The sequence below is a fragment of the Lygodium microphyllum genome, chromosome 12, assembly GCF_053477565.2.
Source record: "Lygodium microphyllum isolate KBCC chromosome 12, Lygodium_microphyllum_v1.1.10, whole genome shotgun sequence".
NCBI lineage: Eukaryota > Viridiplantae > Streptophyta > Polypodiopsida > Schizaeales > Lygodiaceae > Lygodium > Lygodium microphyllum.
Genome location: NC_141146.1, coordinates 2,966,781 through 3,110,959, shown reverse-complemented (window position 1 = coordinate 3,110,959; position 144,179 = coordinate 2,966,781). Strand labels below are relative to the sequence as shown.

The window sequence follows — 144,179 nt, the reverse complement described above, 5'->3', positions numbered from 1 at the left end:
TGCAACAACAACGGAGACAAGAAGAAGAGCGGATTGATGTTGCTGCCATTAAGGCCTTAGAAGCAGTTGGGCATGAGCTCTAGCAATTTAATGGGCAAAATGTGTCCTCTTTTATCCGCCTTTACACTGACAAGATGGTCTTCTTTGGAGTTCCTCAACATGCCTAGAGCCGTTACTTTGCCCGCCTGGCTGTGCATGGTCTCCAGGACCGAATTCATGATCTTTCCCAAAAAGATGCAGGATGGACTGTGTTCAAGAAGGCTCTTCGAGAAGAATTTTTCATTGAAGATTCTGGCCTTATGACAAAGAAAATCTTCACCGAATGGGTCGAAAGGCCCAATAAGGGTCAAACTGCTACTGCTCTTCATCGAGAATTTGAAAGCAAATTTTCCCAACTAGATCTCAATGACCAACAAGGTATGGAAAGTCAAAAGATTGAATTATTTTTAAAAGCTGCAGATTCTTCTCTTCAGGAGAAATTGACTTGCCGACTTGAAGACCCTGACTCTGAGTCGGGATTGAAGACTGCTTGGAGTGATGTCACTGAAGCAGTTAATATGATTGCTCGAAGAGAGCGATTGCGCCTAAGATAGGGATCAACCCCTGTAACAACTGATTCTATGAAGGAGCCTGTTCCAGCTTCTCGACCTCCTGTCTCTATGGCCGAGCAATCAAGAAATTCTGATGTTCCTTCTCCAAAGAAGGATGTTATGGATGAGTTAATTAAAAGTATGCGGGATCTCCATCTTAATTTAACAGAAATTAATTCTAAAGTAGAAAGGCTTGATGTTAAAGTAGAAGAAAGGGGTCGGTCAACCGCCCAAAGAGCTGCACAAGAAGGCTTTAAAAGACGCTGCATTTGGTGTGATAGCCTTCAGCATCACAAGAGGGAGTGTGGAGCATTCCGTGAAGCTGAAGCACAAAAATTAGTCTTTTGGAAGGATGGTAAAATTCATGTAACCGAAACAGGGCTTCCTCTTGAGCCAAACTTCGGTAACGGCGGCATGAAGAAAAGATTGGAGGATTTTGCAACAAGAACAGCCTATGCAGCTGTTGATGCTGCAACTTATGGGTTGCAAATTGAGCCAACTAATGAAATTGTTAAAGCATGTAAAACTAATGCAAAATCTAAAGTGTGGACGCAGGCCTTGGAACACATGGAGCAAGGCAAGGCAGCTAAGGATGATTTAACCACTGCGAGTCAATGTATTCGAGGGAGAACCGGACGGTCCGAGCCTGTGGATTCATTTTTCAGCTTTTGCCCAGCTAGCTGAAATTAATAATCAAGAAGCCATGATAGAAGAAAAGAGAAGAAGAGATGAAGATGTTGCCGGTCCTTCCTCTTCAGGACCGACTAAACGTATAACAAGAAGTAAACCAGATCAACAAAAGGCTGCTAAAAATCCATTGCCACCAGAATTTGACATGGGAGATGCCCCTCAAGCAAAGAAGACAGAAGGAAAAAGAAAAAGCAAACATCCCAGTTACAAGTTGCAGTCTGACATAGAGACCGCAACGGATCTTAAACGGATCCTAGAAGAAAGAATTCTTGGAAGTAGAATTGAATTTACATTAGGTGAAATTCTCGGTATTGCAAAACGAGGATTTCATGATGTAATAATTGATGTAATTAAATGAAAAAGGCAATATGTTGGTGAGGAAACTGAAGAATCTGTACATGCTTTTTTGCAAGTACTTCATGTGTATTTGCAGGATGAAGAGAAGCTGAAAACTCAAGGGATTCGATTGGAGGCAATCAAAGAATTGATTGCAGCCATAGAAGCCAAAGATGAAGACATTTATGAAGCAGAAGCTGAAGAAGCCATAATGGTGGAAACTTCTCAATCTAAAGTGCAGCCCATGCATAAGAAAGAGACTCTTCTTCACAATATGCAAGAAGAAAGTGAAACTCACTTTATTCCAAGTAGTCACTATTCCCGTACCCATTGGGCAAGGGCAACTACTGAAACTATTGTTAAAATCGGTGAGAAAGAAACTCCATGCATTGCCCTTATAAACCATGGTTCAGAAATTAATGTTATGTCAAGAAGTCTCTATGAGAATGGTGGATGGCCCATTGATGTGGACCCAGGATGGCGCATGAAGGCAGCCAATAACTCTTCTGGCGATCTTTATGCAGCATGTCCTTATGTACAAGTTACTATTGGTAATGTAAAAGATGAATTTCATTTCTTTGTTTAAGATTCCTGCAGTTATCCAATCATTCTTGGACAACCATTTATTTACGAGTCTCGTTTAGAGACAAAGGCTCTTGATGATGCTTCATCATATGCTCGGATAAGAAGCAAGGATAATGATAAGGCTGTTCAATTCCTAGCTGTCTGTGTTAATCACCATCGGAATAGGGATCGATTGAGAGATCATCCTGTTCCTCCTAATGCCCGAGAATTTAAGGGTTTTTGGGTAGCGCTGCTATAAGTGGAGGCTATGGCAGTGCATCATGTCACAAAGAATTGCCTCCACATATGAAGGAGGCAAGGCCAAAAGCTGATTTGTAGGTTTTTTCAGCCAATGGAGTGGGCTGTTACAAATAGTTTTCAGCCATGAACAGGGCTGAAAGAAAGTATTTGAGTCATATGGAGCAAGAACTGAAGAAAATTGATGTTTTACTTAAAGATGAAGAAATTTCAGGACTATTTTATGGGCTGAATTATAATGATACAATGGCTGAAATTTATACAGCCATTCATGTAGAAGATCAAGTTGAAAATCAGTCCATACAGGTATGTACATTGGATATGTATAACATAATTCAAGAATTTGCAGATTATGAAGCTTTTGGACAGCCAAACAAGGATGAAGCAAGAGTAGAAACAAAATATAAAACAGTTGATAAGAAGGTCAAGCCGGTAGCTACTCCTTTACCACCTGAAAGCGAAGGACTGGCAGAAAGGGCTTCCAAACAACCAAGCCTTCGTGATCCTAAAGATATTGATCACCAATTTACAGCAGAAAGTCTACAAAAGCTAAAAATTGGTGACAACTCTTTTCTCTTGCCAGCTGAAAAGCAAATCTTCATGCAGATGTTCAAAAACCATGGTAAAGCTTTTTCATTTCAGCCACATGAAATTGGCTGTGTGGATCCAAGCATTGTGGCACCAATGGTAATTTTTACAATCCCACATGTGCCTTGGAATCTTAAACCAATTCTGATTCCAAGGGCTCATGTGGAGCTGTTAATGGTTTACCGTACCTAAGAAGAATGGATCTTTACGATTCATTCAAGATTTGCAACCCGTTAATAAAGTCACTATAAGAAATGTTGGATCAAGACCAATTGTGGATGAGTTCGCCGAAGCATTTGCAGGAAGGGCAATCTATTCCATGGGAGACTTATATTCAGGCTACGACTAATTTCAGCTTGCTTTGGAAAGCCGTGACATTACTATAATGAAGACGCCTCTTAGCCTAGTCCGCATGTGTACTCTACCTCAAGGGGCTACGAATTCAGTAGCTCACGTGATGAATGCCATGCATAAAGTATTCAGGGATTATGTTCCTTGATTGACTCTTCCTTTTCTTGATGATGTTCCAATCAAAGGATGTGAAGTTCATAAGAAAAATGAATAACTCAACAAACTTGGATGTCGAAAGTTCGTTTTTGATCATATTAATGATTGTGCTCAGATCCTGTCTAAATTAGAAGAAGTTCATATTACTCTTTCAAGAGCTAAATCTGTTTTTGGAGTTGAAGAAGTCCTTGTGGTCGGACATATGTGTGGTCCATATTGCCGGAGGCCTTCTCCATCTAAAATAAATGCAATCAGAAAAATGCAAGAAGAATGTACAAATGTTTCAGAAGTGAGAAGATTTCTTAGTGCATGTGTCTTCTACCTTATTTGGATACCACATTTTGCTCATGTTGCTGAAAGTATTTATCAACTTCTAAGAAAGGGCCAAAGGTTTCTATGGACAAAAGAACACACTCAGGCTATTCGAAAACTTAAGAAAATGATGACTTCAGCTCCCACTTTAAAGAGGGCTAACTACTCTAATGGACAGCCCATTATACTCACAGTGGACACAAGTCCTATTGGAATAGGATGGGCAGTTGGTCAAGACGACCTTGAAGGCAGCAGATATGTAATCCGCTTCGAAGCAAAGGTTCTTGATGAACGACAAAGAAGGTATGCTCAAATTAAAAGAGAGCTTTGGGGAGTAGTAACTGCATTAAAATGTAACAGGGAGTACTTCATGGGCACACATGTTATAGTTGAGACGGATTGCCTTCCACTCTTGGGCATGATAACCAACTGTTCCACTCTTGACATAGCCATGCTAAGATGGATAGCCTATATTAAATCCTTAAATTCTGATTTGAAACATATTGCAGGTAGAGATAATCCAGTTGCTAACATGCTTTCTCGTGCCAAATATATGGATGAAGAAGAAATGATGGATGAAGAAGAATCAGAATTTATAAATGATGCTGTTAATGCAGGTACAACAAAAATTACAGCAAAAACAATAGGTTCAGCTGATAAAACAACTTTTACATCAGCAAGGATGGATGAATCAACCGAAGGAGGACAATGGATAGCTAGTAAACAGCATATTCCATGTTTTGTTATGGTTTGATCACACTTTAAAGAAGAATATTATGCAAATGATTGGCTAAAAATTGGCCAATTTTTTAGCACTATGACAAAGAAGGAAGAATGGACTCATGAAGAGTTCAAGAGAATTAAGAGAAAAGCCTATGGTTTTTTTCTTAAAGATGGCTACCTTTGGAGGCATGCAAAAAAGAAAGGAAGGGCACATGTTCGTGTCTTAGGTGACAAAAAGACACAAAGACAGGTCATGCAAGAATTCCATGTTAGCCTATTGGCTGGTCATAGAGGCATATGGGGCACTTTTGCTAAAATAAAATAGAAATTTTGGTGGCAAAACATGTATAAAGACATTGAGCATTTTGTTGAGTCTTGTCATGCTTGTCAAATGTATTCTACGGTAAAGCATAGAGATGGGCTTCAGCCTACCTATCCTTTATCTATTCACTATAGATGGGTTATTGATTTAGTAACCATGCCTACAGGAATTTGGAACATGAGATATCTAGTACTTGCTAGAGAAGATCTCACAAATCAAGTGGAAGGAAAGGCCTTGACAACAAAGTCCACTCATATTGTTTGTAGATTTTTACTTGAAGAAGTATTTTGCAGGTATGGATGTGTTGCTAAAGTAAATGCTGATAGAGGAGAATTTGATGCCGATGAAGCTCGTCATTTCTTTGCTCAATTGGGAATTAAGCTATCTCTTACTTCAGCCTACAATCCTGAAGGCAATGGTAAGAGTGAAAGAGGTCATCAACCAATTCTTAAAGCTTTAGCAAAATCATGCAAAGGAAAGTTGAGGGAATTGCCTAAAATGCTACCATTCACATTATGGGCTGATAGAACAACCCATAGTGCAGTAACAGGATATATGCCAGCTGAACTCATGTATGGACAACCACCTATTATGCCTATTGAGGAATCCATTGTCACATGGAGTATCTTGCCTTGGGATGAAGGCATGAACAAGGAAAAATTGTTGTCTTTACGCATAAGGCAACTTGAACGAAGGCCAGAAGATGTTAAAATAGCCATTGAAAGGCTAAAAACAGCAAGATTCAAGAATAAGAAGAGGTCTGACAAGCACCATCGACTCCGTCCAAGAGCAATTCAAGAGAATGACTGGGTTCTTGTTTATGATAGCAGCCTGGACAATCAACATAGTGCTCATAGGAAGTTAGCCGACCATATGTTGTAAAAGTAGTACATCATAATGCTACTTACTCTTTGGCTGAAATGGATGGGACCTTGATAAAGACTCCAATAGCTGGGAAACGAATTAAACTCTTCAAACGAAGAGAATCTTCAACTTATAAACTTGATGACTTAGATATAAGCCCTCTACTTGAAGATATGCAGGAAGAAAAAAACTTAGGGAATGAAGATGAAAAAGAAGACCCTCCTTGACCTGTAATCTTATGAAATGGCACATGCCAGAGGATGTGCAGGTTAGGGGTGAATGTAAAGAGTTTATTGTTCATGATATAAATCATGGGATTCTTATGAACACAGAAGAGTTTCATTGGAAGTTATATGAGATATTTGCATACAAAATTCAAGCATTGTTATCCAATAACCACCTTAGTTATACAAGTTCTTTTGTATTTAGCATATAATTTGCAGTTATACCATGTACATTTATGAGAAATAAGTCTATGGGAACCTATAACTTGGACATCTGGAAGTAATTGACAGTCTGCTGAATAAAACACATTAATTCAGGTATAAAAATATGGTCAGAACCCAAAAATAATGCCAAAAACTGTCAAAAGTCCACTAGGTCCACATGGGACCAGAAGTAACTGACTTAAGTGACCAGCAAGTGACCTAGGCTGGTCAAAAAGTGACCAGGGACTGAGTAGAGAGCAGCCCGCGTTTTTCGGCGCAAAATGCGGGATGCACTATCTGAGGGAAACTGGAAGAAAGCTGGAGCTGAGATGCATGAAATGGAGCATGCAAACTGAAGATTAACAGGCCTAACTACTGAAGATGTAAACATGGTGAGAGCTCCACTTCTCTGCCTCTTTGGTCTGACGAAAATGCATGCTGAAACTGTCTATAAAAGAGGGGAAATCTGAGAGAAGAGTATTCAGCCTGCTCTTATGCACGACTTCTCTCATCTTGATTACCTTATTCTTGGTCCAATGAAGCCCGACTTGTACCCAAGTACTTGAGTGACTTTGGGGCAAGCAAAGGGTGAGGATATTGAAGACTTATGGACTGTTATGGGCTAAAATTACCAGTCATAAACAGGGCAGCCCACTATTTTGATCTATTTTAATGAGCAAACATGGGTTTTTTATGGTTGTAGTGGAGGAAAATGACCTCTTTTCTCCAGGACATTGTTCATAGATGATCAAAAGTGCTTCTTCTTGAGTTTATGCACTCATTTTGAACTTGATTATGGGCTGAAATTTTCTATTTTAAAACAGGGCTGAAGCTAAAATTATACTTTTTCACTTCATTTCATGTATCTTTGGCCCAAATCTTGGATTCATTTGAATCTATCAACAATATACTTGATCCAAAGGATTGAAATCCATCTATGTATATGAAATAAATGCCATTAGAGCTTGCATTTGGCATCCATAAATGAATTGGAAATCTGAAAATATCCTTTATGAAATGATGTATGTATCCTGAAGCATTTGATGTAATCAAGTTAGTCTTATTCCTTCTGTTCATGTATGCTAAGTACAAAGTGAGAAGGCTTGAATTCTTCTTCCGTACCTAAATCATTTCTACATCCTAGATCTTATTGAACCTCACTCCATTTTCCCTTTCCAAATCTTGAATCCTAATCTCTTCTTCTGCACTAAAAGCCCCGGTGGTAGACCAACTCTTAACGCGACGACAATGGGATTCAATTTTCTCTTGAAATTTGGATTTTTTGGCAAATTTTGAGCACTTTCCTGGGGCAAAAATCCACTGCTCATTTTGTGTAAAGGAGAAAGGTTATGTTTTTAGTCTTTTGTTATGGATTTTTCCTTTTCATCACCTCTAATGGGTGAAGAAGATGTGGAGATCTTGTTTGAGGCCATAGACCATTCTTTAGATCATGATATATCAAATTTCTACAGATGAGAAAGTAAAGTTAGCAAAGGTTTCAAGCACATTGGGACAAAGTTGAATGGCCACATTTATTTGCTATTATTTCTCTCATTCACACTAGCTGTGATAGCCCACATTGAGCATTTGACCATTGCTCAGAGATATGGTTGGATGTGAATTGATTGTACAATCAGATGATCATGATGAAGTGGGTGTCTCTTGAGGTACAAATGAGATCATTAAATCCCAAAAAGGTCATTTCCATGAGGTAGCATGTTAGTAAGCTTCAATAATTCCAAATGTAGGTCTAGAATGTATGAAAGGCAGTTACCTTCAAGAACATTATGATAGCTCTTCTATCACATTTACTACTTTGATTATTATGCCTTGATTACTTTAGGGTGGATAGAGACCTTGAAGTGGGAGGAGTTGGTTTCAATGGCCTTGGACCAAGAGAAACAACTCAAAGTTTAGAATTCTTCAAGATGAAGGCTTTGACAAGTCAACCTTTCCAAAAGAAAGTAAAGGATAACAAGAAGATGAATAATAAGAAGACCAAGAAGGAAATATATAAGGAGCCTACTTGATACATTTGTGGCAAGAAAAGTCATTGGGAGAAAGATTTCTTCAAGAAGGACAAGAAGTACATAAAGAAGGAGAAAGCATTGAAGGACTCAAGAATGGTAGCTACTCCTTCATCAATAGCATTCCTTCATTTGGATGTGATTGATGATTTGACACCTGCGGCTTTTGATGTGGCTTTTGATGGCCCCATAGCCTAATGAGTGAATCATAGATAGTGATGGTTCTTGCCACATGACTACTTCTTCATATGGGATTTCCTATATGCGACCTTTGCATGGTTAAATACTCATAGATGACACCTCTTTAGCCTCAATCAAAGGCAAAGGTGATATGCAACTGATTCTAGGTCAACATGGTAGCGTTCACACATTAGATTTACTTAATATGCAGGCTTGCACTATCACTTGCTTTCAATCTACATTAGAAACTTGATCTATTTCCACCATCTTTGCTCCATTTCATGCTCAAATAGCTTGCATTTTGGTGGTTTAACCCTACGTTTTCAATTATTTTGTATGTCCACAAGTTGGACAACTGTCTTTTTAGGTATTTTTTTGGTATTCCTCCTATTCTAGCTATGTTTTGATCCTTCTACAAAGTAGTGGTCATCTTTTTCTATTCTGATTTTGTGTCTTACACTATGCATAACTCTTGTTTGTGTAGTGTCATCTTTTTCTATTTTAATTTTGTGTCTAATTACACTATGCATAACTCTTGTTTGTGTAGTGTGTATTGTCTTTCCCTCTCTCTCTCTCTCTCTCTCTCTCTCTCTCTCTCTCTCTCTCTCTCTCTCTCTCTCTCTCTCTCTCTCTCTCTCTCTCTCTCTCTCTCTCTCTCTCTCTCTCTCTCTCTCTCTCTCTCTCTCTCTCTCTCTCTCTCTCTCTCTCTCTCTCTCTCTCTCTCCGTGGTTCTCTTGTTTGCTTTATCTTCTCCTCCTATTATAGAAGATTTGGATTACAATAATTAGGAGGAATATATGCTTTCTTGGAACTAAAATGATACACGTGCATATTGAGCTCTACTTTGATGCATTTCTAAAGAGGTCCTTCCGACTATTACCTCCTATAAAATTGCTTCAAAGGTATGGGACAAGTTGCAAATTTTTACGCGGCTCCTTCCAACATGCATGCAGTGACCCTCTATGGTCAACTCCAAGATATTAAGTTTCAACCTAAAGGTAATGTCTATTCTTTCTTGCTTCATGTGACATAGATCATGGATTAGCTTTGGCATATGCAATCCACTCTTCTAGAGGCACATCTAATGGGGATTGTACTCTATAAGATTCCTCCAGAGTTTGATGGACTGGCCCCAATGCTTTGCATGCTTGGACTTCTTCACATCCAATGAGCTTTACTCATATGTCCTCAATGGTGCTCAAGAATGAGGCATCTTTGCAAAAAAAAGGAATGCTTCCATCTCTATATGGTGGCTAGGATGAGGCCTTTGCAGCTTTAGAGAGGTGTGATAGGAAGATGAAGTCAAAGAGATAGTGTTACCAGTATGGAAAGAAGGAATATCTACACCCAAGGATTGTAAGAAATTAGCAACTTCACTGAAGAAAAAGGAGAAGAAAAGGCAAGATATGGATTCTTCTAATGTGTCGTCTTCATCTTCCTCAAAACAAACTCTACTCCTCTAGAAAAGAGAAGTCCAAAGCATGGAAGGGATCATCTTCTATCGAGAAAGGGAAGGACTTGGAAAACCCTCCTACTACTACTTTGTAGTGTAGGTGTTGTGATCATATCTCACAACTCTTGAGTACCAGAGAGGGAGTGTGAGAGGGTGCTAAGGTGGGGCGAGTGAGCCTCATCTATGCACCTATACAATTACATAGGATCTAGAGGGGGCATCCCTAAAGCATCAATGAAGTTTGGTAGGTTGAAATCTTGGAGCTAGGATTGACATCTAGGTTCAAGATTGGCTATTTCTTGACAAAGAGTGGGATTAGCTCCTAGTCCAATCTTAGATGAGGGGACACTATGGCAATCTAGCTGAAGGTGGGGATTCCATGGTCACATATTTAGATGTACTTTTGACAGGATGGTAATGTATGCTACTATGAGACGTTGTTAATAGACATAGAGAGCTATTATGATTCTTCTTTATTTTCAAGAACTACTATGATTGGCATCAACATTAGGTTCTCTCCAAGGCACCTTGGTGGTGGCTTGATCACACTACTTAGGTATCCATGGTCCTATTCTGAAAGTCATTATTGTATGTCCTATGATGAGTCATTACTATTTTATCATTTATTGTACCAATTCACTCATTATCTAAGAGAGGATATTAGCAAATAGTAAATTCATGTGTGAGTCTATGCTTGTGCTTGTAATCTAGGCATCTAGTGATGTGGTCTGCAATTTTGATGCCAAATTATTTTGGTCGTTTACTAGCTAGTCGACTACATTCATGACTAGCCAACCTATATTTTTTGGGCCACTAGATGTTGACCAGCATGATCATGATTTTGGGCCTATGTATAGGCTACACACTCCATCCTCCATTCATTCAGTGATTCAAACACTTGCAATCTTCCTAAGCTAGTTCTATTGTAGAGACGGATTTTAGTGTGAGTGCCCACACAACTAGTGATTCACTATTGCACACAATTGTCTCATGTTTTGTATATGGCTTCCAAAACATATATCTGAGTTCTTCTTTACAATCTTGTGTTTTCTCTTTCTTCTCTCTAGTGTTTTTCCATTATCACAACATTCTTCTTCACTTCCATTTCTGCATCCACTTCTAATATGCTCCATCTTTAATCGTCACCAACAATGCTTGGTGCTCCATTATTAGGAGGCAAGCTCCATGTGGGACTGAGCTCAAGGACCTTAAAGAGGATGACTAAATAAAAACACAAAGTGGCTTACTTGTTACTAGATATATATTGTGAAGAGAGATTGCCACTCTTGCCTTCTTCGACCTCAAAAGTCATCTCCAGTGAAAGGATCTTTACATGCAAGTCTATAACCTATTATAGCACATGTATGGAATGTAATATAAAGCAATGTCTCTTCCCTCACTCCTTCTCTAACTATCTATCTTTATTTATCCCCCATTCTCTTTATATCCACATATCTCTCTCACGCTCTCTCAATCTAATTCTCTCCTTTTTCTCACTCTCTCCCTATCTTTATCTAACACTTACCATCTCCCTATCTGACTCGCACCTTCTTTGGGAAAATTTGGCTTTGAACAAGATCTTAAAAACCATCTCAAAGTTTGCAAAGGGTCCAAGTGATATGTAACAAGTGATGAATTGGACACAAGTAAGATTCGATTGGTTCAACTATGGGTGTCTTTACTTCTGCTATGGTGTACATGCAATGAAGTCTAAAGGCTTGGTGCAACTCTTGCTATCCTTGGGATTGAGAATGGTATAACTGAATAAACACCATATTAGAGAATTTGGGAATTTCCTAAGTTTCAATTTCAAATAAGTGATAAATATTTGACCATGTGGCTAAATCATGATCCATATTTGAAATTGGGATTTGGAAAGGTAGCATATATAGCATTTAGGGTAGACTCCACCTTTAAGTAAAACAATAGGATTTGACCATGTGGTCAAATAATAAAGGTATTGTGGGGTTCCCAAAGTGCATGAGAATTCCCAAATTCATTAATATAGTGTTAATAGAAAAAGCATCACTTAAAGCTTAGTTTTTAGCTTAGCCCTTTTTTCCAACTTTATGCTTTGCTTAGAGGAGGAGAAGGGAGAGAAGATCGTGTAATGAGAGATTGCTGGGGGGAGGGCTTGATCGACTTCTGCTATTCAAAGGAGTAACATTTGTCATCGTAGCTCCATAATCGATGGGTTGTGAAGGCTAGAAGGGGATTATCAATGTCATATGAAGCCAAGGAGATAGATAGCATGAAGCTCTAACTCCTTTGCACCATTAAGAAGGCTTCCGGTCCACTTGGAAAGCCCCACTAATTCAAAACCCTGCATGGAAGAGTTATATCAATCATCCATCAACCCTCCATCGAGCCCTTGGTAATTTGCTATATATATACCTTCTATATCATGTGCATTCACAAGGACTATTTATAAATATCCTTATCTATGAATTGTCCCTTAATAAAACCTAACCCTTTTCCATTCAGTCTGTAAGTAATCCTTTTATATGGGACCCTTCTGTGTATGTAAAAAATGTGTAAAAATGGTATATTAAAAATCCCTTATGTTGAACCCACGTGATACATACATATATTTATGATTGACTTCCCTGGGCATAGACAAAGACAGAGAGAGGGGCCAGAGCATGTGTGTTTTTCTTTGTTCTACCTCTCTCTGGTGTTATGTGTATAGTTGGTGCCCCGTCCTTTTGCCACCACTGCATGCAGCCGTCACCCATGCACTGTTGCTGCAACCATCTTTGGATGGCGCACTGACTTGACTTAACCTCTGAACGTTTTCTACCTTTGCTTAGACATTCACCCTCGGCTCTCGATTTGAAAGGGAACATTCCAATAGCATTTCTTGTCACTTATGACATCTAATGTCAAGAACTTGGATCATACGAGAGACTCTTCCTATGTCAATCTTCTTGAAGCTTAAGAGGTTATTGGCCTTTATATTGGGGAAAGATCGAACCCCCTTTGAAGAATCTTGTAACCTTCAAATTTGAGGATTGAGAAGTGATACTTATAAATGAAGAGGATTGATGGAGATCGTAACATAAAAAGAAGATATGAAGGATGAGATTAGTGCAAAAAAGGAGCAAGGTGATAACTTTGTCAACAAAAGGATCGAAGCTAGATGCCTAGGATGAGAATCCTAAGAAACTAGCTATAAGCCTCTCTTTGGAAAAAACATATTCATTATGCTTAGTGGAGACGAGAGGTATCTTTGGAAACTTGTTATTAGTATGTAAGGTCTATCCATGAAAATCCAATTGACTTCTTGGAGCATGAGAGGCTTATACTCTAAGAAAACAAAAATGATCATGGTTTTTTCAAAAGGTGTAAACAAATTATTTTGGGATTGCAAGAAGTCAAACTTGGTAATTATGATATTTGCAAATATATTTTAGCAATGTTACCCTTCAAAGGTCCACAGAAGGTAAAGCTTGCACATTTCTTTTGATTAAACTAACCTATCTTTCATGTGCACTTATGATTGTGGGAATATCTTAGTGGTTTGAGAGTAGTTTGTGTTATGACTAACAATATGTGTAGAGGTGATTTATTTCTATGCCCAATAACTTTGCAGAAAGGGCTCAATGCTAGAAAGTACTTTAGGAATTCTCACTAATGAAAGCATGGTCCTTCTTGGTGATTGGAATATGATCATCTTCGTTGAAAGTAGGTCTCATGGATAATCTTTTGTTATTAATGATTAAAAAGTGTATTAAGAACCTTAGATGCATTGAGATGTCCCCCCATCCTAGTGGGGCTAGAAAGGGAACATTTAGTAATCACCCAATTTCTTATCCTAAGTAGCATCACTGGAATCCTATGAAGTTTACAAGCTTAATAAGTTAGCTTGCTTCTCAATCTACCTAACAAGAGAAAAGTCTAGCTTGACCCACAAGGATATTCCACCTAAGGTTTCCCATGACTTGTATGGTTGGTCAAAGCTAGAAGCGAGCTTACATCACACTTACTCCAATGAGAATGAGAGGAAAGGAGGAGTAGAACATCAAGCCCTCTACCTGTAAGGCATAATCTCACCTTAGACCCCATAAAATAGTAGTACTAAGTTGCTTCTAAGACACAAACCCTAAGCAAGTCAACACATCAACCCTATTAAATTGATTCATATTTTAGAAGCATCTGAGTTCTTGAGTCTGCCCTTCCCTACGACACTTACATCAAGAAAGTAGGCCATTTGCTTCCCACACACATACTCAAGATATTATCTAGTCTTTTGATTAATCCTACTATGTTTAGTTACAATATATACAAGTAGCTTCATTAATTACATGCACTAACATAATGTTCATACGCACAACCTAGGCACAAAGACCAAAACAATGAAATCAATCCCTTCAAGCAAACTTTTATTCCAACCAATGAAAATATAAAGTAGTTGGTTGAGTTTTCCCCTATACCACATAATCCATCATTATTCCTAGCTACCCTAAGGGTCTTCTAGAATCCATCAAGCTCACATTGTACCTCTCTCTTCTTTGATATCAAGGTTGTTATCCCTAGAGCCCCATAGGCTAGCCTCAAAGTTCTTGTGATTCTTAGGAATAAAATCACAACTACAAAGAGGCCTCTCATCAATGGGCTAGTCTTAAGACTTGTGACAATAAGTAGTTCTTAGGAGTAGCCATTCTTGCCCCTTTGTCCTCTATGCAAACCATTTGATCAACGTCTCTTTTTGAAAAGTAATTCCATGGCAAATAATCCGACTTGACTTAGATATCCATTCTAGACTAAGGAAAACAATCCTCGTATAAGCAATTCCTTTTATTAAACTACTTCAATTATTATAAACAAATAGTCATCATGATCTCTTGGAATATACATGGACTCTCGATCTTGATTAACATGTAGTATATGAGACCCTTTTAATTTAGCTATGACAACATATTGAAATATGATTTCTCCCATTTTTAAATGCTTGTGTATAGTGATAGTGGATCAAGCATGATTTATTTTATCAACATATGCCATTGGGTAGGTTTGGCCAGTGGTGGATCACACCTTCAATAATAAAGTACATTGTTACCTCCATATCAAGACCTACCACTGGAAAGATTAAAGCCAGTGGTGGATCTCACCTTCAATAATAAAGTACATTGTTAAACCCTTACTTCCTTCATTGAATATCAACATACAACACAACATGTTGATTCCTACAATGACTCAATCTCTGAAAGTCAATGAAGAGTTCACTACTAAAAACAATGACATCAATTATATTGTTGATATATTTGAGCTTGTGTGCTACTAGTGCTTAGTAAGCTTACACATTTATAATTATAAGCATTTTGATAGCATTTAGTTTCTTATTACATTGTGTTCAAGATAGCATTATGTTAACAAATGTTATTGTATATAATTTCTTATAGCTTGTGGTTGGTTCTAATCTCATAAACAATGCCTAATGCAAACTCATATAGGTCCAAGCTGACAAGATAATAGACATGAATAGTAGGGATCTATCCCATACAAGAGGCAAGATCCCTACTTTCTTTTTCCTTTTCATTCATCAGTATATGTGACAATAAGTCGTTCTACACATATTAGTATATGCATCGATAATATCTTTGATCTTTTGTGATGTATATTCCAACATATGTTCCGTTGCACATACCAACATAAATACCTAACTACTTACACCAAAGCTATTATCGTCATGTATTTCCATGGCAGGGCTTGACATTATTCAAAAATTTTGCGTGAATTTATGTCTTAAAAATTGTGAACATATAGCCTTCATATTTGTAATGCATGGATTCAAAGATGTGTGTAACTTTGGCAACTTATTTATGATAAGGATAAGGATCCTAAACTATGACTTAGTATAAGTATTACCATGTAGCGGGAGAATGTTCAGCCCATAGCCTCAATCTAACACCAAAACCTCATTATTGGCCTGAAACTAGCACCTCATGAAACTAGTGTGACCCTTGTGTCATCTCAAGCTAGAGAGAAAATTTGAGCTCAATTTTGGGTTGATTTTAATCTTGATTGAGCTGAAGAGCTAATCAGCATTGTAATCACTTCTCCGTACGCCCTAAAAACCATTCCAAATTAGCTATCCATAGCACTATCAAACCACATTCTTCAACAATTCCATCGCTAACTCCAAATTACCCACAAAAACTCCAATATATTCTAGAGGTGAGATTAGTACTTTAGGTTTAGAGTGTCCTAAATCATTGATTAGATTCAAAAAAATATTAGAAAATTGTCAAACTCATTGGAAGCCGATACATAGAGTTGTTAAAGCACGAATAGCTAGTCTATTGGAATGAAGCAGATTCAAGTAAAGAACTTACATTCCAAAATGTGCCCTATGTAATGTGTGAAGGAGTCTAGGATCGACAATTTTTCTGCACCATAAATGTGGTCCCATTACTTGTCATGCAATAGGATTAATATTAAAGCTTAAGCATGACCTACCTAGGTTTTGTGTGGTAGAACCCAGCTTAGCACTATCTTAGGGGCCAAGTGAGATTATGCCTTATGGGCAAAGGGATTGACATTTTACTCCCCCTTTTCTCTCACTCTCATTGAACCAAGTGCGGTGCTAGCTTCAATGAGTTTTGATTGTTCCACACGTGGGTTTCTTGACACTAGAATGCTATTTAGGAGTCCTAATTTGAGTCAATAGGATTCTAGGTTAGTCCTTGTAGGTCAAACCAAGTGCTCCCCTTACAAGATAACTCAATAGTAGTAACTTAATTATCTAAGAATTTTTGTTCCATGGGATCTATGTGGTGACACTTGGGACAAGCGACTAGGTGACTACCCATCGCTTTTTCCTATTTATTCCAAGTGGATACATCTCAATGATGATTTTCCAAGGAGGAGGGCTTGACCCCTTGTTCATCACTACATATAACTAGTTATTTCTACTAGTGAAGCTCCTTCCAACAACTAATTACACCCTATGAAGATGGACTTCTACCCTTATTTTTTTTATGTGAATACAGACATCAACCATGTGGCAATTATTTGGCTACACATTCAAGCAATGTTGCTTCCATCATCTTTTATAGCTATGCTTGAAGATAATAAATAGCAAAGTTGCTATGTGTACCTACCTCTTATTCCCTAAGTCCTCGATTATACTTTGTGAAGCTATCAGGGGATATTTACTAACTAGGGGTTGTGTCCAAGGGACATTGCACCCTCTTTCCAAACCATAGCTACCATTCTTTACCAAAGAGAGAGAGAGAGAGAGAGAGAGAGAGAGAGAGAGAGAGAGAGAGAGAGAGAGAGAGAGAGAGAGAGAGAGAGAGAGAGAGAGAGAGAGAGAGAGTGTGTGTGTGTGTGTGTGTGTGAGAAAATAATTCACCCTAGGAAGGTACACATATACCTTTAATGCACCTAGGGGTCCTCAAGTTAGATATACCCAATAACTTTGGTCAATATACTCCATATCTAAACCCCTATCCCCTCTTTTTTGCCACTATATGGCCTCAAGGCACATCAAAGGCAAGATATACCAAGCTTGCTCAACCTAGCACCCAAGGAATTGGACCACAGAATAAAACTTACACCAATTGGGTCCTTAAGTGTGGTGCAACATTCCAAGTTTGCTTGGAGTTCCTCAATCCATCTCCTAGTCACACTTGCCTAGGCATAACTTCACATTGCACAGTAAGAAAGTCTCACCCTAGTCACACTTGCACAAGCATAACTTCACATGCACAGTAAGATAGTCTCACTCCAAGGAGTGCACACTCTGATTGCAGGTATACTAAAGACCATAAAGATAATCCAACAACATTGGCAGCCACATATTCTCTAATCCTCCAATCTTTCATTTCTTATACAACAATAATATACATACAAAGTCATCAACTACATCTTTGAGCCATCACTTACCAAAGCAATGAAGACAATCCCAACATCTTCATCAAAGACAACTACCATTCCTCCAATAATGCTACTATACCATGGTTGTCCCCAATATAAAGCATCTATCCTCCTTGGTGCTAAGTGGCAAACTAACACTCATCTAGATGGGGGGTAGTGTTAATGGCATTCTTTGAAGGACAATTCAAAGAAAGTCAAAGTGCAAGTGTTGGAAGTTTCTTTGAAGTATGTATTAATTCGTTATCTTCATCAACATTATTTCTTGGGCACTTGTATTTTTCAAAATAATGTTATGTTTGTAATCATATTATTTTGAGAGCCAAGCTCACTCTTGTATAAATATTAGTAGAGCTGCAAGGATATAAAGATTATGGCATGGAACTTCTATTCACCTTAGTTGGAAGAGGTCCAACTGATATAAGATGTATGCATATATTAAAAGAAAAATGTCAATAGCCTAAAAAGTGAAAAAGGGTGCCAAAATCTCAAACCCATATATAAAAGCTAAAAAGTGAATAGAGGAGCTCATTCTTGTGTGTAAACCTTTGATAGCTCTATTTCTTGATTCTACCTTATCCTCTTGTACACCTTGCGACAAAGATATAGACAAACACAAAGACTGAGACAATGTGTGTATGTGTGTGTGTGTGTGTGTGGGATCATTATTGGAACAAGCTCTTCTCCACCTCTTTCTCCTTCTTTTTTTTCCTCTCTACATTTGTCTCTTCATGGAGCATTCATGGATTGAATTTGGAGCTATGGATTAGCATATCCAAATCAAGGGGAGTACTATTTGCATTGTGGAGCCATTGGCAAGCCAAGTGAGCATTCTATTACAACACCTTCACAACCCCTCAATTCTAGTCTTGCATTTTTTGCTTTTTTGAGTAGGAAGGAGATCGCACAATTGGGTTGAGAAAGAGTGTAAGGAAGCTAGGTGAAAGATAACTTAGCTAATATGGTTGGAACTCTTGAAAACAATAAGAGCTCCATCCCATTGTTGTGTATAATAGCCAAAATTTATCATATCACAAAGAATGTAAGAAGTGGATGTATAATGCTCAAAAAGGCTTTAATCAAATAATAGTGTAGGTAAATTAATCTTTTCAATTTCCATTTGTGCAAACTTATTGTGTGTCTTATTTATTTCATTTCATTTATTAATGACATTTGCATTTCATGTCATTTGACTAGGATTCTCCACAATACTCTTTTCCTAACGTATATTTGCTAAATAAAGGCATACTAATGTGGAGTGTTTTATGACATTTAACATCCCATGTCCCTCTTTGCTAACCACAATCCTAGTTCGAGCTCCCTCTCGACTTTCACTTTAAATTTTGCATAAAAGATATCTTTTATACACTTGGGAATTCGGTTTCACCATGTAGAGGTTTTTAGTGCTTTGATATTTAGAAACGTTGCACGAACCTCAAGAATCATCAAAAAGCCTTCCAAATTTTCTCAAATATTCTTCTTAATTCCAACAACTCTCAAATGAGGAAAGCATGTGCTACAACAAATGAGTTATATGAATGCTTATTAAGCTTGGAGAATATACTTATAACAATGACTATCAAAACATATATGGATTACTAACAACAACATGGATGAAAAAGAGATATGCATACCATGTTTCAACTCAATTCCAAAATCATTGAGCCAAGTCCTACATCTTCCAATATCTCTAATTGGAATTCTCATGGGTTTCACAAATAAAATGTTTATTAATACATTTCCCTAGGATTTTATTCAAGTAGTAACTACAATTTCACAATCAATTATTCATCAAAGTTCCTCCAAAACATGGAGAGGATGGACAAGGACATATTTAAGAAAATGATGCATAAATATGGATCTCCAAAGAAATCCTTGAACACTTATTATTACTTGATGTCTAAGTGGTAACCCGAATTTCACAATCAATTATGCATCAAAGTGCTTCTAAAACCTGGAGAGGATGGACAAGCATGTATATAGAGATATGATGCGTGAATGTGGATCTTCAAAGAAATTCTATAACACTTTTTATTGTATGATGTCTATAGGTATATAGCATGATATGGCTCTTCAAATGTTGACAAATGTAGTTTGTATAATGAGAAAGGACATTGATATGGAAGGCTAAAAATATATATGCATGAATTGGAACAAAAGTATTGTAAGGAAAAAATGGAAATCATGACAATATATGCAAAATTGAATGGTCTTATGTCAAGTCATGTGCATAACCTTTAGTTGCATGCATAAATGAACATTGTAAGACTATAAATACAAAAACATTTGTTAAACATCTTCAAAAGTTAATAAGTTATGTAAATGAGAACATGAAAGGCTTCTAGACTCTCAAATAAATAGATCTTCAAGAGGTTATGTAAGACACTCTTTCATCAACTATATAATTGTGGATTCAAGAGCAAAAATTAATCCATATTTTCATACTTATATTTACTTGTGTCAAATCAATCTTTTGGCACAATGTAGCTAGAATTTCTTATGTGGGGCATACATGAGGTCTTTAATGCATTTTCTAGTCACTATTTTGAAGAGCCATGAACAAATCAAATGGTATTTTCTCATTTTTATCAAAAGGTTTAATGAATCTATAGAGTTCCATCATACACCATTTCTCATGCAAGAGGTACTAGATTTCAAAGACCAAGGTTATTAGATTAATTGGTCACTCAAACTTTTGCACTTTTGTTTTTTGACTTGATAAATGAAAATCCATTTATGCAATATAAGGTATATCCCATCATGAGTGAGTATCACATGCCATGGAAAACCTTTGTCTAAAAAGTCTTACTAATAAAATAAGGTACACCCCATGAAGAGAGTGATCAACTAATGATGGAATTGAACTATGGAAACATTCAATTTGACCAATTATTCAATATTCAAAAAAATATCTTCCGCGGATGTCAAGCGGCAAATAAATGTCTTAGTGTACTTTGAACATCATGAGTATTCTAAGAAAATATAACATGTTTGAGTTTAAGAGATTTAAAAATGAGTCTACCAAATTCAAGAAAAAAGACATCCCATTCAAGATTTGGTATTCCAAACAACTATAGCATATATACAAATATATATAAGCATGTATGCATGTTAAAATATTGAGGATGCATGCTAGGGTGGATCACTGATGAGCAAGTAGACAATCATAATGAGACATAAGTAATGACAAAGAAGAACAACATATATTATTCAAGCATAATGCAAGTACAACTAAAAGAGAATGATGGATAGATTGAGTGTGCGGATGAGTGTCTTTTATAGGCTTACAATAGGTGGTATTGGTAGGTGGAAAAATGTGAAAAGGGACCATGGTATTCACCAACTGTGGTTTTAATACACCATGTATACATGACCTAGTCTAAGGCTTTATTTGCAATGTGATCCTTTGCATTGTTGTTCATTACAAAAGGGCTATAGAGTGGATGTGATTGCACATTTCTCAACATCCCTCCTCAATCACAACCAAGAAAGGCACTGAGTATACAAAGGCTGTCATGAGTAGAACCTTGCTAAGTGTAGACATGGAAAGAAACAACCATATAAGGCTAGAGGTTGTCATAAGGACTCACTAAGTGTGTAGAGGTTGTAATGTGTAAATGTTACATGAGGAGTACAAGAGCTTATGGTAAGAACATTAGGCAAGTACACATTTAAAACCTAAAAAAGTCTATCAGAAAATGAGCTAGAAAGGAGGGATTGTTGAGTCCTATCCTTTTGTTCTTGGGTGTCTTCCTCTTCTTCTTCTCCATTTTTCTATTCATCTTCTTTGACTATTGCAAGATATGCTCTTTGAGATCTTTTCCTAGCATGACAAAACTTCTCAATATGTCCAGTTCTCTTACAAAAATCACAAACTATGTCCTTCTTCCCTTTGTCCTTCACATAGAGGAGTTGTTGGTCTCCTCTTGGGTTTCTTGCTTCTCCTTTACTCTTGATCTTATTTTCCTATTCAATGAGAAAAGCTTTGATATCCACAACTTTTGGCTTTGGCATGTTGATTAATGTGGTAGACACATCATCATACTCAGGTGAAAGACTTTTGAGAAGTACTCCAATGCAAATATCTTTATCCATCTTCAAGTTGACTCCTGCAAGTTGTGTTAATAAGCTTTCCATATAATTCAAATGAGTTATAAGTGAGGTATTACTTTTCATGTCAAGCCTAAAAATTTCAATTAGCAAGTCATATTTGGAGGATTTCAAGTGAGCTCCAAACAAGGTTTCTAACCGATCCCATGTTGCTTGAGAGGTTTCACAATCATCAACATGATGAATGTAGCTATCATCAAGTTCAAGCTTGATAATAGCTTGAGCCTTATCGTCATTTTTATCCCATATTACTGAGAGTGTAGCTTCCCTTGGTTTCTTCTCTTGACCACTTATGATTGACCACAGGCCTTTCTTCATCACAAGATTAGTTTGATCCTAGTTTGCCATGTGTGGAACCCGATACCCTTGAATCGGCATGAGGGTGAATCTTTGCCCATTTTGTTGGAAGGAGCAGTAGCAATTAACTAAGAATAGACTAGCAAGCGAGTTGAAGTTGTGTCAAAAGACACAAAAAGCACTAGTGCCAAAAAGCACTATGTGAGTATCAAGAGATTGATGTTCAATCTCGAAGTTGAATCCCTTTCTTGCTTATTTGATGTAAGAGCTCTACTAGAAACTAAGTGTTGGGGAAGATTAGGGAGTTAGTGACTTGATTTGAGCCAAAGGAGCGAGAGAAAGAAGTGAAGCATGAGCTTGAGGTTTGATAGCTATGGCTACCCTCTTTAGTGTTTTATAGATGACTGATTTTTTGGTCACAACAACTTGTAGAGGCAATCATTTGATGAATCCTTTGATGGGGAAAGAGCTCATGATCCAAACTTCAATTGCCCTATGAAAATCATCAGCATCTCGGCATGTCTAACTCACAGCAGCAATACGACCAGAAATGGCGCAGGAAATGGCAGCGGACAGAGAAAAGGCACAATGTTGGAGAGGAGAGACACCAATGTCACACTGTGAAGTGATAGGCAAGAGCACCTAGAGCAAAGTAAGAGTTCTCCAAAAGAGAGAAAATGCTGATAATGCTTGGGAGGAGAGATTCAAGCCCTCCAATGAAGGTGGGTGGCTGTGGAGGTAGGTGAGAGATTCCTGGGAAAATGAAGGGAGCAAAAAATTCAAACTAAAATGACCTAATTAGTGGCCTAATGACTCGTTAGCATTGAAACCCGTTCTTATACCATGTTAAAATATTGAGGATGCATGCTAGGTTGGATCATTAATGAGCAAGTAGACAATCATAATGAGACATAAGTAATGACAAAGAAGAACAACTAATATTATTCAAGCATAATGCAAGTACAACTAAAAGAGAATGATAGATAGATTGAGTGTGGGGATGAGTGCCTTTTGTAGGCTTACAATAGGTGGTATTAGTAGGTGGAAAAAGGTGGAAAGGGACCATGGTATTTACCAATTGTGGTTTTAATAAACCATGCATACATGGCCTAGTCTAAGGCTTTATTTGCAATGTGATCCTTTTCCTTGTTGTTCATTACAAAGGGGCTATAGAGTGGGTGTGATTGCACATTTCTCAACAATGCATGCACATATGTGTGTGTGTATATGTACGTACATATATACACAAAGCGCCTTTAGAATATTCTTGTTAGATTGATATTGTTGATATCTAATTCATTGATTTACTACACAAGTTAAATGTATGTGTCCATACATGTGCCCATTCTGAGCTTTCGTGCTTGTGAGCATCAATAATATCCTAGGTACTATTTTGGTGTATATGGCTATATATATGTATTGGGTGGGGGGGGAGAGGGGGGGATGTGTGTGTGTGTGTGTGTGTGTGTGTGTGTGTGTGTGTGTGTGTGTGTGTGTGTGTGTGTGTGTGTGTGTGTGTGTGTGTGTGTGTGTGTGTGTGTGTGTGTGTGTGTGTGTGTGTGACATTTCCCTTCAATAAAAACTTGAATCATATAGATTATTGAAACTTTAATAAATTATCTTAAATAAATTGGTAAAATAAAATAAGTGATATAATACATAACATTAAATCATCAATCTAAGGGAAAGCACAAAATAAACTAAATAATATATCTACATTATTATGAGAAAATATCATCATATTTTTAAAATGATAAACTATACAAATAAATAAAATATGAAATTTTTAAATAAGTAGTAACTAATTTGAGTATAATAAAACATGTTATTTAAAATTTCAAAATAAGAGCACATAGATTTTGAAAACATAATTGAGGAACTAAAACAAACATATCAAATAATGTATAAATTAAAAATAAACAAAAAGAATAAATCTAAAATTTATTTTAAAATTATAATCTCACAAAGCTCCTAAAGGATAAATTGGCATTGAAACAACAATTGGACTCCTTTGATTTTAATTAGACAAACCTTTGATACTCCAAACGGTCTTACCTTTGTTCCATTGGGTAGTGTAACATTGAAACATGCTTCATCTACATGTGGATTGCACCTGCTAACCCCTACCCCTATATCCACAATCCCTTTTTTTGGTCATGTCACCCAAGACATTTACTTTTGCAAAGTTTCCACCCCATGATTTAGAGGAAGGCTAGGAATGTGTATGTTTGTGTCACGGCCTTATGTGACCCCTATTTTCGATTGCATTGATTCTATACAAAGTATTCTAGAGAGTACATTTCTCTCTTCAATAATTATCCTAGCGGTAGAGTCACTAGAGTTGAGGTTATGGTGGTTAACAGGCTTGCACATGGCCCTTTCTACTCATTCCATTCTACATTTTACTCCTAGTCCTTGTGACCAAGCTAGTCTCAAGTAGCTTGGCTTTGTTTGTGAGGTAACGTAAGCGGTATTTCATGGTCACTTGAACTTTAAATTTTGAGGAAAACAAGTGTGCTTACACTTGAGAGATCCTGCAACTCATCTTCTATGTGATCAGTGTCGCATCTTGAAGGTGCACATGCACCTCCTTTATCCAATTTTTTACCCTATCCACAAGCTCTAGCTACTAGTTTGGATCCAATACTCACCCACTTTGGTGCTTCTCTTCTCCTTTGTTCTCGAGGCAGATGTTTCATCCTCTACATCAAGTGCATGCATGCCTCGTGTCAATGTTGTGGCACTATCAGTTTTGAGTATCAATTTGCTTCAGTCCTTTCCTATTTTTCTTGCCTAATGATGATGAAGTCTCTAGATTGTTAGGCCCTAGACTAGAGCATCACATTAAGTGGAATAGGTGTGGCCTCCTCATCAGGTATCTCAACATTGAAAAGTCCTAGAGGTACATATGGCACGGTTTTGTTGAACTAATGGGAGGCTTGTGTCTCAAGCAACCGACATATAAGTGTGTAACACCACACTCTAGCCATCTCAAGTTGGCCTTATTCTTACTCATCAAATCCTTCGATGATTTATGCCTTGGGTGGCCACACATCCAACAAGTGAGAGGCTCTTAATATTGGTTGCTTCCCATACCGTGACCTCACCCTATACCCAAGGCCATGATAGGAACTGACCTAAAGTCCATCAACACTGGATACCCATCTTCGTTATATGTGACATAGGGATTCATGCATGATTCCACTTTGGTTGGTTCCTCCACAAAGTGTACTAGTGCATCACTTGGTGGGTACATTACCTATATGAAACAACGGATAGAATATGAGCAAGGAGTAGAGAACGAACAACAAATATGAGAACGGAGACTGCTTTAATTTCAAACGAACTAATACAAAAATGGCTCTATCCACCCGTGCACTTCCACTATGAAGCTTAGATGGCGATCCATACAAATGATAAGCGAAGAGCTTAAGGGTAGTTGGAAAAACTCTAACTGGGGTTGACGATAACTTTAGAAGGGTCTTCCTTTTGTAGCCCAAGAAGGTAGTCTAGTCGGCATGTCCAACCATATTATGAACCTTCCCTAGTTGGCCAAGGAATATTCCCTTCACTGTCAAGCCGAGGGCGCTACCCATGGACCCTAAAATAGGGGCCCCTAATAACTCCCACACCTTGCAACTCAATGCATTATGCCTCAAGTTACTACCATTGTAACTACTCTATTTAACCCAAAGGCTAGATTCATAAAGGTCACCTCTTTGCCATCTGGTCATATAGATCTCATCTAACATACAAGTCAAGACCCACCCAATGTTCATGCTCACACATGGCTTCTCCTCATAATGGGGACCTTACAACTTAGAGCACCATAGATCATGGTGGCACCTTATGAGGATGGGGCATTGAGCATATCTGACATATTGGTCATTGGGCACAAGGAGTGCAAGCAGTGCCCCTCTTTCATAGTCAAATTGCCTATTCAATGAGTAATATAGCAATGGATAAGGTTGAGGATACAGAAATCTTTGCAGCAGGCGACAATGCATGGCCTCGTGGCCCATTCTTCTACATCTTGTGTAGGTGTGTGGTTGAGGACCCATACACTCTTACAAAAGATATTGGCTGCCACAATGGACATATTAGATATGCGGTCAATCCTATCCAATGTCTCTTTGCATACTAGAGTTACTTGCTAGTGCCTTGTAGAGTTCTTCATCATTAATGAATATAGTGGAGACCACCTTCCAAGTGGGTTGTTCTGCTATTGGAATTCCTTTGTAGAGACTCACCACGTAAGTGATGTAATCACGGATTTTCTCTTTGTCCTTTTGACTCACATTCATCAGTTTGACAATTATTATCCGCGTATCTTACTTTCTTTGGGATATCAAAATCATTGTATTCAATGTCATTGAGACTAGTGAACCAAGTATCCCCTTTTTCTCCCAGGTTTTCCAAATGTATAAATGATGCACACAATTTCATGAAAGCCTCTTTAGTTTTTGCATATTATAGGGAAATGATCCTCATGGCCATGAAAAAGTCTCTTATAAATAGGGGTGGAAGCCTACTTTTCGACACCTAGAAGGAGATGGCATAAAACTTATAGAAAAATATATCCTCCCACTTCAAATGAATAAATTGTACATGACACCCTATTCTAGAAGTTTTCATAGATTTTTAGGATATTTACAATAAATAATATCCAAAATATAAAAAATATGCTAGTTTTGTTAAAAAATGTAGTATTTTTGGACTATCCATACTATAGACACTTACACTAATGACTAATATGGCTCATAACTCTCGTTTACGTGGTAACTTCCATAACGAGTGGCTACAGTCCTTGTCAATCCAAAAAAATGTCGGGTTACAATCCTCGCGTCTTTTTACTCGAGATTTTCTCTATCTAATGATTTTTGAGTTCTTCAAGTCCATTCTGTGAGAAGTCGAGATGTCACACTCACCCTCCCACTTTTCTCAATTTAGATGTATTAACTAATTGCCTAACATATTTATATTTAAACATATAAAATCAACTTCTTTAGTTTACCTTTTAGAGCAAAAGGCTTATTCACGTAATGTAGAGTCATGACACTCAAACAAAAGAAAAATTATTCTTTGAAAAGTTAGTTATATTTCTCTTGAAAAGTCTTATAGAATTTTACATTCCATCCATACAGAAGAATAATCTAACACCCTGAAGGCTTGTGTGCGTTGGGCTACATCCTAGATGTTGTTGGCCTCATAGGCCTACTCGAATTGTTCCACGAAACTATATAGGTCATCTTCTATGTTTTGTGACTATCGAGATCTTAGTCTAGCTTATGATATTGGGCACAATTCCTAATCTAGCTAGGATGGAGGTAGCTAGTGTAGCGTTATTCCCCCTCATTGACTAAATTATCCAATAATCACCTGGTTAAGAGTTCAACTAGAGTAAGATTTGCTTTGATGCTCGTTCTATGTCAATATTAACTCTCGTTTATATGTGCCTTATGAATGCCAAGATGTGTTGCATTTGGTTAAGCTTGGTCTATTTTCTTTGCCTATCAACTCGTTGCGCTTGGGTAAATCTTGTGACCTACTGCAACAAGTCCTTCCCTAGCCTTCTTTCCTCTTCTATCTTAGTGATGATTTCATGTGTGGTCTACTCGCATGCACTACCTGCACTTTTTGCTCATACTTTGCCAAGAGCTATTGGATTTCGGCTAGAAACTCTCAAGGGTCAATCCCTATGTCACTAATATTTGATCTGAATGTTGACACGGTCACTTTTTATTCTTATGCGACTAAGGTTTTGATTATGCTAATGAGATCCGACAAAATAGCAAATTCTCTCGTGAAAGACACTTCGCCTAGATGCTTGTCCTACAAGGGTTTACTCTCAATTTATGTCCTACAAGGCTTTCAATCCTTTTCAACCAATATGAATATATGTAGAATATTTTTTTATTTTTTTAGACAATAATTTCGTACATATCACCTATGAGGTTAAGGTTACAACAAAACCATCAAGGCTTAGAAACATGTAATGCAATGCTTTGTGATCTTCACATCAACTTTCTTGTTTGACAATTTAACCCTCCTTTGCTCAGGTTGCATGCAGGTTTTGCACCTTGTTCGTCCTAACTCTCTCAAGTCCCAAGGGATCAAGTAGCACTCTTATAGGCTGGTCAGGAGTGCTCTCATTTCTACTTGCGATACTTCTTATATAATCTTCTTGTCCTTCCCTTGTACTGTGCCTGATATGGTTCCACTAGACCCTAGGGTGTTCATGCCCCATTTTTGTCATTCTAGACTCAAGATGACTCACTTGGGTTGCACTAGGTGAGTCATGATGGGGATAAGTGTTGCACCTCCCCACACCTTGCAAGTGCCTCTAGGCACAAGCTTCGAAAATGCTAAGAGTTATTGAGCGTATGGTGAGATGGGAACCTAGAGGTCCAAGGTCGAGGGTGTTATGCCTTAGCACAATTGGATTTGCATGACCTATGGTACCAAAATGGCTATAAGGATTGTCCTTCTTGTGATTGCAGAGACTAATAGCCTAATGGTGGTCATGTGATAGAGTAAAAATCACACCATGGTTATTATATTCTTATGGAATGCAATTTCTCTCAAGCCTTGTCCCTACTATGGTGGTTTTTCTTGCACAATTTCATGTCAATTGACACACTCACAGTTGTAGTAGACTAGGGTTTTGTGGCCCCAAGAGACTCCTAAGCTGTTACGTGCCTTGGTTTCAATGTCACTCCACGCTAGGCATTTTGCAGCCTATTGTCTTGGCTTTTGCTTATTGTGGTTAATAAGTGTCCCCTGTGACTACCATGATGTAGGAGCTTACACAAGGATGCAAGGTCAACAGTGCACTTAATTGCGCAACATAAATTTATCCTTTTAGAATGTTGTGTGTAGAGGATGATGAGAGCTTAGCAACTGATTCTAAGGTGTGTGTATCCTAGCACCACGAATTTGTGTCATGACTCCATGTGTACACCAGTGATGCCCTTTAATACATGTGAAAGTGCATGTTTATGAATCCATATGAAGAAACCCTATTGAGTGTTTGCTTGAGTGTGTTGGTTATCTTACATGCCAATGTGCTTTAGTGCACCTAAATACTCTAGCCTCTTGGGTTGAAGGGTCAATGTTAGCATGCTAGGAGGTGCCTTTTAAGTGTGTGCATATGAGCTAAGACTACATGTATGGGTGCAAGTGCGATTTCTATTTATGTGCCTAATGACACATGTCTAGTAGGTGACCTATCACGTGAGCTTCCCTAGTCACTTCAAGGTTGGCTCACTTACTTAGTCATGTCCAAGCTGCGGACAAGGGCCTTATGTGCCCGTGTTTGAGTTGCACACACAACCATTCATGTTGACAGTCACCAAGGTTATGGCCACCTGATTACTCAAAGTCAAGGCCCCATGTGATAGCCGTCCAAATGACCTCAGGGCCTAATGGCTGTCCTCGAGAGAAATATTACCCAATGGACCTTTAATGGGGAGAGTGTGACCGTTCGAGGGGAAGTTATGGCCCAATTGGCTCTTTTAAATGGTTGAATGCCACTCACAAGAACTATGAGACTAAAAGGCTCCCAAAATTTTTTTCTCTTTTTTTTTTGGTGGTGTGGGTCTTATAGACCCCTATTAGAGCCATTTAAACCAATAAGTCGTTATTGGCCTATTAAGGCCCTTGTAGCCAATTAAGGTCATTATGCAATAGATTAAGGCCGTTTATGATCAATTAAGGCCGTTTCGAGCGAATAAGGTCATTAAGGCCCTTATGAGACTGTTTAGCGATCAAAAAAGGCCGATCAACATCCGATTTTTTCCTCTCTTTTTTATTTTAAAAGAACAATAAAAATAAGCATGTAAAGAAAGTGCATCCAAGAACTCTCAACATAAGGAATCAAGTTCACACTCTTATTCGTACGTGTGTGTTGATCAAAGAGCAAAGGCCAAAGCACATTTCTGTGTTGTAATCCGTTCAAACACCCAAAACACAAAAGCAAAAGCCAAACACGAAAAGAAAAGAGTGAAAAGTGGAGGCTCTTGAAAAATCGAGAACTAAAAACTACCCATACAAAAGGAAAAAACTTACATCCTATGTCCACAAATTGCCCTTAAGTCCCCAACTTCAGTTTTTCTATTGAAAACCAATCTTAAGAATTTTGTATATTTTAAAATTATATAAGGTTTACTTCTACCTTCCTACAATTTTCATGAAAAAACCATCACACGACCACAAACAAGATACCAATACTTGCGAGCGAATTGATTGTCTCTTGATTTGTCTATCCTACCTATGCTAGTCTGTGGCATTTCGAAGCGCGAGTTTCCATCCCATCATACAAGAGAAATATGTACCTGGTTCCTTGATTTCATATGCCGTTAACAACCACCAAAATGTCATTGCTCTTGCCAACTAAACCATCGAGCTTCAAAACTACTTATTGTTTCAAGTGTTTCAAGTGTTTCAAGCAATATGGCTATGGCTCTCTCACATAGCCATTACAACTCTCCAAAAAAGTATAGTGGACTCATCAATTTACCTTCTTGTTGTAGTCTATCCGTTGAAGGCTCATCAATGGCTCCACAATCCTTGCAACGCACCACAAGAAAGCTCCACCTTCATTGCATTGATCATTGCACAAGCTCCACATGGAAAAAGAAATTGATGATGATGATGAGAAAGCAAGAGCTTCTCCAATCGATCCCTCACTCTACCTCATATACACACACATGCACATGCGCACGCGCACGCACACACACGTGCATGCTCTCTCTCTCTCTCTCTCTCTCTCTCTCTCTCTCTCTCTCTCTTGCAAGAAGCAAGAAGAGATCACATAAAATTACACACCAAAAAATGAGCTTATCCATTTACTTTCCAATTTTTATACATGGCCTCAAATTTTGGACACCCTCCTTTTACATTTGCCTAGATTGACCTCTTACTATCATATACCATTTACATTCTTTTACCAATTTACCAACTAATTTACATTCTTTTACCAATTTACCAACTAGTTTGGCAAAGAGTAATTGATACAACTTGCATGGGAGCAAGCCCATCACTCTTGTACAAACATAATTCCAAATAATTTTCCAATTTGAAAAGCTACAATTTATTTTTTGTACCTCTTTTTTACTATTTTCTTATACCTCGTCATTATTGAAATTTTTTCTTCTACCTTTTCTTGCACATTCCTTAGTTGAATCTTTGTAGATGCGATTAACAATAAGAAAGCAAAAAAATCCTAAATGTCAAAGAAAATCTCAAAGATGACACGTATATAAAATCATCAATACTTACATTAAATGCTTAAAATAGTCAACCAAACAAACTTTCAAGATTAATATATCAATTAAAAATGATAAGTTTAATAGACGTGTATGCCATGTGTGTGTTATGTATGGTGATATAGGAGAGAGAAAAATGACTTTAATATCTACAAAAGACCAAGATGGTCCATGAGAGCTAAGCACATAGTACAATTGTAGTGATGCATGGTTAAACAATATAATGAAAAGTATAATCAAAGTATTTTAATGCATGGACGAAACATAGAGATCTATGGCTATAGTAAAAGCTAAGTACAAAAAGAAATAAATTAAAACAATCTACAAAGCTCAAGATGATGAGGCCCCCACTCATATCAATATCTCTATCATAAGATGTTATAAAAGCAACTGCTCCAACCTAGTGAGGTTGAGATATGGTGAGAATGACTAGACGACAACCCAAAAGGTCAAGGGCAACTCACTTAATATAGGCATACAACTCAATCAAGGTGATCCTTCATGAATATGAACTCCCTTGGATTGGGAGGGTGTCACCAATGAAGGAGCCCTAGTGATCACCAATGTGAGGAACTTTTGTGTGTATCCTCTAATATCCTATATCTCAAAGTTCTTGTGGTGTCAAAGCTTTTATCAAGAACGTGCTAAGCACACCTAGTCCTTGAACTCCATGATTGCATCTAATGGCCTAAAATTCTCCCGAAAGAGGCAATAGCATCTCCCTCTTATCTCATAGTACATAGTTCAAAAGAATGTAATGCTCCTTTGACTCTTACCTCTATCCCATATTATTGGCAAATTCAATCTTATGGCTTGATACCCCCATATCGCCATATCTCTATCGATTACTAATGTGATAAGACATTGGTCTTTTGGGGGGATGGGAGAGGGGGACATACACACACGCACACGCACACACACACGCAAGCCATTTCCCAATGGATCAAGATTATCAAAGCATTATCAACTCTCATTGACTCCATATAAATGAATAAATCAACCCCCATATCACCATATCTCTATCGATTACTAATGTGATAAGACATTGGTCTTTTGAGGGGATGGGAGAGGGGGACATACACACGCACACGCACACGCAAGCCATTCACCAATGGATCAAGATTATCAAAGCATTATCAACTCTCATTAACTCCATATAAATGAATAAATCAAACCCCATATCACCATATCTCTATCGATTACTAATGTGATAAGACATTGGTCTTTTGGGGGGATGGGAGAGGGGGACATACACACACGCACACGCACACGCACACGCACACGCAAGCCATTCCCCAATGGATCAAGATTATCAAAGCATTATCAACTCTCATTAACTCCATATAAATGAATAAATCAACAAAATTTGTTTTACTAAACACTTCAAAACAAGTTGAAATTTATCATGCCCAAAAACAAGTGGAACACTTGAGCCTCGGTAAAGGCAAATCAAAAAAATACCCTTGTTGCACTTGAGAAAGCATGGTTATGATGCTGGAGAATATGGATTATCTATCCTTGGAACACCAAAATCATAAAGCGAAGTGTATTGACCGTCTTACGTTCCATGTTACAATGAATGATATGTTGGCTCTACAACGGGTTGTGTTCATGTCCCTCTTTTGAATAACCTAGGTTTAGCATAATCCCACCTTTAAATTTTGAAACTGGCCTGAGAGAGAAAAACCTTAAGATTTTGATTATTTGAGAACAAAGACCTGCAAATATAGGCACTTTACCCCTTAGATTTTCGTTGGAAGGTTCTCAACCTTTTTGGAGAGTTATTTTCGAGCATTGGCATGTACAATGACCTACTAGGAGGTGTTGGTCTGGTATGTTTATGTCTTTTCCCGGTGCTATACAATCGGGTTACTATTATCCAGTCTCCGCCTGCTCGGCCATCTTATTCTTCTCCCGTGGTGGCGAAGCAGATAGTGGTGAACTGCTTGATTGCCTTCCATCTTCTAACAGGTCCATGGAAGTAGTAGCTCTCCCTTGAGCCTGAATTGAGTCGCCCTTGCTTTGAGATGAAGCTCCTCCCCTGACATAAGATCCAGGCATCGGTTAACTAAGATCACACCCACAAAAGCTTTCTACCTTGAAATTTGCCACGACATGAATGGGTTAATCACATCTTCTTGATGATGCCTATGAACTTATGGTTTCATTACATCCAGATCCCATCTTCATTGGATCAAAGTGCCACTTTAATCACATGAAGATGGCACTTCAAAGCGACACACGACTACATGCAAGTGCTCTCTTATGACTACATTTTGGCATTATGAGCTTATAGTTTAAGTCTTAGAGGCTAGGCCCCAGCTACTCTTATGATGCATCCGTGTCATATCACTTCAGACTCCATGCAATCCTTCAATATACTCTGAGAAAGAGACTCCCACCATCTCAGTGAGAAGAGGATATTAGCCACCATGCTCAAATCTCCAGTTTTACTATCATCAAACAACTCCTGAAAGGTGTGAGAATTGATGAACATATGATCATAAAATTTTGTTGTCCTTCCATCCCACCCAGAAGATGACCCTAAATGTTTGGTTCAATTACAGATCTTTAAAAAAAATTACCACCTGAAACAGTGGTCCTTTTGAAGATCAAATATGTTCCACCTACTGTCGCAGCCTCAACTAGCTCTGGAAATTTTTCTCATCGTGGCACAAAAAGTCGCTTCTTTTGAGAACGTCAGAAACTATAAACATTTCACTATTTTCCATGCTTTTGCTTCATACATCTGTTTGAGAACCCAATAAAAAATCCTACTCACTAAACTTTTGTTGAGAAGCCAAGCTCAATAGATGTGGTCTGTCGACATTCGTGACATGCCAGGCTGATTGTTTGTGCTTCTGTCATTGGCACAATTGTTGATGTCACTGGCACCATTGTTAGTCGTTACACTTAGATACTAGAAATTACACTGACACTACAGTTAGCATGCTCATAGCATCAGCCCATGTATAATCACACTTCGTGTTCTCTACAGCTGTGCTTGTGGTGCACAAAATCAAGGTTTGTAGAAGCAAATCGATGGTTGCATGAGAGAGTATTCTCCATAGTTTATCAACAAAGAAATGATTGCATTTCTAGTTGTCAGAGTATCCATGGGAATTTTCACTTCATTCATTCTCTATATTCATTGTCTCTGAGTTACCCTAACCCTAACTGTGTTCTTCTATCAATCTATGATTTGTCGTACGGTGTTATTTGTGTTTCTGTATTAGGGTCTTTCTTCACATGGTATCAAAGCCAAGTTCATTGAGAGAAACCTGGGCCTTGATTTAAAAGCTCTACACAAGAAGTAGGAACAACGCAAGGGCAGATGACTTCGAACGCTACTTCCGCACCACTTCTCAGATATCCAAGCTAAATCCATGGAGGAACAACTCGAAGTGGGCCTCATAGCTTGCTTCACAGTTTCCGACATGGCCAGACAAACATTGGACTATCATGGAGTTCCACGACCTCACGAGATCACTACAGCTCAGTACAATCTCATTTTGAAGCATAGAGCACAGTAGCAGATAAAAGGTAAGTCTGAATTTCACCCTTTAGATTCGGTGCACCGATCTACTGACCATGCAAGAAGGGCGGAATCTCCACTTAGGATTGGCCATCCGCAAGTGGAAACTGCATTTAGTACACTCCATTGCCTTCATACTTATTCTCTCCAGTGCCAACTATGTCTACCATTTCAGATTCTGTTAATAATGTTTTCCCTTCTCCATGATTTTCAAGATGAAGAATGTATGCAAAACAATTTCTCTTTTATGAGTAATGAGGAAGATAGATATTTCTTTATGAACTCAAGACTAGGTAAGCAGTTGAAATAAGAAACTGTGAGTACTTTTTCCCCTTCTTTCCTTCAAACAATTTTGTTTTCAAAGGTCAAAATGAAATAGGTGCATCTTCATCGTCATTATTTCAATTTAATACATTTAATGGACAAAAGGAACTCACATTATTTCCCACATCTACACCTATCACAAATCCATTTAATCTCCCTCCCATCCCATCCTCTTATTCCGCTGCCACACCCTTTCAACCTTCATTAAGTGCATCATTTGTTGCATCTCATCTAGGATCACATGTGTTTTCATTCACCACACCGAGAGATTCTTCAAACTCAGGCACAGCTGTTAGGACCTCATCTCTTCCTCAATCGGGTAGTATTCCACATTTTCCTCACACACTTTTAGGATCATTGCAGCTTGGATATTCCCCCCAGTCTCTCTCGAGCGTGGATCAGTTGGTGTCACAATTTGCCTCTACGGCATTATCTAATGGACCCTTTGGTCCCAACCGACATTTGGACAGGGCATACGTGTCTCAGTGCCTCCAGCTTCACCCACACCTTATGGAAACATTCATGTTTCACTGTCTCCACATCAATCGGCACTCATTGGACACTCATAGCCTATTTCTACCTACCCACCTCTTCCCCCTCCTTATCAAACACCTCCACCACCACCACCACCTTATCCTCCACATCCATCTTACCCCACATTCCCGACACCTCATGGTTCTACATCATCTTCTGCCAAGCATGCATTCAATGACAGGACTCATTTTAACGGGTCAAACTTTACAACTTGGTCAAACTTGATGAGACATATCCTTGACTCACAGAACCTATGGAATCTTGTGCAGGGGTTGGAACCCCAACCCAATCTCGCACTTGTTCCATGTGAGGTCATCCACTCATGGAAGGCTAGGAATGCATCCGCTATTGTCGAGCTAATACAAGGCTTATTGCCTGAGTTTCATTCTCAGCTTCAGCATTTTGACTTAGTGTCAGAGTGATGTGCACACTTGATTGACCGCTATGCGGCTTGGGATAGGACCCTGTCGAATAAATCTTGCTTATGAGCTTCAAAACTTCAAAATCTCTGACCGGGATGACTTGAAAGTCAAGTTGGCTAAGTATCGGTGTCTTCTTGCCCAATTTTCCACTATACAGACTCGTAAGTCCTCCGACTCAAGTCACATTGTTTCTTAACAAGCTGCCATGTAAATACTACAACTTTGTGCAACAAGTGGTTTCTCTATCCAATTTACCCACATCCTATAAATTTAAATGCCAGCTATTGCGTTATGCACGGCTGTTCGATTAGTTTTATATGAATAATCTCTCAGAGGGGGCTCTTATTGCTCATTCTCAAAAGGGGCAGCAAGGAAAGGGTAAACCAAATCAAACTTCAAATCAAAATCAAGCAAGGGAATCACAAGGAAACTCTCAGTCTCAACTAAAAATCCGGGTGGCAGAATGTACCTAAGAAGAATAGATATTGTCAACATTGTCAAAAGGCTAGCCATTTTGACGACAAGTGTCGATCAGAGGCAAGAAGCATATCACTAAAATCCAAGTAAATCAGGTAACCCCCATCAAGGGAGACAGGGTGATGGCAAGGTGGCAGTGAAAAGGTCAGACTCACACTGCCACCGGTCAACCATCTTAGTCGACAACGTTCTCAACTCCACATGGCTTGTCTGACTAGTCTACTAAGGCCCACATCATCTCCATAGAGACATCCGATGCGAGTCTCGTCCACATCTGTGAGCTGCCTCCCGATGAGCTTACTACAAAGTCCCACTCGTCATAGTTGAGCACATCAACACCTATTTGGATTGTGGATAGTGAAGCTACGCACCACATGACTCCTATAGAGAACATCTTCTGTACCCGAGCCATTGCAGCCAGGCATGTCCACATAGGAAACAACATCAAGATCCAAGTTCAAGGTTGCGTCAATTTTGCAACTGACAAGGGTACGGATCTAGCTTGGCTAGACAATGTATACCATGTCCCTCAGCTTGGGGTATACTTATTTGTTCAACAGCTTTGCCGATTGGGGCCAGCAGTTTTCTTTACAGTGACCACAGCCAAGGTCCTTGACTCTCAGACTGGTTTAGTGATTACTCGCAGTGAGACACAACCTAATGGCCTATACCACATGACCCATTTTCTTATCGAGGCGACAACCCAAGGCTCCGTGTTCCATAGCTCCCACGCATTAGCCACATCTCGAGAGCCTATGAACAATGAGCGTCTTTGGTATTTCTATCTAGGGCATCTTGATTATTACTTTCTTTATGAGTTGTCTCAACGTGAGATGGTTGAGGGCCTTTCTCGCCTGAAGCTAGCTCGAGATGTCTATAGATCATGTCAGCTCGAGCAACAGCACAGTATCCCATTTTCTTAGCAGTCTACACATAGAGCTGAGACGCCTCTTAGATTGATTCACGTTGATCTTTGTGGGCCCACATCCACCATTGCTGCCTTGAATGGCGCGCTATACTTCTTTTTTATGTGGATGATCATTCGAGATGCATGTGGATGTACTTCCTTGAGCTTAAGTTTGATGCTTTCATATATTTCTCTACTTGGATGCTCATGGTTCAAGACCAGACGGGGCTTCCTGTTGGTTATATGACGAGTAATAGCGGTGGTGAGTTCATCTTCCATGAGTTTTCGGAGTTTCTATAGCAGCATGGCATCTCTCGCTAACTCACCTCTCCCAACTCCCCCTCTTAGAATGGAGTCGTAGAGCATTGAAAGTGGATATTCATGAAAATGGCATGCTCTATGCTATTCGCAACAAAGCTCGCTTAGCGCCTTTGGGTTGAGGCTGCTAACACCGCAGTGTACATCCTCAAACAGTGCCCGCCGATCACGGCTCTTCCTCAGAAGACACCGTATGAGACATTATTTGGCTCTCGGCCTCTCATATCCCACTTCAAAGTCTTTAGGTGTCGTACATACACACGTCTACTAATAAAATAGGAAAGCTCACTCCCCAAGTTGATCTCCTTATCTTTGTCAGATATTTCTCCGAAGCAAAAGCCTACCGTTTATTCGATCCTCAAACGAACAAGGTGATCGTTAGGAGAGACGTCATCTTTAATGAGAGGAATATCGTGCAGTCCTCTACACCAAATTGTGATCCAATTCTTCCTTCCACATCAGTGGAGATCATGCCTATTGAGCCTAGTCTACTACCTGCTCCTGATCTCCCTGCGGATTCTTCAGCTCCTAGGCCCCCTCCACGAGACCAGCTACCTCGCTGGTACCAACAAGCCATGCAGGATTTGGGGATCTTGCCACCAGATTCCACCCCGAAGAGACCTAGAAGATCTGCTCAACTTGCATCTCAAGCATCATTTGTGTCGTTGTTTACAACTGATTACATAGTGCATTCTGAATTGGATACATGGCACGAGGCTCTTCGACACTCTCAATGGCGAGATGCCGTGGAGAAGGAGCTAGAGAGTATTGACTGAAATGAGACTTGGACATTGGTGGATCGTCCAAGCCACAAGAAAGTCATCCGGACGAAGTGGATTTTTAGGACCAAGCTAAAGGCTAATGGAACTTTAGACAAGTACAAGGCTCGCCTTGTCATGCAAGTGTTTCAATAGCAGCATGGTATTGATTATGAAGAGACCTTTACATCTACTACACGATTGACATCTTTTCGGTTATTACTCGTGCTAGCCGCTCACCACAGTTGGCCAATAGATCAGATGGATGTCAAGAGTGCCTTCCTGAATGGTTATTTGGAGGAGAAAGTCTATGTGGAGCAGACACCAAGATTTTCTTCTGCGGACCTGAGAGATAAGGTATTCCACTTGCAAAAAGCTCTTTATGGGCTGAAGTAAGCACCACAGTCTTGGTTCCATAGGATGGACGAGTTCTTATAGACTCACGAATACCATTCTACCCCTTATGACCCAAACTTGTATGTTCAATCTACTGTAGAGGGGGGCCAGCTACATCCTGTTGTACGTTGATGACTTACCCATCACAGGCTCACATTCTGTTGCCATAGTGGAAATCAAGGCAAAGCTTAGTGCTACATTTGAGATGATAGACCTCGGTTTGCTTTCTTACTTCTTGGGGATGGAGGTAGTTCGATCGGGGAGTTGTATCTTTGTGCCACAGCAAAAGTGCGTACTTCAACTCGTGGAACTATTCACTACAGATAAGACATGGCTAATGGCCACGCCTCTCGCTCCTAATGTCCACTTGCCGAAGGATATCCTAGATCAGCCCTTCGATGTGCATAGCTATAGGTCTGCTGTAGCGAAACTTCTTTGATTAATTTATACTAGGCCAGACTTAGCTTCCTCAGTCAACATTCTCCGTCAGCAGTTCACAATACCTAGGATGTCACATTGGATTGGCAATTGCATATCCTTATCTGCTGTGTTATTTACGGTATACTTATTCTTATGGCCTCACTTATGGTTCTGGTTTATGTTTGTAGGGGTACACTGATTCTAATTGGACAGGAGATCCAAGCATCCAACATTCCTATGGTGGCTACCTCTTTACCTTGGACACGGCTCCCATTTCTTGGTCCAGCCGTAAGCAAGAGATGGTGGCAACTTCCATGGCCGAGGCTGAGTATAGAGCTCTCTTCCATGGCACCATCGAGGCCATTTACCTGAGAAGGTTATTAGCGGTGCTTTACTTCCCTTGTGACTCTCCCGCCATTGTCTACTGCAACAACCAGAGTGCCATTGCCCTTACAGGCAATCCAATCATCACACCACGGACACAGCATATGGCAGTCCACTTTCACTTTTCCAAAGAGCAGATTGAGCTAGACACTATCCGCCTAGAATTTGTGCCTTCATCAGACAATTTTGCAAACATTTTAACCAAAGTGATCAACCGGCCATTTCTTCAATATCTTTTACCCAAAATCGAGTTGGGTACACCCTCCCCTACTTCTTCAGATTGGCAGGGAGAGGGTGCTTCCCTCTTGCTTTCCTTTCCAATTTGAGAGGGGACGGCTACTTCTCTTGATAGTGACAGTGATAATGCTTACAATTTTTAGACGTTCACTTATTCATTTATTATTTTGTATTATACTTATGGATATTTGTAACTTCATCTGCACTATCAGGATGACATGATTGTAAAAGGACACTTGGGCAAGTAACCAATTTCCCTGCAAGAGGACATTGTCCAAGTGGCACCATTGCATTGCATTTTACGTGAGCATGACATCTTGCATCTCTTTTTGCATTACCCCATGCATTGACTTTTTTTTCATGTAAACATACATCTGTGCACATTTATCCCTTTTTAGTTTTTTGGAGTGGTCGACTATGGATCCACCATATTCGTGGCATTGCACATGGCAATCTCCAAGGCAATTCTTCCTAGCTTGCTTGCTTGCTTTGCTTGTCTTGCTTGCTTCACGTCATTGCTGTATTAGTATCACCTACACCTTAGCCATTTTTCTTTTTCACCGACATGAAATAATGGTAGGAATAGTATGCTTGTTTTGAGTAGGTATTGGATCCATCCCTTATCACTATCGTATTTGGGGCACGGATGCTCAATAGGACGAAAACTGATTTGAAACCCTCACTTAATGTTAAATCCATCAAAACTACAAAGCCCTCCAAAAAAAAAAAAAAAAGTCAATAGCCGATTCCATCCGCCTTTACAGAACTTGGTAGGCCACTAGGTAACCGATATGCACCCTTTGTCCGATGCCCTGGCCTCTCCGGGGTGATCACTTGGGCTCCCTTAGTAAGATAATCATCGCCTCTATAGTGTTAGTAAGCCATTTGGCAGCCGACGCACACCCTTTGTCCAATGCTCTAGCTGCTTTGGGATGGGATGCCTTGGGGTAAAAGATAAAGAAAAAAAAAAGGGGGGGAGGGCTTGGCTAGCCTATTTCTCATGGTACCGTTGTTGGGCCTGAGAGGGGGTGTTGAGCTAAAAATGTATAAGCTTCACTTAAACAACCCCAAAACATGCTTAATTAAGGAAGAAACCTTGTTTATTTAAAAACAAATGTGTTCCTAGAGAGTGTTTGTATCCCATAAGCACAAACCCACTTGGGAGAGCCCAAACTTTCTATAAATAGGTATGTTTCCCTCCGTCCAACCTTAATCTCATTTTTTTCAGATTTTAGATACTTTAGCTTGCTGCCCACACCTCAGACGTAGAGGACATCGTGGTCCAAGCTGGCCATTGCTGTCTACAACAGTCTCACGCTTGTTTCCAACCTATCATACACTGTTCGGAGCTAATTTCAACATGCTGACTGCTGCTGATAGTTTTTTCTACGTTTTTAGTCTTTCTCTCTCCTGCAACTTGCGTTTGCTATTTTCTCTCTCCTCACTGACGTTTTTAGTCTTTCTCTCTCCTGCGCTGCCGTCTCTGCATCAGATTCAGCCTTCCTTGGTTGTGTTTGCTAGTGTTCAACATCCCGTGGCTGCTTTGCTGCGATTCGGGATCCATTCGAAGTACGATACACTCTCTAGCTCATTATCCCTACCCTAATTCTTGAGATACAAGAGTTCAAGATACAGTATTCATTCACTATATAGTGTATTTGTTGCATGAGCATTATAATTCAATAGTCCTTTTACTTCATTCTCTATGTTCATTGTCTCTGAGTTACCGTAACCCTAATTGTGCTCATCTATCAGTCTGTGATTTGTTGTATGGTGTCATTTGTGTTTCTGTGTTAGGGTATTTCTTCACAGGCCACACATACCTACTAAAATCATCAACAATCAATATTAGATACTTAGTCTTCCCGATGAAGGACGTGCTCGCAGGACTACACAAGTCTATGTAAACTGGATAAACTCGAGTAGATGCCCTCCTGGAGACAATTTGTGGATGAGGCTGCCGATGCTACTTGCCCCAAATACATCGGTGAAGCCGTGGTATGCACATAGTGGTGCTTCAAACTTATTGTTAGATTTGGCTTAAGAACCTTCATTCTAGGGGGGGTGTTGTCATCATTGGTGATAATTTTTTCTTAACTAATTCTAGGAGCAAGGGACATTTCCCTTCTACCAAATCATCAGGAATATTTTCTTGAAGTACTTTATGTTCTTGATTTAGGATTTAATATCTTGTTTATTCATGGTTTCATGCAGCTAGGGACTTCAATGGTCCTCATCCAAGATGCATCTACGAGTGATGTGCTATGGATAGGTACTCAAGAGAGTGGGCTTTTCAAGCTAACTACCCTTGCATCACGGTCTTCACACAAGCTTGGGCTACTTTGGCATGCTTGTTATGGGCACCTAAATTTTGATTTCAATCAAGGAGTGTTTCGGAAGAAGTTAGTGGAGGGGGTTCTAGATTTTCCACCCATCAATTCCTTGTGCCCTAGTTGCCAACACTTCTCCCTAGCATGAGTGCATCTAGGCTAGATATATACAGTTATAAACTCCCAGCCATCGCATCACATCGCTGTCCCGCCACCTGACCAGTCCTCCCCCCACCCCTACGCCCTCTCATAAGTCCTCCCTCCCCCCCCCTGCGCCCTACGCCCCCCCCCCCCCCCCTCCCCCCACCTTTTCCCTTACCAACCCCTTGCCCGACGTGCTCCCCCGCCTCTTCTACTTTGAGGCCTAGCCAGGCGGCAGTCACACCACCATTTTGTAAACAACAATTTCCCCTCCCCTCCCCCTCTCCTCGCCATTGACTCCCCCCCCCCACCTTCAGTTGCTCCCTCCCCTGCAGCAACTCCCCCCCATCCCCCCCACGTAGCACAGTAGTGCGATAGGTAGGTTCCTAGCAGGGACACGCAATGGAAACCCCTGGTCAAATGCCGGCGCATTCTGCGAGTGCCCCCCCAGTCAAACACCTTGCACATCATCCTCTCTGAGGAATAGCTCTTAGCCGTCCATGCCACAGAGCTGGAATTGAAAGAAACAACGAACTTGGTCGAGTCATTGGGCACTCCTCATTAAGGACCGAGCTGCGGGATTGGCTCCACTCCACGCTATGCATTGATACAGCGTAGATCCTGGAGTTAGTGGAGAGCTTGTGAGTTAGTGGAGAGCTCGCCCTATGCCTCCACGAAGGGGGTCATTTACATGGTTCCTTGGTATAGCAATTTCACAATGGAGACATTTGCGCTCCACAACAGATTTCTCAGACATCCAAACACCTTACTTTTCCCTAGACTGCTCTACCGCCAATTAGTGAAGGACTTTGGACGGCTCTTCGACACAATACTTCTTGCCTCCTTCGCAGATGCAGTGACAGCTGCAGGAGTCCCAAAGGTACGAGTGGCAGTGAAAGACACAGAGTATACCTGAGTGTTGTGCTAAGAATTGCTCTTAGCCACTTAAACAGCCCCAAAACATTCTTATTTTAGGCTTACTTTAGCCAAAACCCTAAAACGGGAGCGGATCGAGAGAGTTAAGTGGGAGAGGATCTAGAACCCTAATTTTCTATAAATTGGCAGCCAGCCCTCCACTCTTCCCCTAATCTCGTTTTTGCAAGTTTTAGGTGTTATCAGCTTGCTGCCCACACCCCATTCGCGGAGGACATCTCAGCCCTTGCTGTCCATCACTGAGTATACCTGAGTGTTGTGCTAAGAATTGCTCTTAGCCACTTAAACAGCCCCAAAACATGCTTATTTTAGGCTTACTTTAGCCAAAACCCTAAAACGGGAGCGGATCGAGAGAGTTAAGTGGGAGAGGATCTAGAACCCTAATTTTCTATAAATTGGCAGCCAGCCCTCCACTCTTCCCCTAATCTCGTTTTTGCAAGTTTTAGGTGTTATCAGCTCGCTGCCCACACCCCGTTCGGGAAGGGCGGTAGTGTACAACCAAAGTATATAAATGCTTTCACCCCATTTACAGTCATCCACTTTACCTGAACTTAAAGACACAGAATCAAGAAGAAAATCAGGAAGCTAAAATGCTCCTGTTGCCACACAGACACCCTGTTGGCCCCTAAGTTAGGTGCCCCTTGCGGTATTTCTTTATTTTTAAAAAGAGGGAAAGTACAATGGGCTGTCTTTCACCTATTCTGGGTGAAATTTTGCAGCATAACAATACAATTACTGACCCAAATCAAGCTGACCAAGAGGGGAAACTCTGCCCAAGTCTGAAACTTCTGGTTGGAGTGCAGAATTGACCATTTCAGCCTGCTGTATTTACTGGTTCAGACCTGTTCTGACACCTGTTTACAACTCATATTATTCTCTGTACTGTTCAGCCCACTGTAATTACTGGTTCAGACCTGTTCTGACACCTATTCTCAGCTCATATTGTTCCCTGCACTGTCCTGCATCATCTGGGCCAAGTGCCCCTTGATTCTGACATCAATTGGGCTCTGAAATAACCTCTGAACAGTCCAGAATCAGAACTGATTTAATGCTGTTTCAGACACTTGCTTGGTGAGGTTACCACCCTCACCTGTTCCTGCTTGTGGGCAGCAAACAACTGCTCCTGTTCCTGGAGAAAAGAGGCTCTTGCCTCATGCAAAAACAGCATATTCCACACAGCTGTACCTGAATCAGAAGAAAGGCCCTTGATTCTGCTGCATAACCATACTGTCAGGGAGAGAAAGAGAGAGAGTAGGAAGCAAGCTCAGCCCTCTGTGCAGCATAGACAAGGTAGACCAGCTCTCAAGAGCTCTCCATCTGCAGCAATCCATCTCCCTTTCACAAAAATGAGCCTCCCATGCATTGAAACTCGTTTTTGTGCTGCCCTCTCTCTCTCTTTTGGGAATTTATGCCCAAATTGTGACACATGGCATACATGTAACAATTTTCCTGTTTAAACCTTTCGGTCTAAAATTCTCCATCCTCGGTTCAAAATTTGACCTCGGCACAGGCCAGAGGATTAATCCTCATACAAAAACAAAGATAATGACGCGAACAGATTCTGGGGTCCAAAAATAGTAACTCCCTAAATTTTAGGAGTTGCTTCCATTGCATCCCCACTAGTCTTCTGACCAGCTTTGCAGACTATGGCTACATCCAAATCTGTAATGTAGCTCAACTGAAAGTGAATTTCCACTGATGACCCCACATGGACTAATCTCTTGAAGATTTGTCCATCTTCACTTTGAACTAGTCTCTTCCAGGCTAGTTCTTCAACACACTTGTCCATATACACTTTCACAAGTCTCTTCCAGGCTTGTCAATCTACAGTGCCATCAGTCTCTTCCAGACTTGTACTGGACCTTAACTGTCCAGTCTTGACTCACTAGACATTCCTGTCCGTTTCACATACTGGCCATGCAACTTAGGCGTTTAGATTTCAAGAGGGATCCTTCCAAAAAGAAAAACCAAATAAAATATGTAATAAAGAAATCAACAAAAAGGTAATAGTTGTCACAGTCTTGTGACATACCTCCCTCTCGAAATCGCAAACATTCTCATTTGCATGAATGTCATACATGCTTCCAGCTAACCCAGTGAACTTACACTTGGCAGCACATGTACAACACATACATGCTATCAGTCAACATTGTGAACTGAACACACTGATAACACATATATGTTCTAACTGTGAAACATGGCAGGCTATCATCATGTGACTCCACATCACTGTTTCCAGATATAGTGGCCAGTACACCACAATGATATCCCCATAGTGGCAGATTCTCATTTGATGACTCCACATCACCCTGACTAGAGATCTAGTGGCCAGTACATCAAAATGATATCCCCACTAAGTCAATTCACAGAATACATGCCCGATCGAGTAACCATTGTTACAACATGTATTCAATTCAATAGAAGTAAAAATTGTATTCTTGCAAGCAATACTTACTTCTTTAGCATTGAGAAAACCATATGGACACAATGAGTGTTAACCTGTACAAAATCTGTTTCTGTACATAATTTCTTTCTTAAGCAATTGTCACTTTGACAATCTATTTCAGCTTAGAGATACAAGGGGTCAAGGTAGGTTGCAAGCGAAATGCTTCAAGGTAAAGTTCCAACACATTAGGTGACTCTGCAAGTTCACCTTCGTCCATCCACTTAGCGTCTATAGCTGGATAGTTCTTGAACTTAACCAAATACCTTCTAGCAACTTTGCCTTTCACTTTCCTTTCTTTGTGTGCCGATACCTATTCTGGAATAAGAATTTCATCAAGTTCCTCGACTTCGGGCTGTTCCTCACCTGGCATATCTTCTTGCACATCACCCACATAAGGTCTAAGAAGACTTACATGGAAAGCATTATGAATCTTCCAATTATCAGGCAATGGGAGGAACCTTTTTACCACCTTCAACAATTTCAAAAGGGGCTTTGCCTGTTGACGAATGCACAGTATTATTGTATGCATACTCGACCAAAGGCAAATACTGCTCCCACTTTGACTTGTGCTCTAACACATAGCACTTAAGCAGATCCAAGACAGTAGAATTTGCCTCTTCTGACTGTCCATCAGTCTGTGGATGAAATGACGATGAGAACTTAAGCGTTGTGCCCATGTTCTCAAATATGCCTCTCCAGAATAGACTTGTCATCCGTGAATCACGGTCACTGACAATAGACTGTGGCATACCATGATACTTGAAGACATTGCACATAAACAAATATGCCATCTGATCTGGTTTTATCTTCTTCCTGACAGGAATGAAATGAGCTTGTTTGCTAAACCTGCAAATAATAGTCCATATCCCATCATTTCCTGTCTGTGTCCTTGGAAGATCAAAGATAAAATCCATAGCTATGCTTTCCCATGGTTTATCTGGAATAGGCAATGGCTGTAGAAGCTCTGGTGCTTTTTGCCTGTCAAACTTGACCTTCTGGCAAATCAAACACTGCCGCACAAAAGCATCCACGTCTCTTCTCAAAGTAGGCCAAAAAAATAATGTCTCTACTGCTTTGACTGTTGCATCAATACCACGATGCCCTGCATACGGTGGAGAATGACTCTCTGTCATAACTTTCCGTCTCAATGGCATAGTCACACATAGTCTACCATGCATCAACATGAAACCATCCTTGAGAAGATAATGCTCATGATGTTGTCCATTAACAAGCTGATCAAAGATCCTTGCAAAATCTTCATCATCAGCATATTGTTCCTTCATATCATCAAGCTCATGATGATAAGGAATTGACACAGCTGAAATTTGTGGCTTCCTTGACAAAGCATCAGCCACAACATTCTTTTTGCCTTCCACATGCACAATCTGAAAATGGAACATTGACAAAAAGTTTGCCCAACGCATATGCTTTTCTGACAGCTTAGTCTGAGTTAAGAAATAACGCAATGTCTGATAATCTGTCTGGACAACAAAATCTGCCCCAGTAGGTAGTGTTTCCAACAAGAAAGCGCATGAATCACAGCCAGCAATTCTTTCTCATAGACCTGCATAGTCATTTCTAGCCCTCGCAAGATTCTGCTTTCATAAGCCACTACCCGGCCATCTTGCATTAACACTGCACCAATGCTATTGCCACAGGCATCACACTGGACAACAAATGACTTCCTAAGATCTGGCAGAATGATCACTGGACTAGAAGTCATCTTTTCTTTAAGAAGATTAAAAGCTGAAATCTCTTTCTGTGTCCACTGGAAAGAGACTCCTTTCTTCTGTAAAACATGTAAAGGTGAAGCAATCTCTGCAAAATTGCGAATGAACCTCCTGTAGTAAGAACACAAACCCAAGAAGCTTCTAACATCATGGACAGTCTTCAAATCTGGCCATATTCTAATTGCTTCAACCTTAGCAGGATCCATTCGGACACCATCCTTTGACACTATGTGCCCCAGGAACTGGATTTCTTTCAAGAAGAACTCACTCTTCTTGCCATTGATAAGCAACCTATTACTGCAAAGCTCATCAAAAACTACTTTCAAGTGTTCTCTATGCTCCTGTTCATTCTTTGAAAAGACAATCATGTCATCAAAGAATGTACCAACAAACTGCCTGTATGGATGAAAAATCCTGTCCATCATTCGATTAAACATAGCAGGAGCATTAGTAAGTCCAAATGGCATTACCAAGAACTCATAGAGACCAAACGTGGTCCTAAATGCAGTCTTATGCACATCCTCTCGCTTAATCCTGATCTGATGGTATCCACTCTTCAAATCTATCCTGCTGAAAATTGACACTCCTTCCAAACGGTCAAGGATGTCGTCAATTCTTGGAATGGGGAACCTGTTCTTGATGGTACTCTTGTTCAACGCTCGATAATCTATGCACATGCACGAAGAGCCATCCTTCTTTTGCACTAGGAGCACTGGTGAGCAAAAAGGAGATGAACTTGGCTGAATCAGCCCTTTCTCTAAGAGCTCATTCACCTAGCTCAATATCTCTTTCTGTTAGGCTGCACTAAACCTATACGGAGGTCTATTTGGTAGGCTACTGCCTGGCACCAAATCTATCGCATGATCCTCAGACCTCTCTGGTGGCAACTGTGATGGTAATGAGTCAGAAAAACAATCACTGAACTGAGACAAGAAAGCAAACCTGTCTCTATCTAACATAGAAAAATTTGACTCATAATTATGCTTGATATCACGTGCAAAAATCAACTACGCAAAAAGATGATTCTTTATTACAAATGTAATGGCAGAAGCCGATACAACAGGTACAGACTCTCCTTTAAGCTTCACATCAAGCACATGAGTCTTTCCCCTATGTTCCAAAGTCAGTGTCTTGTTAAAGGTATCCAACACACCATGCTTTCTGAACATCCATGGCATTCCCAACAAGACATCACAGCCTTCAAGTGGCATGATATAAAATTCTTCTGCATCAACATAAGACTCTATATGAAGACGCAGCTTCCCAAGAATGGGTGTCACAGACTCTGAGTGGCCAGGACATGCCAACCTTGCCTCTGCTGTGTAGCCCATCTCATCTGCTCTGATGCCCAAAGTAGAAGCCAACTCTGGTGAGATAAAGTTTGCCTTAGCTCCAGGATCAAAGAAAATAAGTATATGTTGATCCCTAACTTTACCCCAAGCTCTGCAGAGCTCATTAGCATTCGAGTGTGGCTTGTCTCCCAGCATATCTGGCACTAAACCTGTTGAAGGTTTGGGCTTCTTTCCTTTCATGTCCTCTTTAACATCATCAGCTGATCTCTTATTCTTGTTCGGATAGTTAGACGCAATATGACCAGTCTGCTCACAGATAAAGCATTTCCTCTCAGCCATTAAAGCCTTTCTCTCTTCAAGAGACTTGCGCACAAAAGGTTTCTTCTGGTCCTTTGACTGCTGTCCAAAGGACTTGGCTGGTTTCTTCTTGAATTGCCAAGGTTTACCTGTGCTTTGAGAATTCTGATAAACCTGTTTACCAAATGGCTTCTTTGCTGAAAATTTTTCAGATTTGTCCTATTTAATGCTGCCCCCAAAACCACTTGACTGTCCCAACAATAATGCATTTCCTGTGGTAGCATTCTCAATTAACTGAGTCAAAGTGGTGACCTTTGTCTTTGTACAATAATTCCGAAGTTCCTTGGGCAGCCCGCAGCAATATTTCTCTATCTGCTCAATCAATGGCACAACCCTGTAAGAAGTGACTGGAAGTAAAGCCTCCCAAAACTTCTTGTTATAGTCTTCCAGATCGTTGCATTTAGATGCATCCAAATTGTGCCAAGCTGACATAACATCAATCTCAAATTCATTGGTCAACCAAGCAAAAGTAAATACTTGCTTAAAGTAAGTCCAAGTGGCAGGAGCCTGTCCTTGCATCAACAGTGTACTCCACCACTGACTAGCATTGTCCTTAAGAAAAGTGGCAGCTTTCCGAACCTTAGAAGGCTCTGTAAAGTTCCCTCCTACAAATGCGGCATCAAACTACTGTAAGAAAGAGAGAGCCTTAGTCCTATCTTCAAATCCTCGAAAGATGTCAAACTGTACAGCTGCACCACCTTCCTTGTATGGCTTTGGCTTCTCATGAGCCATCAAAGGGTCTGTAGGATAAGCCTGTGACATAGGAACACTAACAGGTGGCATGGGAGTTGCCTGTCCACTGCTACAGGGCTTGTAGACACAATACTTGCTTGCTGGTTTTGATAACCAGCCATACCAAAAGTGCCCTGTGGCATGCCAAATGCCCAAATTGTGACACGGCATACATGTAACAATTTTCCTGTTTAAACCTTTCGGTCTAAAATTCTCCATCCTCGGTTCAAAATTTGACCTCGGCACAAACCAGAGGATTAATCCTCATACAAAAACAAAGATAATGACGCGAACACATTCTGGGGTCCAAAAATAGCAACTCCCTAAATTTTAGGAGTTGCTTCCATTGCATCCCCGCTAGTCTTCTGACCATCTTTGCAGACTATGGCTACATCCAAATCTGTAATGTAGCTCAACTGAAAGTGAATTTCCACTGATGACCCCACATGGACTAATCTCTTGAAGATTTGTCCATCTTCACTTTGAACTAGTCTCTTCCAGGCTGGTTCTTCAACACACTTGTCCATATACACTTTCACAAGTCTCTTCCAGGCTTGTCAATCTACAGTGCCATCAGTCTCTTCCAGACTTGTACTGGACCTTAACGGTCCAGCCTTGACTCACTAGACATTCCTGTCCGTTTCACATACTAGCCATGTAACTTAGGCGTTTAGATTTCAAGAGGGATCCTTCCAAAAAGAAAAACCAAATAAAATATGTAATAAAGAAATCAACAAAAAGATAATCGTTGTCACAGTCTTGTGACAGCTGCCTGCGTTTTTAGTCTTTCTCTCTCCTCACTACTGTCCACATTAGATCCAGCTTCTCACAGCTGCGTTTGTTGGTGTTCGATATCCAAAGGCTGCCTTGTTGCGATTCGGGATCCGTTCGGTGTACGACACACTCTCCAGATCATTACCCCTGCCCTGATCCTTGAGATACAGGAGTTCAAGGTTTAGTATTCATTCACTGCATAGTGTGTTTGCTACATGAGCATCGTATTATTAGTAGTCATATCATTTCATTTATTAACTGCGTTGATTGTCTCTGAGTTACCCTAACCCTAACCCTAACTGTGTTCTTTTATCAGTCTGTGCTTTGTCGTACGGTTTCTGTTTATGTTTCTGTGATAGGGTATTTTCTTTACACCGAGTTCCTAGAGATTGAGGCAGAAGGTCACTCCTTTAGGCACCGTGTCATCGTGACTAGGCAACCAGGGCAGTGTCTGAGCTTCCATGACTTAAGGCATCAGGCAGCAGTTTGCACACGTTTCGCAGCCAAGGCAACTCCGCCGACAGGTGCACATGTGGACGTTGACGGCTTCACACGGGTCCAAAGACAACATAGAGAGAGACAGTAAGGGGGACCACGGCCAGTTTCTCAAACACAGCCTCATCAGCAATCAGGAGGGCAAGCGACACCCCCAGCAGAACACTCTGCAATCCCCCCCCCTTGCCCACCCCACCCACAAGACCGCAATCCCCCACATCCACCACCCGTGCCACAGACTACCTCACCTCAGATCCCACAGTCCCCACACCCACCACGCCCCCACCTCCCATGGATCCCCCACTGACCCTGGCCCACAGCCCCCCTTCCAAGGCCACTAGCCCTCCCCCACACTCGCCACGCACCTCTGACCACCCCACCATCCCTTGATCCTCTTTCCCCCCCACCACCTCCCCTGCTGAGCACCCCCCTTGATCCACACCCGGTACAGGTGATTGTCAGAGTGCAGCGATCCGGAAGCGTAGGACAAAGACTGAGAGAGAGTGAACACAAAGAGAGAGAGAGAGAGAGAGAAAAGGAGATAGTATAAACACAGAAAATCTGCGGTGTAGTATGGTATATAAGAGTGCAGAAATACACAAGGGGGCAGAGGAAATATCTGCGTATGTCTCCGACTTGATGACCTCGATCTCCATTAGCCCGAGCACAGTTTGTCTCAGCCAACAGATCTCAAGATCAAAATCTGAAATGAATGCCTGCTGGAGTGTGCCACAACCCGGCTATAAATAGCCAAAACGAAAAGGCATAAAAATGACCACATCGGCTGCAAAAAAAAAAGCCGACTGTAATAAATTAATGCCTAAATAACTGGCCGACCGCATTGTCTGACTACAGGCCGACGTGGTGCCTGCTGACGTGGCACCCTGCGTTGATCTGCTGTCCATCGTCTGTCTAGGAAATGTGATCTGTTGTCCACCGTCTGTCCAAGAAATGACTGTCTAACTGCCCCTCTCAGATCCTGGACAGGTCAAAAGACTGAGGGATCTAGAATGCTGCCGAAGAAGAGCCTGGGGAAGCGCCTTCATAAACAAATCTGCAAAATTATCCTCCGTCTTGCAATACTCCACATCAATGGTCCCATCCAGAAGCTTCTCCCGACGAATGAAGTGATATTGGATCTCAATGTGCTTCGTCCGGGCATGGAATACAGGATTCCGTACCAAGGCAACACAACTCTCATTGTCGCACTGCAGAAGAATAGGACGAGTCTGGGGGCAGCCAAGCTTTTTCAACAATCTCCGAAGCCACACAGCCTCACATGTGGTGGAAGATGCAGCCCGATACTCCGCCTCAATAGAAGAAAGGGCTACCGTGGGCTCTTGCTACTCCAAGAGATAACCTTGTACCCAAGGTAAAACAGTAGCCTGTAGTAGACCGTCGGAGATCCACATTGCCAGCCCAATCCAAGTCACTCCAACTTGCAAGAACCAGATCTGAAGCATTTGTACTTGCGAGATAAGAAATCCCTAAGTCAGAGGTCCCCCTCAAATACCAAAGAATCCTCAGGGCAACCTGCCAATACACCTGTTCAGGTTCAATCATGAACCCTACCAAAAGACCCACAGCAAAACAAAGATCAACATGTCAGAAGTGGTGCAGCAATGGAAGCGTAAAGAATATGCTGAAATAAATGCTGAAACACAAGACAGAAAATAGAAAGAATGAATGAACACAGTAGACAGATGAGAACTCAGATGTATGCTCGGGAAATAGAATCCATATCGAACACGAGATAGCAGCATACAACGGTGAGTCACTGGCTGCGTGGGCTCCTCAGCACCGGCTCCTCTCTCCCAGAAGGATCTCCACTGATGGCTGAAGTACCACAGACTGTGGAGGAGGAGCCCTATAAATAGCCACAAAAGTGGGGAGCATAAAATGCAGGTCGGCCAGCAATAAATGCTAAAAGTACATCATAAATGGCCACAAAAATGTGCCATAAAATACTGCATAAAATGCCCAGCCTCTGCACACAGACTCACACCATGAGCTGACTAATATCTGCTAACACCCTCTCTCAGATCATGTGTGATCGGATACAATAAAATAGTACAATGATGGAGAATCATAAACTACACAACAAAGAAACACCAGAAGGACCATGGATGTCCAAGCGGTGAGTGGCCAGCCCACCACCAAGATGCCTCGGAGAGTATCTGATGTCAATGTCGATCGTACCAACAACACCTGAAAATAGAGAAGAATCATAGCAGCTCTCTGTGTAATGTCACCTATGTCACTCAGGACATACAAAGCCAATCTGCCAAACATGTTTCTGAACATGTGACCATGGAGTTCCCGCCTTTGGCCAAACCACCAAAGTGTCCCCTCATGTGAGCTCCAGACGAAAGCCTCTCGCTCTCTGTCAAGAAGAAGAGCTCATCATGAACCCAGAAATCAACACCAGTCTCTAGGATTTCATTGCCAGATAGCGTCGATGCGTCAGGGACATCCCTCTCTGGAACCTGTGCACCTGTATCAAAATATAGATGAGGCACTGCAGCCCCACCAACACCCGCTCACACTCCCTCTCTGGCACAAGAGAGTCGTGAGGGATGACCTCATCACCACCACTAGAAAGCAGCCGAGGAAGGGGCCACCAGGCCCTTCCCGCGATCCGAAGAAGAGGATCCCTTCCGCGCCTTGGACTTCTCCTTGGTCGGAGGATCGGAGTCGGGGTCTGATGAAGGAGAGGACTCATCGGTAGAGTCAGCATCCCGCTTCGTCTTCTACTCCTTCTTCCTGGTAGCCGCTAACTTCTTGCAGTCCTTCCGCAAATGTCCCTTCTTGCCACAGTGGTAACACTGGGCCGTCGACTTCTTCTTCCCGTCACCCCTCTCTAAAGCTACATAAGCCTCACCTCCATAATGTGCCGGAAGCCGCCCCTGTAATCTCAAGGATGCCTCATGCTCAAGAAGCAGCGAGGTCATATGTGTAAAACTGACAGGAGTCGATGATGTCTGCGCCCGCAAAGCATTGGCCACTCCATCAAACTCCGGGGGGAGCTTGTAGGAAGTGCACGGAGGAGCCATATGGAGAGGATAAGAAGAGAAGTAGAAGAAAAGAAGGTCGTTTGGAGAGTGAGCACAGCCAAAACGCAACCAAAAACACCAAAAATAGTGAGTTCACATGCAATATAACCCAAAGGCTGACCAAACTAAGCCAAAAGCTGCTGCACAAGTGAAAAAATCAGGTTAAAACTGCCAAAAACAGCAAAAACGGCCTGAATAATCAGAAAAACAGGCAAAAATAATGCTGTAAACAGCAAAACGCAGGCTGCAAACTGAAGAAACAGGGGCTAAAGACTGTTGCCAGCAGTTGGATGAAGGAAACACGGGCAGCAAAGAGTGGAACAGCAGTAAACGCAAATCTGTCCAGAAAAACGCAAAACGCAAATGCTGAAACACTGTCGCCAGCAGCAAATCAGCAGTCGCAAGCAGGAAGGACAGCTGGCTGATCAGCAAGAAGGGTGTAAATCCTGAAATCAGCAAGAAAACACAGCACAAATAGGTTGCAGCCTGAAATCTGATACCATGTCAGAAGTGGTGCAGCAATGGAAGCGTAAAGAATATGCTGAAATAAATGCTGAAACACAAGACAGAAAATAGAAAGAAAGAATGAACACAGTAGACAGATGAGAACTCAGATGTATGCTCGGGAAATAGAATCCATATCGAACACGAGATAGCAGCATACAACGGTGAGTCACTGGCTGCGTGGGCTCCTCAGCACCGGCTCCTCTCTCCCAGAAGGATCTCCACTGATGGCTGAAGTACCACAGACTGTGGAGGAGGAGCCCTATAAATAGCCACAAAAGTGGGGAGCATAAAATGCAGGTCGGCCAGCATTTAATGCTGGTCGGCCAGCAATAAATGCTAAAAGTACATCATAAATGGCCACAAAAATGTGCCATAAAATACTGCATAAAATGCCCAGCCTCTGCACACAGACTCACACCATGAGCTGACTAATATCTGCTAACACAACACGAGTGTTGAGAAGCCAAATCAAGGATAAAATCAACTGACGGTAGCGTGAAGCATCCATCACGGGAGAATCTGAGTGCGAAGTGGCCATCCAATTCGGATCCATAGTAGTAATGGGCCGACAAGTCTCCATCTCAAAAGTCACCAAGAGCTCCTGAATGTACCTCTGCTGAGAGATGAAAATCCCCTCTGAGACTGATAGATCTCGTGACCCAAGAAGAAATGAAGAAGCCCGAAATCCGTCATCTCGAATGCCTGATGTAAAGCTGTCTTGGTCTCTTGGACCTTCTGTGCATAATCCCCTGTTAGAATCAAATCATCAACATATAACACAAACAACATACAACCAACCTCGGAAGTGTGCACATAAAGCTGTGAATCGGCCTTGGAGCGCCGATATTCCAACTTCGACTGAAGAAACGAGTCAATCTTCTCGTTTCATGCACACGGAGCCTAGTTGAGACCATACAAGGCCTTCTTCAACCTATAAACTTTCCCATCCGAGGATCCAAAGCCACGAGGCTGCTCAACATAGATCTCCTCCTGCAAGTCACCATTTAGAAAGGACGACTTCACATCCAACTGATAGATAGGCCATCTCCTATGGCCAGCCAAGGCAAGAACAGCTCAAATAGTCACTATACGAGCAGTGGGGGCAAAAGTATCATGGAAATCAATGCCTGGGCGTTGAGCAAAACCTTTAGCAACAAGGCGAGCCTTGTGCTTGTCCAAAGAACCATCGCTAAGGTGCTTGGTCTTGAAGACCCACTTGACACCAATCACCTTCTTGTGAGAGGGACGAGGCACAAGAGACCAAGTGTCATTCCTCTCAATAGCCTCCAACTCGGCTTCCATGGCCTTTCGCCAATGATCAAACTGCAAAGCCTCCTTCACTGAAGTGGGCTCACGATCGTGCATAACACAGGTCAGCAAACAATAGTTGGAGCAAACAAGCTCCGAAGAATGTGCCTGATTCCTCTGTGACCTCCGCGGTCCATCCTGCGGTTCCCACTCCTCAGGGACCCCCTTGATCCCTGAATCTCAGAGTGTGTCACCGACCCAACGAGGAAGACGACGCTCTCCATCTGCTAAAGACTCAAGAACATCCACCGGCGAAAGCTCCTTGGGGTGGCCAGTGGAAGGGAAGACTCTGAATCAGAAAAAGAATCTCCATCAAGAGGCTCTGGCTCCAAAGGAACTGTCTAGGGATCCCAACTCTCCCCTGGATCTCCAAGGACGGGGTGCTCCTCACCCTCCTCTGTGGTCGGAACTTCCACGAACCACACATCTCAGCTCGCGTAGACATCCCGCTTGACGGAACCAAACAAACGATAACCTTGGGACTGGGAGCTATAGCCAACAAAAACCTGTCGTCGGGAAGCCGCCTCAAACTTATCACACTGGGTTTTCAGAATGTGGACATAAGCGTCACACCCAAAGATCCTGAAATAAGAGACATCAGGCATAGTCCCGAAGTAAGTCTCAAAAAGTGTCATCCTGTCAACGGCCGAAGTGGGAGATCGATTGAGGATGTGAACTACGGTAGCCACTACCTTGGCCCACAGAAACTGAGGTGTCTATCGGTGCTCCATCATGGTGCACGCCATCTCGATCACACTTCGGTTCTTCCGCTCCAAAATGCCATTCTCTTGGGGAGTGTTGGTGTTAGCAAACTCCTGGTGAATGTCCCTATCTGCACAAAAACGATCAAACTCATTAGACATAAATTCACCTCCCTTGTCTGAACACAAGGTCTTCAGTCGCCGGCCAGAACGGTTCTCTTCAAAGAGAAGCCAATCCTTGAAGTAAGAGAAAGCCTCCGACTTCAAAGTCAAGAAATAGGCCCAAGTCATCCTGTTATAGTCATCTACGATCAACATGAAGTACAAGCTCCCTTTCAGGGACTCGATCCTCATCGGGCCACAAAGATCCGTAGATACAAGCTCCATGGGTGAAGTGGACCACCTAGAAGCTTTGTTGGAAATCGTATCTCGATGCAGTTTCCCATGAATGCAAGAGACACATGGCTGATGGCTCACCACTGTGTCCGGCAATCCTCAAACAAACGATCCTCACGACGCCTTCCGAAGGTACTCGTACTTCAGGTGGCCAAACCGAGCATGCCATAACTTGGACTGTGTTTGAGAAGTAAGAAGAAGAAAAGTAAGAGCTGAAGAAGACTTTAATTTGTAGACGCCATTCTCCTCATACCCTGCAGAGAGAACCTTCCTCCATCCACGATCAAGGACTCCAACAGTATCACTATCAAACTCCACCAAGAGGCCAAGAGCACAAATCTTATGGACCGAAAGTAAATGATACCCCAAACCTGGCACATGCAACACCTCAGAAGTGTGGGTACCACCACGTCCATCTAGAATAAGCTGCATCTCACCCCGCGCAGCAATAGACACAGAAGAGTTGTCTCCAATGAGAATCTCCCCACGCGAAGGTCGCAAATGGGCAACACCAACGAGAGAAGGAGTCATGTGCCGGGAGGCACCACTGTCCACAATCCACTCACGAGCCTTGGGAGTTGCCATCGCAGCATCAGAAGTCTTCGGTGTAGAGTCCTCACACTGACTGCTAAGTGTAGAAAAGCAGCTGATGAGGGTGCAACCACCGCTCCAGAATCCTTCGTGTCCTTCTTTTTGGTGTGCTTCTTGTCTTTGTCGGGACAATCCTTCTTTCAATGACCGGTCTTTCCACAAATATAGCAAGTCAATTCCTTCTCCTTGTCCTTCTTGGATTTGTTGTCCTCCTTCTTTTGGTCCTTCCCCTTCTTCTGAGAGACTTGACCAACCAAAGCCTCTGATTTGGAAGCATTCTGTCCCTTCAGCTGTTCCTCCTGGTCCAAGACCATAGGAACCAACTCTTCCCACCGAAGAGTCGACTCCTGCCCTGATGCAATAAGAGCGGAATAAAAGGTACCAAATTGTGGCGGCAACTGGGACAGTAAAGTGATCGTCATGTCTTCGGAGAAAATAGGCTTCCCCGTATTTTGAACCTACATTTGAAGCTGTCGAAGCTTGTTGATGTGTTCCCGAAGCGAAGAAGACTTATTCACGGACAATGTCTGTATCTGCACCTCCAAAGAAACCCTCTTCATCATGGTCATCCGGTTGTACATCTGATCGAGCTCCAAGCATATCTGTTGAGCCACCGTCAAGTGCTCGATCTGAGCTATCGCGGCTGTAGTGCAAGACAGAAACAGAAAAGATCAAATCCTGGCATTTAGTATGTCCCAATGAGACTGGGCCTTGATCAACTCCGCACGAGCATTGGAAGAGAGTTTGGACTCATCCCTCACCGAAGGCCGTTTAATCTCCTCCATCACAGTTCCGGCAAATCATAAGACTCCAAAATGGCCAACACCATCACCCGCCAGATACGGTAATTGTCACCATCAAGCTTTTGATCCGATGTGAGAGCCGGTAGGACAGGCACCTTCCTGTCCATGATCGCCTGGAACTCCAAATCAGTCTTTGTAGACATGTTAACCTGAAATACCTGCACAAACGCAAAAGCAGCCCCCTCTAGCTCTGTAAACGCGGCCTTCTAGGGCTGGTTCCTCCGCTGCGCAAGCCTTCTTCACCCGCCGGAGGTGATAAAAAGGTAAAATGTGCAATGGAGGGCCTCAAACGCAGCCTTCCTCCCCTTCAAACAGCAATAACCTACAGTAAATTCACCGATTAGACTCCTTTCCCGCACGCCCACGCTCACTTCAGCCTTGATCCGATGCGCAGCCCTCCCGCTCACCCTCAAATCCTGGAAACGCAGCCTTGTGTTGTGCTGAAATCTCCTCTTCAGATAGGTTCAGCCCTCAGTCAGACCATCTTCACCGCTCTAATACCAAGTCAGAGTGCAGCAATGAGGAAGAGTAGGACAAAGACTGATAGAGAGTGGACACATAGAGAGAGAGAGAGAGAGAGAAAAGGAGACTGTAAATGCAGAAAATCTGCGGTGTAGTATGTTGTATAAGAGTGCAGAAATACACAAGGGGGCAGAGGAAATATATGCGTATGTCTCCGACTTGATGATCTCGATCTCCGTCAGCCCGAGCACAATCTGTCTCAGCCAACAGATCTCAAGATCAGAATCTCAAATGAATGACTGCTGGAGTGTGCCACAACCCGACTATAAATAGCCAAAAAGAAAAGGCATAAAAATGACCATGTCTGCTGTAATAACCGACTGTAATAAAATAATGCCCAAATAACTGGCCAACTCCACTGTCGGCTGACGTGGCGCTTACTGACGAGGCACCCTGCGTTGATCTACTGTCCACCGTCTGTCCAGGAAATATGATCTGTTGTCCACCGTCTATCCAAGAAATGATTGTCTAACAGCAGTAGATTACAGTGAATGTTGAAAGGTTCAAGAGGTACTTCACGGTCAATCACAAGGGTTTGAGAGAGAAGAATGTATGGGGATTCAAGAGCTTAGACTCCAAAGATGGTAGAGATAAGAGAAGGGTTGAAGGTTTCAAGCCAAGTTCTTAAAAATGTTAATAGAGCTTCCAACTGCATGTTCTTAGCAAAGATCACAAGAAGTTCTAACTCAAATCAAGCTTGTTTTCTTGACTATAAGAGCAATCACAAATTATAAAATTAAGTACAATGTGCTGTCATGTATCATAAACAACTCTGCATCCCATCATTCATACATGATGCCATAGCATGAATCAACTTTACATGATTACATTCAATGTAGACTATTAAGGACAAAAGCTTATGAGTCAATTACAAGGCTTGTAGGGCAAAGAGACTTGCTTCAAGAGAGCTTCAAATTGAGTCCCTGATAAGGATAAGTTATCACAGTCAAGAAATAAGAGAAAAAACTCCTCTTAATTCAACTCAAAGCATCTATGAATGATCTACAAACATTGCCCTGCCATAGGGGCACATAATACTTGCATATTTTGACAATATGTCTTCTGTAGAGTAAAAAATGAATTAAAAGAATGGCTGAAGATATCAGTCCCAAATCAGCCCAAATATCTTCCGGAATTCACCTCTGATGATAGCATAAACTTCCCCTAACATGGTGTCGGTGCACTTGGTGTCGAAAGTCTACCATGGGGGTAAGAGACAATAGGGTGATGGGAGATTCAAGGAGAGGAGTAGACGGAAGAGAAGGGATTCGAAGAAATAGAAGACGTGGAAGAATACTCACAGAAAAAAGTAGAAAATGCAGAAGAACACTAACAGAGATGAAGCCCGTCAGTTTATTTCTGCATTATAAGAAGATAAAACTCTTGTAGACAAAAACGTATATAAAATAATACCTTCCTCTATGCTGCTCAGATCGCCAATCTAATGCTTCCATTGGCTCCGAAAGGGGGATTAAAATACCAGCACACCTGACAAAATTCTACCAAATCACTCCCTCTTCATCTCCCACTTCAGAGTGTTGTTCACTGTCTAAAAACAGAAATCGCGCATCGCGCGATTTCGCTAATCTTTCTTTTTACATAAAATCCTCTCAAAGTAGCTGAAATCTACATGCTTTCTTTTACATGGTATCCTAATCTAGAATTTGTCTACAGTTTTATGGATTTTTACAAGAGATAATATCTAAAACATCAAAAATTGGCTAAAACTTGTCCAAAAATCTAATATTTTTGAAACATGGACACTAACACTAATGCCTAAAGTGGCATTGGCTCTCTAGATCTATAAGGAAGCCACACTCTAGAGTTTTTCACACGATGTGTGTGTAGCGGCACGACATCCACCCCTTCCTAACCTGCACATCCTCTGGCATGTGCCAAAGTCTTACGGATCTACAGTGTCAAAAGAAGTATCTTCTGCCATGTCAATGTCTTCATCTTCTGCCTCTTCTTCTTCCTCTATGTCTTCATGCTCTTGAATTATATCCAAGTCTTCTAACTCATATGTTGAACTTTCTCTTCGTTTGAAGAGCTTGATTCTTTTTCCAGCTACGGGTATCTTCATGCTTGTCCCATCCAATTCAGCCAATGAATATGTGGCATTGTCATGAACGACCTTTACCACATACGAGCCAAACCAACGCTTTACTATCTTCCTAGAAGCACTGTATTGATTATCTAGGCTGTTGTCATAGACAAACACCCACTCATTTTCTTGGATAGCTCTCAGCCGAAGTCGATATTGCCTATCAACTCTTCATCAATCCAAGTCTCTTTCTTCTTCATTGTGCTCAAATATTGATTGATCTTCAGCCAATCTTCTTCATAATCTTCTTTAAGGAAATGAACTAGAACTTGAGCAATGCAATGAGCATGTTGGCTTCTAGTTGACCACCCTTCTTCCATAGTTAAATCTTTCATCTTTGTTGCTGTATGCTGATTCACAGCAGTACCTTTTCATGTTCTTATTGTACTTAATGCTATACCATTAAAAAGATCAGCTTCACCTGCAAGATTCAGCTTTGCGTTGTATATGCAGCAACTGAAAATGTACTTTCAGCAGCCATGGAATGAAATTCAGCAAGTATAGATTCTTCAACTTCATCTTCTTCCATCAGCTCTTCTTACACGTGACAACATGTCAGCAACTGGATTCGCCTATCCTGCAATATGCTTTAATTCGGGGTTGAGAGATTTAATATATGCAATCCATCCTAGCATAGCAATGTCGGGTGTAGAGCAGTTGGCAATCATGCCTAAGAGTGGAAGACAATCAGTTTCTACCACTACGGAAGCACTTATAAAGTATTCACGATCACACTTTAATGCTATTACAACTTCCCACAATTCCCTTTTTACTTGTGCATACCTTCTTTGACGTTCATTGAGAACCTTTGCTTCACAACGAATTGCATATCTCTTACCTTCAAGGTCTTCTTGGCCAACAGCCCATCCTATCCCAATAGGACTTGTATCCACAGTAAGGATAATGGGTTGACCATTTGAATAATCAGACCTTTTGAGAGTGGGAGCCAAAATTAACTTCTTCTTTAGTTTGCGTACAGTGAGAGTATGCTCTTTCCCCCAAGAGCATCTTTGGCCTTTTCTTAATAATTGATAGAGATTTTCGGCTACATGAGCAAAATGTGGTATCCATACGAGATAGAATACACATACGCCAAGAAATCTTCTCACCTCTTAAATATTTGTGCATTTTTATTGCATTCTGCTGATGGCATCTATCTTGATTGGTGAATATTTACGTCCATAGGGGCCACACACATGTTCGACCACTAAGACTTCTACTCCAAAAATTGACTTGGCTCCAAAAAAGGTAAGATGTATCTCTTCTAGCCTTGTCAAAATCCTATCACAATCATGAATATAGTTAACTACAAATGTCTTGCAATCATCTTCATCAAGCTCCTCATTCTTTTCATTGACTTCACATCCCTTGATAGGTACATCATCAAGAAATGGAAGAGAAAGTTGTGGAATAAAGTCCCTTAAGACTTTGTGCATGGCATTCATCATATGGGCTACAAAGTTTATTGCACCTTGTGGTAGAGTGCACATGCAGACCAATCCAAGAGGTGTCTTCATTGTGGTAATGTCTCGGCTTTCTAATGAAAGCTGAAATTTGTCATATCTTGAATATAGGTCGGCCATAGAATAAATTGCTCTACTTGCAAAAGCTTCAATAAACTCATCAACAATTGAACCCAAACCAACATTTCAGATTGTGACACGATTAACAGGCTGTAGATCTTGAATGAATCGTAAGGATCCATTTTTCCTAGGCACGGTAAACCATGATTTGAGTAAGATGCTGAAGAAGGTTCTCAAAGTTCCAATAATTTGGGCAAATGTTGTAACGCGTCCACCTGTCCACTTGTAGGACACGTCTTAGCAGCCCATCGGGAAGAGAGTCCAGAAAGCACCGCCCACACTCCCACGGAATGTCACGGGGTTTGCGATCTAGGTTTTCCTGAGTCTGCCACGAAGCGGAAGCATTCCGGCTGTTCCCACTGAGGACCAACCTGAATCAGGGTTTCCCTAATGGTCAAGTTCCTAGGAGGTAACTAGCGTCGAACCCCAGACGAGAACTACTTTATGCAGAAACATCAAGGTCGAAGCAGATTTATACTGCACTTGCTTCAAGGAGAATGGGAAACGAGAGGGATGCGAAGCTCGACCTCTCTGCCCTTAAGGCATAGTCCCATTCCATTCCCCTAAAACAGTATAAATCGGGACTCTAGCTTTCTAGATTCCAGATCATCGTTACCTTGCTGTCAAATCCTTTGAGAAAAGTTCCCGGCCAACCGAGACCACCCTTCCGTAGGATGGACCCATGGTCACATCCACCGCACTTTCCTCAGGTTGCTTTAGTTATCTAATTACCTACCACATTTAGTTTGACAAGCAAAAACAGCTTCCTTAATTAGCCAATTATTCACTGGTTCCTTCACGTAACTTAAGCACTGACATAGAAAAACAATGTCAAGCAAGTTCTTTTTCAATATTTGATCTTTATTTATCAGCCTTTGGAATACATCATATAATCCAACCCGAAGGCTATTCCAGCAATCCTCAGGGATTGTTATTCCAAGTTCCGCCCGTTGACTAGTATGCGGGCCTCGAGATCCCATCTCGAGTCACGTCAACCTCTTGTGCAGGATCCGGAGGCAAGGGATTTATGGCCAGAGCCCCCCTGGCACCCAAGCGTCCTCCTGCTCCAAGTAGCACCACAGAGAGACCTCTCGCGGCGGGTTCGGTCCACGTACCCGGCGCGGCTAACAACCCCCTTGGATAGGGTCAGGCAGACAGTCGGGGGTAACTGATACTGCCTCTCCCTCCACGCTTTCAACGTGAAGCATTAGTTATATTTCCAGCATTAGTTCCTTGAGCAAAGAAGTACAAACAGTGCTCCTAAGTGTACAAACACGAACATTCCAGTGGTCGTTTATACGGCCAACTACTAAGGTGTGAATCCTTCTTTCCGAATACATCCAGTATTCGATCCGGGATCAATCGCGACTTGGCAAGATCCCAAGGGTTTCGTAAGCTAAGTTGCTTGTTTACCCTTTGTCAATACCTTAGGTTTCCTCATATTAAGGTCAATAATTCCTGGGCAACCTCGTTGCCCTAACTTGATTGATCAATTGCTTGCTAGGCAATTCATAATTACCCTAACTTGGCAAATCAGCCTCAAAGAAGGATGATGTAGCAGGATGACTACTCATCCTCTTGCAAATTAGACTTGTACAATCTTGTCCTAAGGAGTGGCAATACTACTTTGTGATTTAGACACAAAACCATGCGACGTTGCAACTTGTTGCACGAGACAAGTGTCGCACCTAATTTATGGGATTATTTCTCCCATCACACGGTATTCCTTGGTCAAGAATACCTTTGGTCAAGATGTAGGGTTTGGGAGTCCTCTTGACCCAATCCAACCCTAACCCTACTAGGCCGATAACGCTTTGGCCCTAGGGTTCCTAAATTCATACGGAAGTCTAGTATTTGGTCAATTGATCCTTAGGGTGAGAACCCTAGATCATTCTTGCATGGGTGTTTAGATAACCCTAACATTCCGTGAATGTGGGTAGGACCTTTGAGATCGGAAATATTAGGTCGGCAACCCAAGTGCGATACTAGGCAGAATTTTAACGTAACTTGATCCTACCTAGCACTTTGAGGTGAATGTCATATGCAATCTAATCGTACCTTTATGATTTCCATGTAAAACTATTCATCTATATGCGGATTACTTATTTAATCCAACCAACCCGCGAGTAAAAATAATCTTCATATTAAAGATGCAAATACTTTCTTCGAATTAGCAAGTACTTTCCTCCTAAAATATGTAAGTAACTGCAAGAGAAATGGGATGCATCATTCCATGGGAGTATGCAAATTCAAGATCGTAGACCTTTTTGTAACTAAAGGATCTTTAGTGATCTTTTATTTTCCTTGCATTATATGACGTTGATTTACATTCAAAATTATGCTTATAAACCCTACGTTTAATGCATTGATTTCAAGATTTAATATGAAGATGCATCCTTTCCTAAATACAAACTTCGATAAAAGAACTCCATGCATGAGCGAATACCAAGAGTCCATCATTGATTTAATCCTTCCTTTTATCACTTAACCCGACCCAAAATGCAACCATCTTCGCATGCAATTTTCCATGCATCGCGACTATTTGGATATCATTCAATGGGCGTCCAAGATTTATCTTATACACAAATCACAATTAGGAAATTACTACTAAGTGCATTATGTACTATATGTGTTGTTCTTTTCGCGCGGTAACAAGGATGTCTTTAGACAAATCCACCTTTTAACTTATGCAATATGCGTTCAAGAATGCAACTACCATGACCATGCAAGTACTCGTCATGCAACTTACTTAGTAATTCGATGCGAGTATATAAATTTTCCAATGTATTCAAACTTACCTACGTGAATTAAAGACATGCTTAAATGCATCCTTTTCATGCAGGAAATTTATCGGAACCTGGGCATTAGGAATCGGGGCGTTGTCCACTCGCGTACTCCGGGTGGAAGCTCCCGCGTGTGCGCCTCGTGACTTTTGCTTAGGAGCCATCGAGGACGTAGATCTCGACTCAGCAAACTCTCCTTGCCTTTTTTTTTCGACTTCCGAACTCCCTTCTGCCCGCGAACTTACTTTCCTTCGCAGGAATCGGCCCTTGCAAACTCGGTTTTAAAAACCCGAGGAAAGCACGTGTGAATAGGGGCTATGGAAAGCTTTAATAGAAGCTTCCAAGCTTCTGGAGTACCAGAGATGACGTGGAGAGAGAATGATTGGAAGGATGATGAGGAGGAAAGTAAAGATGACGACGACGATGTTGATGATGATGATGATGATGGTTTGGAAGGCGATGGTGGCAGCAGCGTGACGGCAGCATAGCGGTCATGGCGATGGCGTGGCGGCGTGGCGGCGGCCTGGTTCCACAAGCGGAGGCAGCAGCCTATCCTCTCTCCTCCTCCCCTCAAGCTTAGGAGGGGAGGGTTCTTATGGGGGGGGTAGCCACCAAGTGGCGGGCTGCATGCCTCCTCCCCATGGCCCTCCTCACTCAACTCCCACACATACTCCCTCTCCCCGCCATGCAACGGCTAAAGGAGAAGGGGATATTAAAAAAATTTGTCAAAAATTTATCCATTATCCCTTTTCCCCCCTTGAAGGGGTGTTCCCGCGTAGGCCTACAGTGGCTCGCGGTTTTCAAGCCACGGCTTTCTACACACGATGCGGGGTGGAGTTTGCTAGTGCACGCGGAGGGAGTACTTAGTCCAAAATTTTATTATTGCGGGACATTACTTTGAGCCGCATTTTGCGCGAGATTTTGGGTCTTGAATATTTCGTAGCAGAAATATTACAAATGCGCCCTTGGAACGGGAATGGGATTGAGGTTCCAAGGCACATGTGGAACCATAAAAACGACCATAGAAGCCACAATATTTGGATCCACACACTCTATTTCACTTGGCTGAAATGCAAAAGCTTTTCCATGTTTCATTAGCATTTGCATAAAAGAGTGTTTTCAAGCCAGCGAAAGGAAAGAATTTTCACCTATTTTGAGCTCTTTTATACTTTCAGATGTGAACTTGTGACCAATGTTGGAAGGATCACGAAGACTTGGCTAATTCGCTGCCCTATCAACTAGCCCTTCACTTTCAAGAGACAGTGGGACTGCCACAGGCTTGGCTTTCTTATCCACCATCTTGTATTTTGTCTCCACTTGCGCTTCAGCCTTGTTGAGTACACCAATGCCTTCCTGCTCAACAAATTCTTGAATTGTTTGATAAAAATCCAATGTACATACTTCTATGGACTGATTTTCAGCCTGATTTTCTGTATGAGCAGCTGCATATATTTCGGCCAATGTGTTAGTAGTAATCAGTCCAAAAAAAATGCCCGAAATATCTTCATTTTCAGCCATCATGTCATAAGTTTTCAACACCCTTTTTACATGGCATAAATATTTTCTTTCAGCTTTAGTCATGGCTGGAAGAGACTTATAACAACCTATACTATTGGCTGTACATACATACAGATTTACTAGAGACAATTTCTGTAGCATAAGGAGGTTCAATCTTTTCACATGACGCACTGCCATAGCCTCCTTTTACAGCAATGCAGCCCGAAAACCCTTGAATTCTCAAGCATTAGGAGGCATAGGATAATCACGCAATCGATCTCTATTTCGATGATGGTTAACACACACAGTAAGAAATTGGACAGCTTGTTCATTATCCTAGCTTCGGATTCAAGTATAGGAAGAACCATCATCAAGAGCTTTTGTTTCCAAGCGGGCTTCAGAAATGTAAGGTTGCCCAAGAACGATAGGGTAACTACAAGTGTCTTGAACAAAAAAGTGAAATTTGTATTTTATATCTCCAATAGTTACCTACACATTAGGACATACAGTATATAACTCTCCAGAAGAGTTATTTGCAGCTCTCATTCGCCAACCCGGATCAACATCTATGGGCCATTCGCCGGTTTCATAGAGACTCCTTGTCATGACGTTTATCTCAGAACCATGGTCTAAGAGTGCAATACATGGTGTGTTTGCAGCTCTCATTCGCCAACCTGGATCAACATCTATGGGCCATCCGCTACTTTCATACACTCATTGCCATGACGTTTATCTCACAACCATGGTCTAAGAGTGCAATACATGGTGTTTCTTTTTCTCCAATTTTGACGACTGTCTCCGTTGTTGCTCTTGCCCAATGTGTACGGGAGTAGTGACTGCTTAGAATGAATCGGACTTCTTCCTCATCATGCATGTGCTATCGACGACCTTCTTTTTGAGAGGTGGACTGCCCAAGTGGTTTGGACCAGCCGACCATTACATTTTCAGCCTTCACTTCTTTAATTTTTGCATCAATATTTTCTTTATCTTCCGCTTCAATTGCAGCAATTAACTCTTTAACTGCTTCGAGCTGAATTCCTTGTGCAGTCAGTTTCTCTTCATCTTGCACAAAGACTCAAAGAGCTTGCAAAAAAGCATGCATTGTTTCTTCAGCATCATCACCAACATATTGTCTTTTCTTTTGATTACATTAGTAATTACATCATGAAATTCATGTTTGGCAATTCCGAGAATTTCACCTAAGGTGAACTCAATTTTACTTCCCAGAATTCATTCTTCTAGAACTCATTTAAGATCGGTTGCAGATTCTATATCAGACTGCAATTTATAGCCTAGTTGCTTGTCTTTCTTCTTTCCTTCGGTCTTCTTTGTTTGTGGTGCATCTTCCATCTCTTGATCTGGGTTATATTTTCAACAAGCTTTGGTTGTTCAGGTATTCTTCTAGTTACCCATTTCGGAGGGCCAAAAGAAAAAAGCCGGGTTCATCTTCTCTTCTTCTCTTTTCTTCAATCAAGACTTCTTTATTATTGACGTCAGCCAAATGTGCAAAGGTAGAAAAAGAATCTACCGGTTCTTTTCAACCAGTTCTTTATAGCTAAATCTTCTAATCTTTTCTTCATTCCACCATCGCCAAAATTTGGCTCCAGTGGAAGACCAGTTTCAGTGCATGAATTTTTCCTTCTTTCCAAAAGATGAGCTTTTGTGCTTCAGCCTCACGGAAGGTAGAACGCTCCCTCTTGTCATGTTGGCTATCACACCAAATACAGCGCCTCTTATAGCCTTCTCTCATGGGTCTTTGAGTTAATGATCGTCCTCGTTCTTCAACTTCACCATCAAGCTTTTGATACGTTGGAAGAGTCAGTAGGACAAGCACCTTCCTGTCCATGATCGCCTGGAACTCCAAATCAGTCTCTGTAGACATGTTAACCTGCAATACCTGCACAAACGCAAAAGCAACCCCCTCTGACTGTGAAAATGCAGCCTTCTAGGACTGATTCCTCCACTGCCCAAACCTTCTTCGCCCGTCGGAGGCGATGAAAAGGTAAAATCTGCAATGGAAGGCCTTAAACGCAGCCTTCCTTCCCTTCGAACAGCAATAACCTACAGCAAATTCACCGATTAGACTCCTTTCCCACATGCCCACACTCGCTTCAGCCTTGATCTGATGCGTAGTCCTCCCGCTCGCCCTCGAAACCTGGAAACGCAGCCTTGTGTCGTGATGAAATCTCCTCTTCAAATAGGCTCAACCCTCAGTCAATCCATCTTCACGACTCTGATACCATGTCAGAGTGCAACGATGCGGAAGCGTAGGACAAAGATTGAGAGAGAGTGAACACAGAGAGAAGAGAGAGAGGGAAAAGGAGACAGTGTAAACGCAGAAAATCTACAGTGTAGTATGCTGTATAAGAGTGCAGAAATACACAAGGGGGCTGAGGAAATATCTACGTATGTCTCCGACTTGATGACCTCGATCTCCGTTAGCCCGAGCACTTTCAACATTGCTGTTTGTATTTTGGCCTCTTTGCCATCCACCACGACCTCTTTGGCTCCCCCTGCCTCTAAAGTTACCACGTCCTCCTCCATAGGACTGGTTTTCTTGAGTTTGCTGCATATTCTGATTTCTACCACGGCCTCCAAATCGGCCTCCTCTACCTCTGCCTCTACCTCTTCCAGCATTTGAGTAGAAGACAGTTTCTTTTGAAGTTCCTCCTGAAGAAGATGCACCACCAGGAAGCGATTAGAATATGTGCGTAGATCGAGGTGTATGCAGCAGTCGAAAGAGAGCAGTGAGTGAGAGTGAAGAGTCGAGAGATAGGTGTGTACCAGTGTAGTATACAAAGAATAAAAGAATGTATTTATACTTAGGGTATGGTACACTTACACCCGCAAGGGTGTGTTCACATGTGTAAAGTAATATACACTTGGGAGAGCGTAAGGGAATTTACACCCAACAACCTCCCCCTTAAAGGTCGTAAGTGAACCTTTAACTAACTCCCACTAGTCAAATGCAATGTCATGTTGAGCCTTTGCAAGACTTTGAGTGAGAACATCTGCAAGGTTATCTTGTGATTTGATTATCATCCAAAACCTATCTGATAAAATGATACCGCACATCAATATGTTTGGTACGTGCATGAAACACGGCATTCTTAGCCAAGCATATAGCACTCTGGCTATCACATACAAGTATAGGTGTTTTGGTGGGCAGCCCAAAATCCTTGACTAGACCAAGCCAAACACCTTCTGTCGAAGCTTCAATGGCTGAAACATATTCAGCCTCGGCAATAGAAAGTGCTACTATCTTTTGCAATCTAGAGCACCAAGAAACTGCCCCACCAGTCGAGGTAAATATGTACCCGCTAGTAGACTTGCAAGTATCCAAGTCACCTACCATGTCTGCATCACAATACCCCTACATCTTTGTGTACCCTTAGGGTATCGTAAGATGCATTTCACTACTTTCCAATGTGCTTTGCCATGATTTGACAAAAACCTAATCACAACTCCCACTGCATGAGCAATGTCAAGTCTAGTGGCAACCATAGCATACATGAGTGAACCACAAGCTGAAGCATAAGAAACACCCTTCGTAGAGCTGCTAACACGTCCATGGAAGTAGTAGCTCTCCCTTAAGCCTGAATTGAGTCGCCCTTGCTTTGAGATGAAGCTCCTCCTCTGACATAAAATCTAGGCATCGGTTAACTAAGATCACACCCACAAAAGCTTTCTACATTGAAATTTGCCACGACATAAATTGGTTAATCACATCTTCTTGATGATGCCTATGAACTTATGGTTTCATTACATCCAGATCCCATCTTCATTGGATCAAAGTGCCACTTTAATCACATAAAGGTGCCACTTCAAAGCGACACACGAGTACATGCAAGTGCTCTCTTATGACTAGATTTTGGCATTATGAGCTTATAGTTTAAGTCTTAGAGGCTAGGCCCCAGCTACTCTTATGATGCATCTGTTTCATATTACTTCAGACTCCATGCAATCCTTCAATATACCATGAGAAGAGACTCCCACCATCTCAGTGAGAAGAGGATATTAGCCACGACGCTCAAATTTCCAGTTTTACTATCATCAAACAACTCCTGAAAGCTGTGAGAATTGATGAACATATGATCATACGATTTCGTTGTCCTTCCATCCCACCCAAGAGGTGACCCCAAACGTTTGGTTCAATTACAGATCTTAATAAAAGTTACCACCTGAAACATTGGTCCTTTTGAAGATCGAATATGTTCCACCTACTGTCACAGCCTCAGCTAAACTCTGGAATTTTTCCCACCATGGTATACAAAGTCACCTCTTTCGAGAAACTTCAGAAACTAAAAACATTTCACTATTTTCCATGCTTTTGCTTCATACATCTGTTTAAGAAACCAATAAGAAATCCTAGTCACTAAACTTTTGTTGAGAAGCCAAGCTCAATAGATGTGGTCTGTCGACATTCGTGACATGCCAGGCTAATTGTTTGTGCTTATGTTATTGGCACAATTGTTGATGTCACTGGCACCATTGTTAGTCGTTACACTGAGATACTAGAAATTACACTGACACTACAGTTAGCATGCTCATAGCATCAGCCCATGTATGATCACACTTAGTGTTCTCTACTGCTGTGCTTGTGGTGCACAAAATCAAGGTTTCTAGAAGCAAATCAATGGTTGCATGAGAGAGTATTCTCCATACTTTTTAAGTTCATGTAACTACAATGAAATGATTGCATTTCTAGTTGTCAGAGTATCCATGGGAATATTTAGAGCAACTTGTGGAAGTACAGAATTTTCTTGTACTGGTCCAAACTCTTTTATTTTTTCCTTGATGAGGCTGGATAACTCCTTGCAGCTAGCTATTATGAGGCTTGAAAAAAGGTGCCACCAAGCATGGCAGTCCAAGATTACAAAACTTCATTACAGCCTCCTTCCTGCCAACCATCCCTTTGAGTTCCATCCCCCCTTCTATCCTCAGCAGTGTTTGTGGTCATGGTCATCTCTTGGAACCTCAATGTGCTTTGTGCAAGCATGAAACACAAGGTTGTGGTTCTTGGACAGAGCTAGAGCAGTCAAATTTTCTGGGCACAGCTGAGTGGGTCCTCTCTGTGGAAAGCCAATCTCTGCCAACAGCCAGCAGAGCCCAAACTGCCTCCCATCCAGTAGAACAGAGAGCATAGTACCTTGCCTTCATAGAAGATAATACCATGATTGGTTGCTTCTTACTGCTCCCTAAGATAGCTCCTGATCCAAGGGAGAAAGCAAAACCTATACTAGAGCGTCAAGACCCTACATCACCTGCCCAATCTATGTCACTCCATCCAACAAGAGTGGCCCCCTGTACAAAAATATAATCCTATAGGATCTCATCCCTCGTAAATAGCACAGCATGCACAAAGCACCTCTCCAATGAGCTAGTGTAGGATTCTTCATAAAAGAAGACAACAATGCCACCATAGAAGAAATGTTCATCCTAATTTAGAGTAAAACTCGCAACCATGGTTGACTCAAAACACTTCGAACTTTGACACTAGTTTGCTTTTCAACAAAAGCCTTCTGGTCACAAAAGTTCGAATACGCCTTGCTTTTGTATACCAAAAACTAGGGCCATGTTGAGGTAAAAATGCATTAGCTTCACTTAAACACCCAAAACATGCTTAATCAAGGAAGAAACCTTGTTTATTTAAAAAGAAATGTGTTCCTAGAGAGTGTTTGTATCCCATAAACACAAACCCACTTGGGAGGGCCCAAACTTTCTATAAATAGGTATGCTGCCCTCCATTCAACCTTAATCTCGTTTTTGCATATTTCAAACATTTCAGCTTCTAGCCCACACCTCGAATGTGGAGGACATCCCGGTCCAAGCTGGCCATTGCTGTCTACGATAATTTGGCACCTGTTTCCAACCTACCACACACTATTCGAAGCTAATTTCCACATGCTAACTATTGCTGCTGGTTTTTCCTGCATTTTAGTCTTTCTCTCTCCTGCAACCTTCATTTGCTGTTTTGTCTCTCCTACAGCCAGTGTTTTTAGTCTTTCTCTTTCCTCACCTGCGTTTTTAGTATATCTCTCTCCTGCATTGCCATCTACATCAAATTCGGCCTTCCTTGGCTGCATTTGCTGGTATTCAACATCCGGAGACTACCTTGTTGGGATTTGGGATCCGTTCGGAGTACGACACACTCTCTAGCTCATTACCCCTGCCCTAATCCTTGATACAGGAGTTCGAGGCACAGTATTCATTCACTACATAGCATTGTATATTCAATAGTCATATCACTTCATTCATTCTCTGTATTCATTGTCTTTGAGTTACCCTAACCCTAACTGCGTTCTTATATCAGTCTGTACTTTGTCGTACAACGTTATGTGTTTCTGTGTTAGGGTATTTCTTCACATGGTCATTGGACTGCTTATCTGAGTGTGTTAAGATATTTAAGGTATACCTATAATTTTGAACTAACTTATGGTCATGGTTTATATTTGCATGGGTACACTAATTTTGACTGGGCGGGAGATCCCGATACCCGGCATTCTTGTAGAGGCTATCTCTACATCTTGGGTACAGCACCCATCTCTTGGGCCAATTGCCAATTTTAAGGAGGAGATGTCAGCGACTTCCACGGTCGAGGTAGAGTATCGAGCCCTCTTCAATTCAGTTCCCTTGCGAGTTGCCTACAATTGTTTACTACGACAACCAGAGTGTCATTGCCCTTGCGGGCAATCTTATCATCTCCCCTCGGACATGGCACATGGTGATTTACTACCATTTCACCAAAGAGCAAGTTGAGCTAGGCACCATCTGCTTAGAGTTTGTGCCGTCAAGTAACAACTTTGCAGATATTTTGACCAAGGAAGTCAACCAGCTCGTTCTACAATATCTACTACTGCAAATCGGCTTGGGCATACCCTCCTCTACTTCTTTGGATTAACAGGGAGAGGGTGTTTCCCTCTTACTTCTCCTTCCAATTTGAGAGGGAGTGGTTGCCTTCTGTTGATACTGACAATGATGATGTTTATAACGTTTTACTTTCAGACATTCAATTATTATGTATTATCTATTATGGACATTTGTAACTTCATCCGCACTATCAAGATGACATGATTGTAAGAGGACGCTTAGGCAAGTGAACCATTCCCCTGCAGGCACTGTCGAAGTGACAACATTGAATCGCATTCTGCATAAGCATGAATATTTGCATTCCCCTTTGCATTTCCCCATGCATCAGCATTCTGTTCATGTAAATATGCATTTGTGCACATTTATCCATTTTCGGTCACCCTTGGAGTGGTCGACTCTAGATCCACCATAATTGTGGCACTGCACATGGCACAAGCACTCTTTCCCTATGCTTGGATGCTAGCTTTACTTGTCATGCTTGCTTTCCTATCTTGCCTATCTCTCCACATACTCTTCATATGATTGGCACACACACACACACACACTTAGGAACACTTATCCTAGTAGTGTGTGGGATTGTTTTGCTTATTGTATGAAGGTAATGGGACTATCCATCCTTATATTCTCGTACTTTGGGGCACAGTAACTCAATAGGACAAACACTGATTTGAAACCTTCACTTAATGCTAAATCTTTTTAACAAATCACACCAACAACCTTCAAAAAAACCCAAATTTTAAAAAATAAATCAAAAAGTCCATTTATAATTCCATCTGCCTTTGCAGGACTTATTAGGCCCCTGGGCAGCTGACACGCACCCTTGGTCCAATGCCTTGGCCTCTCTAGGGTGATCACTTGGGCTCCCTTAGTAAGATAACCATGGCCTTTGTAGTCTTGATAGATCAATGGGCAACCGACGTGCACCCTTTACTCATATATATATATATATATATATATATATGTATGTATGTATGTATGTATGTATGTATGTATGTATGTATGTATGTATATATATATATATATATACATATATATATATATACATGTATACATGTATATATATATATATATACATGTATAGATGCATATGTATGTATATATACATATACATGTATAGATGTATATGTATGTATATATACATATATATATATGTATATATATATATATGTATGTATATATATATATATATATGTATATATATATATATATATGTATACATATACATATACATACATACATATATATTTCTCATGGCTCAATTTCGGGCCTGAGAGGGGGTGTTTAGCTAAAAACGCATTATCCTGACTTAAACAACCCCAAAACACAATTAATGAAGAAAACCTCTTATTTTAAAAAGAAACATGATCCTATAGTGTTATTGTGTCCCACATGCAAAACCTTAATTTGGATACTCCAAACTTTCTATAAATATGTATGCAGTCCACCACTCTCTCTCAATCTCATTTTGCAAGTTTCAAGAGTCATAACTCTGCTACCCACACCCTGTTTGTGGAGGACATCATGGTCAGAGCTTCCACCAGCCACTTGCTATCATCTAACACATATTTCCAACTTTCTTCGCACATCTGTTGTTGTTGCTAGGTCCCAAGAGCTGTCACCTACAGTTAGGTGATGTTGCCTACAATTGAATGTTGATTGCCACCCACCACTGACAACTATCACCATCGTCTTCTCTCTCCTCTGAATGCTGCGTTTTGGTTTTCTGGTTGTTGCCTTGACATTCTCTTACCACTATCTATCGCGTTTGCACCTAACAGCTATTGTGCAAATTTTCTCTCCTCAAGTATCTGTGATTTTAGTATTTCTTTCTCCTACGCTGCCATATGCATCAGACCTTGCCTTGCTTGGCTACACTTGCTAGTGTTCGACACTCGGAGGCTGCCTTTGGTACGATTCGGAATCTATTTAGAGTACGACACACTCTACAGCTCATAACCTCTGCCTTGATCCCAAAGATTCGAGAGGTCAAGGTTCATTATTCACTACATAGTGTGTTTGCTGCATGAGCACTATATATTCATTAATCATTTACTTTATTATTCATTGTGGTCACTGTCTTTGAGTTACCTAACCCTAACCCTAACTGTGTTCTGAGTTTATCAGTCTGTGCTTTGTCGCACGATCGGTTATATGCCTTTTGTGGATTAGAGAATTTCTTCACAAGAAGGGCTAGAGCAATGGGCAAGTGGAAGAGAGCAACAGGAAAGAAGCAGGCCAATATCGCAATTTGCGAGCAACCTCAAAGAGCTCATTGTTGCCTACAACACTCAAGAATGGTGCTCAAAATACTTGGGATTAACCAAGCAAAGCACTTACAAGGTCACAGATCCATAGGGAGGGCAGATTCAAGAGAGAGGTTGAGTTCTCTTACTGAGAATCCATGGCAGTTTAACAAGGGGAAGAGAGAGGTTCTAACCCAAAAAGTAACTATGGTCTGCCCCTTCTCTAACTCCTATGGAGGCCTCTTTTACCAAGAACCCCTAAAACTAAGCACAAAACTTAGTAACGCCCTGCTAAGATAGCCATATTACCTCCAGATGTATCCAAAGCTTCAGCCATAGTTCCTCTATGTCTCCCAAAAGAGCTACCAGCTAACAGCACTCCTCGTTGTACCAATACTTACTGTCCTAAGTAACTAGGATTTCTTGTTTATAAAGAGAGCAAGATTGAGAAAAAAAAGGGAAAAAGGACCAAAGCAATGAGCTCTAATACCAATTGCAAAGAAGAGAACTAGAGAGAGAGGAGAAGAGAGAGAAGACTATTAAGAGGAGAGAGAAAGAGAGAGAATAGGAGAGAAAGACTAGAAGAGAAATAAAAAAGAAGAAGAAGCCATGGAAGCTTGGAGAAGGAAGATTCTGTTGATTGATAATTTCTGGATGCCCTAACTCGGTCTCCTTACACCTTTTATACCCTGTCAATGTGACGGGGTATTTTCTCATGGTTCCCATGCGATCTCATTCTTTACACTTTCACTATTGAGCTTTCTTTTCTTGCCTTCATTGTTTCTCATCTTGTTGTGGTTCATCCTCTTCCACTGCCACTCTCATTATGTTAAGCTAATAAAGATAAAGCCTAAATTAATCCCATAATTGCCAGATAACTTCTTCGGCTCTCATCCAACCCCAAAACACAAATTTAGGAATCAATCCAAAGAGACAAAAGTCTAGAACTATGTAGAACAAATGGCTCAAAAAGTTCGAGCACTTGGGGCGTGGCTATTCCATCATAGATTATCACATCCAAGCACTTTTCCTAAGTCACTCTGCCGCCTACTGCCCTAGCATCATCATTCATGCTACCACATCACCTCTGCTGCTGAGTTTGAGCCTGCTGCTGCTCCACAAGATAGGTCTGTCAAGATTGTGGGAGAGAAGGAAGGAGTCTCACTTGTAGCTTTCTTGCTTGCACAATGGGGGAATACACACAAGGGTGGAGGCTGAAAACAGTTTTCATCTTCTTAGTTGTGTAAGCCAAAAAGAAGTCTCTTACAAAGAAATAGAAGAACCCTATATATGGGTCTCAAACCAAAGACAACTAACTAAGGTGGCATACTAACTGAGCCACAAACTAGAGTAGATAAGGATAGCTGTCATCTAGCTATTATTCATGGGCGGTATACCAACCGCATCTACAACTGACAAGTCGGTGACATAAATGCACAAGGGTCACCCTGGCATATCACGAGTGGAGCTCGATATCTCAACACTCCCCCTCGAGCTCAATCCCAATTCCTGCACACCAAGCAGGTCTCTGAACTTGCGCAGCTTCTCTGCGCCCAATGCCTTCGTAAATATGTCAGCTACCTGATCCTCTGTGCTGACATAAACTAGATCAATAAGACCTAGTAAAACCCTCTCCCGCACATAGTGATAATGCACCTCAATGTGCTTTGTTCTAGCATGATAGACTGGGTTATTTGCCAAGTGTATACTGCTCATGTTGTCACAATAAATGACAACTGGCCCATCTGTAGGCTGATGCATATCATAAAGTAGCTTATGCAACCAAGCTACCTCACATGCAGCCATTGCTGCACCCCTGTACTCGGCCTCTGTGCTCGACAAGGCAACTGTAGGCTGTTTCTTGCTGCTCCAAGTGACTGCAGCACTCCCAAAAGAGAACACATATCCACTGGTAGATCGTCTATCAGAAATACTACCAGCCCAATCAGCATCAGTGTATCCATACAGCTGTATCTGAACCCTAGTCTCATAAAATAGTCCATACTGCAATGTGGACTTCACATACCTGAGTATGCGTCTAGCCGCATCCAAATGCGGTTTCCTTGGAGCCTGCATAAATTGACTTACCAATCCAACAGCATAGCTCAAATCTGGCCTGGTAATAGTCATATAAATCAAACTTCCTACTATGCGTCTGTACATAGTAGGGTCTTCCAGAAGCTCACCTGCATCTGCGCTCAGCTTCACATTCTGCTCCAAAGGAACTGAAATAGGCTTACAGCCTGTCATCCCATATTTGGACAGCATGTCCAATCCATACTGCCTCTGCAAGAGCTGTATCCCACTTGGTGATCTAATCACCTCAATGCCCAAGAAATAACGCAGCTCTCCCAAATCCTTCATCTCAAACTTCTGCTTCAATAGCATTTTCACATGAAGGATATCTTCATCACTGTCACCTGTCATAATCAAATCATCAACATAAATGACAAGTAGCATAATACATTTCTCTGTTTTTCTCACATAAAGTGAGAAATCTGCCTTGAAAATCTGAAAGCCAATAGTGACAAGATATTGTCCTATCTTGTCAGACCATGCTCTAGGTGCTTGCTTCAAGCCATATAATGCTTTCTTCAACCTGCAAACAAACTCAGGATGAACAGCATGCACATAACCTGGTGGCTGCTCCATATATACCTCTTCTTGCAAATCACCATGCAAGAATGCATTCTTTACATCCATCTGATGTAAAGACCATTCCTTTGATGCAGCCATAGCAATGACTGCTCTTACGGTTGCCATCCTTGCAACCGGACTGAATGTTTTTTCATAATCAATGCCATATGTTTGTGCATACCCCTTGACTACTAATCTTGCCTTGTATCTGTTCACAGAACCATCAGCATTGTGCTTCACCTTATAAACCCACTTACAGCCAATTGCATTCTTACCTTTAGGCAAAGGTACCGATTCCCATGTAGCATTTGCTTCCAAGGCATCCATTTCTTCATCCATGGCTTTCTCCCATTTTTCTTTTCCCATGGCTTGCTCAAAAGAAGTGGGTTCTGGTTCATGTATCACTTTGACCATATATGCATAGTGAATGGCTGTAAATCCATCATTTTTCAGCCTATCCACAAGATACCTAGCTCTGGTAGACCTGCGCAAAGTAGGTTCACTCCCAGATGCTCTCAAAACATCCCTGGTCTTCCTTACTCCAGATGTAACAATAGAAGGAATACCCAACTCATCATCAATGCTCTGTTCTGAGCCACTGGATTCACCATCCACATAAGAGTCACCTGCATTCACATCAAACATGGGCTGATCTACCTTCTCTTTTCCTTTTCGTGATACCTGAATACCACTATCTGCATTGCTTTGAGAAGATTCTCCTGATCTCAATCTGCCTGTCCATGGCGAAGAATATGAACCACTGCTAGAGGACACTCTAGGTCCACTAATATTTTGTGACTGCTGCTGTGAATTCTGTGCAGCATTACCATTTTGTGCATCTACATCATCAATCACATTTATGGTTTATACCAGCTGCTCATCTCATCAAAAACATCTCTACTCACTGTAAACTTACGAGTAGAAGGGTTATAGCATCTATACCCTTTCTGCTGCAGAGAGTAACCAATAAAGATGCACTTCTCAGCTTTTGGATCCAACTTGGATCTCAACTCATCTGGCACATGAACATAGGCAATGTAACCAAAAATTTTCAAATGAGAAATATCTGGTTTCCTACCAGTATACCTCTCCTCTGGAGCCATCCCATGTGTTGCTGCAGTGGGAGTCCTGTTCATTATATAGACTGCCGTAGCAACTGCTTCAGCCCAGTAAAAATCTGGCAAGTCTTTTTCGTTGAGCATGGCACGAGATATCTCTCCAATATTGATGTTTTTCCTTTCTGCAACTCCATTTTGTTGTCGGGTATGACTGCATGAATATTGCTGCTTTATGCCATACTCCTGCAGGAACCTTGCAAACTCATTTGAGAGGTACTCTCCCCCTCCATCTGACCTTAGGCATTTTATTTGCAGGCCTGTTTCTTTTTCAACCATAGCTTTAAGAGTTTTGAAATGCCCAAAAACTTTACTTTTCTTTTTCATAAAATACACCCAAATTTTTCTGCTATAGTCATCAATAAAACTGACAAAATAATGACAGCCTCCAAGAGATGCAGCTTTAGTAGTCCACACATCAGAGTGGATTAATTCCAATGGCTTCTTACCCTCTTGAACATGTCTAGGAAATGGTTTCCTTGCCTGTTTTCCAAAGTGACAGGCTTCACATACCTTATGCATTTCTGCAACCTTGAATTTAGGCAATCCTGCAATAATGTTTTGGGCCTGCATTGATTTAAGTCGCTGTACATTAACATGACCAATGCGTTTATGCCATATATCAATATCTGCAACTACATCGGTCCCATGTGCAAACATTGCTGCACTCAATTCAAGCATGTCTGCATCCAATGTAAACATTCTGCCCTTCTTCTTTCCTTTTGCTATCAAGCGACATTTATTTTTCATATCCTCAACAAAGCATCCATGAGGATTAAATCTGACCTGCAAGCCCTGCTCAACCATTTGACCAACTAAAACCAGATTCTTGGTGATATTCGGGACATGAAATACATCGGACAGGTATTTCTTTTTCCCATCCTGCATAGACAAATGAATTTTTCCAATCTGCACAATAGGATGTGCAGTATCATCACCAGTCTCCACAAATTCTGGTTTTTCCATTTTCCTTGCATCCTCCATCCATTCTGCATGACCTGTCATGTGGTTTGATGCACCTGAGTCAACATACCACACATCGTTGCTTTCTTCTGCACTTGTCACAGAATTGTTCATGTGCTGCACCATAAACAAATGCTCATTTCTGTCATCACCCTGTCTACTAGAAGATGCATAATTCCCTTGTTGCAATTGTGAGAGTGCGCAACGGAAGAGGAAAAAACGAACACGGAGGAGAGGAGAGAAAGCAGAGAATGAAGGAAGAAAATCTGCACTGACTGAAATGAATGCTAAATACACTGAAATGGACTGATCAGTCCCTGCACGCAGCCCAAAGCGTCAATGAGGGCACCAGATCAGGCTGATGATGACGGCAGCACCGAAGACGGAGGAAGATGACGGAGTCGGAGTGTGCACCTGCCAAAGAAGGAGGGAAGTTGATAATACAACTGACTGCCAAGTGGGAAATGGCTATAAATAGCCAAAAAACCCACAAACTGGCCGATCTGAAATTTAAGGCCATAAATATGTCCGACCAGCATTTAATGCTGATCTGACCAGCATTTAATGCTGGTAAAAATGCCAGGAATGCTCAGAAAAATCCCGGAAAGGGTGGATGTCAGAGTGCAGCGGTGCGGAAGCGTAGGACTGAGAGAGAGAGAACGCAGAGAGAGAAGGGAGAGAAAGAGACAGTGTACACTGAAGATCTGTTGTATAAAGAATGCTGAATACAAAGATATACACGGGCGCAGTGCGCTGGACTGCGTGTCTCCACCTCGACGATGCGACCTGCTGTCCACCTCGAAGTCTGCTGCAGTCTGCACTGTCTGCTGTCTGAAATCTGTGAACAGAGACAGAGATCTGCACGGCACCGGTCTGTAATCTGCGACAGAGAATGATGGCCAGACTGCTGAAAACGTCAGCAATAAATAGGCGAAAATCTGTCTAGAATGGGGCGCCAAAATAGGGCGCAGCCTGATAAAAAACAGCTGCAGGCAGTCGGACTGCCACGTGGCAGTCCGACTGCACAGTCCGACTGTGCAGCTGGACTGTGCAGCTACTGCCTGCCTGAAAACAGGCTATGATCTCTGACACCCCCTCTCAGAGCCTGGACAGGGCAGAAGCCTGAGGGATCTGGAATGTTGCCGAAGTAGAGCCTGAGGAAGCGCCTTCGTAAACAAATCCGCAAGATTATCCTCCGTCTTGCAATACTCCACAGTGATGGTCTCATCCAAAAGCTTTTCTCGGATGAAGTGGTACTGGATCTCAATGTGCTTCGTCCGGGCATGAAAAACAGGATTCCTCGCCAAGGCAATGCAACTCTCGTTGTCACATCGCAGCAATGTAGGACGAGTCTGGGGGCACCCAAGCTCCTCCAACAGTCTCCGAAGCCACACAACCTCGCATGTGGTGGAAGACGCGGCCCGATACTCCGCCTCAGTAGACGAAAGGGCTACCGTGGGCTGCTTCTTGCTACTCCAAGAAATAACACCTGCACCCAAAGTAAAGCAGTAACCTGTTGTAGACTGCCTGTGGTCCACGTCACCGGCCCAATCCGAGTCGCTCCAACCTGCAAGTACAAGATCTGACCCATCTGTCCCTGCGGGGTAATGAATCCCCAAATCAGACGTCCCCCTCAGATACAGAAGTATCCTCTGAGCAGCCTGCCAATGCACCGTCTTAGGTTCACTCATGAACCCTGCCAAGAGCCCAACAGCAAAACATAGATCAACCCTGGTGTTGAGAAGCCAAATCAAAGACCCTATCAACTGTCGATAGCGGGAAGCATCCGCCAAAGGAGAAGCTGAGTGGGAAGTAGCCTTCCAGTTCGGATCCATAGGAGTAGAGAGGGCCCGACAATCTTCCATCTCAAAAGACACCAAGAGCTCCTGGACATATCTCTATTGGGAGAGAAAGATCCCCCTCTGAGACTGAAAAATCTCATGTCCTAAAAAGAAATGGAGTAGCCCCAAATCCGTCATCTCGAACGTCCGATGTAAAGCTGACTTTGTCTCCTGGACCTGCTGTGCATCATCACCTGTGACAATCAAATCATCAACATATAATACAAACAGCACACAACCATCCTCGGAAGTGTGAACATACAGCTGCGGATCGGCCTGGGACCGCCGATATCCCAACTGAGTCTGGAGGAACGAATCAATCTTCTCGTTCCAAGCTCGCGGGGCCTGCTTGAGACCATACAGGGCCTTCTTCAACCTGTAGACTTTCCCATCGGAAGAACCAAAGCCAGGAGGCTGCTCAACGTAGATCTCCTCCTTCAAATCACCATTCAGGAAGGCCGACTTCACATCCAACTGATAAACAGGCCATCTCCTATGGCCAGCCAAAGCAAGAACAGCTCTAATGGTTGCCATACGAGCTGTAGGGGCAAAGGTGTCATGACAGTCAATCCCTGGGCGCTGAGCAAAACCCTTAGCAACAAGGCGAGCCTTGTGCTTATCCAAAGTACCATCACTGAGATATTTGGTCTTGAAGACCCACTTGACTCCAATCACCTTCTTCTTCGGGGGGCGTGGCACAAGTGACCAAGTGCCATTCCTCTCAATAGCCTCCAACTCAGCTTCCATAGCTTTCTTCCATGGGGCGGACTGTAAAGCCTCCTTCACGGAGGTGGGCTCTCGATCCTGCATAACTCGGGACATCAAACAATAATTGGAGCACACAAGCTCCGAAGAATGCGCCTGGTGCCTCCGTGACCGCCGCGGACCATCCTGCGGTCCCCACTCCTCAGGAACCCCCTCGATCCCTGAATCACGGAGTGTGTCACGGGCCCAGCGAGGAGGAGGCCGAACCTCCCCTCGTCGTTCTCCATCAGTAGAAGACTCTGGTATGTCCACCGGTGGTAACTCCTCAGAAGGATCCGATGGAACAGTAGACTCTGTGTCAGAAACAGAATCATAATCAAACGGCACAGGCTCCAGTGGAACTGTAGAAGGAGCCAAACTCTCCCCTGGATCTCCAAGAACGGGATGCTCCTCACCCGTTGAAGAAGCCGGAACCTCCACAAACCGCACATCACGGCTAGTATATACATCCCGCTTGACGGGATCATAGAGTCGGTAGCCTTGGGACTGGGAGCTGTAGCCAACAAATACCTGTTTGCGGGAAGCCACTTCGAATTTGTCACGGTGAGCTTTGGGAATGTGAACATAGGCATCACATCCAAAGGCCCGAAAGTAAGAAACATCTGGCTTCGACCCAAAATACGCCTCAAATGGAGTCATCCCTTCCACGGCCGAAGTAGGAGATCGATTAAGGATATGGACTGCAGTAGCCACAACCTCGGCCCACAGAACCTGGGGGGTCTGTCGGTGCTCCATCATGGTGCGCGCCATCTCGATCACACTGCGGTTCTTCCGTTCGAGAATACCATTTTCTTGTGGAGTATTCGTATTGGCAAACTCCTGGTGAATTCCTCTATCTGCACAAAACCGAGCAAATTCATTAGAGACAAATTCACCTCCCTTGTCGGATCGCAAGGTCTTCAACTTCCGGCCTGATCGGTTCTCCTCAAAGAGAAGCCAATCCTTGAAGTGCGAGAAAGCTTCTGATTTTAGTGCCAAAAAGTAGGCCCATGTCATCCTGCTATAGTCATCCACGATCAGCATGAAGTACGAGCTCCCACGCAGGGACTCATTCCTCATAGGGCCACATAGATCCGTAGATACCAACTCCATCGGTGAAGTAGACCGCCGTGAAGCGGTGTGGGGAATGGCATCCCTATGCTGCTTCCCCCTTATGCAGGAGACACATGGCTGCTGGCTCACCACTATATCCGGCAACCCTCGAACAAGCTGTCCCCGTGACGCCTTCCGAAGATAGTCATAGTTCAGGTGACCAAACCTAGCATGCCATAATTCAGACTGTGACTGTGAGGTAAGAAGAAGAGTAGAGAGAGCAGTGGAAGACTTCAGTTTGTAAATGCCGTTCTCCTCATATCCAGATGATAGAACCTTCCTCGATTCACGATCAAGGACTCGCACTGTAGAACTGTCAAACTCCACCAGAAGACCAAGGGAGCAAATCTTATGGACTGAAAGGAGATGGTACCCCAATCCTGGTACATGCAAAACCTCTGAAGTATGGGTGCCACCTCGTCCATCCGGAATAAGCTGCATCTTACCCCGACCTGCAATAGAAACTGAAGAGCTGTCTCCAATGAGAACCTGCCCACGCGAAGGTCGCAGCTGGGCAACACCATCCGATGAAGGAGTCATGTGCCGTGAGGCACCACTATCAATAATCCACTCTCGAGATTGGGAAGCCGCCATCGCAGCATCAGAAGCATTCGGTGAAGCGTCCTCAATGACAACTAGATGTAGAAATGCAGCTGATGAGGGTGCAGCCACCGCTCCAGAATCCTTGGTTTCCTTCTTCTTGGTGTCCTTCGAGTCTTTGTCAGGGCAATCCTTCTTCCAATGGCCAGTCTTTCCACAAATATGGCATGTGGAGTCTTTGTCCTTGTCCTTCTCCTTGTCCTTCTTGGACTTGTTATCCCCCTTCTTCTTCTTTTGGTCCTTCCCCTTCTTCTGAGAGACTTGACCTGTCAACGCCTCCGTCTTGGAAGCATTCTGTCCCTTTAACTGTTCCTCTTGGTCCAAGACCATAGGAACCAACTCCTCCCACCGAAGAGTAGACTCGCGCCCTGACGCAATAAGGGCAGAGTAAAATGTACCGAATCGTGGCGGCAACTGGGACAAGAGTGTAATCGCCATGTCTTCGGAGGAGATCGGCTTCCCCGCATTCTGAACCTGCATCTGTAGCTGCCTTAGCTTGTTAATGTGTTCCCTTAGCGAAGAAGACTTATTGACGGACAAGGTCCGCATCTGTACCTCCAAAGAAACCCTCTTCATCAGGGTCATCCGATTGTACATTTGATCAAGCTCCAGCCATATCTCACGAGCCACCGTCAAGTGCTCGATGTGAGCGATCACGGCTGTAGTGCATGATAGAAAGAGAAAGGATCGAATCCTGGCATTCAGTTTGTCCCAATGAGACTGGGCCCTGGCCAACTCCGCACGAGCATCGGAAGAGAGTTTGGACTCATCTCTTACCGAGGGCCGGTCAATATCTTCCTGTACCAACTCCGCCAAATCATAGGACTCCAGAATGGCCAACATCATAACGCGCCAAATGCGGTAGTTGTCGCCGTCGAGCTTCTGATCTGTAGGAAGAGCCGGTAGGACAGGCACCTTCCGGTCCATAATCGCCTGGAACTCCAAGTCCATCTCTGTAGACATCTTCACCTGCAATGCCTTCTCAAACGCAAAAGCAGCCCCCTCTGACTGAGTAGACTCAGCCTGCTAAGGCTCTTCAGCGTCCCGAAGCTCCTTCACCCGCCGGAGGCGATGAAAAAGCAAAACCTGCACTTTTAGGTTGAAAACTCAAACTTTCTCCGCGACAAACAGCAGTAAACAGCAGCAAATCCACCACCTGTACTCCTTTCCTGTGCGCCCACACTCGTTTCAGCCTTGTTCCAAGGCGCAGCCCTCCTGTCTGCCCTTAAACGCAAAAAACGCAAATTTGTGTCGCGATGGAAACTCCTCTTCAGGTTGATTCTGCGCTCAGTCAGCCCTCAAACACTGCTCTGATACCATGTCAGAGTGCAGCGGTGCGGAAGCGTAGGACTAAGAGAGAGAGAACGCAGAGAGAGAAGGGAGAGAGAGACAGTGTACACTGAAGATCTGCTGTATAAAGAATGCTGAATACAAAGATATACACGGGCGCAGTGCGCTGGACTGCGTCTCCACCTCGACGATGCGACCTGCTGTCCACCTCGAAGTCTGCTGCAGTCTGCACTGTCTGCTGTCTGAAATCTGTGAACAGAGACAGAGATCTGCACGGCACCGGTCTGTAATCTGCGACAGAGAATGATGGCCAGACTGCTGAAAACGTCAGCAATAAATAGGCGAAAATCTGTCTAGAATGGGGCGCCAAAATAGGGCGCAGCCTGATAAAAAACAGCTGCAGGCAGTCGGACTGCCACGTGGCAGTCCGACTGCACAGTCCGACTGTGCTGCTGGACTGTGCAGCTGCTGCCTGCCTGAAAACAGGCTATGATCTCTGACAGGACAATGTCCGGCAGGTGAGGCAAGCTGATGAATGCAGAAACTGCCCCGGGAAATGCACATCTGAGTGCTCTAGAATGAGCTACCTCCTCCGTCAAAACAAGTGATAGACAAGTCAGAGCTCCTAATGTCCTCGTCTGACTCAGACTGAGGCTCACAGACAAGAGATGACAAGGCATGACAAACATGACTGCTAACAGCAATTTCCCATTCATGATGTCATTCTGCTTTTTATAGCAGTCTTTAGCCATATGACCCATTTTACTACAGTAGTAGCATTCAACATTGTTGTTTGCATTTTGGCCTCTTTGCCATCCACCACGACCTCTTTGGCTCCCCCTGCCTCTAGAGTTACCACGTCCTCCTCCATAGGACTGGTTTTCTTGAGTTTGCTGCATATTCTGATTTCTACCACGGCCTCCAAATCGGCCTCCTCTACCTCTGCCTCTACCTCTTCCAGCATTTGAGTAGAAGACAGTTTCTTTGGAAGTTCCTCCTGAAGAAGATGCACCACCATTTCTCTGCTCCTCAGAAATTAGAAGAGCAATCAACTCCTCAAAATCAGGAAATCTTTCACGAACTGAAATGGATGTCCGAAACTGTGCATAATCCTTTCCTAGACCATTCAAGGTCACAGAAACTAAATCATCATCTTCCACTGGCGACCCAATGGAAGCAAGTGCATCTGCAATCTTCTTCACCTTCATGTGGTAGTCATTGATGCTCATACTTTCTCTTTGCACATTATGCAACTCTTGCTTGAGCTGCATTTTCCTGGCTTGCGTATTTGTGCTATACATTTTTTACAAAGTATCCCATGCCTCCTTTGGCGTACTTGCATCCTGAATATGCACAATCATAGAGTCTGAAATATTGATAGACAGCCAGTACATAACTTTCATGGCTCTCTCATGCCATGCTTTGAATACCTGCATTTGCTATTGATTGGGAACATCAGGAAGAACTGGTTCTTCTTCATTTCCTGCAACAAATTCCCAATATCCTTTTCCCATAAGGAAATTCGTCATTCTAAACTTCCATGCTTGGAAGCTGTTCTTGTCAAGCTTTTCAGTTACAATCTGTGAAAGAGAATCAGACGCCATTACAGAACACTGCAAAAAATTCTGTTACTGCAAAAAACACAGCTTCACCCTTACAAGGGCAAATCTGCAAAACTGGGGAAAGTGGTATTTGACCACACAGTCACTTCCTAGTGATGATTTTGCATAAACAGGAACCAAGGATGATTCTGTAACTCCCAATGTCTCTGCACACAAGCATACGATGCAATTTCTGTGGTAACTTTTCACCGACCTGTAGAACAGTGGTCGCACAGCATAAAACAGGCTCTTTTCCTGAGTACGTGCAAAAGACTTCCGCCTCCAAAACAGGCCCCGAAATGGCCTCAAATAAAAAAAACAGGGTCGCCAAGGGCTAAAGCCATCTCCCGCAGCATATACTGCCCTCTTGCTTCACCGCGAAAGGCGTCTCAACCTGAGACAATGCACTCTTGCAATTTCCGACTGTGCTACCTGCAAAGATCTGCTCCCAAAACAGAAAATGAAAGCAACACTGCTCCTCTTACCAGAACACCGCGAGCTTGGCTTGCTTTCTTGAGCTCCTTACCACGAACAAGGCTCTGATACCATGTCAAGATTGTGGGAGAGAAGGAAGGAGTCTCACTTGTAGCTTTCTTGCTTGCACAATGGGGGAATACACACAAGGGTGGAGGCTGAAAACAGTTTTCCTCTTCTTAGTTGTGTAAGCCAAAAAGAAGTCTCTTACAAAGAAATAGAAGAACCCTATATATGGGTCTCAAACCAAAGACAACTAACTAAGGTGGCATACTAACTGAGCCACGAACTAGAGTAGATAAGGATAGCTGTCATCTAGCTATTATTCATGGGCGGTATACCAACCGCATCTACAACTGACAAGTCGGTGACATAAATGCACAACGGTCACCCTGGCATATCATGAGTGGAGCTCGATATCTCAACAAGGTCTTCCAATGTGGGATCCAAACATTGATTGCAAAATGATCTCTTCAATTACTAGCCCCAATAACTGGGAAAGTATCTAATTTCCCATCTGTAGAAATGTTCTTCCTCGTGTTAGGTCCAATGGTCCCTTTGCATGACACAATCTCTAATTTCCCAATCCTTACAAAAGGATTTCTTATATTAGATCCAAACAATTAACACAATCTCTCATTTTGCTTTCAAAATTCCATCACACCCCTAACAAAAGGTCTTGTCTAAAACAATCCACCCTTAATAATCTAAACTTAACAAGATTAAAAAGGTAACTCATCACTTAATATCCAATAAACAACTCTACTCTTGCATCTAGTTGAGAGTTATCTATGATAAAGATATAATTTGCCTATTGTAGTTGACAGATTGGGTCTGCCTTCTTCAAGCCTTTATAAAGATTACAACGCTATAGCTTTCCCTAGGTGAGTACTCGTTTTATAGCTTTCCCTAGGCGAGTACTTGTTTTATAGCTTTCCCTAGGCGAGTACTCGTTTTAACTATCCCAAAAACTAGAAGTGCACACCTTCTCTAATTACCTAATCGCACTAACACATCCAAGGGTCCAAAGATTATCATAAATTACACCTTGTGGTACCTTAAAGAGCTTTATGCAGGAGGTTTGGATGCGAAAACTCACTGGCCAAGTTTTGAAGTCGAATTATTTGGATTGAGCACGAGACCAAATTCAGCATTGCTTCTGGCTGCAACATTTACATCATCTCCCTTGACACTGGCTCTCCCCATAAAACCTGATACAGCAAGTTATATACAGCAATGCATATTAGGACGTTTCTAAAACTAAAATTCCAAAAATTTACATCAATCAGTATTCACCAAGGCCATTCTTGGACATCCTGCCAATTGGACCTACCTTGAGCAGTCAGTAATCTTTCACCAATCAGTAATTACCAAGCCCATGTATTGAGCATCCTGTCAATTGAACCTACCTTGAACTAAAATAATTGTGGCAAAACACAGGGTGACTAACATTGCCCACAAGGAAGACATCTTTGAACCAGATGCCGGAGTCTTCTGCCGTCTTAATCTAGTGCTTTCACGTATAGACCTCCTTGCTGGTTTCACGTATGCAAAACGTGCTGAAGTTGAATGTGACAAGCTTGACCTTGGTGGCCGTGGTGGTTTTTTGCAGCTGGGTTTAAATATGCTGTAAACTGACTTTGCTGGTGCACTGTGAGATCCACCTCTTGCTGTCTCAGTTTCGAAGGGTTGAGTGAATGTCATGGTGAATTGCCCTTCCATATTCGAAAGGCAGGACGCACAGGTAGCATTGACAGGATGTGCAGCATATTTCCCAGTGGGGGGATGATTCAACAGAGTAGCTCGACATCCTCGCTGCTGCCTTATGGCTGGGCTGTCAGCCTCCATATCACAACAGGGTATGAGAGTAGAATCTGGAAGATTTCTAACGCCGCCATCCTCGCCAATTGTGCTTGCATTGCACTTGAATCTACTATGGCCAAATGCGAATGGGGAAGGCAATGCAGGCGCTGATGGCTTCCGATGGACCTTCCTAGGAGACCGGGGCATGTCCAGCACTTCTAATCTTTTCTTCATCAGGGATCGAACTGCAAATCGCCACATACCACGGTACCGTCTCTCCTTGCTCATCCGATGGCGAGGTGAGACGGCCTGGGCGCAGGCGTCCGGGTTGGTGAAGAGAAAATCGTGGATGAAATCCATGATCTTGCCTTCCAAAACGTCTGGCGCCGCCACTGACCCGGAGCCATCGGATGCCGGGACTTTGAAGCAAAGGCGATCGTTCAAAGGAGAAGCCATCCACAGGCGGACGCGGCAAACCTAGAGAGCATCTGAGAGAGAGAGAGAGACAGAGAGAGAGATCTCCACTGATGAGAGAGAGCAGGCGCGATCAGCTGACGATGATGGCGAATTGCCGTTTTCTTTAGTTTGACCAGTTTGTTCTTCTCAGGTCCCAACGAGGTGATATAAAAATTAGGGCAGTGCATCTTTACTTCTTTATCTTTACTATATATTAACGGGGGGCTGGGGGCTGCTGCCACGTGGCAGCCCCAGCCTCCCCACGAAGATGGCAGGGGCGGGTGCCACAACAGCACCTGCCCGCCTCCACGTCAGCGCTTCGACCTGCGCCTTCTCGAGCTGCTCAACCTGCGCCTCGACCTGCTTCCGCTTGCGGCCTCGACCGTGTACATGGAAACCTCCTCGACCTGCGCCTCAACATGCTCCCGCCTGCGGCCTCGAGCCTCGACCCTCCTCTATATAAGGAAATCCGTCCTTACTATCAAGAGCATGCCTGAGTACGGAGAGCATACCAAACTAAATTAGTATGTTCGTATTACTCTCTCTCTCTCTCTCTCTCTCTCTCTCTCTCTCTCTCTCTTTCTCAATCAGGAGGTCTGTAGTATGTATTCATATGTACATATATGCTAATAATTAATGTGTATTATGCATTTAAAAATGAATGTATGTTATTAAATAATGTGTATTATGCATGTTATTAATGTATGAATGTCATGTCTTTTGATATGAAAGTGTGTTAATATTATTTCTTAATGTGTTTATGCGTGTTATTAATTAATGTGTGTTATGTGTTTTAGTATAAATGTGTGATAACGTTATTATGTTTGTGTTAATAGTATGTATTCATATGTATATATGTGCTAATAATTAATGTGTATTATGCATTTAAAAATGAATGTGTGTTATTAAATAATGTGTATTATGCGTGTTATTAATGTATGCATGTCATGTCTTTTGATATGAAAGTGTGTTACTATTCATGTATGCATGTCATGTCTTTTGATATGAAAGTGTGTTAATATTATTTTTTAATGTGTTTATGCGTGTTATTAATTAATGTGTTATGTGTGTCATTACATTGTTAAGGTGTATTACGTGTTTTAAGTGTTTGATTAATTAATGTGTGTATGTGTTTTAGTATAAATGTGTGATAACATTATTATGTTTGTGTTAATAGTATGTATTCATATGTATATATGTACTAATAATATTTTAATTAATATTTTGTTCATTTAAGTTTTAATTAATGCTAGAATACTTTAATAGTTTAATGCTTTTATTATGTCCCTCATGTGTGTATGGATATTCATGCTTTGATGTGGAGAAAAAGATGTGTCAAATATTTTCTCGACACTCTCATTGTGTCTCTCTCATGTATGCATAAATATTGTAATACTTTGGTGCACCTAGGTCATGAAAGTATTCAATTACTTTTTAAATATGTTCTCTCTCTCTCTCTCTCTCTCTCTCTCTCTCTCTCTCTCTCTCTCTCTCTCTCTCTCTCTCTCTCTCTCTCTCTCTCTCTCTCTCTCTCTCTCTCTGTGATCTCTTAATACTTTGTGTAACCATGGCAGTATGGAGCATGCTGAAACATCTGATGCAAGAAACAATGTCCATGTACCAAACACGGTTTCGTGTACTCCCAATGGACGAATGAATGTGCGTAAAGCTAAAGACATGGCTAGGAGGAAGTCAGTACGGCGTGCAAACATGTCAAAGGACACAACACTTCCGTTGTATCCCTAAAGCTCCTGCATCTGTTGGATGCAATTGAGAAGCAAATCAAGAGTTTAAACAAAGTCAAAGAGCTTCGAACTCCTTCTATCAAAACTTTGGTGATCGCCTTCAAAGGATCGAAAAAATCCCGGCAGAAAAATATGAAGGAGGCTTGGCTGATGGGATAATGTTGCAAGACGAGATAGATGAAATAAAGGGCTATATAGGAGAAATCTATGAGTTGGTTCGCAAGTACTGGCCAGGGTGTGCTTTGAAAGACCATGCAAAAAAGTTGCGAGACCTTGCTAAGAGCAATAATCGTATAAAGGATGGAGTGTGTGAATTACTGGCTCAAAAGAATGCAAGTGTGCTTGCACCAGAGAGCATTTGCCTCGATGTGCATGTCACATCTCTAAAAGTTTGCCTCAATAGGTTCTCTGCAATGTTGAACCTATTGAATTGTCGCATGAGTTCATCATCCAATGCATAGTTCTCTTAGCATATCTAAAGATTTTAATAACTTTTTGTCGAATCCTCCGATAGATATGTCATTCTATTGTTGGGTTTGAGAATTTTCATGTGATTTGGACTTTTGTATGCCCCATGATAATGACATAATATGCTCTTTCAATTTATAATCTTGCACATATAAGATTATATTGTTGCTAATGTGATGTTATAATCTTCAAATTTTATATTGAAATAGTGTTTAGAACAAATTTATCTTGAGGTATATCTTTGCTAAAGTCTTCCCTAAGAGATAGGAAGAAATTTTAGTACGCCTAGGTCATAAAAGTATGCAATTACTAATATCAAAGTACATTTTTCTTTTTATCTCAGGTTTTTCTCGACAATGGTACTTCCAACACATTCTGTGCCTAGAGATCGTGTATTACGTGCACGTAGGGAAATGCTCAAAATTACTAGACATAAGCGTAGGCACGTTGCAAGAGTTAGGACTGAATTACATGTTCATGACCATGCAAGAGATATGTATGAACAACATCATGCAAATGGAAACTATATGGATGTTCAAATCCCAAATCAGCTATATCAAACCAATCAATTTTGCGCTGCATCTTGCTCTGCTGCTCATGATTTGGTATCCTTTGAGGTTCAGATGTCTACCGCAACTCGACAATACAATCCTAATGGTGGCTTGAGTGTGCGTAGGCAAATGCTTAATGTTACGAGAGCTAAACGTATGCACATGGCAATAGTTACAATAGAATTACAACACCTGCATCATGCTACCATAGATAGAGATAGATACAATGGCATCCAAGCTACAAGTGTCCAAATGCGAGTTGCACCATTGTTGCCATTGGAAGTTCAACAACCTCCTATTCGCCAAGGAGACAATGCAACTATCCACAATATAGATGTTGAGATGTTGGATAACCATGAATTGCTACCCTTCGAAGTGGGGGTACGTAGCACAAGTCGACAAAGAAATGGAAACACAAATAATCTAGATGGTGGATTAAGAAATTGTAGGAAAATGCTTGATGCTACTAGAGCTGAACATAGACACAGGGCAAGAGCAAGAACGCAATTACAACAATTGCATCGCACTACAGCAAATACAATTGATATAAGTGCTCAAATGCCACGTGCACCATTACTGTCCTTAGATGTTGAATTGCCTCGCCTTATTCAAGAAGAGAATGAAGCTATCCATAATGCAGCTGCAAGTACTGAGATGGTACATGACCAGCACATTATTCAAGCTCCTATATTTCTACCTCAAAATGGTGGATTTTGTTCAATTCTCCATGACATGCCACGTAATTTGGATATTCATCCATCAGTAACAATTTTGCTCTTCCAAAAACCAAATTTGCATGCAATTAGTACCCTTTGCAAGGTTTGTCACCATTGCATGACTAAGTTGTGGCACGATGAAACTAAAACAATGCTGGTGCGCAGATCGGATGTTGTACGCTCGCGTAGTGAATGCCGGAAGGTCCCCAAGAACAATAGAACTCTACTTTTTGCACAAATTACAAGGTAAAAAGCATGAACGACAAGAGCAAGAGACCAATTGGGTGCAATCTCCCCCCATGCCTTGTGTGAGCGCTCCACAAAGCATGTATTTTATGTATTATTCATCTTCAAGCTCAAATAATAGCCCAAATTACAAAATAGCAAGCTTTTAGCTTTTGAGTTTGCTTTAACACAAAATAGGAATAAAGCTAATGGACGGTGCCCAAAAAGTCTAGCACGCCCAATACAATGTCCAAATAGAAATAACATAATCATGCGCCCATGCGCATACAAAATAATAATAAATATCCGACGCCTTAATAAATAGGCGTGACAAAATATAGGCGTCATGCCTAAGGTATGCGCCCATCAAAATATAATCCATAAATCGAATACTCGCTATCCTTCAATGCTTTCCTCCGCCAGTGCTGCTATCTCTACACATCAACTGAAGCATTCACAATCGTTAGTAAAATAATACAATTAAACCGACAAAAGTGAATACCTAGCAGTCTTCAGCTACATAAATAAATCAACTGGTTAGAAATAAATCCTAACCTTAATTTATTACGAGTGCGCACTCTAAACTCATAAACGTTTATTAATTTAATATGCATTTTGCGGAATCACCCGCTATGGAATCACCCATGTACATACTAAATTAATGAAACGCCCAAAAAGGACAGGCGTCCCCATCAACTTCTCGCACAAAGAATCCACTTTGTGTATGAGCCCCGGTCATCAAAGTTTACGGAATCCACCGTAAAACCTCACGGAATCCACCGTGGCACGGAATCCACCGTGAAATATGCCTCCTGGCATCAAATGCGTACAACTTCGATTGGAAAGCATTGCTGTAGAGAAGGGAAAGTAATTTTGCCACCTCTACAACAGCCGCCACAACCTCTATGTAATTTGCTTGATGGCACACATCCACAAAGCAATGAGTTTAAAAAAAAAATACGTGCTTATAATAGTGCATTGGCTTTTGTTTCAATGGGTGCAAAAATTGATGAGCTTTTGCCTCAAAATGGAAATGGTTATACTTTTCGAGTTCATGGATCAATATATCATCGGATGGGTTCTCTATTGCCAAGTGATGATGGACAACAAATACCAAAGTTTGCACAACTTTATATTTATGACACTGATCATGAGTTATTGAATCGCATGGGGGTTTTACTTGGGCTTTTGCCAGACTTACTACAAGAGCTTCAACAAATGATGCATGATCACAATGCTTACGCACAGGCCTTTATAGCAGTTGGTGCAAGCTTGCAACGCAATCCATCAGTAGAAATAAGAATGTCCATTTTTCAAAATTGATCCACCTCTAGACGATATTCAGTTCCCACTGCAAGTGAGGTTGCTGCAATCATGCCTGGACAAGGTGATGATGATACACTTGATCATCGTAGCATTCAAGTTCGCACACGACAAGGCCATTTGATTTATATTTCTAACTTACACAAGGCATATATGCCACTGTTATATGTTCTTCTTTTTCCAAATGGAGAGGATGGATGGCATACTAAACTTCCATATGCATTTATGGATGCTCATATTAATGCCAATAATCTTGCAAATAAAGATTGTGTCACTCAAATGCAATATTACGCTTTTCGACTTTAGATTCGAGATGATACTAATGCATGTCTTTTGTGTGGTGGTCGTTTGCTACAACAATACATTGTCGATGCTTATTGTAGCATTGAACAATGTAGATTGGCTTGGCGTCGTTGTAATCAAGCAACATTGTGAATTGAAATGTATAGGGGATTGGCTGATATGGCCAATGGTTCAGATGCAGTTGATACTAATATCGCTGGGATTGGTGTGGGCAGGAGAATAGTATTGCCCTCTAGCTTTACAGGTGGACCAAGATTCATGTACCAATTATATCAAGATGCTATGGCAATTGTGTGTAGCAAAGGTAAACCTGATTTGTTTATCACCATGACATGCAATCCTAAGTGGTCTGAAATTACAGATGCTTTGTTGCCTGGTCAAACTGCACATGATCGACCAGATTTAACTGCTAGAGTTTTTCATTTGAAACATAAGGACATGATGCAATCGATAGTGAAAAAGGAGTTGTTTGGTAAAGTTGATGGATATGTGTCCGTCATAGAATTCTAAAAGAGAGGCTTGCCTCATTCACATACGCTCTTGATATTAGAACCACGCTTTAAGCCACTAGAAGCATGTCATTATGATAGACTGGTGTGCACTGAGCTACCTGATAAGGAAATGTTTTCGGATTTGTATCGAATTATTACTTAATGTAATATACATGGTCCGTGTGGTGAGTTCAATCCAAAAAGTGCTTGCATGGTGGACGGAAAGTGTATAAAGGATTATCCAAAAAAGTTTATACATACAACTACAATTGATAAATCTAGTTATCCTTTATACAGACGTCGAGAGGATGGAAGAACTCATAATGCTAATGGTAACCTCTTGGATAACTGATGGGTAGTGCCTTACAATCCTTATTTGAGTTCCAAGTATAGTGCTCACATAAATGTTGAGGTTTGCTCGATAATTGCAGCTGTCAAATATTTGTATAAATATGTACTAGATTTATCAATTGTAGTTGTATGTATAAACTTTTTTGGATAATCCTTTATACACTTTCCGTCCACCATGCAAGCACTTTTTGGATTGAACTCACCACACGGACCATGTATGTTACATTCAGTAATAATTCGATACAAATCCGAAAACATTTCCTTATCAGGTAGCTCAGTGCACACCAGTCTATCATAATGACATGCTTCTAGTGGCTTAAAGCGTGGTTCTAATATCAAGAGCGTATGTGAATGAGGCAAGCCTCTCTTTTAGAATTCTATGACGGACACATATCCATCAACTTTACCAAACAACTCCTTTTTCACTATCGATTGCATCATGTCCTTATGTTTCAAATGAAAAACTCTAGCAGTTAAATCTGGTCGATCATGTGCAGTTTGACCAGGCAACAAAGCATCTGTAATTTCAGACCACTTAGGATTGCATGTCATGGTGATAAACAAATCAGGTTTACCTTTGCTACACACAATTGCCATAGCATCTTGATATAATTGGTACATGAATCTTGGTCCACCTGTAAAGCTAGATGGCAATACTATTCTCCTGCCCACACCAATCCCAGCGATATTAGTATCAACTGCATCTGAACCATTGACCATATCAGCCAATCCCCTATACATTTCAACTCACAATGTTGCTTGATTACAACGACGCCAAGCCAATCTACATTGTTCAATGCTACAATAAGCATCGACAATGTATTGTTGTAGCAAACGACCACCACACAAAAGACATGCATTAGTATCATCTCGAATCTAAAGTCGAAAAGCGTAATATTGCATTTGAGTGACACAATCTTTATTTGCAAGATTATTGGCATTAATATGAGCATCCATAAATGCATATGGAAGTTTAGTATGCCATCCATCCTCTCCATTTGGAAAAAGAAGAACATATAACAGTGGCATATATGCCTTGTGTAAGTTAGAAATATAAATCAAATGGCCTTGTCGTGTGCGAACTTGAATGCTACGATGATCAAGTGTATCATCATCACCTTGTCCAGGCATGATTGCAGCAACCTCACTTGCAGTGGGAACTGAATATCGTCTAGAGGTGGATCAATTTTGAAAAATGGACATTCTTATTTCTACTGATGGATTGCGTTGCAAGCTTGCACCAACTGCTATAAAGGCCTGTGCGTAAGCATTGTGATCATGCATCATTTGTTGAAGCTCTTGTAGTAAGTCTGGCAAAAGCCCAAGTAAAACCCCCATGCGATTCAATAACTCATGATCAGTGTCATAAATATAAAGTTGTGCAAACTTTGGTATTTGTTGTCCATCATCACTTGGCAATAGAGAACCCATCCGATGATATATTGATCCATGAACTCGAAAAGTATAACCATTTCCATTTTGAGGCAAAAGCTCATCAATTTTTGCACCCATTGAAACAAAAGCCAATGCACTATTATAAGCACGTATTTTTTTTTTGAACTCATTGCTTTGTGGATGTGTGCCATCAAGCAAATTACATAGAGGTTGTGGCGGCTGTTGTAGAGGTGGCAAAATTACTTTCCCTTCTCTACAGCAATGCTTTCCAATCGAAGTTGTACGCATTTGATGCCAGGAGGCATATTTCACGGTGGATTCCGTGAGGTTTTACGGTGGATTCCGTAAACTTTGATGACCGGGGCTCATACACAAAGTGGATTCTTTGTGTGAGAAGTTGATGGGGACGCCTGTCCTTTTTGGGCGTTTCATTAATTTAGTGTGTACATGGGTGATTCCATAGCGGGTGATTCCGCAAAATGCATATTAAATTAATAAACGTTTATGAGTTTAGAGTGCGCACTCGTAATAAATTAAGGTTAGGATTTATTTCTAACCAGTTGATTTATTTATGTAGCTGAAGACTGCTAGGTATTCACTTTTGTCGGTTTAATTGTATTATTTTACTAACGATTGTGAATGCTTCAGTTGATGTGTAGAGATAGCAGCACTGGCGGAGGAAAGCATTGAAGGATAGCGAGTATTCGATTTATGGATTATATTTTGATGGGCGCATACCTTAGGCATGACGCCTATATTTTGTCACGCCTATTTATTAAGGCGTCGGATATTTATTATTATTTTGTATGCGCATGGGCGCATGATTATGTTATTTCTATTTGGACATTGTATTGCGCGTGCCAGACTTTTTGGGCACCGTCCATTAGCTTTATTCCTATTTTGTGTTAAAGCAAACTCAAAAGCTAAAAGCTTGCTATTTTGTAATTTGGGCTATTATTTGAGCTTGAAGATGAATAATACATAAAATACATGCTTTGTGGAGCGCTCACACAAGGCATGGGGGGAGATTGCACCCAATTGGTCTCTTGCTCTTGTCGTTCATGCTTTTTACCTTGTAATTTGTACAAAAAGTAGAGTTCTATTGTTCTTGGGGACCTTCCGGCATTCACTACGCGAGCGTACAACATCCGATCTGCGCACCAGCATTGTTTTAGTTTCATCGTGCCACAACTTAGTCGTGCAATGGTGACAAACCTTGCAAAGGGTACTAATTGCATGCAAATTTGGTTTTTGGAAGAGCAAAATTGTTACTGATGGATGAATATCCAAATTACGTGGCATGTCATGGTGAATTGAACAAAATCCACCATTTTGAGGTAGAAATATAGGAGCTTGAATAATGTACTGGTCATGTACCATCTCAGTACTTGCAGCTGCATTATGGATAGCTTCATTCTCTTCTTGAATAAGGCGAGGCAATTCAACATCTAAGGACAGTAATGGTGCACGTGGCATTTGAGCACTTATATCAATTGTATTTGCTGTAGTGCGATGCAATTGTTGTAATTGCGTTCTTGCTCTTGCCCTGTGTCTATGTTCAGCTCTAGTAGCATCAAGCATTTTCCTACAATTTCTTAATCCACCATCTGGATTATTTGTGTTTCCATTTCTTTGTCGACTTGTGCTACGTACCCCCACTCCGAAGGGTAGCAATTCATGGTTATCCAACATCTCAACATCTATATTGTGGATAGTTGCATTGTCTCCTTGGCGAATAGGAGGTTGTTGAACTTCCAATGGCAACAATGGTGCAACTCGCATTTGGACACTTGTAGCTTGGATGCCATTGTATCTATCTCTATCTATGGTAGCATGATGCAGGTGTTGTAATTCTATTGTAACTATTGCCATGTGCATACGTTTAGCTCTCGTAACATTAAGCATTTGCCTACGCACACTCAAGCCACCATTAGGATTGTATTGTCGAGTTGCGGTAGACATCTGAACCTCAAAGGATACCAAATCATGAGCAGCAGAGCAAGATGCAGCGCGAAATTGATTGGTTTGATATAGCTGATTTGGGATTTGAACATCCATATAGTTTCCATTTGCATGATGTTGTTCATACATATCTCTTGCATGGTCATGAACATGTAATTCAGTCCTAACTCTTGCAACGTGCCTACGTTTATGTCTAGTAATTTTGAGCATTTCCCTACGTGCACGTAATACACGATCTCTAGGCACAGAATGTGTTGGAAGTACCATTGTCGAGAAAAACCTGAGATAAAAAGAAAAATGTACTTTGATATTAGTAATTGCATACTTTTATGACCTAGGCGTACTAAAATTTCTTCCTATCTCTTAGGGAAGACTTTAGCAAAGATATACCTCAAGATAAATTTGTTCTAAACACTATTTCAATATAAAATTTGAAGTTATAACATCATATTAGCAACAATATAATCTTATATGTGCAAGATTATAAATTGAAAGAGCATATTATGTCATTATCATGGGGCATACAAAAGTCCAAATCACATGAAAATTCTCAAACCCAACAATAGAATGACATATCTATCGGAGGATCCGACAAAAAGTTATTAAAATCTTTAGATATGCTAAGAGAACTATGCATTGGATGATGAACTCATGCGACAATTCAATAGGTTCAACATTGCAGAGAACCTATTGAGGCAAACTTTTAGAGATGTGACATGCACATCGAGGCAAATGCTCTCTGGTGCAAGCACACTTGCATTCTTTTGAGCCAGTAATTCACACACTCCATCCTTTATACGATTATTGCTCTTAGCAAGGTCTCGCAACTTTTTTGCATGGTCTTTCAAAGCACACCCTGGCCAGTACTTGCGAACCAACTCATAGATTTCTCCTATATAGCCCTTTATTTCATCTATCTCGTCTTGCAACATTATCCCATCAGCCAAGCCTCCTTCATATTTTTCTGCCGGGATTTTTTCGATCCTTTGAAGGCGATCACCAAAGTTTTGACAGAAGGAGTTCGAAGCTCTTTGACTTTGTTTAAACTCTTGATTTGCTTCTCAATTGCATCCAACAGATGCAGGAGCTTTAGGGATACAACGGAAGTGTTGTGTCCTTTGACATGTTTGCACGCCGTACTGACTTCCTCCTAGCCATGTCTTTAGCTTTACGCACATTCATTCGTCCATTGGGAGTACACGAAACCGTGTTTGGTACATGGACATTGTTTCTTGCATCAGATGAGAGAGAGAGAGAGAGAGAGAGAGAGAGAGAGAGAGAGAGAGAGAGAGAGAGAGAGAGAGAGAGAGAGAGAGAGAGAGAACATATTTAAAAAGTAATTGAATACTTTCATGACCTAGGTGCACCAAAGTATTACAATATTTATGCATACATGAGAGAGACACAATGAGAGTGTCGAGAAAATATTTGACACATCTTTTTCTCCACATCAAAGCATGAATATCCATACACACATGAGGGACATAATAAAAGCATTAAACTATTAAAGTATTCTAGCATTAATTAAAACTTAAATGAACAAAATATTAATTAAAATATTATTAGTACATATATACATATGAATACATACTATTAACACAAACATAATAATGTTATCACACATTTATACTAAAACACATACACACATTAATTAATCAAACACTTAAAACACGTAATACACCTTAACAATGTAATGACACACATAACACATTAATTAATAACACGCATAAACACATTAAAAAATAATATTAACACACTTTCATATCAAAAGACATGACATGCATACATGAATAGTAACACACTTTCATATCAAAAGACATGACATGCATACATTAATAACACGCATAATACACATTATTTAATAACACACATTCATTTTTAAATGCATAATACACATTAATTATTAGCACATATATACATATGAATACATACTATTAACACAAACATAATAACGTTATCACACATTTATACTAAAACACATAACACACATTAATTAATAACACGCATAAACACATTAAGAAATAATATTAACACACTTTCATATCAAAAGACATGACATTCATACATTAATAACATGCATAATACACATTATTTAATAACATACATTCATTTTTAAATGCATAATACACATTAATTATTAGCACATATGTACATATGAATACATACTACGGACCTCCTGATTGAGAGAGAGAGAGAGAGAGAGAGTAATACGAACATACTAATTTAGTTTGGTATGCTCTCCGTACTCAGGCATGCTCTTGATAGTAAGGACGGATTTCCTTATATAGAGGAGGGTCGAGGCTCGAGGCCGCAGGTGGGAGCATGTTGAGGTGCACGTCGAGGAGGTTTCCAGGTACACGGTCGAGGCCGCAGGCAGAAGCAAGTCGAGGCGCCGGTTGAGCAGCTCAAGAAGGTGCAGGTCGAAACGCTGACGTGGAGGCGGGCAGGTGCTGTCGTGGCACCCGCCCCCGGCACCTTCGTGGGGAGGCTGAGGGCTGCCACGTGGCAGCAGCCCCCAGCCTCCCGTTAATATATAGTAAAGATATAAGGGCCATGATCGAGCAACCATTCGGTTTACAAGTACGTGTGGTTCCGGATCCAATGATATTGACACATAAAATATTGATGCACAAAATATTGATGAGATTGAGAGGTACTTAGATGCACGATATATTTCAGCTTTTGAAGCATGTCGGCAAATATTTGAATTCAAACTTCATGATGAGAAACCCGATATTCAACGATTGCAAATACATTTACCTGGAGAGAATATTGTTTCCTTTCGTGACTCTGATAGCATTTGTGATGTGGTGCAAAATGAAAATGCTCAAAAAACAACTCTCACAGAATGGTTTACATGCAATCGTTTGCACCCTGATGCTAACACAGTTCTCTATCAAGACTTTCCAATGTTTTGGGTTTGGAATGCACGCAAAAAAATGTGGACAAAGAGAAAGCAGGGAAACACATGTGGTCGAATATACTTTGTTTCACCTACGTGTGGAGAAAAATACTATTTGCGACTACTACTCACTGTATGCAAGGGGTGCACATCCTTTGAGGCATTGCGTACGGTTGATAATGTGGTATATTAAACTTTTAAGGAGGCTTGCATTGCAAAAGGAATGTTGGAAATAGATGATGAATGGCAAATGTGTTTGCGTGAAGCTGCATTGATGCAAACCGGTGCTCAATTAAGAAATTTGTTTGCATCCATCTTGGTATTTTGTTCGCCTGCCCGACCTGGGGCTCTATGGAAAGAGTTCTTAGGTCCGCTGACAGAGGATATAAAACATCGACTCTCCTTGCAAAATAGGCGAAATGTTGATATGCAAGATGAGGCCAATAATCATGCATTTATGCATATTCAAAAACTTTTAGATCAACATGGACGCAATTTGGCAAAGTATCATGGATTGCCTGAGGTGACAATGCAAGAGTACACAAATCCTTTGATCCTTGATGAACAACTATATGATAAGGTAGAACAAGAGAATACCTTCTTAACAATGCAAGCTTTGTTGAATGATGGACAAAGAAATTGTTTTATGGCAATAATGAATGCTATTGATAGTGGTTTGGGTAAACCATTTTTCTTAGATGGCCCAGGCGGTTCTGGAAAAACATTTCTATACAAATGTTTGCTTGCAAAGCTTCGCAGTCAAGGTCGCATTGCAATAGCTACAGCATCCTCTGGTATTGCTGCATTGCTTTTGCCACATGGTCGTACTGCCCATTCAAAGTTCAAAATTCCATTGCAGGTATATAATAATTCTACATGCAATATACCTGTTCAAAGTCACCTTGCAGCACTGTTAAAAGAGGCAAGTCTTATTTTGTGGGATGAAGCTCCTATGTTGCATCGTAATACCTTTGAGGCACTAGACAGAACTTTAAAGGATATAATGCAGTGTGATATGCCATTTGGTGGTAAAGTTATTCTACTAGGTGGAGATTTTAGGCAAATATTGCCTGTTGTACCAAAGGGTACCCGTGAGGATATTGTCGGTGCTGTTGTATATTGTTCCAATTTGTGGCAATATTTCAATGTTTTGAAACTTACACAGAATATGCGGGTCGCATCAGATCAGGATCAGTTTGTTGCATGGTTGCAAGACATTGGAGATGGAAAAGATTTGACACATACTAATAATATATTGCAAATTCCACTTGCATTATTGCTAAAGGGAGGATCTATGCAAGACTTGATCAATTTTGTCTATTGTGAAATGAATTGTGTAATTGATTACAAAACGTTCTTTAGTGGACGTGCCATTCTTGCACCTCGAAACAATGATGTGGAAATGATAAACAATTATGCATTGCAGCTGATGCAGGGAGAGGTTAAACAATACTATAGTGCTGATTCTGTGGATAGAACCGAGGAGAACTCATTCCTCTATTCTGTGGAATATCTAAATTCCCTTGACCTTGGTGGAGGTATTCCTCCTCATATCTTGCTACTCAAAGTAAATGCTCCAATAATATTGCTCAGGAACTTGAATCCTTCTAAAGGTTTATGCAATGGTACTAGGCTAGTATGCAAGGCTTTCAATAACAAGGTCATTGATGCAAAGATAATTACAGGGACCAATATTGGTGACAGAGTTTTTATCCCGAGGATAACTTTCATCCCAACTACACTGGAACTTCCTTTCTCAATGAAATGCTTGCAATTCCCAGTCCGTTTGGCGTTTGCAATGACAATCAACAAATCTCAAGGCCAAACGTTATCATGTTTGGGGATATATCTAAAAACCCCTATCTTTACTCATGGTCAACTCTATGTTGCTTTCTCAAGAGTAAAGTCTCCGGACAGATTGAAAGTCTTGATTAATGAGAAAGAGGACATGGTAAATGGTACCATCAATATTGTATATAATGAAGTTTTACAGAAAGTATTGTAACCTCTATTTTTTCAAAAGTGTAATATTTGTTCTCTCATATTATATTTGCATAATGTTTTTATTTCAATACAATCAAAGCCTTTTTTCTTCTTTGTTCACATATCTATAAAATGTAGTGTTGTACTTTCTTATGCTCTTTTTTAATAGTGAGTTCTTCGTCGATGAAAAGCAAGTTTGACTTATTTTCTCTGATTTAATACTTTAATGTTTTAATCATATCTCTCATGTATGGATAGATATTCATGATTTTATGTGGAGTTAGACGTATGTTTGTTTTACTATATGAGAATATTGTGTTTAAATTATTTCTACCATAAAAAGTTATTTGAACTTTCTATCATATTATATTTGCATAAATTTTTTGGTGCAATATCATCAAAGTTTATTTATTCTTTTTTAATCATATATTTTCAGGAAATAAACTATTTTACTGTCTCCTGTTCTTTTTAAGTATTAAGGTTTTCAAAGAAAATTTCAAAGAAAAGTAAGTTCAACTTTTTTCCTTTAACAAAAAATGAAATGTTTTAATCTCTTGTGCTCTTTTGAAATATTATATTCCTTGAATAGAACCATGTTTGACTTATTTTCTATGAAATTTTGTTTGCATTTATACAAAAGTAAGTTTTGAGAAATTATCATGTATAAAATTCTTTTATACAATATGCATTACAAACTCTTTTTCTCTTCTAAATTGGTCTTCTAATTTCAATATTGTAAAGTCATTTTTTTTCCTTTTTTAAAAATTTGATCAATATTACTAATTTTTATGTTTTCTAAATTTTATTGATAGATGGCCCAAACAGTATTTGAATATTATCGTGCCTCTCCATATCAAATGAGACTTCAAGAAGCATTGCGAACTATTGCTATGGATGATATTATCCATAGAACTTTGGCTAGGGTAATCGAAAGATTACCCAATGATGGATTTACTAATGGAAATACTCCTTTATATGTAGAAATTTTATATTTTGGATGGATCCAATGCTACTATGTTAGACAAACAGATGTTGAGTACTTCATATCTCGGTCCCATACTAGACACATACCGAATGACTGGAGTAAATGGGAGTTTCAAGATTTATCATGTTTTGTAACTTTACATCAGTTTCATCCAAATTCCGCCGACTGCTCTACTAATGTTAGAGCCAATCATATCACGTCCCCATGTAATACTTACTCACCAATTTCATTAATGTTTTGCTTTATAAATTTAATATTGTTATTTCTAAAGTCTTTTTTTTTCGTTTTTAGATGTTACAGCACAATCTGGGGCGGGGCGTGTCACAGCTTCGCCCACACATGTTCCCCGTGCTAGATCCACAGTTGATAATTCATCTAAGAAGAGAAAGCTTTCTTTTCGATAGTTGATTTCCGACAGTACAACTATCTTTTTGAAAAAATTATATACTTTATTTTCCATTTACCTGTTGTTATAGTTGGAATTCTTTCAGTGATATTTAAAAATCACTTTTGCTTCAGTTATGTTTTCCAATTATTATGGTTGAGATAATCAATGTTATTGTATTGAATTGTTAGATTTTATAATGAAGTTTAAAAATTGCAAGACTATTTGATTCATTACTAAGTGGAAGAATGTGTGAACAAATTAAAACATTTATGCTTCACATCCCGGCGCGAAGCGCCGGGAGAAAGCTGGCATGTAGTGCCGGCCCCGGCGCGAAGCACCGGGCTGAGTCTAGGTGCGGAGCACCTAGTATTGATGGTGGAATAGTATATAAACCCTCCTTTAAGCAAGGTCATGATGTAATAATGATCACTTACATGTGGATGCTATTGATGGCGCAACAATATATCAACCCTTCCTTAGACAAGGTGGTGATTTAATGATCAATGCATATGGATGGGGCAATAGTATATGAACCCTCCCTTAGATAAGGTGATGTGATTATCAATGCATATTGATGTTGGAATTGTACATAAACCCTCCCTTAAACAAGGGGATGTTGTAATGATCAATGCATATGGATGGTGCAATGATACATAAACCCTTACTTAGACAAGGTGGTGTGATAATAATCAATATGCAGTGCAATATTGATGGTGTAATAATGCATAAACCCTCCCTTAGCATGGAAGTATTAAAATGGCAGGGATAAGGGCCCTAACACACAAATAGATATTTGTATTAATTGAATCTTGTGACCAACCAAGTGGAGCAATAATCATTTTTTATATTGTACAAGGTGCCCATGAGAATAAAACCCTTGACCTCTGGCGTAATGCACCATCTCACTACAACCAAGATGGGAAGTCTTGGTAGGATAAGGGCTTCTTAGTGTACTGCAAAATAGGTATGCACATGTATTGTGCATCTATCTTATGCACAATGTGATCCATCCAGGCATAATCAAGAATGGACATGTATTGTGCATCTATCTTATGCACAATGTGATCCATCCAGGCATAATCAAGAATGGAATCCCAAAGCTCTTCACCAATCTTGCACATTAGAAACGATAAGAGTTATCAATTCTCAAATGAATATTTTAGCTCAAGCTCTTAGCTCAGTACAACAAGCACATTTCATAAAGAAGCTTTGATGCATGTGATCTAGTGAATCAATACTTATTGAAAAGGGTTTTAAGAAGAATTTGAAGTTATGAGGACTTGACCCTTATCACATTAGACAAATTAGCTCTTCTAGTAATGCTGGGATTGAAGATCTAATAAGCAAGGGAATGGGCAATTATAATGGGAAGCCACAATAAACAATATTTTCAACTTGCAAAGCTACAACACAATGCGCCCTTATAAGACGATAAGCAAGAAATAAGGGTTAAAATTGTACATATTAATCACTCAAATGAGGAAAACACCAAGAGCATGCCCCTTGCTTACATTAAAATTAGGCTAATTAGTAAGAGAGAAAGTTATGCAATTGTCCACATTGGTGAAGGGTTTGACTAGGATGTTCTAGCTTACAAAGTCTAGACTGAAGTAGGAAAAACAAAACTTGTGCCTATCAATGCATGAATTAAACCTTACAACAATGAGTCCTACTCATTGTTAAGAAGATGCCAATTATTAATATAATGATCATAAATGAAAGTTACATGTTATTTTTTAAGTGATGCCTAATTGAGAGGGTGCAAGGAAAGATGTTTTGATTTGCAAGAAATTTAGAACCACTACACATTACAATGTGGTTGAGGGAAGGAGAGTGTAGCTCAACCTACCAAACACCATTATAGTGACCTCTTTTAGCCAAGAGCTTACTCAAACAAAACAAAAATGAAAGAACATCAACACATGGCTCCCAACAAAGGCTCACGAGGGGCATAAAGATTGGCTTAAGGACTTGAAGAAAGTTGTGAAGAACAATCCAAAGGCCATCATAAGCCAAGCCTCCTCAACAATAATTCAAGAACAAAAGAAATCAGCCAAGTCAAGGGAATCTAAACTAATTCTAGCTCCTTCAAGAACTCTACTTTGGTAGATGAAAAGACATCCAAAAAGAATAGCTAAGAGAGCACCTTGACATCAAAAAGTTGAGCCCCCGATAAAAGATGGAGCCCTAAGAATTTACTCATTGCTTAAGGTTACTAAGCAATTATATGACTCTTACAATCAAGAGATTGAATGCCAAGCAATGATACAACTCTTACAATCAAGAGACTGAAGTCTAAACGATGTAATTTGCTACCCAAGATGGGGCCTTAAGAATTTACTCATCACTTAAGGTTACTAAGCAATGATCGATGAACTACTAGAAAACTAACATTTCACCAAGCTAGAAGATTCCACATTATACTTTGTTGTCTTTTGATAATACATAAGGTCTAGATTGAAGCATTAGAGCTTATGAGAAACAAAAAGTGTGCAATGGTAACCTTTCTAAAGGGCTAGTATGAACTATGTTGGGAGGTAGTAATGGTAGGGTAGAGACTAATTGTTATCATGAGCGAGTGGAAGCATAGAGCACACAAGACAATGGAGCATGACCCTTTACACTATACTAACTACTACACTGCTAATTGCCCAAAGACACAATGAGAAGACTTCTAAAGAATTCATCAAAACACACAATGAGTGATAAGGTTATAATTGAAGAAGAGTTATGCACAATTAGTTACTTCTCTTCCAAAATAACAATATAATCCATGTTTAAATATTTGATATACTAGCTAAGAACTCTAGCTACTTGGACACATTAGTATACTTGCAATATAACCAAGATTTCTATGAGCAACATCTTCCCAATCCAAAGTAAAATTGACTAAACCTTGTGGATAAATAAATCAAAGATCCTATCTAGACTACATTTAAATAGCACCTATTTAGGTAATGGTGAATGGCCAAGGTTGTGAAGGGAACTCTCTTGCTCAACCCCCGAGACCTACAGACTGCCTATTGGTCAAGCGTTTCAAGCCGAGCGGCCATGGCTACCTCTCAAATAGCCGACACGCTATCCTTACCCGTGGGGTGTAGTGAGCTTACCTCGATACTCGATTGAGTACCTTCAAGCTCAAGCAACCTCAATCCCTTTTCGTCAAGCTCCATTCTCCATAGTTGCAAGAGACAAGAAAAGAGAATAAGATGAAGAGGGGAGATGGGGGGACTTCTTCTCCTCAATCTCTCACTCTCAACACTCACTCCCTCACTCTCTCACACTCACTCATTCCCTCACTCAAGCACAAGCAAGAAGACAAGAGAAGAGAAGAAGAAGAAGAAGCTTTTTGCCACTCGCCCAGAATGACCTCTCATTCACTTTTTAAACTTTATATACAAAACCCTAAATCCCTTTTGGGCAGTCATCCCCTTATCTCTCTTTTCTTACATGGCCGACCCTTTTTCCCATTGTCCTCCTCTCTTCCTAGCTTAGTCCTACCACCCGTTCATGCTTACAAATTGCATAGGAGGGAGCCTGGCGCTCTTTTATAGAGGTTTTAGATGCACCTTTATATTTAAAGGTGCGCCTTCTTGCAACTTTCATGGTGGTCTTGTACTCTTGGTGGTTGTTCCCATGCTTTTAGGTTTTTTTCGGGCTCACTTTCTTATAGGGCGTATTTCCCCTTTTTTCCACCTTGCGTTTTTCCCCTTGATGCCTCGTTTTTTGCTTCCTTTGCTTTGCAGTAAACATTATCCCCCTCCTAGTTGAGTGCCAATCCCGTGGCACTGCTGGGTGGTGGGTCGAATGGTGTTGCTAGAGTAGTCGAGTGGCTTTTTGAGTTTGTATACGAGCCCTAGTGGATCGTACATTGGAGGGATTTATGGAACTAAAAATCCCTTGAGTTTGGAATGAGCCCGGGTGTTGGAGGGATTTATGGAACTGAAAGGCCCTTGAGTTTGGAATGAGCCATGGTGTTGGAGGGATTTATGGAACTGAAAGGCCCTTATACGAGCCTTGGTGAAAGGTATGCTGGAGGGATTTATGCCTTTGAAATTGAAGATAAAGTTGGACAGATCTATCATTTAGTCCTCCCTGGCTACCTTCTCCTACGTTGTTCCAAATGAGCTTCTTCATTCACTTTTTGACTGGGGTTGTTGCATCCTGCCCCGTGCTTTGTTGTGCTTGCATGATGTCATGTTGCATAAGATGGGGAGTGCATTGCATGGATGATGGGGCCTCTGGAGCTGGTGGTCGGGGCCTTTGTTTGTACTTGGAAAGAAAAGAAAGGTGCATTACATGTGGGTGTTTCTGCCTTACCGTGGAGTGTGTGGTGCCTGTGCTTGTGGAACTAGAAGATGGGTCTAGGCCTCGGTGGTATCCCACACTTGAGGACCCAGTTTGTGGATAAGGGAGATGCGGTGCAGGGGGCTTAAGGTGAAAGATCAAACCATAGGCAAGAATTACCTTGCTAGGTATGTCCTGCCCTTGATGTGCCCTAAGCATGTGTCGTGGGGGACGGGGCTAGGTATGGAAACCCTAGTTGCAGGGATTGTGGCACTCAAGGTGCTTTCGGGGGTTCAATGTTTCTTTTTTTTTTGAGTAGATGATTATAATTGGCATTTGGATGCAAGGGGTGCTCTTAGGCTCTACCCTAATCTTCCTCGAATGATTTGCGAGGTGGTCTTAGGGAGTTAGTAAAAAAGGCACGGCTATGTAGGTATTCTTTGATGCTAGCCTTTGCATTAAGAGGTGTGGTTGACAAGAAAGAATGATTACACCTCGTAAAGTGGCTATCACTCATGTCTTCAATGATCCTCATATAAAACGAGGAAAGGAGGGTTGCCCTCATCATGAGCCTGGCCATAGCCCAACTATCTATTCTTAGGTTAATATAAAAAAAGAGTGGGGAAAGGTGGGCTTTCTTAGCTGTTGGCTTTTGTTTAAGAAAAAACCTAATGGTCCTAAGGTAATTACAAGTAGTTATGAAGGATGGGTCCAGGCAAGAAGAAAAATCCTCGAGAAAGCGGTTGATGGATGGGTGCAAGTCCCCTGCTCTAAAGGTCATGCATTTCTCAGCAGTTGTTGCATTGACATTGTAGATCTTCGGGAAGTCATACATGCCATGCGCCCTCTATCGTAATCCACTCCGTGCCTGGGATGGTAGGGCATGTAGATAGGGTCATTCCGTTCTTCCTGTAGCATGCCGCAGAAGGCCATCCATGCATCAAAATTGGTGTCCCAAATCCTCCTTCGCCACTCAAATGGTTTTGGAAACCTGATAGACCTTATCTTGCCAGTAGTCAGTGGGTTCCTGCCTCCATTGTGTGATTACAATGCTCCGCTCCTCAACCCATCGGTTTACTAGAGTATTGCCCAAACAAATGAACCTTTCCACTACCTCCAGGGGTAAGACTCGGTCCAAGGCTCATGGGTAGAGGGAGGAGAACTTGAAGGGTCGGGATTGGAGGTCCTGCTGTTGCCAGATAGTCAGCTCCTACGGCTAGCTGACGAGATGGTGACCTCGCATAGTGGCATGGGCTTGTCAAGCAGTTGTTGTGACCGTGCTTGCGCTCTTTGTTGGGCTTGCTCCACAAGTTCCCATATTCTTCTTCTTACAGCAACAATGCGCTCGGGAACTTGGGCACCCTCTAGCTCTTCTAGGGGTAGATCAAGCAAGGGTGGACTTGGCTCTTTGGTTTGTGGTTCTTCTTCGAATGCTTGATCCAAGTTTCCTGAGTGGAGAGGTGGGCTGGTCGCAAGTAGTTGCGTTGCTACTCCTTGGTTATGTGTGTGCCGGTTGGGAGTGTGCTCTCTTGCATGCCATACCTTAAAGCTCTGATTGTCAATTCCAACTTCCTTTTCATTCTCTCCACCAAATCCTCACCTTCAACTTGTGTAACATGAAGTACAATTCTAAAAAAGGATTACCTTTGCGCATTGGAGCATGCTTCGGTGGCCTCAACTGTGAATTTTGTGAGCACCCTCTCGTACTCCGCCACTGCCAGGAGTTTTGTCAACCCTCGTACTCTTTCAAAGTTGCGCCTCTTCCACTACTGCGCCTTCTCTTCCAGATCTTCCTTGCCCCTTTCCATCTCCTGAGACATCATCATTACCACCTACTGCTGCTTATCCCACACTTCTAGCATTTGGGTCTTCTCTTTATCCCGGCGGTTCAGCTGCTCTTCGACTATTCTTCTACCTTGATCAGCCATGAAGAACTGTTGGTGGGCCTTTGCAAGCCTTTCTGATAGATCCTTAGTAGTTTGCGCGTGGCTTTCTAGCTCCGCTAGATGCAATTTTCTTTCGATCATGGCCATGGCCATCAGTCCCTCCACTTCCTGAGGGCGTTTTGCAAGTTGTCATGTAGGCTCTTGGTCGCTTCTTCTATGGCCTCTTTCTTCTCCTTCGACACGACCCCTATTTCTCTCTCCAGTCTTCCTTGCTTCTCCATTGCCATGACCACAGTTGGAATACCAGGGCATCCTCCTGTTCTTGGCGTCATTCTTCTTGTGCCTGGTCTCCTTCTTGAGGGCTCTCCCGAAGTTTTCGCAGTTTTGCATACATAGCTTCCACCCGTGCCATTCGTTGTGGAGCTCAACATATTGTTGGATGAGCAACTTGTGGTCCCACTGTTCTGCCACTAGGTCTTCCCTTAGGCGATCTTCATTCTCTTGTGCTTCCTTTTCTTTGGCACCTAGTTGCTCTTTCAGGTTTTGAATTTCTTTCTAATGCTCCATGGCTTGCCATGTCATCTCTAGCCATAAAGCTGCGACAACTTCTCTTTCGGCCTCTAGTTCCATAGCCGTGGCCTTCTTCTCTCCCTTAGCCTTCTCTAGCTGGGCTAGGAGTTCAGCTACGTAGGCATCATAGTCTGTAGCCGGGCATTGTTGGCAGTGCTGTGGTGGTGGATGCTTCCAACCTTTGCTACTTTGGGTCTTGCCTTGACTCGGCGTCTGTTGTTGTTGGCCTTTTTAGAACTACCCTTGGCACTATCTCTTGTACTTTCATGACCAGGAACTTCATCATGGACATGAGCTGAGTGGTGTCCATGGCAGGCATTGGGTCCTGTGTTGTGGAGGTGGTGGTGGCGGTTTGAGGTGTGAGAGTCGAAGGGAGGGGATGCAACGAGGCTTTTCCCTTTCCTGCAACAACTGGGATTGCTTCAGCGCTGCCACTTGGTTTGCCTTCATGCCATGGGCTCAAGGTGGCCATTTCTCTAGGGTCGCGGGTCTCTTCTACCGGCCTATGCATGGCCTCCACCGCGCCCTTGCAACTACGCCATGGCAAATGCAGTCGGACCAGGCTACAGGTATCTGAGTCCCAAAATCGGACACTTGGACCGTCCGACTCTACAAGTCGGACCACTCTACTAGTCGGACTATTCGACTCAGAAGCACCACTTGAGAGTCGCGACCACCCAGTCTGATCGGACGACCAACTATGCGATCGGACTGTCTGACTCTGCCAGTCAGACCTTGGCACATGGCAATAGGACCCATTTTTAGACTCAGACCCACCCAACCACTCGAACCAACTCCAATAGGACCACCCGATCTGATCGGATAGTCGGACCACCTAGAATCGGATGGTGGGAATCGGACCACCAGGGCAGAACATTTTAAACTGGTGGTAAGTGAGCCACCTCCTCAGGCCAAGGCCACTTCGAACACATCCCCAAACATCCCTAAGTACTTGACCCGGCTCTCAGAAGCCAAAAATTGGAGAAACCACACTTGGGCAGCCTAGAGTCAACCTCTAGTAGCAGGCCATAGAATAGACGAGACTTAGAGTTGAAACTGTCCCTCAGATTCCAATCCGGCTTGGATGGAGTGTAGAGTGTGCATCATAGACCCTAGACAATATGAGAGGACAGCCAGGAAATGCGCTTAGAGCCATATTAGGCTATGAACAAAAGGGGAAAAAGCGAAAACTGCATTGTTCATTTTGCATTCTCACCCCACGCCGATTTCATCATTTAAAGTGCACTAAAAGGGAGAAATCTTGATTTGGCAATGTGCACTGGAAAACACTAAGCACAAGTATGAATAAAATTGACAGCTGCTTTCAATAACAAGGAACTCACATAGAATCATAATAATTCAAAGAACCCACCAATAGGAGCAGACCCTAAGACGTAGCTAGGTACCACAGAGCCCTGTGAATAGGACCCTGAAGACCCCGAAGAGTTCAAAGACGATAGGATCGAGGGCAAGTCGGTTAGTGTCTTGAGCCACACAGTCTTGCAGGCCTGCAGAAACCCTCCTGTCGAGATTGCTAGGTTCAATGTCACATTAGCAAATGGAATGAAGGTAAGGTTGTTTGGAGTTTTAAAAAATTGGCCAGTGAAGATTGTAGGCGTCTAGTTCTTTATACACTTCATTGTTATGAAGGGAGTGGACTACGACATCCTGCTAGGTTGACCCTGGATGAGGAATGCATGAGTCATCGAGGATTGGGGCAATGGTCTAATCTTCTTAGGGAATTGGAAGGAAGCATCAAGGGTGGAGATGGATACCTGGAAGACAACACCTGTTGATCTAGATGCCATCTCAGCCACATTGAGGGGTGACACGCAACCAACCACACCGTATGGGCCACTTACCAAGTATATCCCCTACCCTGAGGATGAGCGAGATTGGATGCATGTCCTTGCAACCATCGATCTCCCATTCTCAGACAATGAGGAGGAGTATAAGCAAGCCACACAAGCCATGCGCACGCTAGAGGAGGAACACTCAATACCACTCTGCATGATGGCAAGGAGTGCATGTGGTCAGCCCAAACTTGTCACTTTCCATGTCCCAAATAATAAGCTAGAACTCCAGGAGACCCTAGAGTATTTGATAGGCAAATTGGAGGGCAATCCTTCCACTAATCTCTTGCCCCTCAGAGACCTCTTGGCTAAGTACAAGTGGAAGTGGACCAAAGTTGATGACCTGAACTTGCTATACAATTGGGCTCTAGTCACTGACGAGAAAGAGGCTAGAAAGGAGGACCTAGGAGACGACAAGCAGTCAGGGAGTAATGGTTCTGACAATGAATATGAGGATTGTTCCTCCATCAGTGGAGAGCGAGGAGGAAATGGATATTGTGGAGTATGATACTGATGGAAGGGTGATAGAGCAAATAAGAGCAGACTCCAGGCGTTGAGAAAGGAATGCATATGAGATCAAGAGAGGAGTTATGAGATTGGATTGTGATCGCTCTTGGTTGGAACGCATAGGGGCAATGGATTATGAGCAGACTGGAATTGCCTAACCACCAGTGGTACCTGTGTTTAGGACAGACACACCTACTAAACTATGACCATCTAGGGAGACTCCTTCCTCCAGTGAGGGCTATGAGTTCAACTCAAAGTCTGAAGTCAGTATGGAGAGCAACCCTAAAATACCCATGCCATCCAAAACTAAACACACCAAGGGGGACTTGCCGGTCCACCTAAGGCGCAATTGGCTAAAGGAGGAAAGAAAGAAACGAACAAAAGAGTCAGATGCAGAATGATAGAAGAAACCACAGGACCTACCCAAACGTTTCACTAAGTTCAAGAAGGGTGACAGAGTGGTGGTCCTACTAGGAGCAAAGAGGCAGGGCCAGACCAGCGAGCCTATTGAAGGACCCGCCAAGGTCAAGGAAGTCAACCTAACAGGGAAAGCTGAGAAGCCTCGACCTGTATTCATAGTAGACGACCTGACCAAGGATGAGGAGGCTAACCTTGTTGCTCTCCTACGAGAGTACGTGGACATGTTTGCCTGGTCTCTGGATGAACTTAAGGGAGTCGACCTCAGGGTTGTGACCCACAACATCCCTATGGTCCCTGATGTTGTTCCTGTAAAACAACGCCCTTACCCCATGAATCCAAAGCATGCACATGTAGTAAAAGAGGAGATTGATAAACTCATGAGAGCAGGATTCATCTGTGAAATAGAGCACATGGACTGGGTATCATCAATAGTGATTGTTATGAAGAGAAACGGAAAGATCCGAGTGTGCGTCAACTACAAGAAAGTCAATGCCGCTACGAAGAGAGATAACTACCCATTGCCATACACCGAGCACATGCTTGAGAGGGTGGCAAGAAAAGAAGTCTACAGTTTTCTGGACGGCTTCTCGGGCTACAATCAAGTGCAAGTACACCCTAATGACAAGCACAAGACTGCCTTTGCTACAGAGTGGGGGGTATTCGCCTACATCATTATGCCCTTTGGGCTAATGAACGTGCCTGCAACCTTCCAACGCCTGATGTGCACGATCTTCAAACATGCTCAGACATGAGCTAAAGGTCTTTGTGGACAATCTATGCGTACACTCTAGCTGGGCGGAACACTTAGAGAAACTAAGGGCAGTCTATGAGCGGTGTCGACTTTATAATCTCTTGTTGAACCCCCTGAAGTGCCAATTTTGGGTAAAACACGGATGCATCCTAGGGCATGTGTCCAAGAACGGCATCGCCACTGATTTCTTGAAGATCAAGGTTATTGTCGACTTGCCACCACCCAACAATTATAAGGGTGTTCAGTGCTTCTTAGGTCACATAGGGTACCATCGACACTTTGTACTGAATTATGCACTAATTGCAAGACCATTGTACAAGCCATAATTCTATTCGAGTTGACCGAAGAATGCCAGCGTGCTTACGAAGAATTGAAAAAGGCTCTTACCACCACACCCATCTTACGAGCCCCAGATTGGACCAGAATGTTCCGTGCGCATATAGATGCATCTAAGTTTGCCATTGGAGCTGTTTTGTGCAAACCTAGCAAAGACAACCTTGATTACCTAGTGAGCTTTGCTAGTAGGCAGCTCACTGATACGGAGATGAACTATTCCACTACAGAAAGGGAGGGGTTGGCCATGGTGTTTGCCATTAAGAAATTTAGACATTATCTTTTGGCCACACCCTTCACCTTTCTTGTTGACCATCAAGCATTGCTCTATCTAGTGAACAAGCCTTGCGCTACATGACACATTGCATGATGGTTATTGATTCTTCTAGAGTTTGACTTCTATGTGGTTGTACGCAAAGGGAAATAGCATTACATGGTAGATCACATGTCCCGCATACCCATAGGTGAAGCCGCTGGACAAGGCATAACGGATGACCTTCTAGATGCGCATCTCTTTGGCCTACCCAGTGACAAGAAATTATTCAAGACTGATTTAACGCCATACTGGGCTGACGATGTTGTCCACGTACTCCAACACGGTCTACCCGAGAGACCTATTGAGAAGGCCAAGCTTAGGAGGCTTATTGTGAAGATCCAACCCTATTAGCTGATTTCTGGCCAACTCTATAGGTTAGGGCAAGATGCGTTGCTACGCAGGTGTGTGTGTGAACATGAGATGCATGACATGTTGAGAAAGGCACACGCCAGAATCGCTGGGGGCATTTTAGTGGAGACACGACAGCCCCTAAGGTGCTGCAGTCTCAACTGTGGTGGCCCACGCTATTCTGTGATGCGGCTAGATTTGTCAAGCACCGTGATGAGTGCCAAAGGACCAAGGTCCCCGCGTGGAAGGACAAAATGGAATTGACCCCTGTAATAGCATGACAACCTTTTGAGAAATGGGGCATTGACTTCATCGGACCCATTAGTCCTGCGGCCTGTCAAGATTGTGGGAGAGAAGGAAGGAGTCTCACTTGTAGCTTTCTTGCTTGCACAATGGGGAATACACACAAGGGTGGAGGCTGAAAACAGTTTTCCTCTTCTTAGTTGTGTAAGCCAAAAAGAACACACATACAAAGAAATAAAAGAACCCTATATATGGGTCTCAAACCAAACTCAACTAACTAAGGTGGCATACTAACCGAGCCACGAACTAGAGTAGATAAGGATAGATGTCATCTAGCTATTATTCATGGGCGGTGTACCAACCGCATCTGCAACTGACAAGTCAATGACATAAATGCACAACGGTCACCCTGGCATATCACGAGTGGAGCTCGATATCTCAACACTCCCCCTCGAGCTCAATCCCAATTCCTGCACACCAAGCAGGTCTCTGAACTTGCGCAGCTTCTCTGCGCCCAATGCCTTCGTGAATATGTCAGCTACCTGATCCTCTGTGCTGACATAAACTAGATCAATAAGACCTAGTAAAACTCTCTCTCGCACATAGTGATAATGCACCTCAATGTGCTTTGTTCTAGCATGATAGATTGGGTTATTTGCCAAGTGTATACTACTCATGTTGTCGCAATAAATGACAACTAGCCCATCTGTAGGCTGATGCATATCATAAAGTAGCTTATGCAACCAAGCTACCTCACATGCAGCCATTGCTGCACCCCTGTACTCAGCCTCTGTGCTCGACAAGGCAACTATAGGCTGTTTCTTGCTGCTCCAAGTGACTGCAACACTCCCAAAAGAGAACACATACCCACTGGTAGATCGTCTATAAGAAATACTACCAGCCCAATCAGCATCAGTGTATCCATGCAACTGTATCTGAACCCGAGTCTCATAAAGTAGTCCATACTGCAATGTGGACTTCACATACCTGAGTATGCATCTAGCCACATCCAAATGCGGTTTCCTTGGAGCCTGCATGCCTCATATCGAGCATCGAAGTAGGATATTCATCCCCGAACTGGAGCTTGAGATAGGTAGGAAGTTGGGTGTTTTCGATCTTCAGAACAGGTAAGCATTTTGGGATATTCTGGTTGTTTGATGATTGGAAAACATGGAGAAATTAGTTTAGTGTTTTGCTTTCGATTTATGTTGTGTTTAAGGTAGGTTAACAGTAGGAAATCACACCCGAGAGGCAGAGGGTTGCTGCTGTGAAACAGGGAGAAAATCGGGGAAAACAGGGGAAAAATGGAGGAAATGCGCATGTAAATGTGTAGGAAACGCTAGGAGAGTAATCTGTAGTGTTCAGGGAAGGACCAGCAGGGTATAAGTTTTGGAAGGGCAAGAGAATCCTCATTTGCAACCAGCTGAGAGTAAGAGAGAGAGAGAGAGCGAGCTTGGCGACCGTTTGATCGACCAGGGCACGGAGTGGCATTGCATTCGGCAATCCCCAGGTACATAGATCTCTCCCTCACCACTCCAACCCCATTACTGGTGAATTTCGTGGTCAATAGTAATAGATATCTGGAGATCTTTGGGCGAATCCGTGCTCGCAAGTTCGTCAGGCCGGCGAGATCGGACGCTCGATTTTGTGTCCGATTCCCAGAATCGGACACTCAGACAGCCGTCCGATTGGACCACCCTGTCCGATTCGGACACTCGGACAACCGTCCGATCAGACCACCATGTCCGATTCGGATGCTCGGACTCAGACGCTAGGACTCGGACGCTCGGACTCGGACCTGTCCGATCTGACAACTTAGGACACGTCAGCAAATCGGACTAGCCCATAATCGGACCACCTAGAATCGGACACTCGGACCAACCCGTCCGATCGGACCACTTGTTCGATTTTCTAAAATGGGACATCTAACCCCCATCCGATTCTGAAACTCGGACCCACCTGGTCCGATTCCTAGAATCGGACCACTGGTAAATCGGACGTCCGATTCTCAGAGTCGGACACACAAAAAAAAAAGGGGGGAAACCATCAAAACTTGACCCAAGTGCAACCCGCTCCAGGACGACATGGCAAACGCCTTGTAGGCAGTTCCCGACGTAGGAGTCAAGACCAAGGGACAATGCTGGAGCACTCCCCAATGACCTGCCCCCTAGTGAACAACGAGAAGCAGTGCAGACCCTAGATCCAACAAGAGAGAACTCCAGGGGGTGCTGGAATACCTAACGGACCAGCTAGCTGGCAACCCAACAGCCAACTTCAAACCACTCCAGGACCTCTTAGAGGATTCCAAGTGGCAATGGACCAGGGTGCACGAGCTGAACCTCATGTATAACTGGGCCTTGGTTCCTGACCAACGACACGATGCAGACCAAGCCCTAGGAGATGATGAGTAGTCGAATGACAAAGATTCCTGCGATGAATACGAAGACTGCCAATCCTTCAGTGTTGAGAGTGAGGGCGAAGTGGATACCATAAAATACGACACTGAAGGACGAGAAATTGAGTAGATACGAGCAGACGCCAAGCCGCAGAAAAAGCAGGTCCTTAGAATGGACCAAGGAGTCATGCGCACGAAATGTGATCGTGCTTGGTTGGAATGCATGGGAGCCGTAGACCTTGAGCAAGCCGGCCTAGCCCAACCAGGAACGACATCAATACTTAGAACCGAATCGCCATCTGAACTGCGGCCACCAGGGGAGACCACCTCTTCTAGCGAAGAGGGAGGGTTTGACTCTGAATCGGAAGTTACTTCAGATAGTGACCCAGAGATCCCTAGGCCGCCCATGACCAGATGCACCAAGGGGAACTTACCCGTCCACCTGAGGCGCAGATGGTTAAGGCAGGATAAGGTGAAGCACCCCAAGGATGCACAATCAGAGGAACAGCGAAAGCCGCAAGACCTCCCTAAACGCCTCACTAAATTCAAAAAAGGGAATAGGGTAGTGGTTCTGCTAGGTGCCAAGCGTCAAGGGCAGACAAGCGAACCGATCGAAGGACCAGCCAAGGTCAAGGAGCTTAACCTAGCCCTGGAAGGGGAGATACCCTGACCCGTCTTCATTGCCAATGACTTAACTGGTAAGGAAGAGTTTAGTCTTGTCGCTCTCTTGCGGGAGTACATGACCTCGCATTGCTAGAAGCTCATACTCGAGGCCTAGGAGGCAAAGAGGACATTACATGCATAGAGGAGCAGTCAAGCCATGATGGATCCCCAAAACCCTATTGCAAGTAGAACACTAGTATGAGGGCAATGCCTAGGTATGGGTACCTAAAGCCAAGATGTTGGTGACACTCAAGTGTCTCCCTCCTCAAACTTGTCTATACAAGATCGCACAACAATTAGGGAGTCAAAACCACAGGAGACTCAAGCTACAAAGCCTATAGATCCAAAAACTGCTAAGCCTATAGAGCCTCAACAAGTCTATCAACAAAATCAATAGCTTGCTGCTCCCAACCCTCCTCAACCTAGCATTGCTAGTGCCCCAAGGGCATCACAAGCATCGACCAACATAACATCAGCATTGCAAACCATGCCTCTTGTACAAGAGGCTAAATCGGCGCACCCTCAGGATCAACCCAAGTCATAGATACCAGTCCACACTAAGCTATCTAGTCCAGTCAAACCCCAATCTCTTACACGCCTTAAACCCTCTTATGAGCAACGATCCATCCTTACCTTGGCCTTTGACTTAGCTGAAAATATGGGGGATGACTTGATCACTTGCATTCGATATTTGGATGCTACATTTACCATGCTTACTAAAAGCTATGAGCAATTAGACTTAGGTCTTTTAGAAGAGCCTTTAGCAAATAGAAGTGCAAACCTTGCCTTGGGAGGAATCAAAATTTCTGTTCATTAAGGCCCCCATAATAGCTAAAGTGTTAATTACCAATGAAATTTCTCGTAAGAAAGCATGCAAACAATAACTCATTACATCCTATGACAAGAGCATGGTCTATGCTACAAACTTGGAAATTGAAGAGTTGAAAAACCTAGCCGACAATGACTCCTCTTTCTTGCGAAAATGGTATGCTCTACAACTTCAATGGGAGTAAGAGGGCTGCAAAATTATGACCAATGCTAAGCAGAGACATGCAATTAAAGCCTCTGAGTATGACCCAACTTATGTAGATCTCCCACCTCCTATAGGGTATTGGCAATTAATAGCAACTGACCTCTAGAAGAGCATGCCATGACCCACCCCTATTTAGATCGCATCCTTACTGAGGAAGAGCTACACATTGCCAATAGAATTGCTCTGGTGACTTCCTAACAAATGTCCTCACCTCATTGTTCAAGTAGGATTCTGACCTTTTGACATGGACCGCTATGCGAACTTGGAATACAACCCACACTTCTACACGGGGAACCTGCTTGAGCCAACAGGAGCAATGAGAGCATCTATTAAGGACAGGGTTGACACTCCAAGAGGTGGAGCTATTAGGCTTTAAGCAGGAACAAGAACCACAAGAGTCAATGAGAGAGGAAGAGTAGTAGGTATCGCCACTACTAGAAGAGGGGCAAGATTTTGAAATAAGGCAACAAGATGAGGAACAAGTCCCCCAACCACCCTCTTCAAGAGACCATAAGCCCAATAGGAAGTGCAACCTGAGGATGCAATAGCTAAAAGAAAAGAGAAGGCCATGAAAAGAAGGAAGAGGGTGCTCGAGCAAGCACAACGAAGACTAAGGGCACGACCCCTAGCAACCCCAAAAGCCCCCATTCCGCAAAGAAAAGAATGCTTTCTAGTCAACTGGAACCTAGAACAAATCACAGTATGGGAGCAATGGGAGATTAAGAGCAAGCCCTTTGAATTCACCTTCTGATTTCCACCCACACTAAGCAGGGTGTTATCCCCTAAAGGGGTGGGGGAAGTGATCAGCATGGAAAGGCTTGGGGAGAAATGGAGCATAGAAAGAGAAACACATCCAACATTGTTGAGGACAGATGCACATGATTATTGGGAAGACAAGGCCATGGAGATGCCCAAGTCTATCAAAGGATATGAATCATAACGAAAATAGAGGTAGAGAATCTGGGATGGGAACATAGACACATGGATGTTATTTTGAAGCACCCTACCCTATGAAAAAACAAACCCAGTGTACAAGCCATATCCAAGAAGGGTAGGGGTAGACTTCAACCTTGACATCCATAGTTGCTACAACTTCCCTAAAATCTATAACATAAATGCTATTGAGTTGGAGGTAGCTCTTATGTTCTTTGAAAATGACCTAGGACCCTCAATCTCCCACTTCCTTAGGGAATTCTCCTCCTGCCTGAAAGGTGAGAAGGATCGAAGCTTGCACGCGAGCTATGGCGGGAGAGCAAGAGCAAGAAAGAGAGAGACAAGAAATGGGAACTTCAACAGTCACAATGTGTGACCGGGCCTTCCTTTATTCAAACTGTCACTAAAAGAATAAAGAATAAAGTGACGTGACGGGCGCCCGCCACCTGCAGTGTGCAGTGGCGGGTACTGTCAGTGTAGTAATGCACGGGGCGGCACGGCGGAGGCGCCTTTACCCCCAACAACCTCCCACTTAAAGGCGAATCTGCCCTAGTGAGAGAGAAAAGAAAAAGAAAAGACAGTACAAATGTACATAGGTACAAGGGATGAGGAAAGGCGACATCTCATCCAACGCCCATCAACCTCCTGAGGAAGGCAAAGCGCTCAATAGTGAGGCTCTTCGTGAGCAGATCTGCAGGATTCTCGTCAGTGGAGATCTTGACAAGGTCAACAGACCTGTCCTCCACGACACCACGTATGAAGTGATACCTCACCTCAATGTGTTTCGTCTTCGCATGGAAGACTGGATTCTTAGCCAACTGAATGGCACTCATAGAATCCGAATGCAGTGTAGGTGTAGCATCAATCCCAAGGTCAGCAACTAGACGGCCTAACCATATGGCCTCCTTGCAAGCCTCAGTGGCTGCAACATACTCCGCCTCAGTGGTAGACAAAGCCGTATACTTCTGAACCCTGGACATCCAAGAGACAGCCCCTCCAGCATAGGTGAATCCATAGCCAGAAGTGGACTTCCTACTATCTGCATGTCCTGTATAATCGGAGTCAGTGTACCCCACGACCCCTGTATCCTGGCTGCCATAGCAAATACACATATCTGCTGTGCCCTTCAGGTACCTCATGATACCCTTCACGGCATCCCAATGTCTGCTGCCAGGTGTAGCCATATAGCGTGCCACAACACCAACTACATGCGCAATATCTGGACGAATGGCTATCATGGCATATATCAAACTGCCCACGGCTGAAGCATAAGGGATCTTGGCCATCTCGGCCCTTTGCTCATCTGTCTGCGGACAATCGGCCTGTGATACCTTCACATAAGAAGGTAATGGACAGCCAATAGGCTTTACGTCCTGCATGCGGAAGCGCTCAAGGACTTTATGAATGTACTCCCACTGTGAGAGATACAAAAGCCCCTGATGCCTATCGCGCTTAATGCGCATCCCAAGTATATGTGAGGCCTGTCCCAAATCCTTCATCTCAAAGCTCTTCTTCAGCTGAGATTTAAGAGCATCTAGCTCATCATGAGCTTTCCCTGCTATCATCAACATAGAGTACCAAGATAAGCAAACTGCCATCACGGGCTTTCTTCGTGTAAAGACACGGATCCATAGCACTCCTGCTGTAGCCCTGTGACTGCATAAAGGCATCAAACTTATGATACCATTCCCTAGGTGCCTGCTTCAAGCCATACAAGCTCTTCTTCAACTTGCACACTAGGTGCTCCCTGCCAGGTTCTGCAAAGCCCTTAGGCTGATCCATATAGATCTCATCATGCAAGTCCCCATGTAGAAAAGCCATCTTGACATCCATCTGATATAGATCTAAGTCAAGCTGTGCAACCAAAGCCAAGACTAAGCGCAGGGTGGTCATCTTAACCACAGGAGAGAAGTCCTCATCAAAGTCCACACCATGTTCCTGCTTAAAACCCTTTGCTACCAATCTAGCCTTGTATGCCGGCTTGGGGTGTCCAGGGGTACTTTTCAGCTTGTACACCCACTTGCATGGCAAAGCCTTCTTGCCCTTAGGCAAGGCAACCAAATCCCAAGTCTCATTCTTATGCAGGGAGTCTATCTCAGACTGCATAGCCCTCTCCCAGGAGTGACTGTCACCCCTGCGCATAGCCTCATCATAAGTGAAAGGCTCTTCTGCATCTGTAACCAAAACATAATGCATAGAGGGCTGAAATCTGTCAGGTGGACGTCTATCTCTAGCAGACCGTCTCACCGCAGGCTCTGCTGCCTGTCTAACTGCCTGTCCAACATCCTGGCCCTGTGGAGGAACTGCTGCAGGCTGTACTACTGGCTGTGCTGGAGCTTTAGGCTCCTCCTGAAAGATCACTCTGCGGATCTCAACCACCTTCTCAGGCTGCTTGTGCATCTTGTCTTCATGGAAGACGACATCATGGCTGCGTACTATTTTCCGCGCCTGCGGATCCCATAAGCGATAGCCCATCTCTCCTGACTCACCATAGCCAAGGAATATGCATTTAATGCTCTTTGGATCCAATTTACTCCTCTTGTCCTTGGGCACACGGCAGAATGCCTCACATCCAAAGACACGGAGATGCACATAAGAGGGTGGCTTACCAGCCCAAACTTCCTCTGCAACCTGGAAATCCAATCCACTAGAAGGCGATCGGTTTATGACATGCACTGCCGTACTAACTGCCTCAGCCCAAAAACTCTGTGGTAGGCCTGCATGGCTAAGCATAGAGCGTACACGCTCCTGAATAGTCCTGTTCATGCGCTCAGCCAAACCATTCTGGGCGGGGGTGTAAGGGGCAGTCAACTGACGCTTAATACCCCTGTCATCACCAAACTGCTCAAAAGCACGTGAGATATATTCTCTCCCATTGTCAGTCCTAAGGCATTTCAGCCTATACCCAGTCTGGTTCTCAACAAGAGCAAGCCAACGCTGAAAGACTGCCAAGACATCGGACTTTTGCTTTATGGGATAAGCCCACACTTTCCTAGAAAAATCATCAATGAAGGTAACAAAGTACTTCGCGCCACCCATAGACATGCAAGGCATAGGCCCACAAACATCGGAATGCACCAATGCCAAGGGCTCACTCATGCATGGCCTACCCGATTTCTTATGCGTGGACCTATTCTGCTTACCATAAAGACAATGATCACACGAGTCAAAACATGCATAATCCAAAGGCGGAAGATACTGCAAACCAGATAACATTTTCATTCCCTTTAAAGACATATGCCCCAAACGGGCATGCCAAAGTGATACATGTGGGATAGAGCCCACTGCCAAAACATGGTCTACAGAAGACCCAGATACAACAAGAGGATAGAGGCTGCCAGCCTTGGCGCCTCTAGCAAGCACAAGTTTGCCTTTGGTGATCTTCCAGGCAGAATCCCCAAAACAGACATGAAACCCTGCATCATCCAACTGTCCTGCAGACATAAGACTGCGCGTAAGCGCAGGTACATGACGTACATCCCTGAGCAAAAAGGAACTGCCAGTGGAAAACTGCAACTGAATATCTCCACACCCCACAATATCAAGAGACCTGTCATCTCCAAGTCTGACTGATCCAGATACAGTACGGTAAGAGTGAAACCACTCACGGTAAGGCGTCACATGGAAGGACGCACCTGAATCCAATAACCAGCACTATGCATACATACTAGGTGTCTCAGTCAAGTGTGAAGCATCAGAAGAACTAGCTGCAAGTATGAACTCATCACTACCATTGGAATCCTTGGTCTGCATGACATTAATTTCTTCAATCTTGACGCTGGACTTCGCAGGTACTATGCTGCGATCAGAGGACTTCTCCTGCACTTTCTCTTTGCCCTTATCCTTGTGCTTCTCATTGCGCAACTCATGACACTGTGGTCTGATATGGCCCTTTTTCCCACAATGATGACAAGTGACATTTGCATTGCGCCCACGCGACTTACTACGCGACTTGCCACGAGATTTAGACCGACCCTTCTGCGAGTCACGACCTCGGCCATTACCACGGTCATACCTGTCATTCCTGCCTCTAACTGTCAAAGCATGACTACCACGAGAGGCATCCAAGTTTTTGCAATTCACCTCTTCCTGAAAAAGAGCACTCTCAACATCTGCCAATTTTAGAGTAGCACTAGAGGCACAAAGAGCAGTGCGGAATACATCCCATGACTCATTCAGAGTCCCAAGCAAGAAAAGAGGAGTTACTTCCTCTCCAAAGGTGATATCCTGCGAAGTCAGGTTCTTCAGTATAGCATGGAACTGGATCAAGTGAGCAGACATAGTTGCATTATCCTTCATGCGCAGATCCATAAGCTGCTTCAACTAGTACATCTGACTCGCCGGACTTTTCTTATCATAAAGATTCTTGATCTTATTCCATAGATCCCATGCACTCTGTGCTTCCTCAAATACATTATAATGTACCTGTTCAGTGAGAGACAATACAATCGTGGACTTGCATAGCTCATCAAGTTCAAGCCAGTCGTCATTGTCCATAGTTTTAGGCTGCTCCCCACTCAACCGAAGTGGCTTAATCTGAGATTTCTGCACCAAAACCTGCCATATTTGACTCTTCCAGTAAGAGTAGTTGGTACCATCCAACTTTGTAATGTTAAAAATGGCACTATCATGCGAAGATGACGCCATTATGCAGGCTGGAAATGCCCAAACAGTCTAAAACTGCTTGCTGTTTTACTGCAGAAACTGCCCAAAAATGACCAAAACGGGGTCCAAAGGGGCGAGCAAAGTGTGCCAAAAGTTGCTGCCCACTTAGTACTAGGTGCAGTACACCAAATTAGGATATTTCAGCAAGAAAAGTACACCTCAGTCCACCAATAACTGCTTGCTGTAATAAATTGCAGGTATGCACTCTAGAGAGCAAACTGTCCCAAAATAGGATCCAATGTCAAGCAAACAATGCTAGGTCCAAAGCCGGCATGAAACGGACATAAGCAAGGCCAATGACAGTGAAAAGAACATGAGCTCAACACCGAAGCATGTCAAAATAACATATGCCAGTGAAAGGCACACCCCCAGACACTCTAGGCAAAGTGTTCCTGTAACTGCCAAAACCTGACACAAATAGGTGTCTGCTCAAAAAGAAAGATCCAAATATGAGACTTAGCTCATAAGCATCCTGTGAACCAAGAGTACATCAATGCATATCCATAAAGATCGGAGTATGATCCCAAAGTCTCAATGCGTATGTAGCTGCTTAAGACATAAACTGCTCCAAATACATGTAAGTGCTCCAATAGCATGCAACTGTCAAAGGTCAAGCAAGCATGTAAAATGCTCCCACTGGCACAAAAGGCGTACAAAGCGAGCTCAGAAGCTCAAACAACCCAAGAGAAAGCACCAGTGATAAGTGACCTTGTCAATGCATCAAGCGCATCCAAGAGAGCATGACATACATGAAGCACCGGTCGTATTAACCATGAAGCAATACATAAGCCCAAATAAGCTCTCGGTCAACTCAATGACATCCAAATAGCAACCAAGATCAGTGATCAAGTAAGCCGGGAATGCTCAAATACATCCAAATCCAAGCTCCAAATGTCGGTATGGCATACACGAACCAAATAGCATATGTCATGAACCAAAGCATGTAATGCAAAAGCCTAACTGTCAAGCAGAGACATGAGGCATAGGCGGTCCACGAGCATGCCAAGTCGGTCCAAATGCCAGTGAAGACGGAGCTAATGTGAAGCTCAAAAGCATCCCATAATCTCATACATATGCTCCAAGCCGTCCCCAAATGTCAGAGACATCATGCCAAAGCTCAAAGCATACATCCGGTATCGGTAGGTAAGTGCCAAAGCCTGTAAAGTACCTTCAGCCCACTGTTATTCCAGCATGTATTTACTGTTCTAAACAGTAGATTTCAGCCCCGAATTCAAGCCAAAATCATGGTCAAACCAAATGCATACATCCCAATACATCCGGGTAGGAAGTAGACCGCATACGGGCATCAAATAAGGTAACCGGAGTAAAGTATAAGCATCAAATGCCAATGCCAAGTGTGGCTGCCCTGTTTCCAGCACTGTATAACAGTAAATAACAGTCCCAAATCAGCCAATATTTCAAGCCAAAATCATGGCATAATCATGTGCATACATTCCCAAGGCACTAGGCATCATGTAGACCGCATACGGGCATCAAATAGCACAACCGGAATGGAGTATAAGCAACAAATGCTAATGCCAATGGTGCTGCCTTGTTTTCAGCCTATTATGACAATTTATAACAGTCCCAAATCTGAAGAAATCAGCCCCGAATGATCAAGACCAATGCCCAAAGCTTGAATGACATCAAACATGAAGTCTATAGCCCTCTTGATCAAGGTAGAGAGCAAGAAGCAATGGCCAAGTGTGGAGCTGAAGTAGATGAGCACTCACAGCCTGGAAAAAAATGATGCAATCTGCCTTGTTGGTGCTGAACTTGCTGCTGCTCCACATGGGCTGAAAAGGGGGTAATGGGGGGCTCAATGATGGCCCAAGGTAGGCACATACCAAGCCATGAAGGCCCAATGCAAAGGGGAGGGAAGATATGAGCTATGAAGCTCAAGAAGAGTGGCTGCCCTTTGTTCCTGCCCTGTTTCAATCTGAGAATACACTCAAATGCCTGCAAATGCTGAAGCAATACCTCAAGGGCAAGGCCCTGATGAAGCTCAAGAAGGCCGGGATGGAGCTCGGGAAGCCGGGGAGAGTCGGGAGCTCGAGAGGTCGGCTATGGCTGCCGGGATGGAGACCCAATGCGTGAAGCGAGTCGATGCGAAGGTTGGGAAGCACCGAGTCGAGCTCGAGCAAGAGAATGCCAAGCTCTGATACCAATTGAAAGGTGAGAAGGATCGAAGCTTGCACGCGAGCTATGGCGGGAGAGCAAGAGCAAGAAAGAGAGAGACAAGAAATGGGAACTCCAACAGTCACAATGTGTGACCGGGCCTTCCTTTATTCAAACTGTCACTAAAAGAATAAAGAATAAAGTGATGTGACAGGCGCCTGCCACCTGCAGTGTGCAGTGGCGGGTACTGTCAGTGTAGTAATACACGGGGCAGCACGGCGGAGGCGCCTTTACCCCCAACACTGCCTTGATCCTGCCTTTATCACAACTTGTGACTACCTTAGGTTACTTAGGGTTTTGCTTAAGCAACCACTTACCTCTCACAAATACCACTTTCCACCTCTATTTTTTGATCTAAATGCCAACACAGATAGCTGCACCATGGCTAGGCTAATGATGCAAGTTGTCCTTCCATCCTTTTGCATGGCCTTACTAGAGGACATGAATGACATCTAATTCACTAGGTGTAGTTATCCATTTTTGTCAACAATTTCTCTGAATATATGCATGATTGTGGCATTCATCAAGTGATGTGTGTTTTCCCTTTGTCCCTTTGATCTTATTTTCCCTTCTTGCTCCTTTTCTTTTTCTTTTTCTCTTTTCTTCCTCCTTTTCTTTTCCTCATTTCCTTGTTCTTTTTTTTTTTTGAATGTGTACGAGGAACTAATCCTCGTATTCTTGGTTGTGAGAGGAGGAGGCTAGGGGCTTAAGGAATTTATTAAATTTCTACTTTGCATATAGTCTTTTAGACTGCACCCACTAGGGATCCTCAAGTTAGGCATGTCCAGTGGCCAAGGTTGACTGGCTCCATTCCTAACCCCCTTAGCCCTTTTGCCCCCACTTCATGCTTCAGGCACATCAAGGGTGGGACACACCTAGGGAGGTCACACTCTCTTATGGTTAGACCTACCTCCCTAAGCTACACTCACCACACTTTCCCCATACACAAACTGGGTCCTCAGGTGTGGGACAATACCTCCCTAAGGTTTGACCCAACTCCCAGTTCCACTGGCACACAGACACCATGCATTGCATGGTGAGAAAGGCACACTCCCAGGCAGTACATCTCCTTTTCTTCTCAAGTACATCCAACAACTTGCGATCGACCACCGGCATTAGAGGCCCCTGTCAACCACTCTAAATACCCTCGGTCTCCACAACCTCAACCATTTTGACATGCTTCTCTCCCATGTCAAATCCCCACAAAAGCTCCATCACCAATCCACAAGGTACACCTTTAGCCACCTATGCCCTTACCCACAAGTACCTTGGGACTAGAACGCGACTAGGAGGGAGGTAATGTTACAACCCATGCAACCCAAAAAGGATGACCAAGGAAGCCCAACTTGGAAATGGAAGATGGCCCTAGGCAAAAAAAGTAGAAAAGAAGACAAGCTTAGAAAAATGTAGAAAACAAAAACAAAAACAAAAAAATGCATTGATACAAAAGGAAGTGCACCGAATATTCTAGCAAAGTGCATTGGATATTCTAGCAAAGAAAGCACAATGTCCAATGTAATTCATTTTGTAAAAGAGCACTAGGCTCCCTCCTGTGCAAATTGTAAATGTAGAAGAAGGGAACATGAAAAAGAACCTTGAAAAGAGGAAAGACATTGTATTGTCCCCATTATTTAGTTTATTTTAATAAACAATGTGCATACACATTTCAAAAAAATTGATATATGTTGAAAACAAAATTGCACATATTTAGAACTAGCTTTAAATATGAAGATAATCTTTATTATTGAGATATTATATGCCAATTCATGGAAGAAAAACTTGGGAAACTCCGCCAAGACAAGCTTATTAAAACTATGTTTGTAGTATAGAACAACAAAAAGAACTAGCCTAGTGGATAGTCACTTGGCAGTTAAGTGCAGTTGGGTGACGACACTGCCGGGATGGGTGACCTCCCGGAAAGATTTTCCTATAAGAAGTTAGTGGAAGCTTCTCATGTGTAGCCAATGGTGCCAATGAAGCCTTCGTAGCCCGTTTTGCCATTGCCAAGTATGCCAAGGCCAAGATGCCAAGGTCTATGCCGCCTTGGTTGCCGCTTGATAATGATCTGATGTGTGGTGCTTGCCCATGTGTTTATAAATTTTTCTCTTCTCGCTATGAAAATGGAGCCCCATCTTTGACATCATCAATGATGTCATCAAAAAAATGCTAAAAGAAAGTGTTATCTCTTTGTCATCTATTATGTCATTTTAAAAAAATGCTAAAGGAAAGCAAGTGTCCTCTCTTTATCCCTTTCCCCCTCTCCCCCAATTACTATATAAATAGGGGTAGAGAGTCACGCCAGGGAGACACACAGAAATACACAACGACCCATGCAGAAGTCTCTCTGTTGTTGATGCGACGAAGCTTTGTTGTAATCAGCCTCTCTCTCCCCCTCTCTCTCTCTCTCTCTCTCCACACCTGTGCAGAAGCACTGCCCGAACCCATCAAGCTTCTTTCATGGCCCCCAAGAGGCATCGAGATACTGAGTGAGGTCACACTCAGAGAGCTCCCCAATGTGAGGAAGTAGTTGCTGAAACACAAGCAAAAGTTAACCTCGAGGTTGCAGCTATAAATTGTAATCACAATGGATGGCCAAACGGAGATAATCACGTTAGGACATAAGAAAAGAATCGCGATTAGTTAGAACTTACTTAAACTTGTAAAAGCATGTTAGTATTATCAAATGTTTTTTAGGAAGGAACACATAAATTGATGAAGGGGATAGATTCTATGCATTGCATACATTGACAATTGTGTTAAAAATGTTTTATGGTTATGATTGCTTTTGGATTTGTGAATGATGAGCTATGACTCTTATGATTCTGGGCTTGCATAGCTGTGGATTGTGGTGGTTCAGGACATTGGGGTTCCCCAACCCAATGCTCCCTAAACACTCTATGGAGTGTGGAAAAACTCACTTGCGCAGGTGGGGGTCCTACGTTCTTGAGGAAGGTAGGTGTTTCTAGAAAAACTAACCTATGGAGTGGGGGTCCTATGCTCCTGAGGGAGATAGGTGTTTTTGATATTTGATCACTTAAGCACCTAAGAGGGCAAAGGGTTGAGTGATAAGTGCCCCTATTATGTAGGACGGCTCCAAAGGCTCAGGGAAGCTTAGAAGGGCTTTAAGCAAGTAAATTCCCTGTTGACTGCGGATGGAGTGTGATCACATACAACCCAATCTCAAGGGGTTGGAAGGTCCTATCCTAGGCTAGATGGTGTCTTTCTGTGAAAAGACAATTTTTGTACCACTCTGTAGAGTGATGGTGAAATAAAGTATCTGATTTCCAAATTGTTTGTTATATGCTAAAGATTGAGTTTAACGAACCCAGTTTTACAAAGTAATAAAAGGAAGCTATTTTATATGTCCAAACAATGTAATAGTATGCTTTGCTAATTAGAAAACTAAGCAAACCCCATCGAGGAAGGTGGGAGGCTTTGATCCTGATGATTGGATGCCTATGGCTGGGTGGACTCGATAAGTTGGATAACTTTCCAACATTAGATAGAGCTGATTAAATCGTGACCCTCCCAATATCGGTAGGATTAGTTACCAAGTTTAACATCGTTTTAGGGGGATGGAGCTGAGATTTTACCTTATGGGTAGGGGGATCGAGTTATACTCTCCCCCGTCTCTCACTCTCTTTGAACCAAGTGTAGTGTTAATATCACTCCTGCCTTTGATTGATTACAAAGTGGTCTTTCTTAGGTGGGCATTAGATGGCTGTTAGGGGTGACTTGTCCATGCTTCCCCTGTGAAGTAGAACTGAGATTCCCATGTTCAACTAAGTCCAAGGTTTCCCATGGGGGTGATGTGCATGGATATGAAATTTTGTCGACTACTAAGAGGACTCCTCCATGTCTGTTGAAGGAGGAACCTCAAACGTGGTATCAAAGCCTAGGTTTCAAAAGAGCTTTTAGTGTAAGGTTAAGTAGTCAACGGAATTAATAAAATAACCACACTTGTTTGAAGAAAACTGTTGTTGAGTATCTTGCACTAACACTAGCATACCCATTGTGCTCACAGGAACTTAGTGATGAGGAAGCTGCACGTTTGTGTGATATTTTTCCTATCATGTATCAAGTAGCCTTAGGGTCGAATAATTTCTCATACCGCAAGGTTGTATTTGAGATCATGGAAATGATCTTTATTCCTCCAATTGTATTGCACCCTCATCCTAACTCATGGTACATGAGAGATTTTTGGCCAAGGAATAGGTCACATATGGGGATATATTATGGGAGAAACATCCTTCTTCATTACAAACTATGGAGGGTTCGATGGGCTAAACAACTAAGGATAGTTAAGATATATCTTTTGTTCAGTGCCTTTGCTAAACGGTTACTAAACAGAGAAGGCCAAAGTATGGAAGGGATCATCTTCTATCGAGAATTTGGAGGTTGCATTTATCCACCAACTCCTTCACTACCAGCTCTTCCAGGATGGCATCGTCTAAATTCAGGGTATGTTTGAACGTGAACTAGCTAAATCCACGTGTCTCAACACTGATCCCATACTTTGTCAGCTCCTCTTCAGTGAATGGAAGTTTACTCCTCTTTTCTTGTCCTGCCATGGTAGGTGCTTGTCATTACACCATGCAAATATTAGTGTTATGAATTGACTCATCACTAACAAAACCCCAAGAAAGAATGCATGTGACAATTTGCCGTGCTGCTTCAGAGGTATGAAACTTGGAAATAATTCAAAAGCAACATCTATTTCCTCCTTGCATTCTTTCCTATTTAAATTCAGTTGATCATTTTCATCCATCACTACACCTTGCTACATCACTTGGCTCTCACTTTGCTCCGCTCCCCCCCCCCCCCCCCCCCCCCCCCCCCCCCGCCCCCCCCCCCCCTTCCTTAAGTTTTAAAGGAATCCTTCCTAGGATTAGCAAGGGAAGAAGGAGGACTCACATGGACTTTGTGGGGCGAGTAGGTGTTGTGATCATATCTCACAACTCTTGAGTACCAGAGAGGGAGTGTGAGAGGGTGCTAAGGTGGGGCAAGTGAGCCTCATCTATGCACCTATACAATTACATAGGATCTAGAGGGGGCATCCCTAAAGCATCAATGAAGTTTGGTAGTTTGAAATCTTGGAGCTAGGATTGACATCTAGGTTCATGATTGGCTATTTCTTGACAAAGAGTGGGATTAGCTCCTAGTCCAAGCTTAGATGAGGGGACACTATGGCAATCTAGCTAAGTTATTATTTTTGAAGAGTGTGAGTTATGAGCTTATTGTTGAGATGACAAGCTCAACACATGCGGACATTGATGATAGACCACCTGGTTAGATGGGTCCACACGACTACACTTAGCACGTCGGTGGTCATTATGACTCTCACATGGCATTTATTGTGACAAGTGAAAGGTCCAGTTGTCATTTATTGTGACAGCATGAGCAGTATACAGTTGGCTAGGAACCCTGTGTTCCATGCCAGGACAAAACATATTGAGGTACACTACCACTTTGTGAGAGAGAAGGTACTAGCAGGTGAGATTGACTTGGTGTATGTCAGCACACAGGATCAGATAGCTGACATCTTCATGAAGGCATTGGGTACAGAGAAGCTTCAAAAGTTTCGAAGCTTACTTGGAGTTGCAGAGATATAGTTGAGCTTGAGGGGGAGTGTTGAGATGACAAGCTCAACACATGCGGACATTGATGATGGACCGCCTGGTTAGATGGGTCCACACGACTACACTTAGCACGTCGGTGGTCATTATGACTCTCACATGGCCACTGACTCATTACTTATTATATTCAGGTTGTTACACCTATTTATAGCTGGCATAGTTATAGCGCCAGTCAACTAGTGTAGTCGGTTATGCATTGTTTGACTTAGTAGGCCACTTTCCTTTATGTTGTATCTTATCTATACTTTGTGTACATTGTAAAGAGTGTGGAAGAAGAAGAAGAAACCAGCAAGAAAACGTTTTGGCCTCCATCTCTCTTCTTGTCTCTTGAGTGAGCTTCTCCTTGTGCATTCTGTATGTGTTCGGTGCAGCATCTTGAGCAAGTCCCCCCACCATGCGATTCTTGACACTTATGATGATAGTTGAGCTACTTTGATAAGTTAATGATGAAGTACGCTGTATGCGAATAATTTTTTAGATCATGTACTCCAGTGCTTGCCAGTCAAACGTGTTGGAATTAAGAGAAAGCGTAATGGCTATCTTAGACAAGACTTGTCTATGGAGTTGTTTAAGATTATGAAGGGATATAACTGGAGCCTAAACTTGGGAATGGGATGACCCTTACTTTTACTTAGACTCAACGTACGAAGATGTGAAAGTCCATCTCAAGTTGTTGAAATGGCTTAAGAACCTCAAGTTGATAGGACTTTACAAGTACGATACTCTTTGAAATGATAAGGTAAAATATATAGATGGAGAAATTGTAATGAGAAATAAATGGGTGTATGACCAATATACAAATGTTATTTCTCCCAATTTCTCTCAAGATAGGATAACCCTTACCGACAATGTATAGTTGGAAAAAAATTATGAGCTTCTAGAGTATCCCAATCTCCCGAAATCTTATCGATTCCTAGAGATGAAGGCCAAACCACCTCGTTTTGTAACAAAGAAGTTGCAGAGATAATCAGGATCACCAACTGGTGTGAATTGATGAAACATACAAGGAACTCTAAGAGAAGAAGTTTATTCTCAAGCAAACACCAACACCTAGGTTTAGCGGTGAAGGATCCAAGGTGGAGCAAGGTGTAGAAGTTTGGATTGAGGCTTTGGACGACTATTTCCTAGCTGCTGAAACTATTGCTATAAATTAGTCAATGATTACTCGTCTTCATCTTACTGGGAAAGCTAAGCTTTGGTGGAAACAATTTTGCCGAGATAAAGAGGTAACAGAAGCTTCCCAAACTTGGGAGGAGATCAAAGAAGCTGTGAAAGGACGTTATCTTCCCCCATCTTTTGAATCAATCAAGATGAATGAATTCTACAAAAACTAAGCCTAACCTTGGAAGGATACTATTCTATGTTTGCGAGTTTGCACAAATATGCACCCCCAATGACAATATCTCAAACAGATTGCAAGGTTTTTCCAAGGACTAAATCCACCTTTGGACACTCGCCTTGAATCAATGAGACCAATGACTCTCAAAGATGATCTTATGTGAGCAAAAACCTATGGCCAAGGAAATATCTCAAAATGGCCAAAGGAACCATCCAATAAACAACTATGGAAGGGGCTACCCAAACCGTGGTGTCGATATGGCCTATGCTAGAGGTAATGGTAGAGCTAACACAATAACTCAAGGACCAAATGCGATAGGAATTAGGTAATGCTACGAGTGTATAAGGATTGGACACCTTAGGGAAAATTGTCCTAACTATCCTCAAAATCCTAGCCAAAACCAGGTTGGTGGAAGAGGCCGAGGGAACGACAATAAAAACCCACATGATGGACATGGAAGAATAGCTGGTGTTTGGGTAAATACCATGATTGGACAGCATGAGGAATGCACACATTAGGTGAGAAAATTGAAAGAGGATCTATTCATGTTGTCGTGGAAAGGAAAGGAGTGGACTACCAATGTTCAGTAATTCATACAAGGGTACGTCATTTATAATCTTAATTGATTGTGGTAGCATGCATTCCTTTCTTACACCCAAGACAGTTGAAAGATTGCATCTAGAATCCAGGGGGACAAGGAAAATGATAGTAGAATTGGCTAGTGGAAAGGAAATCGCCTCAGTCGAAATTGTAGGTAAACTTCAATTTGAGTTAGGAAGCTGTATAATTGAAGCAAAATTTCGAATTCTACCACTAGGATGCTACGATTGCATTTTGGGAATGGATTAGCATATGGGAAAGTTGGAAGAACTAGAGTCCAACTAGCCAAGGCAAGTCAACTTAGGAAGGGATTGAAGATGTAGTGAAAACTAGGAACTTGAAGATAAGAGGATAATGTGCACAATAAGAGATAGAGATAGAGACAATATAGAAAAGGTAGTGAACTGCAGTCGAGCATTTCATTGCTAGTGGTTGTATATATACAATGTATATTAAATAAGGTAGGTGAGCCTTATCTCTAAATATCTAAGATATATACAAGTGGATATCTATGAGATCCTTTTGTCCACATATTGACTTGTCCTTATCTTATCCAACTTTTATCCTTATAAATAACTTTATCTTAACATCCCCCCTCAAAAGGATTCCATAGGTATCTGTAGAGAAATAAAAAAAAGATTGCATTCAATACATCAATTCAGCTAAATGTTTTCCCTTCCCGATCATATCATGCAAAGGATTTGCATGGCAATTTTGTGCTTCAAGTGAGGAACTGATTTGGTGAGGAAATCAGCAGCATTGTCACATGATGGTACATATTGAAGGATGATATGGGAACTTTCAACTAATTCACAGAAAAAATGATATCTCATATCAATATGGCAGAGTTTAATGCTTAATTTTGGTCCTTGAATGCTAAGTTGCATCAATATATTTATGATTTGGAGCCTAGTATATTAGTTGATGTCATGGCCTAGAAATGCACCACAATGTTTCAAGCTATTGAATTAGCTAAAAGATATGCTCACAAGTACAAGAATGACATTCCTACTCAACCACTTTTGGACATTATAGGGCTTTAAATCGACATGGAAAATTTGGGAGTAATGTTAGTGGTTCTAGCATATCCCCCAAAGTCCCTATATATCCAACATTCAATGCTTCATGGTAGCAAAGCAGTCAGTCCTAAATTTGAGCACAGTCACAGTGATAATACACCCAAAAATATTTCAAAAAATGGTGGAAATTTCATACATATGGAAGGGCCTATGTTGAAGTTGAAATGGCTATGGCAGATTAGGATTTGCAAGATAGGGTCCTAGTTTTTCTCTCTTTGTGTGTGCTCTATACTCAATCATTTCTAGAGTTTTTTAATGGAAAAGAAGCTTAGCTAATGGAATTCCAAAGCCCTATGATCCTCAACCAGATCATAGCTTGCACGCAGCGCGCCAAGTGTACGAACGACAGCAGGCGCAAATAGGGCAACAATCTCAAATTTTTGCAATGCTCGGCATATAGATTAGCATTGTCATGCTGTAATGTGGTACGATGGTGTGCCCTGAGAAGAGGAAAAGATCTCCAAAAGAAATCGTGTGGAGATATTGACTGTGGAGAGAGATCTAGGTGTTGCAAGTAGATAGGGTACTGTTGTCCATGGTTGTTGTCCATGGCTGAAGGTGAAGGTGAACCTGGAGTAGGAAATGAAGTCTTGAGCTGATATCAAGCTAGGCAGAAGTGAATGGGAGCTAGATAAGCAGAGTGAGGAGCTGACCATGCTCAGTTGAGCTCTGATACCATGTTACAATGTTGGATCTAGAGCATGGCTATGCTGGTTAAAAGAGGAAGAGTGAGCTAATGAGGTAACAGGCATCAAGACTAAATGTCACACAAGTGAATTAGATTCCAAGTTTGAGACTTCGACTCTTAAACACAATCTTGTGTGTTGACAATGACATAGATACTTTGCTGAAAGGAAAAAAGTACTATATCATTGCATTCAAAAGAGAGCAAGTACAATGCTTTATAGGAATAGACTAGGTTGCACTTTCCACCATTATGCATATGGGATTTAGCATCCTGAGCCCACACTGCTCTATACAAAGAGGCTAAGCTAGGTGTGATTGCTAATATCTCAACAAAATTCATGTTCTATTACTGTAAATTCTTGACTTGTGATGCGTTTGACATATTCCAAGTATATATAATTCCACTTCAAAGGTACTTATTAACCAATTAGAATCAACCAATCGCTTAAATTGTACCCATGTTGGCAATGCTCTACCTTGCAAAACAAAAGTATGGACTACCACTACAATGCATTCCCTTTCAAACAAATGATTGCCTTTTGAATATTAGAGGATTCAATGAATGAAAGTCAACACTTCAATCTATATCGTACACCACTGAAGATCTCAAACTTCACTCCTTTACCACCCTTATCATAGTCCTTTGATAGCCTTCTAGGTATCAAATTATCATAAATAGGTGGCTGCTCTACAAAAAAGGTAATTTTTTTGTATTTGCATTATGATCAGTACCATACAAAGCATTTGCATGATCAACATTCATTCTTTGAGCCCCAAGCATCATGACAACATTGCTATAGATAGGATTCTGCATTCCACTTCCATATTCAAATAACGTTGGATTCTACATTCCATGCATTGGTCACTACATACCATATGGATTCATACCATCATATTAGTATGCATGCCTTGTTGTCCAAAATTTGATAGATTTGCACTACTAAGATGACCTTGCATTTGCATATCTTGCCCTAGTGACATGGGTTGCTTTTGTTCATTAGCAACATTTGGTGCATTTTGAGACTATAATGCCTCTTCTTTGGGAGCTTCTTATTCTCCGAAATCTTTAGAGGATAATTTCTTCTTGCCCTTGCCATCCTTCTTTGAAGAGTTCAAAAAGTTCATGAATTGAGAATCCTTGGCAAATTGGGTAAAGATATTAGGAGATGTCCTCAACCAAGTCTTAAACTAGTCATCATATTCTCCATATCCTTGCTACTCACCAATATTTTGTGACCTTGAGGAGCCTACTTCTTTCTCTAAATCCACATATTCTCCTCATTAGCCATGCTATATGCTTGTTTTAAGATTATGCATTGCACTTTTCCAATTGCTTTGTGAACCTTCAGATGGTGAGACATCATCATGACTTGAACCACTATATGATAACGTGCTTGCTATAATGCATCCAACTATCCACAATTTAGCAAAAATGCAACTTCTCTAGCTTATACACAAGTGCCTTTGGCCCACTTACTCAAATAAATTAATGAGTCCATGGAATTAGTATTCATTCTTGGAAAGGGTGGTAGATGACTTGATTTACCACAAATTACACCAAGCAATAAATACATAAAGTTGAAAATGTAAACTTCACCACTTAATCTTGGATAGTTGACACCCAATTCACTCCAATACTTGGTGCAACTTGCATTATTTCTTTTATCTTGTATTACTAGAAGATTAAAGTATACTAAGACATGGGTCAATCTCCCACAATCTTCAATAAAATTGATGTCAAGAAATACCAAAACTTCATAAAATCAAATTTCCCCTTCATTGTAGTACAATATTCGCATGTAGACCACAATACATCGATAATGGCCTACCTCTTGGATTAGTTGCAAATTTCTTGCATTCATCTCTACTACATCGAGTATGAGGTCTTCAGTACTTGGGCATGGATCCCGAAGTGGCTATGGAAACCCTATTATAAATTAGGGTTTCATAAGCAATTTCTTCAATTGTTCATCACCCCATGTTGGAATTTCTATCTTTTGTGGCAAGGAAATGCCTAAACCAATAGTCATCTTTTGTAATCTAGCATTAAATACAAGTGCTTGGTAGCATGGAAGCCTTTGATGGATATTGCCTGATCTAGGGAGTAGGCACCTTCCATTTGTGACTCCCTAGAGCTATTGCTTGTTGTTGAACTCCCTGGCTAGTGGGAACTGCCTTGAATTTCTCACATTTGCTATAGTAGCCTCTCCTACAACTCTCTCAACCTCCACCAATATCTAAAGGGTTGGAATGACCCTCAACCAACCATAATAGGTCCCACTCAACCTTGCATGGGTAATTTGGATAAGTAAGAACTTGTTTTGCCACTTGGCAACTTTCTCACTGCATTTTTTAGTAATAATTAATTACATTTAAAAATTGGATTTTTAAAAATTATTTAATTATTCATTCGTTCTTGCCCCAGAACTAGCTAGTCCCATTTATATTTAATGTGCTAACCACCATGGGACATTTAATTGCCCTAATATTAATTGGCCTACGACTAGCATTAATTTAGTAATTAATGCCTAGTCGCTCAATATCACCACTAGATATTTAAATGGCCCAACTAATGGCCTAGAACCAAGCTGACACCAAGGACCCACAAGTACTTGTCTAACATAACTTTATACAACTTTTGCCAATGTCACCCACACCACTGCTCACTTGGAATTCTTAGGCTATCAATGTGACTTAGCTTGCACTTCATATGTACACCTCACTTGTGCACAACTTAATAATATCAAAGCAAAGCATTAAAAATACACATATGATACCATGATTAGTTTAAGAGAGGTGTCTCCTTTGAATACTATGGGATATCTAGCCTGAACTATACTACTATAGGCTCTATATCTAAAATGTAGTGCTCCTCACTCTCCATCTCATCGCATAGTGTGCAAATCCTATCGGCTCTAAGGATGTGGGCTACTCTTGTAGTATCAATCTCGAGATAATTAGAGAGCATGGTGATCCATTACCCGCTATTAGTGCTACAGTTGAGCTATCCTACAAACTGTCTACTCAGGACCCTTGTTCTAACATAACTCTTCTTTTTGAAAGAGTTTTCGTCCTCAAAAACAAAAGTGAAAAAAATCGCTTCTTAAGTACAGTTATATTCTCCCAAGTAGAACCTTTTTTAGGTCTATCTTTCCACTTCACCAAAACTTGTTTTCAAACATGATGATGTGTATGATGCTTATGGAAATCCAAGATTCATTTTGGTGCATGAGGTTGAACTGATGGTTTAATAATCTCTACTAACTCTCCTTGGTTCACCAAACTATTATCATTACCAAGTTGCCTTCTCAATTGGCTAACATAAAAGACTGGATGGACTCTACTAGAGGATGATAGATCTAATTTGTATACAACTTCACCAACACATTTAAGAATTGTAAATGGGTCTTAAATGTTCTAGAGCACATAAGTAGACCTTATCACCTTTTTCAAAAGTGACCATATGTCTATGTTCATCTACATATTTCTTATAACGGTCTTGAGATTGCTTAGCATTCAAGCGTGCTACTTTTAGCATATCAAAATGATCTTGAAGAAAGTCCTTGACATGTTGGATTTTCTCATTGGCTAATCCCACCATAACTGGTGATCGAGTTTAAAATCCATACATAAGCATGAATGGACTAAACCATGTAATCACATGCTTAGCACTACTATAAGAAAATTCTAATATGGGTAAATAATCTTCCCAATTTTTTGCTTACATATACTGATAGCATATATTTTAGAACTTGGTTTACCTGCTCAATTTTCTTATCTATTTGAGGGTGATCTACGATACTAGGATTAAGCATTGTTATCTAACCTTTTGAATGCAGCTCTCCAAAAATGGCTATTAAACTTTTGATTGCGATCACTTATGATATTGCTTGGCAACCCATAGAGCCATTAATATTCTCCACAAATAGCCAAGCTCATTCGAGAGTTTTAACAGCCATCTTTGTTGGAATAAATCTATACATCTTAGTAAGTCTATCTACTGGTACCCAAATATCATCATGACTATGATTGGTAGTAGAAAGTCTAACAATAAAATCCATAGAGAGACTTTTCCACTTGCCATTAGGAATCTCTAAAGGATGTAAAAGTCCACCTATCTTCAGGTGCTTTGCTTTGTTCACTCGATAGTTTTGGCATTAAATAACATATTTTCCTATATCCTTATGCATTTCAGACCAACAAAAGTGTCTACGTACATGTGCATAGGGCTTTCTTATCCATGGATGACCTGCACTAGGACTATCATGACACTGATAAAGAATTTGGCATCATGGTTCTTTTGTCTAAGGGTACACATATTCGACCTTTGTGAAGCAAGTACCCATCATCAAACATCACTTATAAGAGAGGAGCCATGTGTGGAATTCACATCTTGTATATGAGTTGGTGAGAGATCCCTTCTTTTAACAACATTCCACACCTTTTCATAAGACTAATCATGTTCACATTTGCCTCGTAGAGATTTTAATAGATCACTCTTCAATATTATAAATGAGTGTCAATCTCAAGTATTCTACTTGGAGCATCAGCTACAACATTATATTGAACCTTGTGATACCATAGCATGCAATTAAACTCTTAAAGAAATTCAATCCATCAAGCATCTTTTCCTTTCAAATCCTTTTGGATAGTAAAGCACTACCTCAAATATAACACCATACAAATAATGATAACATTTTTTCAATGCATAGATAATTGCATAGAGCTCACATTCA

General features: G+C 41.9%; 1 protein-coding gene across 2 annotated transcripts; it reads right to left on the bottom strand.

Annotated features, from left to right (window-relative positions):
• Positions 1 to 30,469: 30,469 nt before the first annotated feature.
• On the bottom strand, positions 30,470 to 91,123 carry LOC148027404 (uncharacterized). Of its 2 annotated transcripts, none has more exons than XM_087689086.1 (3): positions 90,084 to 91,123; positions 89,774 to 89,885; positions 30,470 to 30,748 (listed from the first exon to the last, which is right to left on the bottom strand). In XM_087689086.1, the coding sequence occupies exons 1-3, from the start codon at positions 90,931 to 90,933 to the stop codon at positions 30,637 to 30,639; spliced, it is 1,074 nt and encodes a 357-aa protein (XP_087545212.1). In that variant the 5' UTR covers positions 90,934 to 91,123; the 3' UTR covers positions 30,470 to 30,636. The 2 variants fall into 2 exon arrangements, with proteins under 2 accessions (XP_087545212.1, XP_087545211.1); XM_087689085.1 differs by lacking the exon at positions 30,470 to 30,748 and adding an exon at positions 32,731 to 33,434 and having other exon boundaries at positions 90,084 to 91,118.
• Positions 91,124 to 144,179: the final 53,056 nt, after the last annotated feature.

Bases quoted from the DNA above. Each gene is read 5' to 3' on its own strand.
- LOC148027404 (XM_087689085.1), bottom strand. From the start codon at position 90,933: ATGGCTTCTCCTTTGAACGATCGCCTTTGCTTCAAAGTCCCGGCATCC. The intron at 89,886-90,083 runs GTAGGTTCAATT...TTGCTGTATCAG, and splicing joins CACAATTATTTTAGTTCAAG to GTTTTATGGGGAGAGCCAGT. The intron at 33,435-89,773 runs GTGAGTTTTCGC...ATCTTATGTCAG, and splicing joins TCGACTTCAAAACTTGGCCA to GGGAGGAGCTTCATCTCAAA.